General features: G+C 36.2%; 1 protein-coding gene across 1 annotated transcript; it reads left to right on the forward strand.

Annotated features, from left to right (window-relative positions):
* Positions 1–6,084: 6,084 nt before the first annotated feature.
* BAALC (BAALC binder of MAP3K1 and KLF4) lies at positions 6,085–107,531 on the forward strand. Its single transcript, XM_031947072.1, has 2 exons — positions 6,085–6,540; positions 105,819–107,531. Exons 1-2 carry the CDS (start codon positions 6,336–6,338, stop codon positions 105,899–105,901), a joined length of 288 nt encoding a protein of 95 aa, XP_031802932.1. The 5' UTR covers positions 6,085–6,335; the 3' UTR covers positions 105,902–107,531.
* The last annotated feature ends 36,648 nt before the right edge of the window (positions 107,532–144,179 follow it).

Here is a 144,179-nt window from a genome sequence, read left to right on the forward strand (position 1 = left end):
AGCACCTGTTAAATCCTTTCTGCTTTTTTTCAATTCCTTTCCCTTAGCTAGAATTTTGTTCTTACAAATGCCTTCTGATTTCCACAGGACTCTCCTGTTGCCTGCTGAAATCTTGTCAAAGTTGTCAAAGGCAGTGGAGTTGTGGATATGTGACTAGTATGCCTCTGAAAATTGTAGAATCAAATTCATAGACAATTCTCCTTCTCCAAATATATGAGATCGCAGCCCTACCTTTTCTTTGTTCTCAGGAGCTCTAAGATATGAAATTCATGAACTTGAATTGTTCTTTGGTCTGTTTTTTACATTTGCTATGACCTTTAGGAATTTTAAAAAATCTTTCTTTGTGACTGGTAAAAGAACCATAAAAGGGACTATTGTATTAACTTATTTGTTGGATTGTTGGGAAAAATAGATCAGGACTGTAAGATATTTTACAAAAATGAAATGCTAAGATGGATGTTTAATTCAATTCTTTACCAGTTGAAAATGACCAGCTTCCTATTTTTCTTTTCTTTTTTTTAATTAAAGCTTTTTATTTACAAAACATATGCATGAGAAATTTTTCAATATTGACCCTTGCAAAACCTTGTGTTCCAAATTTTTCCCTCCTTCCTTCCACCCCTCCCCTAGATGGCAGGTAGTCCCATACATGTTAAATATGTTAAAATATATGTTAAACTCAATATATGTATACATATTTATACAATTATCTTGCTGCACAAAAAAAAAATCAGATCAAGAAGGAAAAAACTGAAAAAAAAAAAACAAATTGCAAGCAAACGACAACTGAAAGAGTGAAAATGCTATACTATGGTCCACACTCAGTTCTCACAGTCCTCTCTCTGGGTGTGGATGGCTCTCTTCATCACAATATTATTGTAACTGAGCTGAATCATCTCATTGTTGGAAAGAGACATGTTCATCAGAATTGATCCTCATATAATCTCATTGCTGTGTACAATAATCTCCTGGTTCTGCTCATTTCACTCAGCATCAGTTCATATTAAGTCTCCCCAGGCCTCTCTAAAATCATCCTGCTGGTAGTTTCTTACAGAGCAATAATATTCCGTAACATTCATATACTATAACTTGTTCAGCCATTCTCCAATTAATGGGCATCTACTCAGTTTCCAGATTCTTGCCATTACAAATAGGGCTGCCACAAACATTTTGGCACATACAGGTCCCTTTCCCTTCTTTAAGATCTCTTTGGGATATAAGCCCAGCAGTAACACTGATGGATCAAAGGGTATGCACAGTTTGATAACTTTTTGAGCATAGGTCCAAATTGTTCTCCAGAATGGTTGGATTTCTTCACAACTCCACCAACAATGTATTAGTGTCCCAGTTTTCCCACATCCCCTCCAACATTCATCATTATTTTTTCCTGTCATCTTAGCCAATCTGAGAGGTGTGTAGTGGTATCTCAGAGTTGTCTTAATTTTCATTTCCTCTGATCAATAGTGATTTAGAGCACCTTTTCATATGACTAGAAATTGTTTTAGTTTCTTCATCAGAAAATTGTCTGTTTACATCCTTTGACCATTTTTCAATTGGAGAATCAGTTTCCTATTTTTTGAACTCTACTTGGAATTATGCTTTTCTAAACCTGCCGTAGCCTCTGATTTGGGCTTTATTTCTTTTAGTCTTATCGATTTCTAATTTCAGGCCATTCTGTTTCTCCCCTCCAATCCTTACCTTTTGATCCCCTTGGCTACCTCACCTGGCTAGATTTTCTTCTATCGAAGCCATTTATGGTAGAGTTAGGTACATTTTCCCTTGTGGGAGACTGGAAGAATCATTTACTACATATTAGAAATGAGCTGGTACAATACCTCTCACTATAGAAAATCTGGAAAGCATAGGCTAGAAGATATAGAACCTACACTGTATCTATATATTTCAATTTTAGGCCCATATGATGAAGTGCTTGAAAGCCAGTTATGGATCACACTTTCTACTTATTTTTACAGCTTGTCTTTAGAATTAAAACTAAAAAGTACAAAGCAGAACAAAAACAACAGAAAGCCCTACTGTATTTTGGTGGAAGGAATGATTTGATGTGTATTTGAACAAAATTAGAATTGAACTCACTCCCTGTGATTGCTTTGTAAATTTCTTCTTTTATCATTTCTAATCAATCCTTTCCTGTGATCAACCTTAGAACTCATTAGTGATTCTGCCAACTTAACATTGCAGCATCTTTTCCTTTGTTCATATTCCTCCTTTCCACTATGTTTTTTCCTCTTCCCCACCCCAAATAATCTAACTACCAGATCTCCATGAATCTAAGAAGGTTCTCTTCACTTCCCTGTGGGAACCAGGGTTGCTTCAAAAATAAAAGGCTTTTTTGACTGAGTTCACTTCAAATGTCAATTTCTAGCTTATTCTTTTTCTGTCTATGTGATAGGAAATCTGATTTTGTGCTTAGGGGTAACTCACCTCAGTCTCTCTGCAAGCCACTTGAGAGCAACCTGAAGATCAACAGGGATGCCTTGACTAGTAAAGAGTGTTTGAAATTGCTTTAAAACATTTCCTAAAGTGGATTTACAGATAAGGGCTCTAATTTCCAGACTATCTCTAGCAATAAGAAATGCTTTTGGGTCAAAGATGGGTGGAAGGGATCCTACTAGTTGTAACATTTTATGAAAGATGAGAAAAAGAAATGTATTTGAGGGCTTAAAAATTGATTTCCAGCATAATAACTTGCTACTAGCACTGAGATGGCCCATGGGCCAGAAAAGACTCATGACTATTTTTGTTTTTTCCTTGTATCCTCAATATTTTTGTAGATAATAAGTCTTATAAATAATTACTGTTATATTAGTTGATTAATTTATATCATCATCATTTTTTTATTTGAAAAAAAAGTTTCATAAAATGAATAGAAATATCTATCAGAGTTAGACAAACATGTCTCTGTGTCTCTGAATAAATACTAAGGCAGCCAATTGGTGCAGTGTATAGAGCATTAGGCCTGAGATCAGGAAGACTCATTGTCTTGAGTTCAAATTTGACCTCAGACATTTACTGGCTATGTGACCCTAGATAAGTCACTTAACCCTGTTTGCCTTGGTTTCTTCTTCTAAACAACGAGCTTGTTGTGCCACAGTCTCCTTGAACTGTTCTACCTCAGTTTCCCTGAATTATATCTCCATTGTCCTGAGTTAGTATACCACCCCCACTTTTTTCCTGTCCATTAAGGCTGTATTAGCTACTCTAAACATTCCAAAAGATAAGACTATCTCAGCTACCTAATTGACATCTTTACTTCTGTTTGTTCAGACATCCTAATTCTGTCCTCCTAGTTAGTAAGAATTTATAGTTTTCCCCCCCATCTGGCTAGAACCAAATTTATGGTCCTGAAACTTCCCACTCTTTGCCTTTCTTTCTCTTCTTACTAGAGTCCTATAAAAAAACCTGGGAGTTTCACATTCACCACTGGATACTTTGAGACAAGAGACCTGTCCAGTCAATCAATTAAGCTCTCCAATAAATAAAATATTAAACTCTCTAATCTCTATCTTGCCTCAGTTTCTTCAGCATTACAAGCTGGAGAAGAAAATTACCCACTACTCCAGTATCCTTGCCAAGAAAGCCAATCAACAAGCATCTATTGTGTCTATTGTATGTTGAACTGTGGTAGGCTCTAAAAATAAAAAGACAAAAATCAATCCTGCTCTCAAGGATTTGTAATCTAGCCTGATGAAGAAATTCTACCCAATCAATACAGATCAGCAAGAGTTATACAATTTATAATCTCAGAGAACTGTCTGGGCCACAGATAGTACTTGCCAATAGTCCAGTAGTTAGTGTATATCAAAGATTCTACTTGATCCAATGGCTTTGTGATATTTAGCTTAAAAGTCTGTCTGCTATATGGGAAGGGAGAAGGAGAGGACTAACAACTAGAGAGATCAGGAAAGGCCATTTGGGGAAAGTAATACTTAAGGTGAGTCTTGAAGGAAATTAAGGACTCCAAGAGGTGGAGGTGAATGAAATGAAGTAGGGATAATCCATGCAAAGATATGATATGGTAGTTGGAATGGTGAGTGTGTGTGTATCGGGGGGAGTTATTGAGACTTCCTGAACCTTGGGAATGACAATGTGCTTTTTGAATATCAATTTGGCAGCTATGTGGAGGATAGATTGGAGAAGAGAAGACCAATTAGGAAACTACTAAAGTGTCCTTTCACAAGGCAGTAAAGGCCTAAACAAAACCCTTAATTAGTTATTATGTATTAATGATATGTGACAATTATATAATTATATCATTTATTAATTGGATATTATTAACCATGTGAAGGGCAAGAGACAAGGATTGACAAGATTTGGTAATTGAGGACCTACCAACTCTGAGAGAGAACAAAAGCCAAGGATATATAAATTTGCATTATAGGGAACACATCTGCCACTCATACATCTGTCATTGCTTGATGCCCCACAGTAAGAAATGCTCACTTACTATGGTGATATCACTAGAGGAATTTCATGTTCCATTGAGCTGGGGTCCTGTGGTACTTTGCTGTGCTGCTCTCTGCGGTTATCTTTATTGTGCTCCTCTTTGTTGCTCTCTGATGACATCTTCAGGTCCCCCTGTTGCTATGGGACTTTTGCTGGTTTGGGGGGGTCAGTGGGGGAGGGATTTGTCAGTTCTTTTCCTGACTGCCCTCTATCTAACTATTTTGTGGTTCAGACACCAGCCATCCACAACCAGATAGCTAGCCAGAAAATTTAGTATTTGAATTTTCCCCCTTATGCTAGTCTGAATCTCTCTTCCAAACTTTTTCTTAGTTATATCCTGAAATTTTCTTTCTTTATCATATCTCTTGGACTGCTAGCCTGGGTTTTCTCCTGTATCTTCTTCCATATCTTCCTAGGGAATTAACATAGCAAATCTTCAAACGCCTTGAATGGAACCGGAGTGAGGGAATTCCTTTCAATCCCATCATGTTTTGGTTGCCATTCATATAAACTCAAAAGCATTACTGAAAAGAACCAAGTGGTAGTGCAGAAGCTGGCAATCCTGTCCTACTTCCCTCAAGCCATCAAAACTGTGCTTAACCCAGCACCAGAATCACCACTTAGCCTTAAGTGAATTTCCACAAAGGACTTGTACTGGACAGAGGATCCAGTTTACCACAGATGTGATTCCTTTCTTCCTCTCATCCCCATGTGCCTTTCCCTAAGCCCCCTTCAAGATGTTCTTTATTTTCTTACTTCTTGTTCTGGGTCTAGGATCTAAATAACATTCCTTGTTACTTGTAGGTACTACAAGAATATTTGTTGAAATGAACTGAGTCATTTGTCAGAAAGGGTCTTTCAATCGGCACATCCAACTAATTAATCGCAGAGAAAGGTACTCTAGGAAGGAGCCCCTGGCTGTGTTCCCTGCAGTTTGATACTTGCCAACTGTTTGGATGTACTCTCCCACAGATACTCAGGAACAGGCTCTTTAGGTTTGAGCAATAAGGCCCTTCCACCTTCTCTAGCTCAGAATTGGAGAAGGCAGCTCTGACCAGGAGCTGGAGTTTCCCTGATTGAAAATCTAGTTCTTCTAGGTTTAATACATAAAACAATAGTTCTTCCTTCGCAGCTGAGGATGGACACGTGCAGATCATTTTCACGGCTCCTTCTGTTTTAGTAGTCTCATTTCCTTTCGGGGGTTTCCTCTTGTTCAGGCTGTTTCCTCTGCAATACTTAATTAACCAGTGATCTGTGGCAAAAAGTGTCCCCCATCAAAGTATCAGTTCTTAGGGCGGGGAATTGGGGAGTGCGGTAGGGTGGAATCCTTCTGCAGCCGGGACTCCAGGAGCATCTGAAAATGGGGAGAGGGCTTGAGTGGGGGCCAGATCTGATCGCAGAAGCTGGATTGCCTGTGGGGCTCCCTTCGGCTCCACCCCCAGCTGACCCTGTGAAGAGAGCAGGAATGAGGAGGGCAAACTGAGCGCATGGGGACTGTGGAGACACTTCTCCAGTGAAGGAGAAGCAGCGAAGGGGAGGGGCACTCGAGGGGGCGAGAGACTGATGGAGAGAGAAGGGGGGCAGCAGCGGGCGGGCTTTGGAGAAGAAGGAGGAGGAGGAGAGAGAGGCGAGGGGGAAGAGCGCAGCGCGGGGCGCGGAGAGCTCCGGGGCTGGGTTTGCCAGGGAGCTGGGCACTGGGACCGCGGCGGTGCTGGCGGCGGCGGGCGATGCTGCTGCTGCCTGCTTACCCCGGGCTCCGCTGCTGGGGGTAAAGGCTCAGCCAAGCCGAAGCCAACGGGCAAGAGAGTCCGAAGCGGGACTGGAGTTGGAGGAGAGAGAGAGAGGGAAAGAGGAGGAGGTGGTGGAGGAGGATGGGCTGCGGGGGGAGTCGCGCCGATGCCATTGAGCCCCGCTACTACGAGAGCTGGACCCGAGAGACCGAGTCCACCTGGCTGACTAACACGGACACGGACCTGCAGCTCTCGGCAACCACGACAGCCGCCGGGCTCAGCCCCGGGGAACCGGACAGCGGCCCAGAGACTGGCGGCCTGCGGGACCAGGGCTCCCTGTACACGGGTGAGTGAGCCAGCTGCCCACTGGGGCCGGGGATTTCCCCATGTCTTCACCCTGGCTTCCTCCCTCCAGCCCACTGGGGCAGCGGCCAAGCCGAGTCCCCGGGCAGCACTTCCCTCTGGACTCCAGTCTACAGCCCAGGCGGGTCTCTAGGGAAAAGGGGACTGAGAATTAGGTTGGGGGGAGGAGGGGCGATCTAAGGACCCACAGTAGGAGGGGTATCACATGTTCCAGGGTGGCACCCTCATCCAGCAACTCCTTTTACTAAGAGACTTGATTCCCAAAGGCTGGTTCCCTTCGCAATTACATCCCTAGTTTTTGATCGAAATTGACTTCTGTCCCTCTATTTCGTTGTGCTTGTTCATCTACAAGGGGAGAGGGTGGGAGGACATCCTGCTATTATCACAATGGCGTATCCCCTTATTCTCCCCCCCCCATCTCCACGCACCCCCAGTCCCCATATCCCCATTCTACCTCTGCATCCATGTTTCTCTCCATTTTTCTCTTTAGCCATCTCATCACCTCTCCACCCAGCTAATTTGCTCATCTACCTAGTCATCTGGTCTCCCTCTGCTTGGACTTGTATCAGATGTTTAAATGCTGTATCTCAGCAAATACTGGAGAGCAGCATTTCTCTCAGCTCTCCTCATTTTGGTACTCTTAGAAAGCAGCTCTTTGCTTCTTCCAGAAAGCCAAATCGAACTCACTTCATACATTTTATGAGCCCTCAAAATACCAAGCTAGAGAATTTCATGTTTGACCAGTGTTTCTGCTCTTGGGTTGAGTGGTTGGTTTACTGTTTTCTTTGAAGGCTAGAATACAACCAGATCATTCATGCTCATCTGCTTCAATGTAAATAACTTCCCAGTTCTATTCTTCTCTAGTGTAAAACCAGATAAGACTAGGTGATCTCAAAGGTTCCTTCCAGGTATAGGTCCCATGATTTTATAATATGCAAATAATTTTTAGAAAACATAAAGTCAGGATTTTGAAAGAAAACAGGCTAATGAGAATTCATGTAGAATCATTTTACTCAAAGATGTTTCTACCTCTGGCATACTGGTAAGGTGGTCCTTCATAAGTCACTTAACTTTTTTCAGTGCTCTATTTAATTTTAAGGTTGTAAGTTATAGAGAAGGTTCTGACTTGAATTGCTGAAAAGGAGTTTCTTCATATAGGAATCTTCTCTATCAATGAAACCTTAGGTTTAATCTCTATTCCTACTCCTCTTATCTAAAGAAACTTAGAGTTGACCTTAGGAATCACCTAGAGGTGCAGTGGGATGGCACAGTGCATTGAGTACCTGTCCTGGTGTCAGGAAAATCAGGGTTTAAATTCAGCCTCAGATACTTACTAGCTCTGTGAACCTTGGTAAGTCAGTTAACCCCCATTGCCTCCCCCCAAAAAAGCCATCTGGAAGACATGCAAGAATCTACTTTTGTAAAATCTAGCATCTATTTGAACACTTCTTGTGAGAGAGAATTCATTGCTTTATTAAGTTGCTCATTTTAAGCATCTGATGCCATCTCAAGTCATTCTGATCTATAGCTTGCCATTGGACCTAGATGACTCTGAAGGAAAGAGTAAGGCTGATGATGACTTTGCATGGTTTTTCCCTCACTTAAATTCAATTCACTTGCAAATCATGGCATCACCTTCCTGATACCATGATCCTTTTCAAGAATAAAGGACAAACAACCATAAGGATTACAACAAGATTCCTTGTTCAGACAACAATTTTAATTTAGACAGCAAGGTCTACTTTGCCTTAGGCCAAAACACACTTTTCTTTAATTCCCATTCATTTGTCTAAGTTCCCCTCCTTTAAGAGCTTTGCAGAATAAATCTAATTCCTGTTACTAAAGATAACTTTTCAATATTTAAGAATATAGGCTTAGAATTGGAAAAAATTTGGAAGTCATTTAGTTTCCCACAAGAAAGCTGAAGTCTGAAAGGTTAAGTATTTTATCTAAGGCCCCCGCACTTAAGAAATAGCATTTATCTGGAGTTAATTCAAATCCAATTCCTCTGATCTGAGGATATATCTTCCTAAAGTTTTTTCATATATGGGCTAAACATCCCCAATTCCTTCAATCATTCCTCACAGGAAATTATTTTACATCTTCTCATCAACTTAATCTCTTATACTAACTGGTATCATGCTGTGACATTTCACCCACGATTTTCAAAAATTATTTCATAGAAAAAGAGGAGAAAGAACCATCATTTAGCTGTTTATTACAAAGGAGCTGCCATCTTCTTTTTCAATCAATTCAAATGAAATCAAATCTTGAATAACAATTTCCTTATTAAGTAGCCTGCATGGCTAATCATTTGAATTCTACTGTCTCTGTGCTGTTTCTGCATCTGAGAGTTTATAAGATTATACATCTAGGGAAGCTTAGAAATTCTCTAGTCCAATTCTCTCCTTTTGCTGACAAGAAAGCAGGTGATTTGCTGAGGTTCACACAGGAATTAAAGTAGCAGCACTAACACTCTAACCAAATGTAACTATGTCAAAGTGACAACTTTCCCCCACAGTTTCACACTGTCTCTTTTTAGTTTAGTTTTTTTTTTTGTGAAAAATAAAAAGAAATATAAATGATTAGTCAAACGATTTTCAAATTTAACTTAAATTTATTTGAATGACTTGGAGAATCACCATGAATTCCCCTTCCAGTGAATGTCTCACCATTTTGTGAAGATGATTCTGTCTTCTAAAGGTGATACTAGCATATCAAAAACCCTGAGGTCTTAACAAGTTGCAAAGTTGGCAAGTATTGGCCAATTGTTCAAAGACCAGCCTACCAAAATTTGGAGAGAAGAGATTAGTCACAGAGAAGATTAGAGAAGATTCAAGAAATACCCACACCCACATACACATAAATTAAATTTTTGGGGAAGAAGTCACACAATAACTCATAAATGTATCTGATTAAAGTGTGGAAGTGTGAGGATGTATACAATTGAAGTAAGTACTTAGATGAAATAACAAGATTTTAAAGGGAGAAAAATAAAGCCCAAACATCAGTAAATGGTTGGGAATTTCAATTGGGATAGAGGAACATCCAATTTAAAAATTCTTTCATCTCCTGTGATATCTCGAAACCTTCCTATTTTTACTATTGCTGTCATTCTACCTCACTTTAGAGAATAATTTTTCACTTTGCCAAAGGTATCCTAGTTACCTGTGCCCTGAATACCATTCCTCTGTCCCCACTCCTTCATTCTCCATGATCTCTTTCCAATCTACTTATACAATATCTTCCATTCTTCTCTTTCCTAAATTAATCCTCTCCCGCCATGAAACAAAATTGAATCTTATGTTGACTTTTTAGCTGTCTGAAACTATCATCTTGCTTCCTGTACAAAACTTTTGGGAAAAAATACTCTTACCCTGCCAGATTTTCAAGTTATTTAGCTAATCAGTTATCCATGCATCCTGTTCTAACTCTTCATTATCTCTCACATCTGTCTTTTCCTCTCTACTCCCACTGCAACCACCTTAATTCAGAATCCTAGATCTTAACCTTGACTATTATAACATTTTTCAGAGTGGTCTTTCTGCCTCTATCACCTCTGCAATCCATCATTGACACTGCTTTCCAACTAATTCTCCAAATACACAATTCTGATTAGTCTACTTTCTAATAAAAAATCTTCAGGGAATCTTATTAGCTTTCCAACAATATCCTCATATTTCATCCTCATATTTAAAGCCCTCCATAATCTGATTCTAGCCTCTCCAGATATGTTTCAGTTTACTTTCTACATGACACTACTCTCCAATCAAGCCCCTGTCTTAAGTATTTCTTGCTTTTAAAGGTCCTGTATTCCATGGAAAAGACAAATTATACAAGATACATATAGAATGTAATCTTAGAGGGTAGAGTGTAGGTACTTACTAGTAGCTTAGGAGGGAAGAGGGGACAAAGAAAAGAATATATATATATATATATATATATATATATATATATATATATATATTCTTTTCTTTGTCCCCTCTTCCCTCCTAAGCTACTAGTAAGTACCTACACTCTACCCTCTAAGATTACATTCTATATGTATCTTGTATAATTTGTCTTTTCCATGGAATACAGGACCTTTAAAAGCAAGAAATGAAACGGTCATAAAACTGGCCAGAGATTACTTTTTATCCTAAGTATCAAGATGAGAATAAATCTTGAAACTTCCTAGATAATAACTTCAATTTATATTATTTTTATAATTTCTATATTTTTATAGTAGCATTATTAATATTTTATCAATTTATTACATATAGTAAATGCTTAATAAAATTTTTTTTCAATCATTCATAACAATGGCATCAGGAAATGTCAGGTGAGGTTTATATTTTTCAACAAAAATCCAAAGTTACACAGAAAATAAGAGGTTAGTGCTATCTGGAATGAGGACAGGACAGAGAAACTTGACTATGGTTTGGCGTATTTCTCCCCTGCTCCTCAACAATTTTAGATAAGTTCAACCTTTCATTCACCCATTTATAATTCAACAAACACCTGCTTATATGGAGTAATATCTTGAGAACTGGATGAGACACAGAGTTAGAGAAGACACAATCCCTACTCTCATGGAGCATATATTTAACATCCTACTTGTGGTCCTCTGATTGTTCTCTGCCTTATCAATGTCCTTGTTAAATTGTGGATCCAGAACTTGGTACTGCACTGTAGCTGTGGTTTGAACAGGAAAGAGTCCAATGGTATGATTGCCACCTTATTGTTGAAAGTGACACCTTCCTTTTTCCTTCCTTCCTTCCTTTCTTCCTTCCTTCTTTCCTTCCTTCTTTCCTTCCTTTTCTTTCTTTTTTCCTCAATAGTTATTTTATTTTTCCAAACACATATAAAGATAGTTTTCAACATTAATTTTTTTGTAAAACTTTGTGTTCCCATTTTTTCTCATTTTCCCCTCCCCAAGACAACAAAGAATGACTTGGGTTATTTCCAAGATGAAAATACTATGCTTCCATCCATATTCAGTCTCCTTAGTTCTCTCTCTGAATGTGGATGGCACTTTCCATCACAAATCTATTGGAATTGTCTCATTATAGAGAAGAGCCAAATCCATCATAGTTGATCATCACATGATCTTGTTAATATGTATAATGTTCTACTGGCTCTGCTCACTTCACTCAGCATCAGTTCATGTACATTTTCCCAGGTTTTTCTAAAATCAGGCTGCTTATCATTTCTTATAGAACAATAATATTCCATCACCTTTATGTATCATAACTTATTCAGTCATTCTCCAAAGAATGGACATCCCACTTGATATCTAATTTCTTGCCACTATAAAAAGAACTGCTACATTTTTGCATATATGGGTCCTTTTCCCTTTTTTATTATTTATTTGGAATACAGACCCAATTGTAAAACTGCTGGATCAAAAGGTATGCTCAGTTTTATAGCCCTTTGGGCATAGTTCCCACTTGCTTTCCAGAATGGCTGATTCAGCTCCACCAACAATAAATTAGTGTCCCAGTTTTCCTACATTCCCCTCCAATATTTATCATTATTTGTTCCTGTCATATTAACCAATCTGAAAGGTGTGCAGTGGTATCTCAGAGTTGTTTTAATTTGCATTTCTCTAATCAATAGTGATTTAGGGCATTTTTTATATCACTAGAAATGACTTTAATTTTTTCATCTGAAAATTGTGTTTATATTCTTTGACCATTTATCAATTGAGGAATGACTTGTATTCTTATAAATTTGTGTCAATCTCTATTTTAGAAATGAGTCCTTCATCAGAAACACTGGCTCCAAATTTTTCCCCCAGCTTTCTGTAGAAGTGCCACCTTTCTTAATGCAGTCCCAATCACATGGGCATTTTTGGTGGCTATATCACATTGTTGACACATATTGAACTTAAGAGGCATTAAAAATCCTGTATTTTTTTTTCCAAAAAAATTTCCATCTAACCATGTGTCCTCCATCTTGTGTTTGTGAAGACAACACTATGAACCCAAAGTTTAAAACTTAACATTTATTTCTATTGAATATTTTCTTGTTAGAATTGATCATGTTCTAGCCTGTCAATTATTTTGACTGCTACTCAAGTGTTTTGGTTACTTTCCCCAACTTGGCGTCAACTAAAAATTGGATGAACATGCAATCTGTGCATTTATCCAAGTCATTGACAAACAATGGTTAATAGCACAGGGTCATTTCAAGTCTCTGGGGCAATTCATTAAAGGTTTTCTTCTGAGACTACATTAGTGTAGAAACAATCGCCCTTTATGTCCAGTCATTCAACAAGTTTCAAATCTACTTAAGTGCTTTGATCCATACCTCTCCCTATTTTGCACAAGTATGCCACAAAAGATTTTATTAAACTGTGTTGTTAAAAGTTTGATAAATTATGTAGGACGGGGATTATATCCCAAAGAGATCTTAAAGGAGGGAAAGGGACCCAGATGTGCAAAAATGTTTGTGGCAGCCCTTTTTGTAGTGGCCAGAAACTGGAAACTGAGTGGATGTCCATCAATTGGTGAATGGCTTAATAAATTATGGTATATGAATGTTATGGAATATTATTGTTCTGTAAGAAACAACCAGCAGAATGATTTCAGAGAGGCAGGGAGAGACTTACGTGAATTGATGCAAAATGAAATGAGCAGAACCAGGAGATCATTATACACAGCAACAACAAGACTATATGACAATCAATTCTGATGGACGTGGCTCTCTTCAACAATGAAAAGATTCAAACCTGTTCCATTTGCTCAGTGTTGAAGAGAGCCATCTACACCCAGGGAGAGAACTGTGGGAACAGAGTATAGAACACAACATAGCATTCTCACTCTCTGTTATTATTTGCTTGCATTTTGTCTTCTTTCTCAGTTTTTTCTTTTCCTTACTTCTTGATCTGATTTTTCTTGTGCAGCAAGATAACTGTATAAATATGTAAACATATATTGGATTTAACATATATTTCAACATATGTAACATGTATTGGATTACTTGCCACCTAGGGGAGGGAGTAGAGGGAAGGTGGGGAAAATTTGGAACAAAATTTGCAAGGGTCAATGTTGGAAAAATTACCCATGCATATGCTTTTTAAATTAATTAATTTTTAAAAAGACAAATTATGTAGGAACATAAATTTAGAGCTAGAAAAAATCTCAGAGGTAGGTTGAGATCAGTCCCTCATTTTACCCAAGCTCAGAGAAGTTGAATAATTTGACTGAGAGCATGATTGTGACCAAGCCAGGATTCAAATTCAAATTATTAGCTTCAAAATTTGATAGTTTTTAAAATACTGTGTTTTATTTGTGACATTAATTAACATTTATGTAGCCTTTTAAAGTTTTAAAAGAACACTGCAAAAATCTCTGATTTTCATAACAGCCTAGAGATAGGTACTATTATTATTCTTATTTTACAGGTGAAGAAACTAAGACAGGCAAAGATCAAGTACCTCGCCTAAGTCTGCACAGTTAGTTAAATATCTAAAGCTGTATTTGAACTCAAGTTTTTGTGACTGCAAGGTCAATGCTTTATCTGCTGTTTGTACAAATAAAACAGATAACAACCACCACAAAATCCCTTTGTAATTTTGGTGAAATCATAGAATTATTATTATTTTTTTAAAACCAGTAGCACACATTTTGCATTAGGTTCAGTAGTCATAATTTGGATCATTATTACCTTGTTCTATCCCATCAACAAAGGGAAAAAAAAGAGTCTAAAATGACCTGTTCTTGGTGAAACCATGATGGTCCTTTGGGGCTATCATTTCATTTTCTATATGTTCACTTAAAAGGGAATTTTGATTGTGAGGCTTCATTAAATAGATAATACCAGACTCACCTTATTTCCTTCTCCCCTCCTCACAGGCTACTACATTAATAGAGCAGAAGCTACTAGGTCTGGAGTCAAGAAGATCTGAGTTCAAATCCAGACTCAGATAGCTGTGTGACTCTGGGAAAGGCATTTAAGTCCTGCTTGCTTTAATTTCTTCATATGTAAAATGGGGATAACAATAATACGTAAAGGGTTGTCCTGAGGATCAAATGGGACTTAGAACAGTGCCAGGCACAAGATAGAGGTTTAATAAATGCTTATTTTCTTCCCAGAGATAGTTGTTTATTATTATTATTATCATCTACTTGACAAAGTTGCTATGAGGGTTAAGTGAAAATGTATATTGTATTTGAAGAGCTTTGTAAACCTTAAAGAGCAACATAAACTTTGGCTATTATTGTCTTAACCACTTTTTTTTTGCAAGTTGATTATATTGATATATTATTTGCTTTCTCAGTGGATGCTGGAGAGGTGGGAAGAAGAGAATTTGAAATTAAAATCAACAAAAAAGATTATGGAAAATAGTTAAATGAAATAGAAAATAATTCATACATAATACTTTTAGAGTTAATTGAGCCTGATAAATATTCCCAATATATTGAAGTTTACCAGAATTAGGTATGAGGCAGAAAGAAAAAGCAAGTTATTTTCATGTTATATTGATTAAATTGAAATATCAGATATTTTATTTTATTTTATTTTTATTTATTTATTTTTTATTAAATAACTTTTTATTGACAGAACCCATGCCAGGGTAATTTTTTACAACATTATCCCTTGCACTTACTTCTGTTCCAATTTTTCCCCTCCCTCCCTCCACCCTCTCCCCAAGATGGCAAGCAGTCCTATACATGTTAGATAGGTTACAGTAGATCTTGGATATAATATATGTGTGCAGAACCGAACAGTTTTCTTGTTGCTCAGGGAGAATTGGATTTAGAAGGTATAAATAACCTGGGAAGAAGAACAAAAATGCAAGCAGTTTACATTCATTTCCTAGTGTTCTTTCTTTGGATGTAGCTGCTTCTGTCCATCTTTGATCAATTGAAACTAAGTTAGATCTTGTCTTTGTTGAAGAAATCCACTTCCATCAGAATACATCCTCATATAGTATTGTTGTTGAGGTATATAATGATTTCCTGGTTCTGCTCATTTCACTCAGCATCAGTTCATGTAAGACCTGCTGGTCATTTCTAACAGAACAATAATATTCCATAACATTCATATACCACAATTTACTCAACCATTCTCCAATTGATGGGCATCCATTCATTTTCCAGCTTCTGGCCACTACAAACAGGGCGGCCACAAACATTTTGGCACATACAGGTCCCTTTCCCTTTTTTAGTATCTCTTTGGGGTATAAGCCCAGTAGAGACACTGCTGGATCAAAGGGTATGCACAGTTTGATAACTTTTTGGGCATAGTTCCAAATTGCTCTCCAGAATGGCTGGATGTATTCACAATTCCACCAACAATGTATCAGTGTCCCTGTTTTCCCACGTCCCCTCCAACATTCTGCATTATCTTTTCCTGTCATTCTGGCCAATCTGACAGGTGTATAGTGATATCTCAGAGTTGTCTTAATTTGCATTTCTCTGATCAATAGTGATTTGGAACACTTTCATATGAGTAGTAATAGTTTTAATTTCATCATCTGAAAATTGTCTGTTCATATCCTTTGACCATCTATCAATTGGAGAATGGCTTGATTTCTTATAAATTAGAGTCAATTCTCTATATATTTTGGAAATGAGTCCTTTATCAGAACCTTTGATTGTAAAAATGTTTTCCCAGTTTATTGTTTCCCTTCTAATCTTGCCTGCATTAGTTTTATTTGTACAAAAACTTTTCAATTTGATATAATCAAAATTTTCAATTTTGTAGTCAATAGTGATCTCTAGTTCTTCTTTGGTCATAAATTCCTTCCTCTTCCACAGGTCTGAGAGGTAAACTATGCTATGCTCTTCCAATTTGAAATATCAGATATTTTAAATAACTTTTAAGATCATGAGAATCTAAACCCTAAAATCAGTTACAATTTTTAAGTTCATCTGACTAAAAACTCTGGAGAAATGTTTATATATATAATTCACATACCATTTGGAATGGATTTGATGAGACCTTCTATGCCATGAATACATAATGCAATATTAAGATGTCCATATTGACAGGTTGCAAAACTAACAAATCTAATATTTGACTATTATAAAAGTAGCTAGATTATTGTTATATTTCTTCAATAAGAAAATTACTTGTTTGTGAATTTTTTTGTATGCTGTCACACCATGGCACAGTTAAAATTTTATCATATTTTTTAATCAAGGCAAGTTTATAAAGAAGAAAATTGAAAAAGATCAATAAACCACATTTCAAAAATGTTTTTCATACTAACAAAACAGCCCTACAGTATATGTAGTGGAAGAATAATTGCTTCCATTTTTATAGTTGAGGGAATTGAATCTCCAAAATGTCACTTGGTTTATTAAAGGTCACAAGGCTATCAGAGTCAGGACTTGAATCCAGTCCAGTGTCTATTTTATTCCATCATGTTACATACTAAGGATGCATATGGTCACTTCCTCTCTGTAACCTCAATCTTTTCCTGAGGACTCTTGAGGAAAATAGATCCTCCAAATCCCCAGGGTTTAAAATCAGTAAGACTGACTAGATTTTGGGAAGCCTAGAGCTGGAAGAGACTTCAGGAATTTATTCATCTGAAGCAAAGATGATCTTTGCTATTATTGTTGGATCATTTTTCAGTGGTTTTCAGACAAGCTGAAAACATGATTACATTTGGGGTTTTCTGCATGATTTGAGATTCTGCATGATTCCATTTGGGATTTTCTTGGCAAAGTTACCGGAGTGATTTGCTATTTCTTTCTCTGAGGTGTTCTTACTTATTTTTTTAAAGATGCCTGTGGATGGAGAGATCACCTTGTGCTTCAGAAAACAAACAAACAAGCTGTTCTAGTCTTTGACAGCCCTGGCATGAGAAAATGCCTCTGTAAAATATGTCTTAAGATTGTGAAAGTTGGGTGATGTTATTTCCCCTCATCTTGACTTCTATGGAGAAAAGTTTATAGAATCTGAGATTTAGGGATCTGGAAGGGATTATGGGATTCAGCTAGTTCACCCCCTATTTTTGTAGGTGACTTGCCCAAGATCACATAGCTATTAAGCTATAGAGCTGGTATTGAAACCCAGATCCTCCACTTACAAACCTATCACTCATTCCATTCTACCAGACTATTAATCAATGTCCTTCAAGTAATAATTCTTCAAAGATAATTTTGATATAGTAACTTTTGCCCTCTGATTTTTTTTAAAACTAAAAAGATCTCTAACCTTTTAACCTTTAATTTTGTTCAATTATTTTTCAATTGTGTTTGACTCTTCAAGATATTAGCAACTGGAGTCATTTGTCATTTTTGTCTCTAGTTTATTTTACAGATGAAGAAACTGAGGTAAACAGGGTTAAGTGACTTATCCAGGGTCACATAGCTAGTAAGTGTCTGAAGTTATATTTGAACTCAGGAGGTGAGTCTTCCTATCTCTGTCCATTGTGTCTCAGCTTTTAATTGGGCATTCCCTGTGTTATAATCTTTTCTGTTATGAGGAGCTTCTTTTGTCCTTCAAGAGGGGAGGAAGGGCCATTGTTCTCACTAGATTTCCTTAATTCTATATCTTGAGAGAGGCTAATTTCTCTTTCTAGAGAATCAAGGTTCCTTCTTTACTGGGTTTATTTGCTTTGACTTCATTTAGAAAGCTACTTGGCTGATGTCCATTTAGTCTTTGCCCACAAAAAAAGTCTGAGGTGATGTATGTTTAACATTTTATTCAGTTTTATGCAACATAATCTTTCATTTCCATCATACTGAGTAATTTCTTCTCTCTTCTGGCTTCTTAACTTGTTTTTCATTGCCCAGATTCTTCATTCTAGATCTTCTTATTCAACTTTGTTTTAACTTTTATTCCAAAATGAGAGCTTCACTACAAGGTCCTCTTAACTCCACTAAAACAGCCAGCTCCATCCCGTCATATAAGATTATCCTTAATCTGACCTTTACCTCTACCTCCTCAATCACAAACCACCGTCTCAGAAGTGGATCAAGGATTTCATCTATACCAGTGAGTTGAGCACCAGTCTTCCATGCTTTCTCATCTTGAACAATTTTTCTTTGTTGTTTTTCTTTAAATGCTCTTTTAGGGAATCCACACAACTCATTGAATGCCTTTCTCTAGTTCTTTCCTCATTTCTGTGGTGACCAATGTACTGCTTGAACTGTTCTGCTCTTGTTTGCCTATCATATTTCATTTATGAGAGCTTACCTCTATTATTGGTTATACATGTATTTGAGAATGTCTTTCATCATATGTAATTCTTTGTCAGTATCATGCCATAAACAATGCTAATGCACACCAGCTATCTTCCCATTGTTCTTTGGAGTTGCCATTTGCCTAATTTTGTAATTTTTACAAAATTATTTTATTACTTTCATAAATTACAGTTGACCTGGATCCTACTTTTAAAACTGCTATTCTAGTGTCATTCGTGGAAATCCAGATCCAAAGTCATTGATGGCAAAATCTAGAGGAGACAATCTGGAACCAAGGTTCACAAACCAGGTTAAGCCAAGTATACACAAAGAAGCTTCTAGGATGGAGAGACCTCACCATCAAACTGAGCCAGGACTTGCTCACTCAGGGCTTTGCCACTCCACTGCCTATGTCTTTCAGCAGCACCCTGTGGGGAGCTTTACCAGCTCTCTCATGTGGGTGTTGACATAACTCTCTTCCCAGATGGGCTTTCCTGTTGCCTGGAGACAAGACTGACAGAAGTATTGCTTGTGAAAGGTTGGATCAATTTTGGTGTGGGGAGTTTCTGCAATTTATCCATCGTGATATCTTCTGGTCTGTAGCCCCCCTAGTGAAAGAAGTAGCCAAGCATTGAGAAGACTGTTGGGAAGCCAATCTATGTCTAACCCCAAGTTTCTCCTGAATACCCACCAGCATCAGAGATAACAAGAGTTTAAGTAAATATTGATTCTCATGAAGGGAAATATGGGAATAAATTGAATAGGGTCTGTTCTCTTTGATGAAACTACTAGTTTTCTTTCAGTGTTTGAAGATCTGAATTGGACTAGAGGGGCATCACAAATGACACATCATCACCTATTGATATCATCCTTCAGGTACTTGAGTAACCTCATGAATTTGGAGTCAGGGGGACACATCTTTTTGAGTACAAATACAGCCTTACACACTTAGGGACTCTGGCTAAGTCACTTAACCCTATTTGTCTCAGTTTTCTCATTTGCAAAAATGAGTTGGAAAAGGAAATGGCAAACCCCTCTAGTACCTCTGCTAAGAAAATACCAAATGGAGGTCATGAAGACTCAGACATGACTGAACAACAACAAATAAAGCACTTCATATATAAAAAAAGTTGTAGGTGCCCCTCTGTTTTCATTTGGTGAAAAGAAATAAAATGAGATAAATATGAGATGCTTTTTTAAATTGTTTTTTTTCTGGTTATACATGCATATTAACTTTTTAAATATATAAATCTTCATGAAACATGAGAGAGAAAAATCAGAACAAAAGGCAAAAACCACTAGAGAAAAAAAAACAGAAAAAAGTTAACATAGCATGTGTTGATTTATATACAATCTCCCTAGTTTCTTTCTGGATGCAGATGGCATTTTCTTTCCACGATTTATTTGGATTGCCTTGGATCACTGAACTGCTAAGAAGAACCAAGTCTTTCACAGTTGATCATCACACAGTCTTGCTGTTACTGTGAACAATGTATTTCTGGTTCTATTTGGTTCACCCAGTATTAGTTCATGTAAATCTTTCCAGGCCATTCTTATATCAGCTTGTTCTTCATTTTAAAAAGAGAATAATAATATTGTATTACTTTCATATACCATAATTTATTCAGCCATTCCCCAATTAATGAGCATCTACTCACTTTCCAATTCTTTGCCACCACAAAAAGAGCTGCTACAAACATTTTTGCACATGTGGGTCCTTTTCTTGAAATACCATTCAAAACTTAAAGTGCTATATGTGTACTGCTAGCCATCATTATCATCATCATTATTAACCTTGTACCCTTTTCCAGCTGTTCCAGTAAATCAGGAATTAGGACTAAAGTGTAGCTGTTCTGAATGGTAAACACATTCAGAGTACAACATTTGCTCATTCTGAATTATCCACTTGTTTTCGTGTTGTTTTTAGTAAAGAAAATAGTAAAGAAGCCTGGTAGGACAATTTGAGTGTTACAGCAGCTGATCTATCCCCAGTCATTCTCCAGGAACTCCTGAAGGACTTATCAAGGCATCTACTGGGATTAGAGCCTCTAGCATCAAGTGTACTACACCACTGAAATATTAATGTGGAAGGAGTATCTCAGTTTCCTACAAGCAGAATACATTTGCAAAAATCTGGTAATTGGCCGAGGAATTCTGGCAATAGAGCAGGGTGACTAGTACCTGCCAAGGACAGAACTTGGCACTTCTTCTTTGTCTAGTGATAATGTGTTTCCTGAAGTCCCAACTAGCAGACTCTAAGAACCACTGGAAAGAAGAACCTCAGTTCCTGAGGCTCAGGGTCAAGGATTCTTGACTCTCCCTCAGTCTTATTTGCAGAATTATGGAGCTAATCAAGCATCTGTATACTATTTGAACCCTTCATGGCCTGCTTTTGACTTGACTTGGGTCAGCATAATGTTAGTGAAATTATCTGAGACCCTTGAATAGATGAGTATGTAGATGGGGAGTACTTAGTATTGGGGGACCATCATAGACACTGATTTTGAAACACAGGGAAGTACAGAGTTGGAATTACAGGACCTACTTTTGAATAATAGCTCTGATGCTTATTGCCAAGATGACCTAGCTAAGTCACTGTTTTTTTTAAGCCTCAATTTCCTCATGTAAAATAAGGAGATTGGACAAGGTGAGCTCTCTAAAGTCTCTTCTAATTCTAACCATGATCAAGTTATCATCATTATAAAAAACATCCATATTGCACTTTTTTTCTTATTGGAAAATCTTTTTCCCTTAATATATTATATTTTATTTTTTAAATATATGTTAAGATAATTTTCAACATTCATTTTTTAAAGATTGTGTGTTCTAAATTTTTCCCCCTTCTTTCCTTACCTCTCCCATTCCCAAGACAGCAAGCAATCTAATTTAGATTAGATATATTTCCATATTTGTCACACCAAAAGGGGAAAAAACATGAGGAAGGAAAAGAACAAATAAAAAAAGAATTCATTCAGTCCTCATAGTTTTATCTCTGGATGTAATTGTCATTTTTCCACCCCAAATCTATTGAAATTGCTTTGAATCACTCATTGTTGAGAAGAGCCAAGTCCATCACAGTTGATCATCCCATAATCTTGTTGTTACTGCTTATGATGTTCTGGAGCTGCTCACTTCACTTAGCATCAGTTCATGGAGATCTTTCCAGACTTTTCTGAAATCAGCCTGCTCATCATTTCTTATAGAACAATAATATTTCATTACCTTTATATGCTACAACTTATTCAGCTATTCCCTAACTGATTAGCATCTGCTTTATTTCTGCTTTCTTGCCCCTATAAAAAGATCTGCTTTTATGTAATATTTTAACATTTGCAAGTGCTTTACAAATATTTCATTTTGTACTCACAGTGATGCTAGGAAATAGGTATATTATTATCTCCATTTTACAGATAAGGGAACTGAGACTGAGAGAGGTTAAATGACTTTCCCGAGATCACATTACTAGTAAACCTCTGAGGCTGGATGCCAGTTCAGGTCTTTCAGTCTACAAGTCCAACCCTGTATCTATAAAGCTATCAATACAATGTCCATTTACACAATATCCTATGTTAGTTATTTGAGTTCCTTGAGGTAATAAGTTTTCAATCTTTCTTTGTATCTTTAGTGCTTACTTATCACAATGTCTGATACACAGTAAGCACTTAATAAATGCTTGTTGATGAGCTGACAGACTATATGCCATTGAAATCATGGATCCAGTGCCTATTCCCATCTTAGAATCAAAGGTCATTGGCCAGGAAGTCTTTGCACAGCCTAGTAGGGATATGGGGAGGGTTACTTGCATTGTTTGACTTAAATCTCACCATTGAGCAGCAACAAGAATGAGACCATATGATCCACTGACTGATGGTTTGGGGTCATGTATGTCTTCAAGGGTACATTGGTACTCCTTCATGAAATATTTGGAATGAGCCAGCAGGGGGCTGTGTGATGTTATGAATGGCATTGCCTAGTCTGTGACAAAGTGTACTATTCAGATGCAAAATAAGCTGTGGCTAAAAGCTTTGAAGTCGGGGAAAAAAAAAAAGTTTTGGAGTCAGAATTCCTGGATCTGAATCCTGGGACTTGAAAAATGTGTTCTGTTGGGTGTCACTTTTTCTCCAGGCTTCAGATTCATCCCCTATAAATATTCAATTGTCCCAGAACATTTGTTATTTCATCAGTGTTCTCTCTACTAAGCAAGAATTTTCTAGCTTGCAGGACATCATACAGGAGGCACAAAAGATATTTGAACCAGATTATCTGAAATCCAGTGATTTTTTTTATTCCCCCTAACTGCTTTCCTACTCCAGTTTGGTCCAAGGTAGATTGCTTCAGGGGGCATCTAATAGAATCATGCCATATATTTACCCCTAGATGTTAAAAGAACACTAGCAGAAGTATGGAAAGAGCCCAAAGTAGATATTTTAGACTGACACCCTAGAATTAATTATGGATTACAGAAAAATGTAACTGGGAAAGGGATCTGGTATCCCCAAATAAGGCAATGTCCCCTTGTGGTCTTGGCTTCTTTACTGAGAAATTCTAACTTCATTTTTTGGGAAAATTTAGTAACTCACTTTATCTTTGTTTGAATAGAGAAATCACCAACTTCTCTTCATTCTCCCCCAAACCTTCACAACACCAAGAAAGCATGATAGAGATATGTCTGTACACATCTCTCTTTCTCTCATATACATCTATATATCTATATATATAATATAGATAGCTATACATATACAAATAGATATATACCTTTATATAGATGTTGCTAGAATAGATATTTTAAGTAATTATAAAGGAGATGATTTAATGGCTCTCAACCCCTTAATTTTTAATCAGAAGTGTAGAAGGAGCCCAATGTAGAAATTTTATAATGAGATTCCAGATTTAATTATGCGTCACAGAAAAATGTAATGGGGAAAGGGAAGACCTGGGGCAGCTATATGTGCTGCAAACATCAAATGTTTTTTAGATGCAACTTTGTTTTCTCCTTCAACTTCGTGGGAGTTCAAAGCCCACCAGAGAAGAATGTACTCACTAACATTCTGTGGCACAAATTTCTAATTAGTGACAACCTGAAAGGTTCACAGCAAGGGGTCACTGGCAGACAGGAAGGCTGAAAGCTTATGGGAAAATCAGAAGACAGTGGACAATTGACTAATTGAAAGTCTTGGCAAAGCTCCTTGTGGAAATTTGGGAAATCACCATGCCCTTGTCCAATGTGTTTATGGACTTCATAGGATGAGAAACTGAAAGGCCTGGGAGAAAACAGCAGGATTGTTTAGAAAAAAGGTTGCCATAACAACAGAGAATGATGTTAGGACCACAGAAATCGTTTACCGTTCCAACCCTGGGATTCACTGAGCAGCAAAAGCAAACAAGCAACACAGCTTCCAAGTAAGACCTGAATCAATCATCATCTCTAAGAATGAGTTCCTAGGAGACAGAGACGACTGCACTAGGTTGAGGTCAGTTTGCCTTGATATGGTGATACATCGAGTGTGTATTGTATATGGACTCATACTGATTTGTCTGCTTGAGCCCTTAAAATTGTGGACTTATCCCATTTTCTGAGTTCTCAAGGCAGTAAAGCCTGGGTACATGGCCTGAGTTCCATTTTGGATCAAAAATTGGAAAGAAACTCTAGCAGAGTGCATTTGGATGATCTCCCAGGGAGTATTTTATTTCTTTCTCCTTTAATTTTAAAAATTGCCTTAATTATTATTTTTTACATTATTTACTTTATTAAATTAAATAATCATTTAGTATGGGTACATTTTGTAGTTAATAGATCATCATTTTATATATGATAAATTTAAAATTGAAAGGGACCTGAAGGATGATCTAGTTCAATCCCATATTTTTTCAGGTGAGGATATTGGAGCCCAGAAAGGTTTGGTTTTGTCTCAATTCATAGTTAGTAAATAATAGAGCCAGGATTTGAACCCAGTATTCAGTTGTGCTACATAAATTCAGAGCTGGATGGAACTTGACAGATGAGGAAACTGAGTCCCAGAGTGTTAAAATGGCTCACTTGCTTTAAAAATTTTTATGTTTCAGTTGACAAGCATTTATTTTTCTCTCCCTCCTCTTTCTCCCCAATTTAAAAGAAAAACCAAATCTTTCTACAAATATGCATAAACAAACAATACATATTCCCAAATTAGTATGTCAAAAATTGGATGTCTTATTCTGCACCTTGAGGCCATCACCAAGTCATTTAACCTCTGCCTGCTTCAGTTTTCTTATCTGTAAAATGAAGAAATAGTAGCACCTACTTCCCAAGGTTATGATGAATATAGAAAATGACTTAATATTTATAATGTAAAATTCAGAAGAACTATATAAACGGGTTTCTTCTTCTTCTTCTCCTTCTCCTTCTTCTCCTCCTCCTCCTCCTCCTCCTTCTCCTTCAATATGTTTTTACACCCATAGAGAATACTTTTTTATCCATTACTCCAACTAAAGGACACCTTTCTAACATTCCATGTCTTTGCCATTACAAAAAAACCTGATATAAATATGTCTAGTTAAGTGATATAAATATATTAATTAGGTGGCACAGTGGATATAGTACTGAGCTTAGAGTCAGGAAGACCTGAATTCACACATTTATTAAGTTATCTCGAGAAAATCACTTAAATTTTGTCTACCTCAGTTTCTTCATCTGTAATACTAATAAGTAAATAACAATAGTGCCTATCTAACATGGTTATTCTGAAATTCAAATGAGATACCATAGGCACAAACTTTAAAGTGCAATGTAAATGTTATTGTTACTATTTTGTGTATATTCTCATTCCCTTACTAAGTTGTAAACTTCCCTCAGGAATTTTCTGGTAGTTGCTTACTAAATTTTTGTTGAATTGAATAGATTTTTGTTTCATATTCAAAAAGCTTCAACCACAAGTCTGTGTCTGACATCTAAATCTAGCAAGATTACTTAATCCATACTTAGCAAAGTATGGAGGACTCTTTCCCAGAACATCATGGAAACTATTGTGTAGTCAAGGTGGAGCCAAGAGAGGGATAAGGAGAGAAAAGAATGAAGGGAAAAGAAGAAAGAGGAATGTAGTAGAGAGAGAGAGGGAGGGAAAGGGAAAAAAGGGAGGGCCTGGGATAGAGAAGGAGAGAGAAAGGAAGGAATGGAGAAAGGAAGTCCTATGTGCTAGGTATTGTATTAATTTTGTGTTGGGAATGTAATTGCTCAGGAAATGTCATGTCAAAGGATTATAGGATCATAACTGGAAGGGATCTCAGAGGTTATCTAATTCAAACTCATTTCACCAATAAGGAAATTGAGACCCAGAGAGGTTGCCTAAGGTCCCACAGTCAGTAAATAGCAGATTTAATTAAACCCAACTCAGCTCAAAGGCATCGTTTATGGTCTCAGGCATGGAGTCAGGAAGATTCATCTGGTTTTAGATACTTGTTAGCTGTCTGACCCTGGACAAATCACTTTACTCTGTTTACCTCAGTAAAATGAGCTGGAGAAGGAATTGACAAATCACTCCATTATCTTTGCCCCCCCCCCAAAAAAAACCAACCCAAATGCTGTCATAAAAAGTCAAACATGACTGAAACAAGTGAACAACAAACAACAAAATAATCTTTGACTCCAAATCCCACTTTTTTTGTCTTACTATATATTCCCTGCTAATGAATGTGCTAGGATTTTGGGTTGTGACCTGGTAAAAAGGATGTTGAGAAAATGGAGAGTGTGGAGAAGAGGGCGGTCAAAGTGTTGAAGTTCATGCCATGTTAATCAATAGGTTAACAACCATATGTTAAGAAAGCATTATGTGCTGGGCACTGTATTAAGCACTGAAGATACAAAGGGCAAAATAATAAGCACTGTCCTCAAGGACTTTATATTCTTATGAAGGAAATCATATTTCTATATTTAGATATGCTCTCTCTCAATTCATATCTAAAATGTTTTGTAGAGGTGTAGAGATGTATGTGGAGGGGTCTGTATGAAGAGACAAAAAGGCAGAGAGACAGAGAGAGAGAGAGAGAGAGAGAGAGAGAGAGAGAGAGAGAGAGAGAGAAGGACAGAGAGAAGGAGGATACTTATATTTTCTACAAACACTACTAAGACGCTTTTGGAAAGGCAGCAAGTCATCTGGACCTTTAAAATTCACATAATCCTTCTTTGATCAATTGTAGGGGTTGGAATGAAACAAAAACCTTGATACTTTCCTTTATACCAATGATTCCTTCTCAGGAACAGTTTTCTCACCTCTCCATTGTCATAAAACTTGTTGGACTTGGAATCTCTTGAATTTTAAAGACTTTAAAATATTTTATGGCTGGTTCCTAGGGTATGATAAAGTCTTTTAACCTAATCTAAATATTCTTTCTTTGTGCAGTGTCACTTACAGTTTATCCAGTGGCACATCAGAGCTATTTATATTGATCAAAGGCTTTTCCACATGATTTTGTTTGTTTTTCCAATTAAGTTGCCATCATATTAAGGTACCAGGGTACAGCAATTATTTTAGGTGGTTGGAGTAATTTTATTGATTGACTTACCAACACCATTTCTTCCCTACACCCCTTTCTTACATTTAACACAAAAGAGAAGATTCAGAGCAGAGATAATGACTATCTTCAAGTAGATGAAAAGCTATCAATTTTAGAGGATTCAATTGTTGTTCTGCTTGGTCCAAGAAGGCACCAAGAAGGCACCAAGAAGGCAGAACAAACAACAATGGGCAGAAATTTCAGGGAACAGGAATTAAGCTTCATAGCAGAAAAAGTCTAATTCCCTAATAATTTAAGCTGACTCAAAGTGGGACAAAGTCTTTTCAAAATGCAGGGGGTGCCTTTTCATCAGAGATATTCAGATAAAGGTTGGCTCTTGTTTGAAATAGATTCATGTTTAGGAACAGGTGGAACTAGTTCTCTGAGATCCTTTCCAACTCCGATATTTTAGGATTCTGCTATCATGAAGGATCTTATTTTGGGGGGAAAATAGGCTCAGAGGAATTATATAGATGAATTCATTTGAATATATCATTAAATCTCTAGGTTTGTCCAAACCCTATAAAGACAGTGAGAAGCAATTATTGACCACTTCAGTCTTGACAAAAACAAGAAAATTGTATCCATTTAATCTGTTTTCTTTGTGGAAAGTTGTAATATTTGAAGCATTAAACTTGTTTTCTCTTTCTATTCATAACATATTTGATCACATAGCTCCCCACATAGTTATATTTCAGATTAAGAAAATTAAGAATACATACCTTCCAGTTGAATTCATATGTCTGGCTAATTGGATAACTATGAAATTTAATTATAATAAAGAAAAAATTCAAATCAAATACAATCCTCTGACTTTAACACAGCTCAATACAGCTCTCTATGTTTGCCTTGATATAAACTGAACAGCTATAATTACTAATCCTGTTACTTATTTTGATAGGAATTGGCTCAGTGTTGAGATTGAGGCTGTCTATCTTATGGTAAAAATATAATTAACTCAATCAATATTTGTTGAACAAAATTCAATCATTGGATATAAATGGGGGGAAATCAGTCAAATTAGTCATTAGAATGATTGCATTTCCCATTTTAAGCAGATGTTTTGGCCCCATTTAGACATGATCTACATCTCTTGGAATTTGATTTCTAGTGCTTTTTTCTTAGCTGGTCTAGGAAAGTAGTCTCAGTTAAAAACTTTATTCCTGGAAAATACATCTTCTTCCTCACTCTACATCTTAGAATCCTGAACTTCCTTAAGGCATAGCTCAGGTGCCACTTTCTCTATAAAAATCTTTTCAACTCCTCCTTTCTCTCCCAGTTGTTGGGGCTTTCTCCTTCTTAAAATTGCTTTTTCTTATCTTTTTACATATTCTGAAATTATTTGTTATACTTTATCTTATTACTAGAATTAGGATCCTTGGGGTTGGAACAAATCATTACTTCACTTTTGTATTACTTCACTTGTGTCTTTTCAATGAGCGAAGAGAAAAGGAGAGAATATGGAATTCAAAGTTTTAAGAACAAGTATAAAAAATTGTTTTGCATGTAGCAGGGGAAAATAAAATATTAAATCAGAGAAAAATAAAACAGTACCACTACTAGGTTTACTATGTGCCAAGTACCATGCTAAGTGCTGGGGATATAAAGAATTTCAAGACAGTTTCTGTTTGTGAGATTATCACAATATAATGGGGAAAGAAAAGGCAAAAATATGTTCAAGCAACCTATTTACAAGATTAATAGGAAATAATTAATAAAGGGAAGCACTAGACAAAGGCTTCCTGAAGAAAGTAGTATTTTAGCAGGTACATGAATGAAGCCAGGGAATCGAGGAGGTAGAGCCTTCCAGGCATGAGGGAAAGACAGAGAAAATGTCCGGAGCTGAGAGATGGAGTATAATTGTTCTCCTGATTCTGTTCCATCTATATCAGTTCATAGATGTCCTTTCTTCCAGGTTTAGAGAAGATAGTATTTGAATATAAAGTATTGTGAGATTTTGGATGGAGAAAAGCAAAAATCAAGTTTTAAACTAGCCAGTTTAAACCACCACAAAAACTTAGAAGAGGGAATTTAAACCTTTACTGAATGAAACTTTAATGCAAGGCTGCTAACATTTTGGCCAAAATCATGTTGGAATCAAGTTCCCTGGCTTTTATCATTTACTAGGAGGTCTGGCCACATGTAGAAGAAAAATAAGCAGAGGAGAATAGAGATCTTAGGATAATGGCACCATGTATTTAAATGTGTAAGAAACCATAAAGGTCATCTTGTCTAATGACTAAGGAAACTTAAGCCCAGGGAAGTTAAATAAATAGCAATGGCCAAGTCCTTTTACTATACTTCACATTTTTACCAAACTATCCCAAAGACATTGATATAGACAGATACTTAAGGGGAAATAACACAGCTGAATAAGAGATACGAAAACCAATTTGGTTCGAGAACATGAATAAGCCAGATAAGAAACCAGAGGGTCAGCCTCTAAGGAGATTTGTCCAGTGCCAATGTGGTACCCATGCCTATCCTCAAATTTTGTCAACTCATTAAATCCAGTTATTAAAGCATCATTGAATCTTTACCTAGGTTCTTCAGAATAATGTGGAATTTTCAGGTAGCCTGTTATTAGATAATGAATTTCAGGTGAAGAATGCATTTGCACATCATTTCCTTCTGTTGGATCACCTTCCATGTCTAGTCAGAAAGGAAGAAACTATGCCAAATAGAGCCAGCTGCAGTTTAGCAAAAGCCAAATCAGTGAAAAAGGAAATGAGGAGAAAATTGTTTCATTCAATTTGAATCAATTCTAACATAAAAAAAGCATAATTCAGTGGACACTAAAGACAATGAGAACATAGTCTGCTTGCAAAGAATCCCAAAGTCACCAATGACCCATATAAGTCACTAGCTTTCCATTGCTCATAGTCCCATTTCCTCTAGAATTCTACCAATATTTCTTAGAATCACAGCTGTTATTCATAAATATTTTGAGTCCCTTCAAACCACTCCCATGCAATCCATGCCATGTGTATCTGACACTGAAGTTTTTCCTGGTATTGGTCTTCAAAAGCTTCAGTCCCTAAACTGTCCCCAAATCAGAACTCAGAATCACATTATATCAACTCAGAATTACAGAATCTCAGAACTGGAAGGCAAGTCCTCTACTCAAATATATTCCTATGAAGAAAACTCCTCTACAACTTTTCATACAAATAGCCTGATACTCTAAGTTCATTACCTGCCCTATTCCTGTGGAGGGAAACCCCATCCTCCCAGTTACCCAGGGTCACAAGCTAGATGTCATTCTCAACTCCTCACTATCTCTTTGCTCCATATCCAGTCTATTGCTAAGGTCAGTGGATTTCACTTTTGTAACATTTCTCAAATACATCCGGCTCACTCTGATACTGCTACCATCCTGATGCTGGCTGTTATCACTTCTGTCTGGAACATTGCAATAAGCCTTTTAATGAGTCTGGTCATCTCAAGTCTTTCCTTGTTTCAATTTTTCTTTCTTTCAGCCACTAAAATGATTTTCCTAAAATTCAGGCCCAGCCATGGACTCTACTGGGCTGCCCATTATCTCCTGGATCAAATACAATTTTTTTTTTACTCAAAGCTCTTCATTAATCTATCTAGTTCTATCTTACCCTTCTTATTTTTTCAATCTAGTGGCACTAGCTTCCTGGTTATTCAATTCTACTGACTCCCAGCATTTTTTCTGTTTGTTCCCCCAGGTTTGGAATGTTCTTCCTTCTTATCTCTATCTATTGGCTTCCCTGGCAATCTTTCATTTCTTATTAAAATCCCAACTTTCTCAATTTCTCTTCATTCTAGTGCCATCTCTCTGTTGATTACTTTCTATTTATCTCATATATAGTTTGGACATGTATGTTTGCATATTGTCACCTTCATTAGATTGTGAGTTCCTTAAAGGAAGGGACTTTCATTTGTCTCTTTTTGTACCCCTAGGGCTTATAGCACAGTACCTGGCACCTAGTAGGCACTTAATAAATATTTGTTGACTCATCACCCACTTAAAGACCTCCAGAAATAGAAAACCATCTTCTTTCTTTTGTGGTACATCACAATTTTATATAGCTCCACTTAATAAGAAAAATATTATTTAGATTGAGCCTGTCTTTCTTTAGCTTCTACCTACTGCCCCTAATTCTGCCCCTGGTGGCAAGTATTATCAGTAAGAAATAGGTAACATGAATTTAAGAAATGCTTATTATGTGCCAGACACTGAGCTAAACCCTTGAGTTACAAATACACAAAAAGAGAGCCCATCCCTGTCCTAAAGGAACTTATATTTTAAGGGGGAAAGATAACAAGAAAAATGTAACTGAAAAAGGAGAGGGATACATTAGATAGGGAAGGGTGTTCAATCTAGAGAGAGGGCTGCATAGCCAGGAGGAGAATGAAGAATGGCTATCCTGAGCCCTTCTGCCAAATGGAGTCCCACATTCTTTCCACCCCCTAGCTTTAACTGAAATCTTGCTATCCCCTGATATAAGGACATATAAGGACATGATATCATGTCCTTAGCAATTCTTTCCACTGGAAGCTATGTCTTCTCCTTTTCCACCTCATCCAGGAAGCTAGGAGGAGGGAGTGATCATATACTTTGCTCCTTATTGCCGATTCCAGATCTTCCTCTGCCTATATTTCATAATGACTATTCCTCTTTTATCTAGCACTTAGCACATGATAGATGCTTAATAAATATTTATTGATTGACTTTTTTGATGCCCACACAACTACCCTTTATCTGTTCTTGTTGCTACCACCCCCAATTGCTCGACCACTTTGCCCACTTTCTTGGTGAAAGTATCTGGGCTCATAGTTTGTCTTTTTTTTTTTTTTTTTAACTAACTCACCTCTTCCCAGAGTTCAAAGACTTCAATATATACTGATAATTCCTTTCTCAATGTCCTATTTTGCTGCCCTATCATTTTCTTAATCTTTTCAACTCCCTGAAGTGTGTGTGTGTGTGTGTGTGTGTGTGTGTGTGTGTGTGTGTGTAACTAGGAGCATAATACAGTGGAAAGAAAACTGGTTCCTGAATCAGAGGACTTGTATTCAAATCCTACCTTGAATAAGTCATAGCCTCCCAAGAAACCCAAGTTTCTTCAGCTATATGCTTAAAAGAGTTCTGACATGAGAAGACTCTTGTCTAATAATTCTGGAAGCACCTATAATAATTATATTGATAATAGTGAATGTCTGTTTTGATGATGAACTTCCTAATATATGATAGTCAGAATTGAACACAATACTCAGGAGCAGTATGCAGTCTGATTATTATTTCTGTTGCTTTGCTATTACCTCTTTTTTCTAGTATCAATAATCAAGATCCGTATACATTCACGTGGTACTATGTGCTAAGCACTGTGTTAAGGGCTGGTGATACTATCAATAAAAAGAAGATAATTATGTTCTCAAAAAATTTACAACATAACGGGGAAGAAAATACATAAAAGAAAATGGGAAAGTGTGGTGGGAAGCTAAGACGAGGTACCAGTTAAGACAGGTGTACCTAGCATGGGGGCATCTTGCTCTGTGGAGTTGAAACCAGGAAGAGTAACAAATAAAAAATGGAGCTAGCTGAGAGTCCAATTTCTGCCCTCTATTAAAGAAGGCACAGAGAAAATTTTGGTAATCCACTCTCTAACTCTCTGGATAGAGGGGAGAGGAGCCCAAGGGAGGTGGTGTCAATCAAAACTTGAGTTAGCAACATGGTGATGAGATTAGAGGTAATGAGCTTACAATGGAAATAGAGTTGAAACCAGGCAAATTAGCAGAAGCAAAGTGGAGTGAGAGAACCTAATAGATAAATAATAGATAGTTAATAGAGCCTAACATGATAGCTAGCTAGATAGGTAGGTAGATGACAGCTAGGTGGCACGGTTATTAAAGTGCCATAGTCAGGAAGACCTAAATTTGAATCCAAACTCAGATGATTAGTAGCTATGTAACTGGCCACATCATTTAACCTTTCTGACTTTTAGTTTCCTCATTCAAAAAAAGAAAATTATAATGACACCTAACTCTAAGAATTGTTGTCAGAGTAAAATAAAAATATTTATAAAGTGCTTTGCAGACTTTATAGTGCTACATAAGTATTATTATTAGATAGACAGATGGGTAGCTAGATATCCTCAGTTGCAAGATCTACTCAGAAACTAGGTTTGGTGCTAAAAATCCTTCTAATTAGTTGACCAACTATAGAACAATCTAAAACTAAATAACTTCAATTCCAATTAGTAGCTGAAGTACCATTTTTTCAGCTTTCATCTCATGTGAAATTTTTCACTCCATGGCTCATGTTTGTCTCTCAGATTCCCTCATGAAGTTCAGGGGATGGTGATCATTTACATGCGTTTTCCCTTTCTGAGAGGGAGGCTAACCAAGAAAATTAATAGATACTTAGTAACTTACCAGGGAAGAGGAAAGAAGAAAGAAAGGTATGAAGGATGTCCATATGTGACTCAGTAGACCATTCTATAACTGGCTACTTGTATTGGTATCATGATCATCCATAATAGCAATATATAGGAGTATGTGGCAGCAGGAGAAAGGGTGGCTGGGAAAAAGATACATTATTCTGATTCCCAAATCAGTCTCTCACTCTTCAGCAAGAGCTGAGGGCTCAACAAGATGGGTTCTCTGTACACTTCCCAATGTCTTCCATCAGTACTAAATTGAAACACTCCTGTGAACTCTGGGTAAAAATCTGTTCAGATGTCATCTGTCTCTTAACACCCAAATTTCCCCTTAAAATTCTCTCTCCTTGGAGGTCCTGACAACATCTTATCATTTTATCATCTGTTATTTCTACAGGAACTCCTCCAAAGTGAAGTCACAATTAACTGATAAGCATCCTTTACCCTTTCTCTCAGATTAGAGATGTATTGCTTGTGAGTATCTGTAACTTCTGTTTTCCCTTTTGTATCTATAATACTTAACACAGTGCCTGGCACATAAGATGTGCTTAATAATGCTTTTTCATTCAATTATTCTTTCATTTATTCTGTGTCCTGAGAGCACAAATCAAAAAGTATGCAAACGTAATAAGCTTTACAGCACAAAGTTTGTAGCCTCATTCATGGTAAAGTTACATCATAAAATAACTACAATGAGAATATCATTTTGCCCCAATTTAATATATTGATATGTTTGATTGGAATGCTTGGGAGAGTAATATGTAGTTCTAAACTTCTGCACATTAAGGCTAGCATTTCTTGGGCTAGATTGTTCTAAAAATCTCTGCTTTGATCAGAATATGTCCTGGCAGGGAATCTATAAACTGAGAAATGCTTTGGCCAAGCATGGTGGCACATATTTGTAATCCATGCCTCTAGGAAATTGAGATTGGTGGATTTCTTGATGAGTTCTGAGCTGCAACAGGGATAACTGATTAACTTATCCCATTAAATCCATCACTAATATATTCCAAGAGTTTGTTTCAAGAGTTTCCAAGAATATGTTTCCAAGAGTAAAGGACTACCAGGCTACCCAAAGAAGGGTGATACAGCTCAGGTCAGCAAAGTGGAACAAGTTAAAGCTTCTGTATTAATCTGAATTGGACTGGAGTCCATGAATGTCTCCTGCACTTTCAATCAAGGTGGGATATGGAAACTTGGGTCCCCTCCCCTTCTAAAAACAAGAACAAAACCCAAACCCAAAGCAAAACAAACTTTACCCACAATGCTTTTCAAACCACAGGAAATTTATGATTCCTAGTTGGAGATAACTTATTTAGAGATGATGAAATGATCACTACTGTGATTACTACTAGTAAATGATTAATACTAAGATATGACTTATGCTATTGCTATCTCTTCGAGAGGTTAAAAAAAAAACCAAACAAGTAAATGGAGACAAGTATAAAGATTTATTACTCTTTTCTCTACAAATATGCAGGAAAAGAGAAAGAAAATTTGGAACTCGAAAAATTTTTTAAATGAATGTTAAGAATTGTCTTTATGTATAATTGGAAAAAATAGTATATAAAAAAGAAATAACTGTGAGCAGATTTACTTAGTGCTCATTAAATGAAAGAATTCCCAAGTCTAAAGTCTTCCTATAGTACTTTCTTGCCCATAGATCAACATGGTTGGTAGCACCAACTGCTTCCTGGTCCCATAAGTGAAATCATTTATAGTTTGTTGCTGCACTGTACAGCTCCAGCATCTAGCATCATTTGCCTTCAAGTGAATGGAACTGAAAAACACATTAGCATTATTTCCTTGCTCTTTGGTTCCCATCCCTCCTCACAATCCTTCATCATTCACCTGCTTTTGCTGTGAATCATCCACATGGCAAGGAGGCAAAGAAGATAGGTTCAATGAAACAAGTTTCATACACTCCTGCCATGCTGACTGGTAGAAGTTTCAAGCTCTCAGATATATTTCCAACTGATTGTGACCAAGCTCCCTGTGTATCATTGTCACTCCTTCTTTCATCATCACCATTACTTCAGTGTCCCATGGAATTTGGGAGAGGGTATCTGCATCCTTAGCTGTCTTCCTTAAGCATACTGAGTTCATAGTTGACTATGACCTGCTACTTATCTTTATCAAGAAGCATTTAATTTGACACTGGTCAGCATATATGAAGGGAGAGTTACCTTCTGCACTTGAAATTTTGCTTTATGTACATAATCTTTGTACTTTTCTGTGATAACTTTTCTGTGATAAAGTCAAGAACTTCAGTTTGTGTATGGGAAATGAGGTTTTTTTTTTTTGTGTATGGGAAGTGAGTTTTATTGTCACTAGTCTTCAGATGAATGGAATTAGTTTCTGGTGATCATCACTCTCTTGACACAAGACTGTCCTGAAGTTTAGCATCTAAGTATAAGATAAATGACTTGCTTGGATCTGCATAGACCAATTCTAATGTTGACTAATGTAGTGACCAAGTCTGAAAGTTTGTTCATATTTGTTCATTCATAGACCTCCAAATGGCTGTACAGGTTTTAAAATAATTTGACCTTTCTAAATTTGTTTCATCTCTTCAATTATGTATGCACAAGTGAAGTTACCTAGTAGCTTAGTTCTTGTGCCATTGTTCTTAATAAACCATTAACTACTAGAAAAAACCCTTAGATTCCTAAGGTTCAGTGGATGAAATTAATTTAGGAATGCTTCTGTTTCTTCTGGGTTAGTATACATCTTTCTGAGATACTGTGTGACTTGATAGAGGTTCTGCAGAATTGAAGGTTGTCAATTGGTAGCTTCATACAAGCTTACTTTAGGCAATTCAGTACTTTTAACAGTCTCACTATCCCTAAGTTTTCATGTTCTTCCAAAGATGAAGAGGTCTTGTAGATATACCAATGCTTTCATATAATTCATGATATCAACTACTTTATTCATCAATAGTTGCAAAGTGATAAGAGCCTGCAAGATACCTTGAAACAAATAATAAACTTGTAAAATACCACTGAGTAGATAAAAGTAATCTTTTCCCCTATGTTTCTATGATATAGAAATCTGATAATATTTACTTAAGTAAATCTAAAACTGAAAACCACTGGCTTGCTGCCTAAAAGGCAGTCCAGAGTGGATTAACTCCTTGGCATGGTGTACTTGTCCATTTTGCTTCACATTTCCAAAGTTTTGTAGCCTATACACATTTACATCTTCCATACCACACAATAGGTGACACAGGTGGGCTACTTACTGTACTCTCTGCTGATGCCATTACCAACCATGCTTTGAAATGATTTGTGAGTTCTTCCAGTACAGATAAAATAATCTTCCTAAATTATTTCCATAAGAGTCAGGAGCTTGTAAAGTGCATTCTGTAGGTTGTGCCATGAACACATCCTACATCCCACATGCTACAGAGGCAGTGAACTCTGGGTAAAATGTCTGATTGGTTGCCATGGTTACTTTTGACCTCTTAAGTCCTTGAGTGAACAACAATATTCTCTAGGCTGCAAGCTGAACTACATATAAAATCAGTAGATAACTTCTGAAGTCCCTTCAGGCTGTAGCTCTATGATCCTATGATCTCATGGTATATTGGGATCGTCAAACATTAGATCTTCCTATTCTCTAACATCTAGAATTTTGAAATTTGATTCTCCAACCACAACCTCATATCCTTCCAGCTCCCCCATTGTCTGATTAATTTTAAACCTATTATCTTCCTTTATTGTGATCTGGATGTGCTTGGTGCCCTTTCACCTCAACTCTCCCTTTCCCACTCTGGTTCCATTTTCATTCATACCCAGGCTTGAGCCCATTCTCTGTTAATGTTTTACCAGCCATTTCCTATCCCTTATATCTGACATTTTCTGATCTCATCCTTGAAAAATCTCCAGCATCCAATTTGTCTGCTCCTGATCAAGGATTTCTAAGCATTGATGTAGAACCTCAGGACCTTTGCTGACTTCATCCCCTACAAATTTGTGCTACATCACTGCAGCTGGTTTCTTACTCGTGCTTAACAGTTTTTCTATTTCACTTTTATTGACTCCCAATCTCATTCCTCGCAGTGTCCATTTCAAACCTTTCTTCTCTCTCCTCCACATCTCCTCTCTCCTCATACTTGTATCAAGTGACCCAGCCTCCTACTTCATTGATAAGATTGAGACTTTCTAACAGGAGCTTCCTCAGCTCCTCTTTCTGATTGTCTGAAATTTCTTAGTCTTAGCACCATGTCTTTTTTCCTTCCAGCTAGCCATAAAACAAAACATCTCTACTTCTCATCATGACTATTTCTCCCTAGATATTTGGTTCCATTTTCTCCTGCTTCTAGGATTTTGCTCTAGCATTTGTCCCATTCCTCTCAAGCAACTTTTCACTGAATCTTTTCTATCAGTCTATAAACATTCTATCTAACCTGAACTAAAAAAAGTGTGTCTTTGATGTTTCTAGCCTATTCAGATGTCCTTTTTCTCTACTCTTCACTGCTCAACCTTTTGAAAAACTTATTTATGATGTATCATTCTCCTTCTCCTGTAACTACTATCTCCTTAGCAACTTGATTTAGGACTTTTGCCCCCCATGCTTCACAGCAATTGTACTCTAAGATCTCTACTGAATTTTAAATTATGTGACATCAGGTTGTAAAGTTCTCATCCTTCTTGACTTCTCTGCCACTTTTGACTCAATCGACATTATTTGGTACTTCTTCCATGGCTTCAGATACAGTGTTTAATAAATACTCCTTATATGCCAGGCATTTTGCTAAATGCTGGGGATGCAAACGAAAGCATGTCAGAAAGTGCAGGTTTTCACAAAACTTATATTCTAATAGGAAAAGTCAATGTGCAAAGGAATGTACCCAAGGAAGTGCACTGAGACACAGTTACACAGTTATGGTGAGGGGAACCTTAGGCAATAGATTGACACATTCTTTCCAGTAACAATTACCTCTTTTAAATTAAAAAGATCATAGAATCATAGCTCCAGAGCAAGAAGAAACCTTAGAGGCTATATAGTCCAACACCATCATTTAATAGATGAGGAAACTAAGGTCCACAGTGGTTGTGACTTGCCCAATATCACACAGGCAGAGTGGGGATCCAGTCCCAGCTCCTAGTGCCTCTGATGGTGTATGGTGATGGTCCTATATCTCTATGATGTCAAGTGGCTGAAGCAATTGAAGATATTTAACTTGTAGGAGAGAAGACATACAAAGACTTGGCCCCTTCCTATTTTTCCAACTGTACTCACTCCTCACATAGTCTTTGGTCCTGTAATACTAGCCTAGTTGGTTCCCCCAACTTTGAGCATTTTCACTGGCTGTCTCCCATGCCTGGAACACCTTCTCTCTGTGATTTTGCCTCCTTGTTTTCCTGGCTTCCTTCAATTCTCTATTATAGTCTCACTTTCTTCAAGAAGCCTTTTCAAGTCTTTCTTCATCTTAGTGTCTTTCCACCAAGAGTACCCTCAGTTTATTCTTTCTGTATCTTGTTTATATATAGTTGGTGTTGTATTGTCTCCACAATCAGACAATGAGTTCTTTCAGAACAGGGACTTTTTTATGTTTTTGCATCCTCAGTGCTTAGTACGTTGCCTTGCATATTGGTTCCTAATAAATGTTGACCAACTGGCATGGTAAATTGCTTTCAAATATTTGAAGAGCTATTTTGAATAAGAGGGATTAGACATATTCTGTTTCACTCCAAACAGGAAACCTAGGATCAATGGGCAGAAGTTACAGAGAAGCAGATTTTTATTTAGTATAAAAATGAAACTCTTCATAATTATAGCTGACCAAAATTGTAATGGTCTTCCTCAGAAGGCAATAAGCAGAGGTCATATAACTATAACCTCAGGAATATTATAGTAGAGATGCCTAAGTAAAAGTGTACATTAAATGACCTTTTGGTCATTTTCAACTCTAAAATTCTATGGAAGATGGATGAAAAGGAAGCTCTTCATCAGAGAGATTGGCCTAAATTTGGCTATGCTCAAAGTTCAGGACTTTCACAAGGATGTATTTATCAATTCAAAAGTACCTCATTCATTCAAGCAGGTTTCCTTCAAACATCAGAAAGGCCAAGTATTCCAAGATCTCAATAGTTGTATCCAAAACATTAAGGAATAATAATCATCAATATTTTGAAAACTCACATTTAGAAACCATTTAAAAGCTTTATAAAACATTTTCCTTACAACTACTCCATGAGGGAAATGATGTATATATGTTTGTGAAATTTTATTTTATTTAAAAATTTTAATTACTTTTATTTTTAATTTGTGAAAAAAATATTTTTAAAACATAATATAATAAAAAGATAACTGCATAGGAAACTATAAATCTATTATGTATATTTTGCTATTCCTTTAAAATTTATGAGAAAGGGAACAGTTGATGGCACAGTGGATAGAGTACCAGCCCTGACATCAGGAGGAGCTGAGTTTAAATCCAGCCTCAGACACTTAATACTTCCTAATAATGTGACCTTATCAAAGTCATTTAACCCCAATTGCCTTGCCAACACACACACACACACACACACAGACTATATATATATATATATACATATATAAAGTTATCATGTAAATTTCTTTTTTTAACTTTTTATTTTCTTCCCTTCCTCTCCCTCCTTCTCTTCCTCCTCCCTAAAAATAGCTACCATTTCATAAGATGAGAAACTGAAGCTTAGAGCAGTTAAATCACATTAATTTTCATCTGGGCTATGGGACTTCAGCCCTCTGTTCCAGACTTAGGAGTGAAAGGAGCATTTCACAGTTCTGGTGACGAGTCCTGACCAAGTTTAAATGACTAATAAGTGCTAGTGTTGGGTCTTGTACCCAGGTTTCTCTTGACTTGTATCTAGCATTTAAAAAAGAGAAAAAAAGGAAAAAAATAGTAATTAAAACTCACCCACAAAACTCTTACACCTTAAGGAAGCTTAAACTTGGAACACTGATATTAGTAAAAATGATACTGAATAATGAGTGAGTTGCTGTACAGAATGTAAGATTAATCAGCCTTCTTGTCCCATGGGATAACAATTTGCATAGGAACCAGAAAGAACTCAAATGATTACTTCTTAAAACCATCATAAAAAGACAAAGTTAAAAAAAAAAAGGCAAACATTTCCAGAATAAGCAGGCAATATCATTACCATTGAGAAAACCGGTGGCCTTGATCTGTGAATCATCCTGAAAATGGATAATCAAATCTTCATTAAATAAGAATGAAAGCCTGAGGATTGGAGGCTAGTTGGTTTCCCCAGAATCTCTTGATCTTGTGATGCTGTCTCACCCACCACCATCTCATCCTTTCCCCAGGAAGTGACATTTGGCTGTGACATCAGCTCTTGGCTGGAATCCTGCCAGTCCTCCTTTGCTTGTGAAGGGAACCAATCAAGCTATGGAAATTCTACTCCAGCTTCTTACCAAAGAAAGTAGCCCCACTGTGTTCTGAGAATAAAAAAGAAAAAAATTTGTGCTGCTTGGTTAGAATGACCAGAGAAGTGGTTCTTATATCAGTAACATTCAAGGCTCTCTAACAGGAGAACATTTCCTGGCTTTTGTAGACCATTTACCTGGGACCAAACAGCTAAGTCTGGAAGCATTTTCTGTGTTTTCCTTGTGATTTTTGAAGGCACAGAACAGCATTCTCAATATTTTAGATGGAAGAGAAGAATAAGGTCATTGGGTTAGACCTGGAACAATCTTAGAATCTGTCCAGTCCGATCCTTTCATGTGACAGAGAGGGAAGTGAAACCCATTTAACAGTCATATAGACAGGATTCCAATCCAAGTTCTTTGATATAAAAATGACAGGGACAGGATTCTTAAGTCTAGGGCCTTTGACATCAAAGCTCATACTCATTCTAGTGTAGCATGCTGGCAGACAGTGGGAAGAACATTGAACTTGAAGCTGCAATTTGGGTCTCACTTTTGCAGTTTACTTGGTATGTGACCTTGGAAAAAATCACTTTAGTTCATTTGGCTGTAGTTCCTCATCTAAAATATAAAAAGGTTGGATTAGTGATGCCAAACTCGCTAACACATATATAAAGGATCCCTATGGATAATATGCCTTTGTTGTTCAGTTGTTCAGTCACACACAAATCTTTGTGACCCTATTTGGGGTTCTCTTGGCAAAGATACTGGAGTGGTTTACCATTTTCTTTTCCAGATCCTTTTCCAGATGAGGAAATTGAGGCAAACAGGGGTAAGTGACTTGGCCAGGATCACATAACTATTAAGTGTCTGAGACCAGATTTGAACTGAGGAAGACAAACCATCCATACTCAGGCCCAGAGCTCTATCTACTGTAATATTACATATTTTTTAAAATTTTTATTTATTTTATTAAATATTTCCTGCTTAAATGTTAATCTAGTTCTGGGTACTCCAGAGTGTTGACGACTGCATATAGCCTTCAGAAGCCCTCATGTTTGATATAAGATTTCTTTGATATCAAAGAACTCTCTTCCAATTCTAACATTGTGGAATTGTAATTGGGTTACTTTGTGAAAGACACAGTATAGTAACCGGAAAACTAGACCCCACACCGAAAAAGACCCAATTCAAGTGCAGATTTTTATATACAGCAACTGTGTGTGTCTTTGTAGAATTTATTCAAGCTCTTAGTGACCTTAGGATACATGTCATAAGTTGCAGAGAAGGTGCTGCCCTGTATTGACAAAAAGAATTTGTCACCTGGAAATTTTCTATACTGATAAAATTACAGATCTAGTCTGTCTTCTTCCTCCCAGTAATTCTTTTTTGTTTGTTTGCTTGTTTTTAAAGCTTTTTATTTATAAAACTTATACATGGGTAATTTTTCAACAATGACCCTTGCAAAACCTTGTGTTCCAAATTTCCCCTCCTTTCCCTCACCCCCTCCCTTAGATGGCAGGTAATCCAATACATGTTAAATATGTTAAAATATATGTTAAATGCAATATATGTATAATATATATACATATTTATGCAATTATCTTGCTGTACAAGAAAAATTGGATCAAGAAGGAAAAAAAATTGAGAAAGAAAGCAAAATGCAAGCAAATAACAACAGAAAGAGTGAAAATGCTATGTTGTGAACCACACTTAGTCCCCACCGTCCTCTCTCTGGGTATAAATGGCTCTCTTCATCACTGAACAATTAGAACTGGTATGAATCATCTTATTGTTGAAGAGGGCCATGTCCATCAGTATGATCATCGTATAATCTTGTTGTTGCTGGGTACAATGATCTCCTGATTCTGTTCATTTCACTTAGCATCAGTTCATGTAAGTCTCTCCAGACCTGTCTAAAATCATCCTGCTCATCATTTCTTATAGAACAATTATATTCCACAGCGTTCATATACCATAATTTATTCAGCCATTCTCCAACTGATGGGCATCCACTCAGTTTCTAGTTTCTTGCCACTACAAAAAGGGCTGCCACAAACATTTTTGCACACAGCATATCTTACTGATTTATTTGTTTGAAATTTTATTGACAATTTGGAATATATGTTGGTTTGATTTGATTTGAACAGGAATAGAAAATGAAAAGGGCAAAGTCATGCAAAAGTTTGTTAGCTGAATAAGGAAGGTTCCCACAGGCTCCTAGATGGATCTTGCTTAGAATCAGAAAATTATTAGAGCTGAATTCCTCTCTCAGCACAATTTTTGAATGGATGGTGCCTGAATGGCAGAACTTAGGAAGGCAGGAAAATGAGGTATATGTTTTGTCAAGCTCTACTTACTGGTGAGGTTTGCAATCAAAACCAAAGAAAGGGTTGTAAATGAAGCAATAAAAATTCACCCAAATTTCCATCCAGCTCTGTCAAATACATTTTCAAAGTTTGTTTTCAGAAATCAGAAAGCCCATTTAAGATATTATTCAGACCATGGAATTAGCTTTGCTTTCTTCCCTCCTAGTTTTTCCCAGATTTTCTGACAAATGCCTACTAATCAAGCCTCTCCTGGGTCTTTTCCCTAGTTTGAAGGGCTATGGAAACACAACTGTCTATCAGTAGCACACAAATTGCTTGCTCACAAACACCAATTCCCGTGACAATTCAATAGAATTGAGTGCAGGTGCAGCTAATTTTTTTCATAATCAATGTATTCAGAATTCTGCAAATGAAGCATTTATAAAATGAAACTTTTTTTTCCTTGACTTTCAGTCTAATTTTAGAGATACTTTGTTTTCAATTTCTGAACACCCTTCACTTGGCAGTGACTTCTAACAGTTTGACTTTAAACTTCTAGATTTCCTTATTGAGTAGATAGTGATTTGTAAATGATTCCACAAACATTTATTAAATACCTATTATACACAGGGCACTTAGTTATAATAGGGAAATTCAATGAGTACGGAGGGACAATTATACGTATTTATGTGTGTATATATTTGTATTATACACGTGTATATCTTTTCATGCTAACGGTACAGAATAGTTAACACAAGCAAAATAAGTTGCTTAGGTATCACAAGCTCATTGATTCAGAATTGGAAGGAACCTTAAATGATAGGTCTAATCCCATCATTTTATAGATGAAGAAATTGAGATACAAAGACACTAATTGGCCCAAGGATTTAGATAGTAACTGACAATTGAAATTTGAAATTAAGTCAATCAGTTTGTAAGCATTTATTAAAGCTCCTTCTATATTTCAGGCACTGTACAACGCACTGATAATACATACACACAAAAAAGGCTAAAGATAGTCCTCTTTTTGGGGCTCTTTTCCAACCTCTATTATGCATCATAACCTATATTTCAATCCAACTAACATTCACTGAGGATCTTCTCCATGCCACACATAATGTTCTAGCCACTGAGAAAGATTCAGTTCAGCTATTTCAATTGTATCCAACTTTTTGTGACCCCATTTGGGATTTTCTTGGCAAAGCTCATTTTTACAAACGAAGAACTAAGGCAAACAGGGTTAAATGACCTGCCCAGTCACTCTATCCACTGTGACATCTTGCTGCCTCCATTAAAAAAGATATACAGATGAAAAAGACTGACAATGAAAAGCTGGAGTGATAAAACAAGGACTTATATCGCTAGAAGAGGAAATAGGTACTGGGCCTGTTATTTTTTTCTTATAGGGAATTTTCTACCAATGCAGATGTGTACCTTCCCTGTAATTTACAGTCTTAGAGAGTTATCCAAGGCACCAAGAGATTAATGTTCACATTGTGTCAAAGGTAAGAATTAGTTTTATTGTCTTCAGTATTTTTTGTGCCTCTTTTACTAAGATGCAATCCTTTTCCATGATTTTTTCCCCTATAACTCTCATCCTTTTTCCCCTAATTTTTCCTCTATTTATCTTATTTGATTGTTAAAAAATTCTTTTGGAACTATTTTAGGAATTTTGGGGGGTCCTGAGGTCAATTCACAAACCTTTTTTTGGAGGTTTTAGATATAGCAGTTTTGATTTTGTTATCTTCTTTTGAGTTTGTGTTTCGATTTTCTGTCACCATAGTAACTTTCTATGGTCAAGTTCTTTTTTGTTGTTTGTCCATTTTCCATCTTATTTATTGATTTTTAATTCTACATTAAAATAGAGCTTTGCTCTGTGGGTGAAGGAAGAACTGTCTCAAGATTCAGGCCTTTCTTGCTGTAGCTTTCAGAGCTAGTTTTTGAGGTCTCTAAGTTTTCTATTCTTCCAACGTGGTATGATCTAAAGAGAGGTGCAGTCATTACTTTCCTGGCCTGTGCCCTGGTCTGTGAATGACCAACCAGTACTCAGGACTGCCCCCAGAATCCAAATATGGACAATGCAACAGAGTTCTGCACCTGGTATAAGCAAAGGGATCCCTGTAATCTTCTGACCGGTAATCTGATCCCCTTACCATCTGTGGGCTGAGAGCTCCAAAAGCCACCACTGCCACCACTGATTCAGTGCCTCCAGGTCCTACTGCTGATTTGCTGGAACCAAGAGTGCACTGGCACAGCCTGCACTTCACCATATTCCACTCTTATGCTGGTGCAACAGACTTTCTTTGCCAACTGTCTAAATTGTATTGGAAAATTAATTGTTCCACCTTTTGTGAGTTCTGACACTTCGTAATTCATTTTGAGGCATTATTTAAAGGTATTTAAAGGGGAATTTTGGAGATCTTAGGTGAATTTCTGCCTTTTCTCTGCCATTTTGGTTTCACTTCTCTATCTTCTCTGCCTATCCTCCCTTCTTCCCCCACCCCACCCTGGTAAGATTGGTTCAAATTCATAAAAACAAAATAAAACAAAAAAGCCAAGGTCTGCCTAGGCTTTCCACAGTCCCTCCCCATAAAGATGTTCAATGTACAATATGGACATTAGGTATAGGGCAGATATTTATTTCCCTCACCATAAATCTGAACAACTTAAGGTACTTGTTCACAGATATAAAAACATAAACTATATCAAATAGCTCATTATATTCCCCCCCCCCAGAAAGTAAAGACAAGGAAGAAAAAAAGCACTTGTTTAGTCTACTATGCATCAGACACTGTGTAAAGTACTTTATGATTATTATCTCATTTGAGCTTCAAAACAACCTTAGGAGATAGAGGCTATTATTCCCATTTTACATCTGAGGAAATCGAGGCAGATAAAAGTCTCAGACCAGATGAAAACTCTGAATGGTAGGATCCATTTCTCAGGTTAGTAGGCATTAACTGGTGCTTTTAAAAGGAAACAAAAAGTCTGTATGGATTCCTGCCACTATGTGTTTATGGTATTAGCTACCATTGTCAATAGGTGGGGGAAAAAGGGGGAGAGAGAGAAATCTCCTCCCTATACCTTGCCAGAAATCCAAAGGAGAGAAATCCATGTGGAAAAGGAGAAAAGGTATGTGTCCCCCAAAAAGGACAGATTTATTTCTACAGCTCTAACAGACCACAGTGGGAATAGCTCCTTCTGAGTCCTGATGTTTCCAGTCATCTTTTTTGTGTTACCCCAATAAAATCAACGCCCTTCAGAAAAGGAATAAAATTCATGCATGTCTGGCTCCATGAAAACTGCCCCAGCCTAGCAAAACAAGGATTTCTTTGATCATTTCCTGCTATTTTATTATCCCCACTTAACAGATAAAGAAATAGACAAAGAGAAATTTGAGTGTCTTGCCTAGAGTCACATAGCCTGTAAGTGTTCAAGGTAGGATTTGGATCGAACTTTTCCTAACTGCAAGTCCAAAGTTCTACCAATTGTGTGAGGCAGCAGTATGAATGATTCAAAGAAAAACATCACTTCAGGTTGGATAAGATGGAGATCAGGGAACACCTAATATAAGAGGGTACAGCAGCTCTGGGATTTAAAGGATCAGGAGGATGTCAGCAGGCAGAGATGAGTGGAAGCATAAAAGGCATAAGCAAGGATATAGAAAGGAGATAGAGAATTGAATTTTGAGATTGGAGAGTATTCCAGAGTGGTTGAAATACAGAGTATGATGGGATAGTGAATTTAATTAGACTGAAGGTAATAGTAAAATTGCTTACAGTTCTTTCTACTTTGTGTTAAATCTCTTCATTCTCACTACTTTCTGCTGCCTTAATAGGCTCAAGAGCATCTCTATTTATTCAGGTTATGTGCAAATGCCTTCCTTCCCTCCCTCTCTCTCACCTCCCCCCCCAGCTCCAGTCAGTAACAGCACTAAAAAAGCCTTTTGGGTTCTCATGAATGACGCTTGTGCCTGGGAGGCAAGGAGCTTTCATTTAGAATAACAGTTTGTCTTTTGACTTCCAATTCCTTACCAAAGGAGCTCTTTTAGTGGGATAGCTTCCTCCATGGAACTGATATAGCTCTGCTAAAATTTTCAGCTCTTAAGAACAAAGGCCAAGGGACAGCTAGGTGGCACAGTGGATAGGGCTCAGGCTCTGGAGTCAGGAAAACCTAAGTTCAAATTCAGCCTTAGATGCATACTAGCTGTGTGACATTGGGGAAGTCACTACCATGATTGCCTAAAATAGATAAATTAATTATATAACAACAAAAATAGAAAGACTAATGCTGAAGTTGAATATGGGTCTTTGATGGGTATATTTATTGGTAAATATTTGGATTATTCCTTTAACTAGGATACATATGTCTCTGATACCCAAGGGATGGACTTTACTGAGGTTTTTAATCACTAGGCTTACTTCAGCATGAAGATAGAGGGCCAGCTTCCATCAGGAGCCTCTGATGGAAGTTTTGGCTTGCTATGTATTGTTTGAGGAACATCCAATAAGGCAAACAACCTCTCTAAATTCTAAACAATTCTCTAATGCAGGACTTCTTAAAGTTTTTCCTCTCATGACCTCTTTTCACCAGATAAATTTTTATGTAACCCCAGATATATAGGTATATAAAATAGGTATACAAGTCAAACATCTACTAATAATAATCACAAATTTGTGATTCTCCACATTTAGTTATGTTACCTCACATTGATTAAGTTTAGATTTAGGGAACCAAAATGAAATGAGGGTTTTTGGTAGTCAGGGTCTAGTGGCAGATTCAGGTTTCAGGGAACTAAATGGAGAGGTTTGGCTCCCCTGCAACCCTTTGGGATTTGGTGCAAGGGCAGGGAATTTTGGGGACTCCCTTCTGGTGTCGCAGAGGTTCTCTGTAAAGGAATTTAGAGACCCGAAAACCTAGATTGATAAAAGAGGTTTATTATAGGGATTGGAAGTAAGGTTAGAAATCCTGACAGAGGGGCATAAAGTCTGGTTAGGGAAATAGGTGAGGATAAGGAAAGGATAACACTGGAAAAGAATATTATTCCAGCGGGCAGATCTATAGAAAATGGAATTTTGCCCTGAGAATGCAGTTCTTAGTGGACAGAAAGTCCTGGCAGCTGAGTAAACCACCGAGGTCCATCTGCAAAGACCTTAGTTGATGGAAGCTTATTATATTGGTTGTCTTGGTGGGGGTTGGGAAGCCTGAGCTGGGCCGCCCAAGCAAATCAGAATGGGGGCCGGGACATCCAGAGCAGATCAGAACCAGTGTGGGGTGGGAGAGCCCAAGTTGGCTCAGATCCGATGGAGGCTGGGATAATCCAGGATCTCCTATTGGAATTCAAAGAGGTGCTTTTGACTAGGATTTGTGAATCAAAGGCCCTGACACCCTGGACTGATATGCCTCAGCCAGGAGGGGCTGAGAATTTGAAAGGAGTCACAAATCAATAAAAGGAATCACAAATCAATAGGAAATACAGTTTCTTAATTGTATACAACCCTTTTCAATATGGGATCATGAACCACAGTTTAAGAAGCTTTGTTCAAATGCACAATATGCTATGAATGGTTTTTTACATTTTTATTAAAGTTTTACTGTATTAAAAATAGACTATATTAAAGCAAGATCTATCTGCTTTGGTAGAGGGAAGAAGTTTCTTAGTGTGATGAAATCACAGGTGTATTGCCCTCAAAGTGTGCGTGCAATTTGAACTAACAAATCTTTATTAAATATCCATCTGTCCAAGACATTGTGTTAGGAGGGAAAAAAATTGGAACTCAAAATAAATTTTAAATGAATGTTAAAACTTGTCTTTACATGCAATTGGAAAAAATAAAATACTATTTTTAAAAAGATTATCAAATTGGCAGCTGTGTAGAGGATAGCTTGGCAGGGGATAAGACGAGAGAGACTAATTAGGAAGCTACTATAATTGTCTAAGCAAGGGGTGATAAAGGCCTAAATGAAACAGAATGAATATGAAAGATAATAAGGAAATGGAGTTGACAAAACTTGGCAACGAATTGGATAATGTAGGTAGGGTGTGAAGAGTAAGGGATAATTCCGAAGTTGAGAACTTGAGAGACTGGAAAACTGGTGCTGCCCTTGGTAGAAATGGGGAAATTTGGAGGAGGAATGCATTATGAGGTTTAGATCACAGGTCTTGATTTAAGTATTTGGTATTCATTTTTTGGTAATTCATTTGGTAAGATAAGATTTGAGATGTCTTTAGAATATTTGGGTGGAGAGCTCCTCTAGTTATTATTCTTTACATTTTACAGATGAGGAAACTGAGGCTCTGGGACTAAATAATTTGTTAAAAATCATATAAGTAGCAAATATCAGAGACAGGATTTGAATCCAAGTCTTTCTGATTTTATATACCGCATTAGATCTCATTGTTAAATATATATATCTCCTCCCCAGGTTCAATTTTCAATTCAATTCAGCAAACTTAACTTAAGCATTTATTGATGGAGATACATCTGGGGATACAAAGATAACATTTAAAAAATATAGTCCCTGGCCTCAGGGATCTTACTTACATATTATGTGTAGATAAATACTTGCAAGATAATCTTGAAGAAGGAGAGAGTATAAATAACTGGCAATGGGGTGGTGGTGGGGAAAAGCTTTTAGTAGGAGGCATCTCAGTGAAGACTTGACAGAAGTTAAAGATTCTTCATGGAAGAGGGAAGGAGAGAATGCATTCAAGGGAGAAAGGGATCTGTGCATAGGCAGATCAATGGACCCTGGAAAGTCAGATTCAAAGAACAGTGAGTAAACCAGTCTGGCTTGGAATGGTATGTATGTGAAAGGGAGTAAGAAGAAAGAAGCCTGAAGGGAACTTTAAGGAATCATCTAATCCAAACATTTTATTATGCAGACAGGAAAGTGAAGTCAAAAGAGAGGAAGAGATTTGGTTAACATGATACAGATATTAAATTGAAGAGCCAAACTTTGAACACCTGTCCTTTGATTTCAAATCTGGTGCTTTTCCCCTACAGCACTGGTCCAAACGCTAAGGGGAAAAGGTCATGTTTAAAGCCAATTCTTGGGAGTAGGGTCACAACCACGTGAAGAAAATGAGAAATTCCCACCTTTTGGGAAAGGTGGTTTTGTTCTTTGTTCTTGAGAGAACCAAAATGACATCACTATGTTGGAGTCAAATTAGTGTGTCTGACTATGGCTGATCAGAACAATAAGAACTCAGAATGCTCTACCAACAGATTGAACACAAATAGTCCCTATGGACATTTAGGGTAGTTTCTCTAACTTTGCACATCTCAAGTTTCTTCTGAGCTAATTCAATTCTGCTTTGTTAATAGAACACAACATCTTCTTTGATGAAGTCACAGTGTTTCCCATGTTATACAATAAATTGTAAATTCTTTTTTCCCCCCCTGAGACAATTGGGATTAAGTGACTTGCCCAGGGTCACACAGCTAGGAAGTGTTAAGTGTCTGAGGTCAAATTTGAACTCAGGTCCTCCTGACTTCAGGGCTGGTGCTCCATCTGCTGCACCATCTGGCTGCTCCCTCCATTGTAAATTCTTAAGAGAGACCTTGAAGGTGTCCTTGTATAGCTTTTTCTGACCACCTTGTAAGCACTTGCCTGTGTGAGTTCTCCATAAAATAATCTTCTTGGCAAATAATAGGGAAGTACAAGGAGAGACTGGAGACCAAAAAAAATAGGATAAAGATAAGGCCATGTTTTCCAGTTAACTAATGAGTCCTTGTTTTGACTGGTCCTGCTTTACATTATTATTTCAGCAAAATGTTTTGAGACATTACAATGCATCGGGATGCCAGAAGTCAGTGTCTTTTCTTGGCTGACATATGCAGTCCATGAAAGGTAATAATTTGAAATAAGACTGAAAATGTAGGCTGGAGCCAGTTTACTATTTCAGACAAAGGGCTATCAAAAATGGATTCTGTTTGATCTTACCTCAATATATGTATGACCTTTGAGGATTTTCTAGTCTGTTGACTGAAATATGACATATCAAAGGAAATTAACAGGATTTGGATGGACATTTAGCCCAAATATTCTAATTGATTAGTCTAAACTTTGAGTGACTAACAATATTTCCCCTAAACCTTATGAATATTAACAAGGCTACATAAATACCCCAATACTTTCCTTTTCAATTAAAATGATATCAAAACCTCTATTTATAAAATCATTCTAGCCCTGCATGTTCACTAGAACATTCATAGAATATTAAAGACAAGAGTGTTCCTTAAATGATTCCTTGTTTCTAGTGATCATTGAATTTCTTATGCTCTAGCGTCATCCCCTATATTCATGACCTTTCTTTTTTTTCTACCATTTTGATCTTGCAGAATAAAGGAGACTGTGTTTCATTAGCCAGGCAAAGCTGTTCTGAAAGGCAGTTGGCATTTGCTGTCTAGAACATTTACTCCTGGTGACTGGCTTGAGTAAAAGCAGATTTCACTGAATGGAACATGTTCTTGGATAGAGAGAAAAGACAGGTGGAATGTGGGTAAATTAATGTTTAATGTACATGTACAACAACTGAGGGACCAAAATCAATGATGATGTCTCAAGAACCTCAAGAAACTATCACAGCTGAATAGACTTCAAAGATCTTGTGGTTCTCCCTACCCCCTCCAGGCCTCCCAACATCCACACCTTTGTTGGCAGATAAAAACACCGAGACAAACAGACTTGTCCAGTCAAGTTACTTGTTCATGGTCACAAGGCAGGTATAGCAGAACTGGATCTAAAACCAAATTCTTTTACCTCCCAGTCTTTGGGAGACTTTAGGAAATGACCTTTGAGAATTTCTGTGACCATTAAAATTTAACACTTTGTGGTAAGCCTTCTAGGAATAAATAATCCTCTCACATCATTCTAAGCTAAGTAGGCCCTCAGATAATGGACATATAGACTATCACTAGGCCAATAATACAATTAAATTTTATAGTTTTGCTAACAACTGCAAACTCAAGGTCACCTCCAAACCAAAGTCATTCTCCAAATGAGAAACCAGAAGATAACTTCATTGTCAAATAATTTGGAGACGGGGGAGAAAATTTCAAACCTATGATGTGGAAAATTTAAATATAGAAACTCACCTCTTCTTGTATGAACAGTCAATTAGCTACAACTTTTGGTCTTAGAAAGAGTGTCTGAGGTGTTCAGGGAGCATTTCTGATGTCAAAGCTGGCTGAGCTTTTTTCAAGGCTGCTCATCTATCTATCTTTAGTATCCATCTGTTTTGCCCCATTCTCACCTGTAGCTTCAAGAAGTTGTAGCATACAAATGTCCACATCCCAGTAAAAATCTTTCAGTAGACGAGGTAAACCAGGTTGAAGTTAACTGATAGATCACAAACCTGTTGGTGATCTTGGAGTGTCTACCCCAAGCATGTGAAGACTTCCTCCAGCTGATGAAAGGATGAGAACAATGAGTTCCAACGACCATGAAAGTTGCTGAAGCAACTGCTGTGGAGTGTTTAGAGCTTGGTCATGTGTTAAAGATACCAAGGTCATCCACTGCACCCTGGATAATTGCAAATTGTCCTGACTTTTATCTTGTCACTGGACTTACATGATTCTGAAAGAGTGACTGGGGCTGCTAACATTGTGTAGCTCTGCCTTACTTAAATCCAGTTCATGAGTTACAATGAGACATCATCTTGTGATGTCTTTGGTTCTCTTCGAAGCAAATGATAAACAACAATAGTCTTAGAGAGTTGTTGGAGTACTGAGAGATTAAATCCCAAAGCTAGTATGTTTCTATGGCAGGACTGAACCTAAGACTTCTGAGCTCCAGGATGATCCTCCATTAATTACTCCACACTACCTTTTTTATTTTTCAGGCTGTTGGTTGGTGCAGAGGATAGAGTGCCAGACCTGAATTCTAATCCAAACTCAGATTTTATCAACTAAGTGAATTATCTAACCTTTCTCTGCCTAAATTTCCTCAATTATAAACCTCTAGATGTTAGGAACTGTATCATATTTTATTTATCTCCCAAAGTTCCTTATTGAAAGAATGAATTCAAATAAATGAAACTATCTCCTTCACTTGGAGAGTCCCACTTTCCAAGACTCCAAGGCTCACTTAGCTTTGTTCCTCTTCCTATAGGTAGTAGATTTTTGGTGGACTATGAGTTATTCCAAAGAATCTAAAAGCCCATAGGGGAATTTATACACACATACACACACATATAAATACATCTATACATCTATATATATATGGATATGGATAGATAGATACCACACACACACACACACACACACACACACACATATATATATATATATATTGCTATTTTCAAATGTTTATAGATAGTGCTATGGTTATAAAATACAAATAGTATTATTGAATTTATAGGTGTTTTGAGGTCATTTTGAAGTCATTATGCATTATCTTAATAAGCAAATATTAGTAGCACTATTACTGTGAGGATACCTAGGTAGTATAGTGGCAAAAGTGCTGGGCCTGGAGTCAGGAAGACTCATCTTCCCGAGTTCAAATTTGCTCTTAGTTATTAGCTCCACGATCCTGGACGAGTCATTCAACCCTGTTTGTTTCAGTTTCCTCAAATGTAAAGTATGCTAGAAAAAGAAATGACAAACCTCACTCCAGTGTCTTTGCTAAGAAAATTCCAAATGGAGTCATTAAGAGTTGGAGACAAGTGAAATGATAGAATGATAATGTAAAGTGAAGATCCTTGAAATTTTCAACAGTAAAAAAAAGATAATCAAAAAGACAGGCAAAAAAGGAAATAAGGCAATATGGTGTTATAGAAAGTACTCTACCTTTGGAGTCAAAAACCTAAGTTCTGATTTTGGCTCTCTGTGATCATAGGTAAATCACTTGATCTCTGAAGGCCTTAGTTACTCATCTCAAATGAGGGAGTTAGATCAGAAGACTTCTAAGGTCTCTTATAGCTCTAAAACATGGTCCTCGAGGACAATCAAGGCCATCAAAACTCACACCCAATCTTGTTCCAGACCCTGGGTCCATTTGCCAATTTTAAAATCAATCATCCCTCTGGTGGTGGATGCACTTGGCCCTACTTAATGATCTCAAAGTTCTTGGCTCTTTAGCCCAGCAATTCTGTCCCAGCTTTGTATTTTCATCACGTAGAATGATGACTCAGACATAAATAAATGCTTGTTGGACTGAGTTGGGTTGGACTAGTGATAAAAACAAGTAGATGCTGTTGTTCAGTTATTCAGTCATATCCAACTCTGTGCAGTTCCATGGACTATAGTATACCAAGCCCTTCTCTCTCTCAAAGTCCATCCAAGCTCATATTCATCACGATAAGTACTATAAAAGAGAAACAACAGTCCCTAATGCTTGTGCAGTAGTGGCAACATCCAAATTGGAGTGAGTATTCTTAATATGATTGAGTGCTAGAGAAGAATCAAATTCAGAAGCTGTGGGAAATAGGATTAGTGGGAATTTTGACTTGGCATTGCATAATTAAATTTCCAAATGACCTTGGAGAGGAGGCAAACTAACTTGTCCATGGGCCACAAAGAGAAGAAAATTCAGAGAAAATTCATATTCCAATTCTACAGCCAGATTTTCTTCCATTATGTCATATTACCACCTTTGGTTCCATTGAACTTGTGTGTACGAGTTCTTGACATTTCCAAATGTGATTTTCTAAGTGTCTCTTTTCAGATTTTTTTTTAAAAATTGAATTTTGTTATATACTATTAAGCATTAGTATTAGAACCATATTTTAGCTCTTTCTAGAAAAAAAATCCCACCTAAATATATCAGCTGTTTTGGAACATTTCCATTATCTTTTGAAATCAGCACAGGATTGATGTAATATTTTCTATTTGATTCATATTATGATTCAATATGAATAATCATCATTACTCATAATGAAGTACATTTTCATTTTTATCCTGGAGACTTTGATTTTTGAATACAACAATTCAAGTAAACTTTGTGACTTTGCTGTTTGGGGGGTGATTTACTATGATGAAGTGAAAAATAGAAAGGTAACATTAAAATATCCTTGGAATTTTGCTTAAAGTAACAAGAGATGGTTAACCTCATAGGATCATATGAGACGTTATAGGACATTTAATTCAATCTCTTAATTTTACTATTGAGGAAACTATTGCCTAAGAAAGTTAAGTGACTTATTCAAGATCACATAAGTAGTAAATGACAGAGACAGGATTTGAACCCAGTTCCTCAGAGTCCCAAGCCAATGCTTTTACCACAGTATCATAGTGCTTCTTGGAAAAAAATTCTAAAATATGTCAGAGGAATTATTTGTGACCACTTTAAAAAAAGGAATCAAAGATCATGAAAAGCCAACATAGTTTCTTACAAATAGATCATAGTAGTCCAACATTTTCCTTTTATGACAGGGTTATAAAAGTGGTTATTCAGGGGAACACTACTGATTTAATTAAATTTTTTTGTGCGTGTGTGCTGAGGCAATTGGGTTTAATGACTTGCCCAGGGTCATATAGCTAGGAAGTGTTAAATATCTGAGACCAAATTTGAACTCAGGTCCTCCTGATTTCAGGACTGGTGTGTGTGTGTGTGTGTGTGTGTGTGCGTATATATATACACGCACACACACACACACACAGGTGTGTATTTACATATGTGTGTATATACATGGAGAGAGTAAAAGGGGGGAAAGAGAAAAGAGAGAGAGAGAGAGAGAGAGAGGAGAAGGAAGGGATAGAGGGAGCTGAAGACAGAACATTGGGAAAAAATTAATCCAAACTATATTTGACCCATAGAAAGTAAGACCTATTTATTATATTTTTCTTGAACAAAATCCATAAACACAAGCTAATTTTATCCTTCTTCAAAACTCTCATTGCTTCCCTTCTCTCCACTTTTTTAACCGAGGATTTTGCTTCATACTTCATGGAAAAATGGAAACCATTCACAGAGAGCTTCATTTTCTTCTCTGTTCCTTATCTTACATCACTCAGGTGCCTTCTCCCTCTCTCTTCTTTCTTTCCTCTGACAGTGCAAACATCCTGGTATAGACCCCCCCCCCATCACCTTATTCCTTGACTATTGTCTTCAGGGGTCCTCAAACTACGGCCTGCATGCCAGATGCAGCAGCTGAGGATGATTATCCCCTTCACCCAGGGCTATGAAGTTTCTTTATTTAAAGGCCCATAAAACAAAGTTTTTGTTTTTACTATAGTCCAGCCCTCCAACAGTCTGAGGGACAGTAAACTGGACCCCTATTTAAAAAGTTTGAGGACCCCTGGACTAACCTTCTTTTTGGTTCCACTGACCAAGTCTTTCCCTACTTCATTTCATCCTCTACTTAGTTGTCATATTAATAGGGATGATCATGTCTCTTCCTTTCACATCCATTAAACCCCAAAGACTCCCAATCACTTCCAAGGTCAAATACAAAATCCTCTATAGGTCTTTTAAAGCCCTCCACAATTTGGTCCCTTCCTACTTTTCTGGTCTTCTACACCTTACTTTCCTCCCTATACTCGAGTTCTAGTGGCACTGACCACCTTACCATTCCTCACACAGGATACTTTGTTTTCCTGCTCTGAGCATTTTCACTATCTGTTCCCCATCCTGAAATGATATCTTCTCTCTTTTCTACCTTCTGATTTTCTTTAAGTCCCTTCTTAAAAGTCCTACCTTTTATAAAAAGTCTTCTTCAATCATCTTTAAACTTAGGGTCTTCCCTCTGAGACTGTGCCTAATTTATCCTAAATATATCCTATTTATACATAATTGTTTTCATCTTGTCTCCCCCACTAGACTGTGAACTCCTTAAGAGGGACTATTTTTTGTCTTTCTTTGTATGTCCAGGTACTTATTATTATTGCTAGTTGATTGCTTAGCTCATTCTGTAGTAATAACTGGAATTTATAGGGTGCTTTAAAGTTTGCAAAATATTTTACAAATATTATCTCATTTTATCCTTACAACAACCCTAGGAGTGGGATGATATTATTATTTCCATTTTAAAGATGAGAAAGCTGAGGCAAACAGAGTTTGTGACTCATCATAAGGCACACATTTAGTAAGTGAGACTAGATTTCAATGCAGTTCTTCCTGACTCTAGGTCTAGCACTAGCCACTGTGTCCCCTAGATGCTTCAGACTGTGAAAGTTAAAAAACAACAAGGGAACCATTTTCTCCATCTGTCTTAGAAAATCTCAAGGATTCTGTTGATAAAATTTAATAATGACTATTCACTTAATTAACCTGTGTCCTTTCAGGCTCATTCCACCATGTGGAACAGGAAACCTTAGACTAAACAGATCAGTAGCTATTATATGAAAGTAGCTAGATGGTACGGTGGATAGAGTGCTGGGTTTAGGAAGACCTGAATTCAAATTTGACCTCAGATACTATCTGTGTGACACTGGACAAGTCACTCTGTTTGCTTTAATCCACTGAAGAAGGAATTGACCATTACATATTTTTGCCAAGACCCCACATGAAGTCATGAAGAGTTGGCTACAACAGAACAACATCTAAACTATTTTATACCAAAGAAAATAAAGCCAATGGAAAAATAGAAAACATGCTATTTAAGAACTATGGGAAAGATATTGACTTTTAAAATCCTTCCAGTTCTTTGGTTTTATTACACAAAAGAGAATAGAATCCCACAGTCGGGCTATGTCCCACAGCTTTGTGAGCAGGTTATTGCCTGTGATAATGATGCCTTCTAAATCCTTCCATTGGGAAGGATACCTCATTCTGTAAATATTGAGAGGTGTGGTTTGGTTTAAATCAAAGCCAGCAGTCTCTACTCCTGGGGCCCTAAGTCTTGTTAGCACTTGTCAGGAGGGGAGGGGGAAAGCCTTTAACTTGATTTGTCTGAAAAACAAAATGAGATGATTAAACTGGCTTCTAATGACATTCAGGGGAAGCTGCTGAGACAAGACTAGGGCTCTAGGGACTAGATATTGCACTCTAGAAATGTGAAATTAAAACTGGTCAAGAAGAATTGATTTTATATGTGCAATAACATAATAAGGTTATGCAGAAAAGATTAAAGATGTATATATTATGAACACTGAACATTGAGTTTCATGTAGTAAATAAGTTCCCACCTTTAATCATTTCCATTTTATTTTTTCTTGAAATGGTTAGTCAATCACTCAATAAATATTCATTATGTGCCACTATGTGCCAGATACTGATTACAGAAAGCCTTTGTTATCTGGGGGAGAGGGTATAGTAGTATTAATTTGTAAAATCTTCACAGCAACCTATGAAATAAGTTGTAGAAAAATCACTATTACTCTCATATTTCAGATTAGGAAGCTGAAAATCAGGAAGATTAAACAATTTGCCCAAATCCCTGGTCAACAGCAGAAGAGGTGCAAAAATCCAGGTATTTAGGGTTCTAAGCCCTCTTTCCTGTATTTCAGCTTGCCTATTCTATTTCTGCTGCAAATTCATAATACATTTACTTTCCCTTTGTACTTAAAGGAAACATTACATTTGCCGGAATTGGCAAAAGCCATGTTTGGGGGGGGTGATATATAGAGAAGAATTCTATTGTATTCATTGAAAGGTTCTGACTTGGCTTTCCCCAAATAAGATTCTCAGTACTAATGAATAAAATATAACTGTCATAAAGGGAATTGAAGGTTTCCAAAAAGGGCCCAGGTTTCACACTTGGCCATGTTCAATCAGTCAATTAGCAAGTAGTTATTATGTGCCAGACAAAAAAGAAATAGTATCTCTGCTCCTGAAGCTTACATTTTATTAAAGGACAAAATGCATACAGAATCAATTTAAGATAGTTTGATGGGGAGGATATTAACAGCTACGGAGAATAGATAGTGAAAGTATAAGGTGATATTTGAGCTGAGTTTTGTCTGCTCTCAGTAAAAGAAAGATAAGAAATGGCACCTGTGAAAACTGTTTATCTCGTCCACCTGCTATGTGTAAATGAATTATGAACAAGCTAGTTCACATTGACAATGAGTTCTTTCACCTAGTCAGTTTGCTCTGTGAGGTAATCCTTCCAAAGGTTCTGGCAAGGGGAGCTCTCTCCACCTGGCAAAAGAACCCTGAGGTCCCAATCATCACTATCCAGAAATTTTTTAGCTTATTCTCCAAGTGCTGAAGGGGTAAATATGTATATATATTTATAAGTACTAGTAAAATCTCATCTCAACAAATACTATTGCAAAGAAGCATTTTACATAAAGCCATGGTTTTTACCACAGCCGCAGGTGATAATACTTGTAGATCTGGTTACAACTAATTGTCTCTAATTGTTAGAAGAAATGTTTTCTTTGGTCCCTGCTTATGAAACAATTATTTTCTATAACAAAGAGTGATGATGGATAAGGAGCCAAAGAATTGAATTCAACCAATCTCTATATAATTCTTCCCTCTTGCCAAAAAGTAGCAAATTATCTAACTCCTTTTTCCAATTGTCAGCTCAAAAACTGTACTGCTGGGAAAAAAAAAAAAACCTAAAAAAACTTAAATTCAATAATTCAGTTTAATTCAATTCAAAACACATTTTAGTAAATGTCCTCTATATGCAGAAAAATATGCTGGGACTAGAGGAGAAATAAAGCTTAAATAAGACATAATCCCTGCCCTCATGAAGTTTATAATCTAGTAATGGAAGGAAAGCCCAACATAGATTATACAATCAATTTAATGTGCCAATAGTTAATCTCACTATTAACTATGGCAGCATGCTATTTGTTTATTAAAGAGATAGAATCCAAATTATCTTGTCTGAGCCTGACAAGGATTAGAGAAGATTTCTAGGAGTGATCATTTTTAAAGCCTGCTATGTACCAGGCATTGTGGTGGGTGCTGGAGATACAAAGACAAAAAAAATATTTCTTGCCCTCAAGGAGCATACATTTTATAGTATGATGCTAGTATTGGGCTTCAAAAGATCAAGAGAAATTCAAAAGGCAATATGTTTAAAGAAGGACATTTTTGGCATAAGAATTTCCATAACGACACAGAATTATCTACAGGGAAGGAACAATTGGAAGTTGGAATATATGATGGAAAGTCCTATGGAAAGAATATGGAAAGGTAAGATGATCCTAGATTTCAGAGTGCCTTGAATATCAGGCAATGGGGAATGTAATTTTTAGCAAAATATTTACAATCCTACAGTAGTAAAGTATTTTGGAGTGCAGTGGCTTAGATAGCAAAATAGGTAAATATTTTGAATCCCAAACAAAAATTTCCCAAGATTGTTTTTCCTTTGTCAGTTGTCAGTCATTCAACAGTCATCAAGCATTTATTAAGCGTGGTATTTGTTAGACACTGTGCTATGTGATGGAATACAGAGAAAGAACGTAGTCTCTGCCCTCAAGTAGCTTACATATTAATAAGGGAGGACAGGTGTTGAATGTTATGTACACGTCAGATGTCATCATGGGTTCATTGATTTTATTTAACAGTTTTTCTTGGTTATAAGGGGAAGGCTTATGCTGGACAGTGGAAAAGGTTGGGATGGCTAAAAATTGTGTGATATAAAAACAAAAGGTATAAACAAAACTTTTTTTAAAAGATAAATGTTTCAAGTCTGTTTGCCATTTATGGCATCTTTGGTTGATGTTTACATTTTTGGTCAATAAAAGATAAGAATTTTTATGCTTTCCTCCAGCAGACCAAAAGAATCATATATTAACTTAACATGCTAGTTAATTTTCTAGTGAGCATCTGCAAATTTAGAGGATTTATCACTAAATGACTATGTTATATAAAATGATAGTGAATTCTCTGATCAAAGGTTGCTAATAACTCTTACTGGACCAGCATAATCTCTAAAAAAGCAGGCTTGTGACTACCCCTGCAGCCGCATATATTCAGAGACCTCATAAGACATCTGGACCAATCCCTTCTTGAAATCAGAATCTCTTTACAGCATTCCTGACAAGTGGTCATTCAATATCCTGTATGTTCCTTTCAACTTTTGGATCCCTCCAAGCCTTGTGGAAGTTTGCTGGACTTACACATCTTTTCTTTTTTCTCCTATTCAGTATGCTTATCTTTGCATGGTTAGTCCCTATGCCTGGAATGCACTTCTTCCTTACCTCTAATTCTTAGAATCTCTGGTTTTCCTCAAGATTTAGCTCAAGCCTTTTCTGGTACTTCCTGGCTGATAAAACCTTTCTTCCAAAATTAACTCATATCTGTTTTGTATATGTTTTGCATGAATATGTGTATATTATGTATATATAAACATAAATATACACACATGCATATATAAATATGTGGATGTTATGTATATGTAATTCAATATGAAATGTGTATATGTATAATGTACATATGTAATATGTAATGTCAGAGCCCACTTGTCTCACTTGTGGAGATTGACTACTCAATATCTGCACCTGTGGGAAGGACAGAATTGGTGAGAACTTGGGAAAAGAGAGAGGCAAGTCTTAAGGCTTTAAAGTTTGATAGAAAAAACACATGGTTACAGATTCTTTTCAGGTTCTTTAAGGAAGAGAAAGATTCTGGGAAAAAGCCAACATGTAAAGGAGATGGCACCTCAATCATTTCCCTATCTTGGGATTATTATACTAGAGACTTCAAGATATTTCCCCTTAGGTGAGATTTGAGACTATTGGTCAAACTGAGTTATCTCACTTCCAATGAGAGAAAACTCAATCACTTAGTGTTGTCTGAAATATTCTTTTATATCTATCTATCTATCTATATCTATATCTATATATAGATTCTCTGATTTTTGTTTTGCTGCTGACTTGGATATGTTGTTATGTGGATTCACTGAGGAACTGGCATTTGGTGCAAAGCTATATCTTGATATAGTTATATAGATATCAATTAGAAGCACAACTAACCTACAAATTATTTCCCATAGATTAACAAATATTTAGGGTGACAAATAGATATAGCTCTAGGCTGTATACAGCAAGAACTTAAACACCATTCATTCATTCATTTTTCTTCTTCTTCTTTTTTTTTTTTTGGCAAGGCAATTGGGATTAAGAGTCACATAGATGGTAAATGTCTGATTTCAAATTTAAATGCAAATCCTCCTGATTTCAGGGAGGATTTTATCCATTGCATGACCTAGCCACTACAATTCATTCATTCTTTGTCACAATCCATAGACAACTATCTAATCTAGCTTTGTGGATACTACAGCTTTCTACTTTGGTTAAAAAGGGACATAAAACAGCTCCCTATCACTTGCTATCTGCATTGAATCAACCTTTGGGTGAGGTAAGGGAGAAATCCAAATCAAAATAACTTCTCTTAAGCATATTTCCAAAACTGACTCCTGCATTGTCCCGTCCTATCTCCTTGCCACTTAATCTGGCCCCAACCTGAAGTTAGCATTGATGTTGTAAACATCTTTTAGAGTGCTCCTCCTGACCCAGTAAATCATGGCATTGAATAGACTTTTTCAAATATAATCTAGTATAGTGTAATCTTTATGAAGCAAAGGTTGTTTAAGAACTTCTTTATATAGGGAGCTCTCACGTCTGCTGGCTGGCAGTTCCTTCTGCCTGAAGGGGAAAACAGGAGAGGAAAAGAAACAGAGCAAAGAGAGACTGAGAATTCTTAGGATATTAAGAGGATTGGAGGCAGACAGTCTTGTAATTAAGAACAACATTCTGGAAAGATGCTACAGTTTGAGATCCCCTTAGAAATTGCAGAAGACATTGGGAAAATCCTGTTTGAGCAGAAGCAGCAGCAGCAGCAGCAGCAGCTTCTAAAGATTTCCAAAATCAACTGCCTTCTCTCATGGTCCTCATTTATGTAAGCAGCAACTATTTCCCAGGACACCTCAAAGAGAAATCTCAGCAGAAGGAATTTTTCATGTTTGTACTTGCTTCCTTGGGTATTTTAGCAGTTTGTATTTAAAGGGAGAAAAACACCTACCCAGAAATAAATTTCACACTAACTCTGGCTGCTTCATGAGAGTTGTTGCACTTTCTCCATGGTTCCACTCATTTTGACAGGTCACCCTATTTATGAAGTCACCAAGTCTCAACAGATGCTAACAGTTAGAGTTGACAAGAAAGGCAGGTTTTCCTAATATATAGTAGCCATAATATGCCTAAGAACTAGCTCTGGGGGTAGGGGAAACCAACAACATCTGTATCATTTTGGAGATGCAAGCTGTCCGGAATGGAAAACTCATGTAGACCATAGATATCATTGATAAAAGACTGGACTCTTCATTGAGGTGAGTCAGAGTTGTGAATACATAGAAGGATATTAATAATAACAGCCTTTATTTCTATAGCAATCAATAATAATAATAATCAATCAACAAGTATGTGTTAATCATCTCCTTTGTGCCAAGTACCATGCTAACTAACCATAGGAGATAAAAAGACAAAAGTGAAATCGTTCTTCTTCCTCAAAGAGTTTCCATTTTAAAAGGAGAGAAAGCATGGATAGAATATTCATAAAGACATGCAGAATACATATACAATAATTGCAAGATACTTTTAGGAGAGAGAGAAACTAGTAAGAATGAAGAAGAAAACTTGTTCAGCCCACATACCTAATAAATATTAGAGTGAGGATTTGAATTTGGATCTTCCTGATTCCATATCCAACACTCAATCCATTACACATGGAATATATGAAAGTACAAGAATGCTTAAATTATATTAACCATTTTTCTCACTGATTATAACCCTTGATTAGAACTAAATTAACCCAAATAGCAGATATTATTGTGGAGTGGGGGTGGAGAAGACCATCTGATTTAAAACCACATCAATGAAATCATAAATCTTTTAGAGGAGTTCATAGCCTGGAGTTCATTAACTTGGTAATTTAATAAAAAATAATATTTTGATCACTGTATTTAAATATAATTATTTTTTCTTTCCTTTTAAAAATAATTATGCTTCATTTATTTTAATATTCATTTAAAAAGTTTTTTTTGAGTTCCAAATTCCCTCCCTCTTCCCAGCTGCCCATTGAGAAGGCAAGCATTATATCACTTACACATGTGAAATCATGTAAAATATTTCCATGTTAGCCATATTGCCAAAATAAATGAAAAGCAAGAAATATAAAATAAAAGAAAAAAACATGCTTCAAACTGCACTCAGAATTCAACATTTTTTTTTTTTTTGGATGTAGATATTTTTCTTTATGAGTCCTTCAGAATTGTCTTGGATCATTTTATTGATTAGAGTAGTTGTCTTTCCCAGTTGATCATCATAATAATATTGCTGTCACTTTGCACAGTGTTCTCCTGGATCTGCTCACTTTATTTTACATCAGTTCATATAAGTCTTCCCATATTTTTCTGAAGCCATCCCCTCCATAATTTCTTATACCACAATAGTGCTTTATCACAATCACATACTAGACTTGTTCAGCCATTCCCCAACTGCTGGGTACTCCCTCAGTCTCTTATTGTTTACCATCATAAAAAGAGCTTCTATAAATATTGTGGTACATATAGGACTATTTTCTTTTTAATTTTTTCCCTGAGGCAATTGGGGTTAAGTGACTTGCCTAGAGTCACACAATTAGGAAGTGTTAAGTGTCTGAGAGCAGATTTGAATTCACATCTTCCTGACTTCAGGGCTGGTGCTCTAGCCACTTAAGTGTCCACCTATTTTCTTTTTATTAGATATCTTTTAGTATACTACCTATAAATACCTGCGAGGACTGTTGGGTCAAAGGGCATGTACAATTTTTCAGTTCTTAGTCATCGTTCCAAATTGTTCTTCAGAATTCCTTTTTTTTAATGCTACATATTTTATTTTATGCACTTGTAAACATTAATAAGAAGATTGCCAAAGGGATCCATGATCCAAAAGACTTAAGGATTCTTATATTAGAACATTATAGTAAAATGGGAATAAATATATTACCCACCTGACTCACAGCTTGTTGAGAAGAAAGTTTTCTGCAATGTGTTATATACTATATGAATTTTATGATGATCATGATCCAAACTAAACTGGAACAGCCTCAAAACAAGAATACTGTAAGGGAACAAAAAGATAAAAGATAATTATAGAATTTGGTTGATTCACACACATAGGTGTACTTGAGTGTAAAGAGAAAGTAAGACAGGCTATAGAAAAGAGTTTATGGTAAAGAAAGAGTAAAAAGTGTAATGAGTAAAAAGAAATAGAAAAATCAGAAGATGGAGGAAGAGGAGGAGAAAAAGAAAAAGAATGAGGAGGAGAAAGATAGTCCCTAATGCGAAGTACAAGTGAAAATGTAATAATGTAAGGACTATCAGACAGGCAAAAGAAGAAAAAGATGGCAGACAAGAGAGAAGGGGGAAAAAATGAATAGGAGGAAAAAGAGTTGGAAAGAAAAGGAGTAATGTGAACAAGCCAGAAGGGTGGGCCTACCAAAAATGATGACATGAGATTCTTATCACTATTACTTGCCTAGGGCTACACAGTCAGTACAACCCAGGTCTCCTGGTGCCTGCCCTAATTCTATTCCCACTAAATGTGCTTAGTTAGAACCCTACTGATAAATTATTATGCATATAAGGTATATGGTTTATAATAATTAGCACAAAGATAAGAATGTTCTTGCCAAGAAAAATTGACAGAAGAATAAACCTAGATCATTGGGAAAGGCTTTGAGGAAGGATAGTTTTTAAAGATATGATCTGAGGCAAGTAAGGAAAAGTACTCAGTGAAGGCTAATTAGGAAACTATGTGAATAGATGAAAAAGAAGTACTTCTCTTAATTATAGTATCTAACACAGTGATTCACATGAAGTAGGTATTTAAAAGTTTGTTGAATGAATGTACTAAATTTTCAGTAGTCATTTAGTCAATAAATATTTTAAAGCACCTCCTATGTACCAGGCACTGCAGCTAAATACTAGAGATTCAAAGAAATTTATCAATATTCAATCAATAACCATTTATTAAGTGCCTATGTGCCAGGCACTGTGCTATATTCTGGGGATACAGAAAGAGGTAAGAGTTAGTCTCTGTCATCAAAAAGCTTACAATCCAATGGGGAACACAATATGCAAACAAATACACACACACACACACACACACATATATAAAATCAGTTATAGAGTAAATAGGAAATAATTAATAGGAAATAAATTGGAATTAAGAGGGATTGAGGAAGGCCTCCAGTAAAAGATGGAATTTTAATTAGAATTTAAAGAAAGCCAGGGACAGCAGTAACTGTAGCAGAAGAAGTGTTTTAGGCATGGAAGATAGCTAGAGAAAAGCCCTAGAGCTAAGAGATGGAATATCTTGTTCATGGAATAGTCAGGAGGCCAGTATTATTGGAGAGTATCTGCTAGCAAGTAAGGTCTAAGAAGATTGTAAAGATAGAAGAGGCTAAGTTATGATGAACTTTGAATGACAGAGGGTTTTGTATTTGATCCTGAGGATAATAGAGTTCCACTAGAGTTCCTGGAGCAGGAAAGGTGATACAATCAGACCCATACTTTAAAAGGAAAATCACTTTAGTGGTTAAATGAAGTTGAATGAATGATTGAAATAAAGCGACTTGAGGCAGTAAGAGCCACCAGTGTACAGTGATAGTGGCCTGCATTATAGTGATGGTAGAGGAGATAAAGAGGGATTGTTTGAAAAATGTTGCAAAGGTGAAATCAGCAGACCTTGGCATAAATCGATATGAGGGATGAGAGATAGTAAGAAATCCAAGGTGACTCCTACCTAGATTGTGAGCCTGAGAGGCTGGAAGAATCTTGTTGCCCTCTATAGAAATAAGGAAGTTAGGAGGTGGAAAGGGATTTAGGGGAAAAGATAATGAATTCTGTTTTGGATATATTGAATTTAAGATGTCAACTGGACATCCACTTCAAGATGTCTATGACATCAGAGGTCAGCAAAGACTTTGAGGAAGGATAGTTAGATCTGAAGATTATCAGTATAGAGATAGTAACTAAATCCATGGTAGCTAATGTTATCAAGTGAAGTAGTAAAGGGGGAGAAGAGAACTGAACCCTAAGGGATATCTATGGCTAGAATACGTGATATAGAAGATGATTCAGCAAAGAAAACAGAGATGGAGAGGTCAGATAGGTAAAATAAGAGCTAGGAGAGAATGTTATCTTAAAAACCTCGAGATAAGAGAGTATCAAGGAAACTATGACAAATAATGTCAAATGTAGCAGAGAGGTTAGGGTTAAGGAGAACTGAGAAGAGCCATTGGATTTGACAACTAAAAATATTAGTAATTTTAGAGAGAGCAATTTCAATGGAATGATAATCAAAAGCCTAATTGTAAGAGGTTAAGAAAAGAATAGGAAGGGAGTTCTTTACTATAGATGGTGTTTTAGAGGAGTTTAGCTAAAAAGTGTGAATGAGAAATAGGATGATAGTTAATGGAGATGGAAAGAGCAAGTGTGAGTTTTCCCAGAATAAGGAAGTCCTGGGCATATTTGTACTTAGTAGGGAATGAGCCAACAGATAGAAAGAGAAGGAAAAGCAAAAGAGCAGGGATGACAGAGGATGCAATCTGTTGGAGGAGACAGGATGGAATAGGATTCGCTTGAATAAATAGAGGGATTAGCCAGGGTAAATAGTAAGTCCACTTTCAAAGAATTGAAAATTAAGGTGGACATTAATTGGGGAATAGTAGAACAAGTTGTGGGATGGTTTCAGAAAAACCTGAGAAGATTTATCTGAACTGATGCAAAAGAAGTGAGCAGAATAAGAAGGGAACATTGTATACAACACAACTTGAGATAATTATGAACAAAATATTGCGAAAAATACTATGCACCTCCAGAGACAGAACTAATGAACTCTGAGTGTAAGCTGAACTATCATTTTCTCATTTTCTTTATTTTTCTTGCTTTTTTGTGACATTGATAATTTGGAAATGTGGTTTGCATGACTTTATATGTATAAATGATTTCTTACTCTCACTTTCTTATTCAGCAGATGGAGAGAGATTGGAGGGAAGGAGAGAATTTGGAACTCAAAATTTGTAAAAGAATAAAAAATAAATGAATAGTAAAATTTACATATAAAAATAAAACAAAAAAGAGGAAGAGTAAGTAAGATCATATTAGATAAGGGTGAAGAAAAGAGTGGCAGAAGACATCGGTAACAGGAGACAGAGAACAGGGAGAAAAAGGGAGCTCCCAGCAAATGGCTTCAAAATTTTCTATAAACCATAAGGCAAGGTTCTTAACTAAAAGAGTAGAAGGAGGGGAAGTCATGAGAATGTTGAGGAGGAATGTAAAGGTTTGGAAGAGTTGCTATGACAGTGGGATAATGGGTTGACAAGAGAGGCATAATAGGATTTTCTAGCAGCAGTAAACAGCCAGTTGAGTTTGTAGTGTATACATTTGTAGTAGACCCATTCAAGAACAGTTATGTGATTCATATCGTTCAGCAGCACATGTGTAGGAGTGAAGGCAGAAATGATGGGAGTGATTCAACCCTGCTTCTTGGCTGGACATAATTGTCAATATGATAAGGGGATTAGACATTCAAATGAAGAGAACAATGCAAAATTGAATTGACCAAGGCATTAAGATGGAGGAAAGACAAGAGAATGGTTAGTGCAAGAGAGACAACTTGGGAGAGAATTGAGAGGTCAAGAGATTGAAGACCATGATGCAGTTAAAGGACAGAGTTTTTTTTTTTTTTAAAAGAAGATAAAGAGATGAAAAGCCAATCAGATTGTGATTAGAGTTTTTGGATTTCAGAATTCTTGAATTCAGAAATGATGAAAAGATCAAAGTTATAATTATCTCTGTGTGTGTGTGTATGTGTGTGTGTGTGTGTGTGTGTGTGTGTGTGTGTGTGATATTGGGTGGAGAACACATAAAAGGAGGGCTGCCCTCAAGGAAGTTATAATCTAATGAGGAAAGACAACACATAAAAGGAAAGCTGAAAAGCTAGGGAATGGAAATGGGAGCAGAAGCTAAAGGTACCCAGCTGGGGACATGTAAAGAAGTCAGTAGTAAAGCCAGAAAGGAATGAAGAAATGGATTCTTGGGATTATCTCCTTATATTAGAGGGTCTGGGAAGAATAACCAATTAAAGGGAGAAGCCAAAAGGATAATATATCCCTTGCTGGTTTGGTCTTGGTAGCTACTTTCGTCAAGCTGTTTTCACACACCCAGATTTCCTTTTTTCAAGCTATGTGCCACATGGTGGATGTTTTCATTGTAGTTACTGTTGTTTTTATCACCAGTGCCCATGGATGCTTTTCCTTAATTAAGTTTGTCTTTGGGGAAATTTGTGCCACTTTTTGTCAGATGCCCTCTGAATTAAAAGCATGTGGACCTCAGATATTGTTTTTATTGTAGCCAGAGTTGTCCTTGAAATCTTTGGAATCTGCTCAGTTTTGTCTCTTCACACCCTGCAGCTCCTCCTCTGGTTTTGTGTAATGGTTTCTTATGAGGGGCTGCCACATTCCAATTGATAATTTGCCAAAAAAATTTTGTGAAGTCAGTAAAACAGAAAAATGCCAGCAGCAAGAAGAGATTTTCCCGTGCTGTGTAATTAATTTTGCAGGATGAAGAGTCAAGCTTTCAGTAGGTGGCAGTGTAACAGCAGAGGATTACTACATAATATTACTCTTTCCATATGTCCTAATCCAAGTCTGAACAGTCTAGAAGGACAGAGTGTGATGAGTCCAAATCTTATTCTACGGAAACCCAGAGAATATCCCCAAATACATAGTTAACATTTTACATTCCAGAGGAGTAAGTTTTCTGTCTAATAGAATCTCAGCCATGCAATTCCTGATGACTGCATAAATGATCAACGATTTTAATCACTTACTAAAACCAGATGATGGGATAAGGATGACATGGCCCTTGCATCTGTCTGCCACATGCCTCCCAGCTGCTGTTTTGGTTTTCTGTGGTTCCTTTGGGGGCAAAGAGTGAGGTATGGAGACTAGACAGTTTCCTCAACAGCTAGAAGTCTCTGCTTTTTGGAAAGGAATCAATAGTTTAAATTTATTAGCAAATATAGTATGCATCTGTTCTCTTTCTTATGGATAAGACTGTGATTTGACTTTTCTAGTGTATGGAATGAGAATGCTGTAAAGAGCATCAAAAAGATATGCCTAAGGGGCAAGCAAATGGCTTATGATTTTTCATTATGAGGTTCACCATGAGGAAAATAGATGTTTTATTCAGTCCCTAGAACTTGGCACTAGGTCATTGGCTCTTGCCATGCCCCCCTCCAGAACTGATCTGTACTCTCTCAAAAGGGATCTTGATCTGCTTGTTGAGAACCTGAAAGATCTATCAAGATTATCATAGAAGACTGAAACTTGGGCCAAAATCATTTAATTCTTTGGGTCAAGGCTATCCAGTGAAACTATGAAATCAAGGAAATAAATCTTTGCTGCAATCTCTCCTTCCCTTCTGGTGCTTCTTTCCCATCTCCTATACTGGTTCTCTGTTTCAGTAGCTGACTGACTTTGGGAATCCTGTTAATTGCCATTAACTCCTTCCTCTGGGAGATGCCCATGCCTCCAGGTTGTCCACAACCCCCAACTTTGGGACTCTTAACTAGGTCCTCCTTCTGTTAACCTTTACTTTAGACCAATCTTCTCCTTTTATCACAAAGTGTCTTAAACTGTGGGTCAAAAACCCATTTGGGTCATATAACTGATTATGGGAGTCATAAAATGATGATTTATTAACAGTAAGTACTATGTCCCTAGGCTTGTATAAAAATTCCTCAGGTGAAAAAGGGTCACAAGTGGAAAAAGTTTAAGAAGCTGTTTTCTATCAGATTCACTGGTTTTCTCTCCTTTTTTCTAAAGAAGATTTTTCTCAGCAGTAATTAGGAAAGAGTCTGAGAAATTATTTTGCACCAAGGTGTTAATGACTAATAAGCTTCTTTTGGGTCATTCATGTTTTTATAGCATATAATAAAGGAATGAGCAGAATTTGAGAACTTGGAGCACCTTTAGCTCACAAGAAATTGGTGACTCTTTTCTAAACCTAAGGGAGAGATCATCGAGGAAGTTTAGGTTTCAAGTATGAATTGGATCCTTGAGGCCTCTATCAATTCTTAGATTTCCAGTATTTTATGATTAATATAAAATAGAAGTTCTTAACCTAATGTCCTTTAATTTGTTTTTAATTTTTTTTTTATAAATTCCTTCACGCCATGAGGTATAGGGGCATGGTGCCTTCACAATATGGAAAATCCACGTAAAATTTTTTGGCCTTCTTTTCATACCAGAGAAGGAATCTGAATTATTATAAAATATAAAAATATTTTATAATATAGCAATATTTAAGAAATGTATAAAAGACAAAAATAAAAGATAAAATATGTTGATATACAATACAGAACAATACATATATTTTATGCATTTCTAGTTGGGTTTTGAAAATAATTCTGTGTTTTATTTTGTGCATTTAAAAACTTTCTTCTGAGGAGGAATGTATAGATTTCAGCACACTGAAGGGATCTAAAGCATGAAAAAAAATTAAAAAGCCTTGGTATAAAGGGAACATCTGTTAAGTGATGGGTCCCAATTACAAAGTGACACCTTTGGACCACTTCAGCCCAGAGAATATCATCTTTTCTGATTGCTGCAAACTCAGAATCACAGGATCACGGAATTTGAAAACAGGAAGGAATCTCCCATCAGAGGCCATCTAGCCTAATCCATACATGAAAGGAATCCCCACTGGAAATTTCCAAGAAATGGTTATCTATATCTGACTTCTCCTTGAAGACCTCTAATAAGGGAGAGAACCATATTCCCTCCTCATCTCACCTTCTCCTCCCTAAAGCAGCCAAATGCTCTGTTGCACAGCTCAAATTGTTAGGAACTTCTTCCTGATATCAAAAGTAACTTGGCCTCTTTATAACTTCCTCCCATCACTCCTGGTTTCACTCTCTGGGGCCAAATAGAAGAAATCTAATTCCTTCTTCAAATATTTGAAGACAGCTGCCCTGTCCTATCCTCCCTTCATCTCTAATATTCTTTCCTCCAGGCTAAACATGCCCAGTTCCTTAAACAGATTATCATATGACATGCATTCAAGACTCTGAATTATACTAGTTGCCTTCCTCAGGACTCTCTTGAGCTTCTGAATGTTCTTACTCCTAAGCATTTAATTGCTAGTACACCAGACATTCAGCGTCTTCTTTCTGAAGGGCACACCAGGTGTTATGCAACATACATTTTCACATACATGTATAAGTATGACCTCATTTTATGCTATCATTGTATTTCTAAAAGTTGCATGTCATCAATATTTAACATAAATAGCATTTTGGTTGTCTGAACCAAATATATAATATATATTCATATGTATATGCACACATACACATAAATACATACACAGGTTTTTTTCATCTCTGAAATCCTGCAATTCTCTCTCTGTCTCTCTCTGTCTCTGTCTCTGTCTCTTTTCTCTCTCCCTCCCTCCCTCTCTCCCCCCTCTCTATTCTCTCTTTCTTTTTTTCCCTTCTCTGTCTATGCAGGAAATTCTAAAAGTCTTATCATAGTTTTAAACTTAAAACTAAGCATTATGCTTAAATATTGGGGATATAAATACAAAAGCAAGACAGATCTTGTTCTTAAGGATCATATATTGTAATGGAAGAAATAATAATAAAGGATAATTCAATGATAATAAATCATAGCTAATACAAATAAATAGCGAGATAGCTATAGTTTTAAGTTTAAATCAGAACAAAAACTTTGGGATACTCTATGTGTGATAACATATACACATATATGGAGAACCATAGTTTTAGAGTTGGAAAGTATCTTAGAGATCTACTTACTAGTTTATCTGTATATATACTATTTACATGCATATATGTGCATTTGGACAATAATTATGATTTTAATTAAGATATTATTCAAGTTTGAAAAATAATGATATAGTCTTTCAGAAACAAATTTTTCATAAAATGTGATTATATATGAAATATATTTGCATATACATATTCAAAATCTGAATTATAGTGTCAGAATTAACTTTAGGGAATCTCTTCATCAGAGGGAAGATCCATGAACTGAGCTTGTAAAGACAAAATTTGATTTGATATGATGAAAAATTCAGAATTAGAGTTGTCCAAAAATATAGTGGGCTGCCTTAGAAAATACTTTATCTTTGCTGGTGGTCTTCAAGCAAAGATTGGATGATGACTTGTAGGGAGGATTTTTTTATAGGGGTTGGTTGGACTATTATGGTATTTTCCAGTTGTGAACTTTTGAGATACAGTGGATAGACTTTTGGGCCTCAAGTTGGGAAGATTTATCTTCCCGAGTTCAAATCTGAGCTCAGGTACTTATGCCTTAGTTTCCTCATCTGTAAAATGAGCTGAAGAAAAAAATGACAAAAACTCTACATCTTTGCCAAAAAAACTCCCAATGGAATCACAAAGAATTAGACATGACTAAAATGACTGAACTACAATAAGAATCATTTAAAAGATTGCTGACTGAGAACTTGCCTACATCTAAAGCATACATCTAAACCTGCATACATTTAAAGCAGCATTAAATAAGCACTCAAAGTTGTTGTCAAGTGAAAGCCACTCTACATTTATTTGGGTACTTTTTGTCATGAATCCCTATATCATGTCATTATTTTCTGTTTTCTTGTATTGTTAGCCTGTACCGCCAGTGACCAGGCTAGAGCCAAGCTATATTGACATAAAAGCTTGGGTCCCTTTTCTTTCCTTTCCAATTATTTCTCTCAATCAAAAGAAAATCAGTTAGCATTATTTAAGCACCCACTGTGTGTCCAGTCCTCTGTTAGGTGCTGGGACATCAAGACAAAACTGAAATTGTTGTTGCCTTTAAGGAGCTTAAATTTTACTGAGAGAAACATCTTGTTCACATAATGGAGATTTGGTTTCTACCACTCCTCTAGTCTATTTGATATCACTATAGATATTAACAAGATATTAATATAAGATGAAAGACTTGGAGTCACAAAGACTAGGTTCAGATACTATCTCTAACACTTAGTACTTGAGTCATCCTGGGTAAATGACTTATCTACACTGGTATTCAATTTCTTCATCTCTAGGTTAAGGAAGTTGACCTGGATGGCCTAGAAGGTCTGTGACAGCTCAAAATCTATGATCTTATGATTATGTTTACCTATTTATTATTACAAACATCTCTCTGATTGAGTTAGAAGGGAACAATACCACCAGATGAGTGAAAATTGATAATGCCCCCCCAAGGACTTTACATAATCAAGGTTTATAGCTCAAATGAGTTCCCAGCAGTCAGGGAAGTACCCAGATTTTCATGTCTTGAAGGGGAATGACAGGTTTTTTTTTCCTTTTCAAAACTGAGATTGACTTTAGTATTTAACAGCTAAGTAGCTTACTTAAAAAGAAACACTTGTACATCAAGTGAAGTATCTTTTTGAAATAATTCATGGTATAGCTGAGGGACTAAAAATATACCTTCCAGAGATATATGGATACAGAAAGTTAATCACTAGAGGGAGCATGCAACTTTCAGGAATCCTCCCTCTAGAGAAAAAGGCCAACTCTGGACTCAAATAAGAGATATCTCACCAACTCTGGACTCAAATAAGAGATATCTCCAGCAATCGAGTCAAGCTGTGGAGCAGAGTATACAGTTGAGCAGCCCTTCCAGAAGAGATTCTATTCCCAGTAGACAGATTTGTGAAGAAGACTCCTCAAGAGAAGACGTACTTAAAAATTCAACAGTAATGGAGCAGTTAGTAGCCTTAGCCATATATGTTCCCCACACATGTGCCTTAAGTGCCATTATACATTAAATTTGTGTTTACCCACTTATCTCATGGACACAGTTTATTTGTGGGACACTGTACTTCAGGCTTATGGAGGTAATATTTTATAGCTACTTAAAAAAATTGTATCATCTTAGAAATGATTTTTGCTAAGAACTAATTATGTCTAGTGGTTGAGTATTAAGAAAAAATACATTGGTGGGGACTTGTGAACCAAAGTTTTAAAGAATAGATGTTTACCTCAATTTATCACCTGTAAAATGATCTGGTGAAGGAAATGGCAACTCACTTCAGTATCTTTGCCAAGAAAATCCTAAAGAGGGTCACAAAGAACTGAATATGACTGAAAAATACCTGAACTCACCCAATGGGTATCTTTATAATGTGAGAACTCTTTGGGAGGAAACATGATATGAGATAAACCACACTAGAGGAAAACTGAGATCTCATTCCAACTCTGACTCTGACTTATTGTTCAACATGGACAATTCAGTGATGTCTTATATCTTGGTTTTCTCTGCTATAAATGAGGTGATCAGGCTAAATGATTCCTAAAGCTTTTTCCAATTTTCACATTCTAATAACAATCATCATCAAGAGTTTAACAGATGTTTAGAAGAGGTGTTTTGCATATTAACTTGTGACACCTGTGCCTTTAGTTGCCTTCTTAAGCATGTTTCTTTGGCCTAAGAAGGAGCATTGTGATTACTTGTTTAGTAAAATTTGCTTAATCAAAGTACTGGCTCAGGAATCTTGTAGAGTAGCTGATACTTTATGTTTCTGGGTTCTTACTTAATAGTAAATAAGTCTTATATAATAATCATAACACTTTCTCCTTACATAGCACCTCTTATCTGATGCCTCTATAATTCTTTACTAACCACAAGGATTTCCCAACACCCTGGGAAAGGTATCTCTTTGTTTTTCTTCAGTTATATTACAAACAAATTGAGGGAAAGCACAAGGCTTGAAACTCATTAGCAATGAACAACATCATGTTCAGTCCAGTGACTCCATGCTTTATTTCAGCCCCTCTCCCCAAATTATTGGAAGATAGACTATCAGCTCAGATCTGTGTCCCCTTATCTTCATCAGCAAGTGGAATCATGAACCCTGAGAAGAATATCACTTGTGACACTTAGTGTACCAACCCCCCAGGACACAGTGCTGGTGCTTTCAGCTAGAAATAGAATGGTTTTCAGACTGAAGAGATAGGAGTATGATAGCTTGGCTAAATTCAAGGCCAAGGAAATTACTGCTGGCCATTCCCCAAATGGTGCAGTGGATGGAACATTGGACCTAAAGATTAGACCTAGATTCAAATCCTACCTCTGACACTTTCAAGCCTTGCAACCAGGGACAGATCACCTAAACTTTCTGCCTCAATTTCCCTGTCTGTAAAATAGGAAAATATCTATCTCATAGAAATCAAAATAACATTTTATATATACATATGTATATATCAGTTAATATTATTTATGGTTACTGAAATTAAGAATCCTATGTAAGGATTTGACTGCCTGTTACCAGAAAAAAATTCTTTTATTTAATATCCAGAAAAACAAAAGACTTCTTCCAAGAATACCTATTTATCTTGAATCAATGAAGTTGGGTCTTCATTCTAGAGGATAATGGAGTTTTGATGAATTGTAGTTTTCATTAAAAGCTATATTTTCTGCCTTTTACCTTTCAATTTCAGGAAGTCTATACTTACCATGAGTAGCAATCAAATTCAGCCTGTACCTTGGTTCTGATGTTAGTACATTAATGTGGTGAAAATGATCAGGGTAGAATGAATAAAGGGAGAATGGAGAAAGCAGAAATGTTTTGTGCTGAGCATGAGGGAGATCTGGTGGAAAGAACTTTGATTTTGAGTCATCCACTTACTAACTCTTTGGACAAATCATTTCATTTCTCTATACCTCTGTTTACTCATCCATCTAGTGAGGGGTTTGGACTAGGATACCATCTAGTGAGGGGTTTGGACTAAGATAACCTTAGAGATATTTCATATTTCTAAATCTGTGATTCCCACAGAGGTAGTCCTGTTACTTAATCCAATAAACCCTGAAGGGAATGGAGGAGTTCTACACGAGTACTTAACCTAGTTTTTGTGCTTCTGGGTTGGGGGGGGGGTAGACTTCTCAGCTTAAGGCAACTATAGCTATGGCCATACTGCCTTCTTTCTCTTTCACATAGAACACCATGTATAACACCCTGTCTATTCTCTTAAATCTTACCTTCATTTCCATTCTAAATTACTTTCAGACATACAGGTCTTTTTGCCCTTACTCCTCTGGCCAAAAGTTCAAAAATTCAATAAAGTTGGTCTTCAGGGCCATCCTGTTTCCTATTTAGAACCTTTCCTCTCCCAGGAGTCATAGATCATTATGCTAGAATGAAACTCACTTGAGAAATGAGGAAATTAAGAACTGGACTTGTCAAGTGATTTGCTCACAGTCACAAAATTAGAAGCAGTGTTATTGAGACTTAGTTCTCTGCATAAGAGTGGATGCCCTCAGAACTTACGTTAGTAGCCTTCCTCTGAGGTTCCAAATATCGATATAAGTACAAGATGTGGAAGTAGCCCAGAGGAGGAAGGGATATACATACAAGTATGAACCAAAATAAATATGTCTCTTTTCAACTTTTTTGGTCTGGACTCATAATTATTTTAAAAATGTATATCATACTGAGGGCAATAGAAAAGAGTTATGGTAGATGTGAGGAAGATAAATACATAATCAGTGAGGAATTTCAAAGACTAGGTACAAAAGATAATATTGAGGAAATATATTCTAGAAAGAAAAGATGAGTTGTCTGTGAATAAGGCATACAAGGAGACAATCAGAATGCTTCAATGGTACCCTTCTGATATCACAAGAAATGGAGCAAATTCTCTATAACATGTTGGTGTCTGCCTTGTAGTAAACTTGAATAAGGACAAGAATGAAAGTTATACCTTTTTAAAAATTTATTTTATTATTATTATTATTACTTTTTATTTGCAAAACATATGCATGAGTAATTTTTCAATACTGACACTTGCAAAACCTTCCGTTCCAATTTTTCACCTCCTTTCCCCCACCGCCTCCCCTAGATGGCAGGCAGTATATATTAAATATGTTAAAGTATATGTTAAATCCAATATATGTAAAATATTTATACAGTTATCTTGCTATACAAGGAAAATCAGATCTAGAAAGAAAGTAAAAAACCTGAGAAGGAAAACAAAAATTCAAGCAAACAATAACAGAAAGCATAGAAATGCTCTTTTCCCTTAGTTCTCTCTCTGGGTGTAGCTGATTCTTTTCTTTATTGAACAGTTAGAACTGGTTTGAATCATCTCATTGTTGAAGCGAGACATCCATCAGAATTGATCATTATATAATCTTGTTGTTGCCGTGTATAATGATCTCCTGGTTCTGCTTATTTCACTTAGCATCAGTTCATATAAGTCTCTCCAGGCCTCTCCGAAATCATACTGCTGGTCATTTCTTACAGAACAATAATATTTCATAACATTCATATACCACAATTTATTTAGCCACTCTCCAATTGATAGGCATCCATTCAATTTCTAGTTTCTACCACTACAAAAAGGGCTGCCACAAACATTTTTGCACATGTGGGACTTTGATTTCTTTGGGATATAAACCCAGTAGCAACACTGCTGGGTCAAAAGGTATGCATAGTTTGATAAGAAAGGTATACCTTTTGAGTGGGCATTGTTGTTTGTGAGACTAAGATTTGGATTTTTGGATTACTAGTTACTTGACATATACCTGACCAGGGATAAAAAAATACATCAAATGATTGTAAGAATGTTTGTGTCAGGTATCTTGCCAATCTCATTAAAAGAGCATTAAACTAAAAAGAACCAGGGAGGGAGAAGAATTTCTGCATATCTCTTAAGTAAGATGCAACAAACAGAAGTTAACCTTTTTTGTGTATGATAGACCCTTTCAAGCAGTCTCGGGAAACCTATGAACCCTTTCTTAGACTAATGCTTTTAAATGTATAAAACAAAATACGTAGGATTAAAAAGGAAACCAGTTTTTTTTTTTAACCATCTAAATTCATGCATCCACTGAAATCTACCCATAGACCTCTTGTGTGGGTCACAAATTAATAAACTTTAAGAGTAACCATAAAAGATAAAGAGCCAATAGATAAGTATTAAGCACTTACTATGAGTTAAGTCCTGTGCTAAGTTCCAGGATACAAAGAAAGATAAAAGTCCCTATTCTTGAGGAAATCACAATCTAATGAGGAAGACAACATGCAAACAACTATGAACAAATATACAAAACATAATATAAATAGGAAATAAGGGAAGGTACTAAAATTAAGAAGGATTGGAAAAGACTTCCTGGAGATGGTGGTATTTGTTACTACTGAGCTTATGTCCCAAAGAGATATTAAAGAAGGGAAAGGGACCTGTATGTGCAAAAATATTTGTGGCAGGTCTCTTTGTAGTGGCCAGAAACTGGAAACTGAGTGGATGCCTATCAATTGAAGAATGGCTGAGTAAATTATGGTATATGAATGTTATGGAATATTATTGTTCTGTAATAAATGACCAGCAGGATGGATACAGGGAGGCTTGGAGAGACTTACATGAATTGATGCTAAGTGAAATGAGCAGAACCAGGAGATCATTATACACTCCAACAACAATACTATATGAGGATCAATTCTGATGTTTGTGGCTCTCTTCAACAATGAGAGGATCCAAATCAGTTCTAATTGATCAGCAATGAACAGAACCAGCTACACCCAGTGAAAGAATGCTGAAATGAGTGAGCACCACAACATAGCAATTACACTCTTTGTATTATTGTTTGCTTGCTTTTTGTTTTTTTTTCCCCAGGTTATTTTTACCTTCTTTCTAAATATGATTTTTCTTGTGCAACAAAATAACTGTATAAACATGTATAAACAAAAATAAACATTTTATTTAACATATACTTTAACATATTTAACATGTATAGGACTGCCTGCCATCTAGGGAAGGGGGTGGAGAGAAGGAGGGAAAAAGTTGGAACAAAAGTTTTTCCAAGTGTCAATGTTGAAAAATTACCCATGCATATATTTTGTCAATAAAAAGCCATAATTAAAAAAAAAAACTGTATATACTCATGAAAAAAAAAAAGAATTTGTAATGTCCTCCTTTGGTTTTCTGGAGGTCTTAGAGCAGCCTTTGTTCAGTAATCACCACAAGAATAGCCAGGTGTCCAAATCCTTTATTATCTCCTTCAGAGTCTTGTCTCCTTTCCTGGGGTTTCAAGCTAGCTTTCTTAGAGGCCTTCCAGAGTCTTGGTTTTAGTGGAGAAGCTAAGAAGGACACTTCTGCCACCAAGGTGGTGTGAGATGGGATGAATGAATCTGAATCCAAGGACTTGTGCTTCAGCCTCCTGTCCACTTGTTTTTCCTAGCCCTCTGAATGAATCTGGCTGAGGCTCCCAGCTTATATGCTCTACAAACCATTATTTGTTGTAAGATTAAATCAGTCATACTGAACTTGGAGAACTATGCTAAACTAGACAATCATTGTCTCATCAATTCTATTGACAATACCTTGTAAGAATCCTTGTTTCAGAGTTCTGGCCCATAACAAGAATGAGTGGCGAACAACTCATAGGGTTGCTATATACTTCTTAGAAAATGTTAATTGAGTTGTTATTTTGATTAGACACCCATTTTATTTATTTTTTATCTTTTATCCCCCTAAGTCACTTGGGGTTAAGTGACTTGTCCAGAGTCATACAGCTAGGAAGTGTTATGTGTCTGAGATCCGATTTGAACTCAGGTCCTCCTGACTTTAGGGCTGGTGCTCTATCCACTGCGCCACCTAGCTGCCCATAGACATCCATTTTAAATAACATTAATGTTTTAAGTATAATAATAGCATAGGGAGGTATAACATATAACAGAATCTTCATAAAGAAATTAGCAGATAAAATATCTATATTCTTTGACCCAAAGATTGCATTACAAGGTATATACCCCAAGGAAGTCAATGATGAAAAGAAAGGTTTCATATGCACCAAAATATTTATTGGAGCACTTTTTGTTTTAAGAAATGATTAGATACAAAGTAGATGCCTCTATGAGAAAATGGTTAAATTGCGGTTTATGAATATAATAGACTACTATTGTGCTATAAAATAACATATAATTATTATAGAGCAACATGGAAAGATTTATATGAACTGATACAAAGTGAAGAAATCAGACTCCAAAAAACAATGTAAGCAATGACTACAACAATGTAAATGGAAAAAACAACAAATTTTGTGCCAGAGAAAAACTATAAAAAGATGCCTTACCCCCACTCCTTTGCAGAAGAGTTTGTGGGGTTGTGGGGTTTCAAGGGTATGGAACATTGTGCATATTTTAAGATTTTTTTTAATGTATTGATAAGTTTTGTTTACTTTTTTCTTTGCCCCAAACTCAGAAAAAATCTGATTATCTAGTTACCATCTAACAGAGAGTAGAGTCTATAAGAAAATTGTATCCAGAATCAAAGGAACACACAATCAAAGAGTTCAGAGTTAGAAGAGACTTCAGAGTTCACTTAATTTAACCTACAATTGAACAGGAATCTCTTCTATGATATCCTTAACTTCAAGTGGTCATCTAGCCTCCTCTTGAGAGTCTCCAGTGACTGAAAAACTCAGGACCTTATGGTCCCAGATAGTTCTATTTTTGGATAGTTCTAAGTTGTAGGTTATTGTTTTCTTTTCTTTCTTTCTTTCTTTTTTTTTTTTGTTTTTGTTTTGCTGAGGCAATTGAGGTTAAGTGTATTGCCCAGGGTCACACAACTAGGAAGTATTAAGTGTTTGGGGCCGAATTTGAACTCCTGACTTCAGGGCTGGCACTCTATCCACTGCAACATCTAGTTGCCCCTGTTTTTTTCCTTCTGTTGAGCTTAAATTTGCTTTTCTTTAATTTCTATCCACTAACTCTATCTCTACACTCTGGGGGTGGGTGAGTGGTTCAGAACAAGTAAATGATGCAGTGGATGGAGTGCTAGACTTGGAGCTGAAAAAACTTGATTTCAAATATTGCTTCAGATATCAACTTTCTGGGACCCTTAGAAAATCACCTTTTTTTTTTCTGTGCCTCAGTTTTTCCTGAAAAATGAAGGGGCTGGATTTAATGTTCTCTAAAGATCTATGGTGCTACAGTAAGTATAATAGTTCTTCAAATACTCATTACCTTTAGGCCTCTCTTCTCCAGGTGAAACATTCCTAGTCCCTTCATCTAATTTTCCTGTGGCATAATCTCCAGTTTTCTCACCATTCTGGTTGTCTTTTCTAAAATGTGGCGGCCAAGAGGATAATATGGTATTCCAGAGATGATCTGACAGGAACTGAGTGTGGTGATTCTCTCTCCAAGGACACTAGAATTTAAAGGTAGCTAGGTAGCACAGTAGATACAGCAGTAGTCAGGAGAACTTGAGCTCAAATCTTGTCTCAGATACATACATATTAGCTATGTGGTCCTGGGCAAGTCCCTTATCCCCTGTCTACCTCAGATAAGGAAACTGTAAAGTGAGAACAATAATAGCATTTAGCTCTTAGGCTTGTTGTGAGGATAAAAGAAGTAATATTTTGGGAACTTATAAGCATTATATAAATGCTAGCTATTATCATGCTTATGACTATTAACAGTTTTATTAATCTAGTCCAAATTGCTTTAGTTTTTGGCAGCTACCATATTACACTACTGACTTATTTTGAGTTTTCATTGCCTTAAAGCCTGTAGATATTTTCCCAGACAAATTGTTGTCTCACCTATCCCTGATTTGTGCAATCCCCATTATTCTGTCAAGATCCTAATTCTGTCATCCAACTTACTGTCACTTGCAAATTTCACAAGCATGCTATCTATGCCTTAATTTAATATGTGTGTATATATACACATATATAAGTAGATATACACACACACATACACATACACACACACACACATATATATAATAGGACATATACACAGATCTCCTTGAAAGTCAAACAAATCACCAAAACAGAATGCATAGAGGCACTTTAAAGATTATAGGTCCCTTAGAAGAACACAAGAAAGAGAAAACCATAAATATCATAATACATAAAATGTTATAAGAAAACCTTCCAGAACTTTTTAATACAGACAACAAAGTGCCAATAGAAAGAATTCATGGATCTTTTGAGAGAAATAAAATGTGTGTGTGTGTGTACCAAAACAAAGAATTTGAGAGTTCAATGGATCTTAGTGGCTATTTAGTCCAATCTATATTAGAAGAAGTTCTTCACTATAACAAATACTTGAGAAATTGTCATCCCACATGAAGATTTTGTTTCAAGATGTCCAATGATAAGGAACCCATGATTTCCTTGAGGCAGCTTGACCCACTTTTGCATAGTTCTAATTGTTAGAGGTTTTCCCAGAATTATAAATCTGCTCCCTACAATTTCTGTTTGTTGAGTCTAATTCTGCCCTCCAAGTCTAAAAAGAAAACTAACTCTTCTTCCACAAGACCATACTTTTAAAATAAATATGTTCTATCTTACATCATCTCTTCTAACCTCCTGGTAAAAACAACCATTTCTTAAAATGACCATCATAGGGCATATACTTGAGATCCTTTACTATTCTGTTTGCCATCCTTTGCATATTCTGAAGCTTATCAATGTCCTTCCTAAATTGTGGTACCTAGGTGTGTGTGAATCAGGGCAGAAGACAGAGGAATTTTATGTCATTGAGTCTAAAATGTATGTCTTTTAAAATAGCCTGGGTGGCTACATTGGGCAGGTAGATGGCACAACGGATAGAGTACTGGACTTGAACTCAAGAGGACTTGTCTTCCTGAATTCAAAGTTGGCCTCAGTCATTTACTAGCTGTGTGACCCTGGGCAAGTCACTTAACCCTGTTTGCTTCAATTTCCTTATCTGGAAAATGAACTGAAGTAGAAAATGGCAAAACGCTCAGCTATCTTTAACAAGAAAACCCCAAATAGGTTCACAAAGTGTCAAATATTACTGGAAAATTATCTAAACAACAACAAAATGCAGCCCAAGCTCACAACAGCTATTTTGGCTGTTTCATGACAATGTTGGCTTGCATCGAGCTTATCAAATTCTAAAACTTCTAAATCTTTTTCATACAAACTACTCTCTGATCATTTTACCTTCATCCATATTTGTAATGTCATTTTTCTTAACCAAAGTGCAAGCCTTCATTCCCATTACACATTTTATTAGGTTCAGTTCAATGTTTTTGAATCCCTGGGTGACAAAAGTCTCAGATGTTCCTTCAGCTCTATATTGACTCATCAATTACTATATTTTGGGGATGGTCATTCTACCAGTCCCAAATAGGTCTAATTATGCTGTCATCTATCTTATATCTCTCCATCTTGGCCACAAGGGTAAAGGAGAACTTTTGTTGGATATACTGTGCCTATAGCTCAGAATGTGTTATATATGTTTTAGTTCATATTTTCCTAGAACTACATTTAAAAACAAACAAACAAATCAGAAACAAAAAATAACTTACTCCAAATAGATAATAATGAAATGAAAACAAAGAAAGCATTTCTTTCAGAAAACAAAGCAATATTTCTTTCTTGCTGAGCAAACCACTGTTCAGAAGGTAACTTGGTATAGTCAAAATAATTCCACAGTTTCTGGAGTCAAAGGATGTGGGATCCTGCCTCTGACATTTATTATCTGGATGAAACTTTGGATAAATCATTTAACCTCCATGAACTTCACTTTCCTCAACTGTTAAATGAAGGGATTGAATTTGACAATTTCTGGGGGTAAAAATAATGACAACCCTATTGTTGACACTGTATCCCCAGATCATTAGTCAAACACCTTCTATTTCCCAACTTTACATCAAGTCAATCATGCACCTGAAAGTCTATTTTCTATGATTCCAGATCCCAAAGTGATTTAGCGTCATTTGTTGTTCAGCTACTTTCAGTTGTATCCGAATTTTCATAATCCCATTTGGGATTTTCTTGGCAAAGATATTGGAGTGATTTGCCATTTACTTCTCCAGCTCATTTTACAGATGAGGAAACTGAGGCAAACAGGATGAAGTATCTTGCTCAGGAGCACACAGCTAATAAGGGTCTGAGGCCAGATTTTAATTCATATCTTCCTGACTCCTCAGTATGAAGTAGGAAATACAAAAATTATCATACTCATGGAACATACATATGAAGAAAATGAGGTTCAGAGACAATTAGTGAATTGCTCACAGTGACATTGTCCATTTGAAAGGGCCTAGATTGAGATCCAAATCTTTTGAATTTTGTTTCAAACTTCTATATCTAACTTTAATTTGATTCAATTTAACAAACATTTATTGATTAAATAGGGCCCATACTGGTCATACTCACTTCAAACCTAATTAGCTTATGATTCTCACGATTACTTTGCCATCTTTGCTTCCACTTCCTCCTATCTCTGACTTTCCAATTTCTTTTTATGTGTTATATTTACAGATTTGAATGTAAGCTCCTTGAGGGAGAGACTGACTTTGTGCTTGTATTTGTATTCCCATCTGACTGTATCTAATCAGAAAGCCAAATTTTATCAAACCCTTATAAATTTCCCCTATAAATCTGTCCATAGTCCGTGCCATCTTTGCTGAACCCCTTTTGGTTTATTCCACCACAACATTCTGCTTGATGGTCCTTTCACACACCCTCATTATGCCTCAGGGTGTTTTTCTCTTTGTTATAGCTAACTAATTCTTTTAGTGTGCTAAACTCCTCTATGGATTTAGACTGCCAGTCAATGGAATATTTCTTTAATGGATTCCTCCAAACTCCTTTCCTTGGTATTGTTCTCCCATATTTATTTCATATTTGCCACACCTGGTGCCTATTTTACCTCTTTATTTTGTCTATGACCTCTTTTCCTAAATAAACCTACCTTTTGGCAAAGAGAATAGCCATTGTGAATTTGTCACCTGTTTATTTAGAACTAAGAATTACTATGCTGACCTTATCAATTAGATCTGTGAAAAAACTGTCATAACAGAATGACAGAATTTCAGAACTAGAAGGAACTTCAGAAGACATCAAGTATAATCTATATACAAATAAGACATATCCAACAAGAGATTGTCTACGCTTTGCTTGAAGATCTCCAGTGTTGGAGAGCCCATTATATCTTGAAACAGTCTTTTGCAATTTTTCTCTATGGTGCTTAGTATTGTCCTCTGGAATCACTCAGATACTTTAAGACAATTATTTTGTGTTCCCTAAGATTTCTCACTTTTTAAATTCAAATATACTTTCCTTTGTAATTTTTTTTTCTTCTGATGACTTGCAGAACTTGCCACTTCTGAACTGAATTGTTAAATATAACCAATATGTGTTGTGAAGTTTGTGACCTTGAGGTATTGTTGTTTTCTGGAAGTAATATATGAATTTTTTTCAATTAGGATTTCATTTTCTATGTTTAGAAGTTCTAGGCAGTCTTCTTCTATTATTTCTTTTATTATGATATTTGTCCTGTTGTGTTCTTTTGACACATCTATGATCTTTGTGTCTATTTGACATGTGTATTGTTTAGTGAGCATATTTTCTTTTTTAATTAAAGCTTTTTATTTTCAAAATATATACATGAATAATTTTCAACACTCACCCTTACAAAACCTTGTGTTCCAATTTTCCCCTCCCTTCTTCCCACCTCCTCCCCTATACCACAAGTGATCCAATATATGTAACATGTGTAGTTCTTCTATACATATTTCTACAAATATCAGAGCATATTTTCTTTTAAAATTTTTGGTTTTTGCTTCTCCTAGGTTGTCTTTCATTTCTGTCTATTGGCCTCACACATTTGTTTTCTCTTTTATCTCTTTGGTGAGTTTGCCATTATAGATTCAAATCTTTCTATTCTGCTCACTATTTTTACTGTGCAGAATATAAATTCTTCTCTCAGAATTTTCGTTTTTCTTTTAAGTCACTCAGGAATATTATGTTGTGGTACCACATTGTCATCAAATTCTTTGGAATCCTCTGTCTCATCACTCCTTATGGGCAAATATTGAATCATTTCCCTTCATTCTGCAGTATTTATTCATAGATGTCTGAATTCATTCACTAGATCTGATAACCATATTTCCTTCTGTTATTGTTTTCCTATTGATTTATCTGCTTATGTTCAAGATCTTTGAGATTTCTTCTTCCTGAAATATTTGGCACTTTCAACCCTCCCTTTTCCTTTTCACTAACTTCCTGACTCCCTTCCTTCTGAATATGGTTTTCTTTGGGGCTAAAAGGCTCTTCTTTACATAGCCAATTTACAGTTCTCCAGTCTAGGACTCTGCCCCAATTGATTTGTGCATGATCAGAACTGATCCCCAATGAAGGTGATACTCTTTCCTTCAAGCTTAGTGGATTGCTTGCTCATCTCTTAAAATGTAGGTTGTCCTGTCATAGTGACTTGTCCCACTCCCTCTGTTCCTTAGTTCTCTGGCCTTGCTTGAACAACTTAGAACCTTCTGATGGCCTGTTTTCCTTGTCACCTGCAATATGAAACTTTGCAGCACTAGTGCCATTGGGCTTTTGCTCCTGAAGTTCTGTGGCCAACCTGACTATCGAGACCAGAGTAAATGGTCATATCTTGGAGCCAGGATCGCCATAGAAGTGGAAAAAAGGGAGAGGGAATGAGGTGCACAGATGGGTTTTCATATAAGCCTGTGTTTTGTCTTTGGGTCTGCTAATGTGGCCTCACTGCCAGTAACATGGGAGGTGACAAAGGGATGATGAGTGTAAGGTCAGGGAGTTTTCAGGAATTCAAGTTTTTTTCTTTTGTATTCTGGGTGTCTGGAATCATGGATAATTGAAGTTGCTTTATCTTTGAAACAATTTCAATTTCTGAGACATTAGAAAGGAGAAAATGTCTAGTTAGTCCACCATCTTATTGCTCACATGACCTGGAAATCCATTTACTTACTTATTCTAAGTAGAAGAGGTTGTATTTGAATTAGTCTTAAAGGAATGGACAGGAATTTAGCATGATGAGTAGACCAGTATTGAAAGTGTAAGAATTGGGAAGGAATGGTAGAACATTCCAATCATAGGGAACAACAGTAGCAAAGATGTCAATGGTAGTAACCATGTAGCCTGTATAAGAAACAGTGTTATTGAAGCATACAATATAAAACAACAACAACAATTATATATAGCTCTTGTAGGTTTGCAAAGTGCTTGACAAATATACATTTATCTTCACCACAACCTTGGAAGGTATTATCCCCATTCTATAGATGAGGAAACTGAGGCAGATTGAGATAAAATGATTTGCCCAGAGTCACATAACTAGATGAATATGTGACATGAAATTTAATCTTAGTTTTCCTGACTACAGGTCCAACATTCTATTTACTATACCACCTAACTACTCAACAATAGCTAGCATTAATATAGCAGTTTGCAAAGTGTTTTATATAAATTATCTTATTTGTCCTCCTGAGAACCTTTGAGGAAGTTGTTTGAGATAAGATCAGGAAGGTTGACATCCACCAAATTTGGAGCGTGTTGAATATCAAGCTAATAAATTTAAATTTTACTCAGCAAGTAATAAGGAGACATGGACATATTCACAAATATTCTCAACGACTTCATTGCTTGTCACTTCTTATGGTCACATCCAAGCTTCTACCTGAGCACTATTTCTTTTTCCTTTCAAGGATAAATGGGAACTCAGAACTATTTCAGTCAGATATCTTCATCTGCCAAGACATTGTCATCATAGTTTTCAGAACTATGATTTTGCTTCAGAGGACTTGGCACTAGGACCTCTCTGGTCAGCTAACCCAAGTAAGAGTTAGCTGCCTCTGCCTGATAACAAACAGAAATAAAAACAAGGGATACTAATCTATAGATAAGGATCCCTGCTGGCTGTATATCGACTTAGTTTTGTTGCATTTTTATTTATTTTGTTAATTTCCCAATTACATTTTAATCTGTTTCCCTCTGGTTTGAATTGAGGGCTTGACACTTTTGTTCTAGCCAACTCTCCTAACTCAATGGGAGAATGGAATCTGGTCCTAGAGTCTGTATTCAAGTGCCCTTTCATCTTCATACTCACTAGCTAACATTCTACACCCATTTATCACTTCCATACTCTTTCTGTTTCCACATAGTCACTCAAACCAACTCTAGGCTGACCCTCATCACAACCACAGCCAAAAGCTGGATCTTGCACTACTATGCTAAGTAATAATCTCTAGCAACAATATTTATGGACAGTGGCTTGAATGTTATACCTGTCTTGTATTCTATTTGCCTTCCCTCAGCATTCTCAGCCCTATAGTAGGAAATTACTGAAGAAGTTGGAGCAGTGGAATAGTATGGCCAAGTCCATACTATGAAGATTAACCTAACAGTAGGTAAGGGTATAAATTAGAAGAACTGAGAGTGAAGAGCAGGGTAGGCATCTCTAAAGACTTTATTTCAGTGATTCCAGAGTGATCATGGGAACCTGCAGGAATGCTAAATGAGGTTGCCTTTTTTGGCACAAAGCCAAAAGCAGCTCCTCTATCATCACCTGCCTTTCTAAACTCTGGAAGGTGGAAAGATCATTATATGATTCACATGACTTTCTTGCTCTCTCATTAGGCTCTCGGCAAAATAATGAAGCAGGCAAAGGTGGTTCCCTCAACTTTTCATTCTGCATCTTGCTGCACCCATTGGCATGTTTCCCATTCTCCACCTTCCCATTTCCCCCTAAGCTTGTCCAGGCTCCTTTCTCAAATATTTGAAGGGCTGTCATGTGGAAGAGAGAAACCTGTTCTGCTTGGCCCCACAGGGCAGAAGTAGGAACAGTGGGTGGAAGTTGCCAAAAGGCAAATTTTGGCTTAATATAAGGAAAAATCTTCTTAAGATTATAGCTATTCAAAAGTGGAATGGGAAACTTTAGGAGGGAGTGGCTTCCCCATCAATAGATGTTTTTAAGCCAAGGCTTAATGGTCATTTGTCAGGGATGTTATTGAGTGGATTACTACTTAGAGACTATATGGACTATATGGTCTCTATGATTCTTTACAACTCTGAGATGCTGAGATTCATGGAACTGTATTAGCTAGAGAAATCATATGACCAGAGATTTGACTTTTGCCTTTGATAACCTCTTATCTGTGAACTGCTGCAAGATATTTAACTTTCTTGTGCCTCAGTAAAATAGGAAAGGGAAGTGGTGCTGTGTATAGAGTACTGGGTCTAAAGGATTCATGTTCCTGAGTTTAGATCTGGCCTCAGACACTTACTAGCTGTGTGATCCTGGGCAAATCACTTAGTCAGTTTGCCTCAGTTCTTCATCCATAATATGAGTTGGAGAAGGAAATGGCCAGTACACCAACATCTTTGCCAGGAAAACCCCAAATGGGGTCATAAAGAATCTGTAGATTAGGGTATGATAGCCTACATAGACAGGAAGAGAGGAGGGAAGGAAGGAAGGAAGAGAAAAGGAAGAAGGAAAGAAAGAAGGGAGTGAGGGAAGAAGAAAGAGAGAGGGAGAAAGGAAGGAAGGAAAGAGTGAAAGAACAAAGGAACAAAAGAATCTGCCAATTGACCAATTCCAGGCCAGGAAACAATTGAACAACATCAAAATAATAATAATAATAAGGAAGCCCTGGGATCCCTTGCAGCTTGAGATAATCACGATTTCTAGTATTTACATGGCATTTTGAATTATATAAAGTCATTTACAGATGTTATTTCATTTGATCCTCACAATAGCCCTAGTAAAGAGGTGATATTATCCCTATTTTACAGATGAGGATACTGAACTACAGAAAAATTTAAGTAACTTGCCCAGGGCCACACAGATGGTAAGTTTCTGAGGCAAGATTTGAACTTAGGTTTTTCCTAACTCTGAGAACAACACTCCTTCCTTCTACTACATCACCTAGCTGCTTCTATGATGCCAAGATCTTTTTCTAGAGGCAGTATCATTTATACAATACAAATTTCAAGTGAATTGTCAAGGAATTTTAGCAAATGGATTATAGATAGTTGAAGTAAATTACAACTGTTTTAACAATATCTGGGACAAAGAAATGCTTGTTGATTGACTGACAGGCTAGTACAGTCATGACTCAGTTTGAGCAGATTAAAAACAGAAAATGATCTGTTCGAGATGATTCTTGTTCCTTTCTTTTAGGCAAGAGACTCTTCTACTCGGTCCTGTAATTGTTTTTCTGAATCCTATTTCCATCTTTTAGTTGCAATTTGAGCTAAGTCAGATGTTTTAGAGCCTTTGGTCATTTACTCTTGGAACCTTAGGTACATTCCTTCAAATTCTAGTTGAATCTGCAATCAATACTAGCCATCTTCTTCATCCACTCAACTGTGTCCTTCCATTTTAGATTTTTAGAATCATACTTTCTCTTCATTCTATTTTTTTCTCCTCTTTCATATAAGCCCTGAATCCAGGCTATTTTCTAGTTCCCAGAACCATAGGTTTAAACCTCCAGGACATTCTTAGAATCAGAGATTTAAAGGTAGAAAGGACTTGAGATCAACTTCCTTATTTTACAGATAAGGAAGAAAAGACCTAAAAAAGGGTTATTTTACTCACTCAAGGGTTATATTACTCACTCAAGAGCATACAGGAAGCAGAGATAGTAGGAAAAAATCAGGATCTGAAGCCAAGTCCTCTGATTTCAGATCCAGAATTTCCCCCACAGCATCATGTGGTTTCCTTAGTTGATGACTGTTTTCTCTTCTTTCCTAGTTAACCACTTTTTCTTTAGAATCATAGAATAATCCAGTTCAATCACTATCTAAAGAGTCTTTTAGAAATCCATGATTCTGAACCCTCTCGTATCACCAGTTCATTTAAACATTATTTACTTCCTTGCAGCAAGACAAATCTTAAATCTCAATAGTTTTATTTGAGGATTTGAAACACTTATTTATATAGCATATTAAATATCATAAGCAACATCTCCACGTGCCTAATTTTTCTCTGTCTTTTACCTTATCAAAACTTGCCCCCCTTCATCCTATTCCCTCAGGGAGCTGTTCACTGTTAGATGACAAGAGTGCTAATTGATAGAAAGAATGTTGAAACATAGACAGTGGAAAGATATACAGCTACATTTGCTACATGTGGAGCAAATAACTATGAATCTTAAAATGGGAATGAAGGGTAAGAGCAAAAGCGGAAGGTAGAGAGAAAGAATTAAAGGAATTCAGTCACAAAATCATAGATCTCCAGCTGGAAAAGATGTTATCAGTTAAGAACTGAAGAAAAAAATCATGCAATATAAATTAGATCCACAAAAATCACTAGCATTTTCATATAATGCCAGGAAAACCCAGCAGGAGAGAGGAAAAGAAATTCTAATTAAAATAACTATAGGATATATAAAATGTAGTGCTGGTTAAAAAAATAGACATAGAACAGCAGAACAAATAATGGCACAACTAAAGCAAAGAAACCTAAGAATTCAGCTAATGGTTAAGGAGTAACTTTTTGACTTCTTACCCTATCTTATTGCTTCTAGGAATTTTGAATATCAGTATGAAAGAAAAATAGCTTTAAACCAGCCCCTCACAACTTAATTTAAAATAAGTTCCAAAAGGATATGTGACCTGGATATAACATATCACAAAGTAGAGAAATAAGAAAGAAATTGCCTATCAGATCTACGTACAAAGCGGGGAAATTCATGGTCAAACAAGGAATAGAAAGGACTGCAAAAGCTAAAGTGGATACTTTTGAATGTATAAAATAAAAAAAGAAAGGTTTTGCACAAATACAGCTAAGATTTGAAGGGAAATAGTTACTGGAGAGGAGATATTATGGCAAATTTCTCTGATGTGTCATTTTCAAGATATAAAAAGAATGGATTCAAATTTTATAAGGACAATTCCTAAACAGTCTAAAGATATGAAAAGGTAGTTTTCCAAGTAACAAATACAAATTATCTACACTTAAGTGGAAAATGAATCACAGAGAAATGCAGTTTTGCACAAATACAGCTAAGATTTGAAGGGAAATAGTTACTGGAGAGGAGATATTATGGCAAATTTCTCTGATGTGTCATTTTCAAGATATAAAAAGAATGGATTCAAATTTTATAAGAACAATTCCTAAACAGTCTAAAGATATGAAAAGGTAGTTTTCCAAGTAACAAATACAAATTATCTACATTTAAGTGGAAAATGAATCACAGAGAAATGCAAATTAAAGTTCTGAGGTTCTATCTCATATCTATTAGGTTGGCATAGATGGAAAGGGAAAAAAAAGAAAATGACATATATTGAAGGGGATCTGGGAAAATAGGTATCTTGATACATTGATGTGGAGATGTAAGTACAATCATTTTTTAAAGCAAACTATGCACAAAAAGCTACTAAACATCGCATGCATTTTGACACAGCAATTCTATTGCTTTAAATTTCAAAGAAATCAAAGATTACAAACAAAAATGTGGTGACAAAAAACTGGAAATTAAAGGGGTATCTACTAAGTGAAGAATATCTGAACAAATTGTTGTATTGTGTATATGCTTTTGTGCTATAAAATATGAGGAAACAGATGGTTTCAAAGTGACATGAAAGACTTGCAAGAATTGATACACAGTGAACTGAGCAGAAACCAGAGAATTTTTTATAATATTCTTGTCATAGTACCCCCCAAATTTGTATACTATGACAAGAATGTTATAAAAATGAATAATTCAGAAGATTTAAGAACTCTGATTAATTAAATGATTCCAGAGGACTGATAAAGAAGAATGCTTCCTGCCTCATGGCAGAGATATAGTGGATTAATATGCAGACTAAGAAATGCTCTTTTGGAGTTAAACAATGTGAAAATTTGTTTTACATATCTATGCTTATGGGATTCCTTCTTCTTTCTTTTCAGAGAATTTGGGAAGGTGGGGAGGAAGAAAAATGAATGCTTAAAATTGAAAATAAAATTTAAATAAAAGAAGATTCAAAATACTGAAATCATAAAGGTTAAATGATTTCTCCAAAGTCACAGAGATAGGACATCTAGGTCCTGATTAGTGTAAATAATGAATTCCATGAAGTAGGATTATTATTTAAATAATGAATTATTTAAATTTTCATAATATATTCATTTTATTATTCAAATTTAACTATATGAAGTCATAATTATATGTTAAATATGGTAATTGGTCCAGCTCAATAAAAGTATGAAGAAAAAACCTTTAAATAGATTTTAAAATTTTTGCTTATTAATGTAATGTAACAGGAAAGAATTTTAGAAAAGTTGTATTTCTGATTCAAGATTCTTACAAAGTAATAGTTATAGAAAATAAAATTACAAAAAGACTACAAAATACATATCTCAAGCTAAGACTATACTTTTGATATGATGAAAACATCTCTTTCTCAAAATCTCCCTACATATGCTGATAGGTATAAAAACCTTTATCCTCATCTCAAGTGAATTTGCATGCTCACTTTCTTACACTATGAACCAAATGCAATTGGGTGACTTAAGGCTCTATTCTAGAAGTCATCCTTTTCCAGAATAGCTTTATTTTATCTGTATTAAATTTTTGTTGATCAAGGTATTCATCTTCTTTTTAATTATTTTCTTCAATACATCAGAATGTTTATCTAGGGCAATCTTTTCTGCACTGGTCATGTCTCCAGTAATTTTAACACTATGATATTGAACTTAATTTTGAAGCATTGGAATCAACCAACATTTGCTCATAGTCATCAGTCTCAGGCACTTACTAGTTGTGTGACCCTATCACTTAAGCCTGTTGGTCTCAGTTTTTTCATCTGCCAACACTTTTCTTCACTATCCATTTCATTTCCATTTTCTTTCATTGTAGATGTGAAGTTTTTGTCTGAATGACTGTTCTGCTAATAGGAATGTGGTTTTCATTGCTGTTTTCAATCCTTATAGCTAAGACATTTCACCTCTTTCACTGTAACACTTCTATTGCTTGTAGTTGTTTGTAAACCACAAAAAGCTGATGGCAATTATACATTTTTCTCTTATTTCTCCTATGTATTTTATAATATTATGGGCCATAAATTCAGACATTCAAACATTTTGTTCTTTTTGTTATCATGGTCACATTTATACCACTCAAATATATTAAATTGTTCTAACATTGTGACAAACTATTGTTCTTGTTATTGTTCTGATTCTTCTACGGTTTCCTCTGAAGTATTTTTTCTATTGGCCATTTTCTTAAGGGATTTAAAAAATTAACATAGCTACTAGTAATAGGATATGTTTTAGCATATTTTTCATGGGAGGCAAATTCAGGCTGGTGATGTAGTAGCATATTAAAATCCTGATCAAATAACATCATGTTAACTGAATTGTGCTTCACCCTAAATACAGCATGATATTATTTTATAATCACACTAACTCAAATTCTGCAGCATTCAAACTCACATTAATCTCAACCGGCTGTAACTGACAGACTAAGGTTCTTCAATTTGTTTGATATTCTACCCAGTGTACCACAGCTATGGTCTCTGAAGAAGCTCACAGAGAGGGAAGAAAGAAATAAAAGAATATGCCTCACTGAGGGACAAAATGTTAGGCTTATGAACACTTAGCATACTTAAATTAGTACAGATACATGAATTTGAGGGCAGCTGAATGGTGCGGTAGATAAAGCATTAGACTTCAAATTAAGAAGACTCATCTTTATGAGTTCAAATGCAGCCTCAGATACTTACTAGTTGTGTGGCCCTGTCACTTAACCTTGTTTGTCTCAGGTTTTCTCATCTGCAAAAATAGGAAACCAGTCCAATGTCTTGCCAAGAAAATGAGGTCACAAAGATTCAAACACAACTGAAATGACTCAACAATTCTTGCATTTGCGAACCTCTTGTCAGGAAGACATTTTGTGCTAAAGATATATGAAAATGACTTGGAACTCCTTCTGGATGTGTGTGAGGGAGGAGGAAGAATTGGCAATGGAAAGAAAAAAACTTAGCAATTCACCCCATGATTTTAGGATCCTACCTTCTGTGTTAAGTGTGGGTTGTGTTTTTTCTTTTTTCTTTTTATATGTCACTAATACATAGTTGCAAAGTTGACTAGCCCAGTCCTCAGGGAAAAAACCTAGATGGAAAGATCAAAGGTTCTTAAAATTAGATTTCTTCTAACTCAACACACATCAATTAATGTTCTTGTCACTGTGCTAGGATACAGACAAAATGAATCAAAACAAAACAAACAATAGTCCCTACCTTTGATGAGCTTACTCCTATTTCTTTGTATCTCCCTCAATACATAGTGTTACATATGTAATCAATTATTGATACTAAATAAATGGAGCCAGACTAGGAAACCACTTTACATGAATCCTTCAACCCCTATAAAGGCAGAAGTCCATTTTGTAATATAAATCTCAGGGCATCTCCCTAAAAGGATTCCAGAAGAAAAATATCAGTTGTATTTTTAAGACTAAAATTCAGAGTGCTCATTATTAGGTCTTTACACAATTTTTGTGCACGAATACTCCAAGTTGTGCTGGATTATAGCACCTTTGACCATCTGCTTCCTGTGCTGGATTTGTTGATAATTCCTGGAATTCTTTCCATTTAGGCAGTTAGCAGTTTCTGTACCCTGCCTAATGATGCAAATAAAGCTGACTCTTGTTTGAGGTGCTAAGATCAAATATTCGTTGTTGACTCTGTGATAGTGCCTTGAAAATCCATGAGACAGTGGCAAAAAGAATAGAGCCCCAAAGAAATCTGAGGTTTGTTAAATGTTTGTCTTTAATGGGACTAGAAAATTGGGGAGAAATGATGTGGGATTTGAATTAACAGAGCTTTTAAAGTTTGCCTTTTAGCTATTTGAATAAGAAGGAAACCCTATCTGATTAGTACTGGGAACTGTATAGTTCACATGAACTTGGATAGCACAGTGGGAAAGGCAGATAGGGTTCCCATAGCAAGCAGGAAACTAATGAGTGGTCTCTGGATCTGCCCTTGGTTTATTGTGAGTCTGGCAGGTGCTTTGTCAAATTGCTTTAGCCTTTGTGACCTTCACTGAAAGTAGCCTAATTCCTTTCTCTCAGGGAGGTTGAAATAATGGATCAATCCTGAGCATAATTGAAGCACCATCTCCAAAGTTCTTAGGACATTCAGGCAGAGCAATGCAAGCAGGTACCATTCACAAAGTAACTTTTTTCCTCCTAAAAGAAGTCTCATTTTCAGACTTACCTTCAATAGAACTGTGAATTAAAGACTGAGAGAAATAGTTAAAAAAAAAAACTCAGAGATCATTTAGATCAGTCCATACCCCAAAAGAAATCCCTTTTATGATATCATCAGTGACTGGTCACTTGGCTTCCACTTGACCTGTGGGAATAGGAACTCATTTCCTGAGGTGGCAGCTGATTTTACTTTTGGACACTCTATGCACTGACCCAAATGCCAAACCTTTCATTGTCCAATTGGAGAAGAGTAAGTAAATTGTGGGTGAATTACCAAGAAAAAGGATCATAAGTCAAGCTGTTTATTACTGACAGGTATGAAAGTGTGTGGCTCCCCAGCCCTAAGGATCCATGGGCAGAAAGGCAGTGGCACAAGAGTACAATCTAATGAGAAGCTCAAATCTCTTAGTCTCTGTTCTTATATCTGATTCTTGTTGCTGAGCAGATTCCCAGGCAATTGAGTGGGAAGGGTGCCTTAGAGGCAGTCAACCAGTGGGTGGTCTGGATGCCAAACTCCCTGCCCCTTCCTTGTTGACCTTGACAAGAGCATTGTAATTAGGAAAGTGTGCTAATTTTGTATATCTGGATTGTGATGGCTTATTAAACTGATTGTGATAAAAAGAACTTTTCTTTCCTTTACTTAATGTGGCCAATTCAGCCTAGACTGGATACACAGAAACTTCTTAGTACATAGCAGAGACAATCACTGGTCAAACATGGAGTCACTTGGGTTAGCTGGGGGCTAACTAGGCTGCTGGTAAGCCAATATCACAGGAAGGTAGGCTAGAAAAACTGTGACAAAAGGAAAAGACCAGGTTATAAAGAATTCTGAATACCAAATGGAATTTTGTATTTTGATCCCAGAAATAACAGGAAGGCATTGGATTTTCTTATTTTAAATTTTATTTTTATTCTGAATTTATCTGTCCAATTCTTTGTTTAAGATGTTTTATTTAATTTTTAAAATTTCTTGTTTCATTTCTTCTAGGAATTCATATAGTACTCTGGGTATCCACATAATCCTTGTGGGAAATCTAGTTTATTCTTTTGTGTCTCTGCTAACAGTTGTTATGAAGTTGGGTTTACAATTATTTTTGATATTAGATGATATTTTCTTTGATCTATTCATGTCTTCATCTTTTCCCTCCTTAATCAGGGCTTTGTGCCAGGGTTGGGCTCTGACCCCTGCTATGCTTTTGGGTAAAATGACTAGCACTGCTTGGTCTTGCCCTAGTTCCCTGGCTTCTTGCACTAACCTTCACCTCTTTGGATATTTGGAATTTAGAGTGCTTCAGAATCTTCTTTAACATCTAGGACATGAATGTTATTAACTCCAGGCCCCATGAACCTGGTCTGTTGAGGTGTAAGTGTTATGGTACTGTGTTGGCTGGACTACTATGCTGGTTGCTGTCTGCTTTTCTACTCCTGTGGCTTCTAAGGAACTTTCTGATGATCTTGTTACTTTCTCAGATGAATCTTCCATTCTTGATATTTCTGGACATAGACTGTTATAGGATGCAAGTCTCCCTGGGAGGTTACAATTATGCTAGTGGTAGCTTTGATACTGGACAGCTCCAACTGACCTCTTGAGAAGCTTTGGGGTAGAAGATATCAGTGTAGTTTCTCAGTGATTTATTAATCATTATTTCATCTAGTATACACTTCAGGGTTGCTGAAGAGCATGTGGTTGCTGAATGGCCTACCTCTAGCATAAGAAGTCCAATCATTTGATTCTATTAAGTAAGAGGATGACATGATCTGGTTTACATAGGTTTTAGGAAAATCATCTTGGCAGCTATGTGGAGAATGTAGTGGAGAAGTGGGAATAGAGAGAGAGAAAGAGGGAGAGAGGGAAAGAGAGAGAAAGGGAGGAAGCAGGGTGGGAAGGAAGAAGAGGAGAGAGGGAAGAAGTGGAAGGGAGAGAGAGGGAGGGAGGAAGTGAGGGAGAGAAAGAGAGAGTGAAGGAAAGAGAGAAGAAGAGAGAAAGAGAGGAGAGGGAGAGAGGGAAGAAGAGAAGGAGAGAGGGAAGAAAGGAGAGGAAGAGAGGGAAGGAGAGAAGAAGAAGAAGAAGAAGAAGAAGAAGAAGAAGAAGAAGAAGAAGAAGAAGAAGAAGAAGAAGAAGAAGAAGAAGGACAGAGAGATAGAGACAGAGATAGAGACTCAGAAAGATACAGGCAGAAAAAGAGAAACACACACACACACACACACACACACACACACATTGAGTCTGAATGCAATGCAGGAGAATTTCATTTTTTCTTATTCTTATGATCAGCTCTGTGTAATAAACTCTCTCAGTTAACCCCCATACCTGTTAAAAGATCTAAAGCAGAGGCTCTTTTATTAAGCACTCTTGAATATCTGAAGCAGGCTTTATTTCTCTAGAGTTTTCTCCACTCTTTATCATGATTTGATAACTATACATTTGATTTATAATTAGAGTTGCCAGAGTATTAATGTAGTCTCTGTCTTTCTGTCTTTGAGGTCAGTTCTAGAAATTCAAGTACCAGCTTCCTAAATTCTAACCCCATCATCAAACTTCAGATATTCTTGGTATTCTGCCTCTTTATTGTCTTATATCTTAAATTCCCATATTAAGTTAATGTTACTAAAATATCACTTTAATCATTTCATGCCACAGCTCAAAATTGTCCAATGCCTCCTTACTGCCTAGAGGATACATTCCAAAATCCTGAAACCTGGCATTTGAAGAGCCCAAGGGATGGCAAATCCTTCAGCTGGGTGTGGTGGAATCTGGGGAGCCTGAGTAAGGCTGATAGCATCTGGATTTTCATTTCTTGAGAAGAAAATTAAAGAGACCAAAGGAAATTAACCTGAAGTTCCGGATCAGAATTTTATAAGGATATAAGAAATTATCTAACACAATCCTACTTCTCTCTCTTATTTTCCAGGGGAGGAAACTAAGGCTCAGGATAATTGAATTTTTAAAAAAATATTCATTAAGCCTTTACTAATGTAGGCACCAAGTTAAATCCTGGAGATAAAATATCCCAAAATGGGGTTCGTCCTTAAAGAACTTACATTCTATCAAAAGATAAAATGTAGGGGAATTGTGTCTAGAGAGGGGTGTTTCAGGTTTAGAAGTCACTGGGATGCTAAGTGGAATAAATGGGAATTGATTGTGTGAACTTTCTAGGAATGGTAATGTTGATTTCATCTTGTCCTAGTTCAGTAGTTGAGCTAAAACTAGAAATCAGTTTTCTTAACTTCCAGCTTCTGATTGCACTCTGAATACAAGCCTACATTTAGCAGTTAAGAAAGAATTTTCTCTGGAGTTTAATAAACTGGGTAATTGACTTTTAAACCTTGAGAGAAACAAGCCCATATAGATCATGGAATTATTGTTTCCAAATTGGCCTCTTCAATGAAAGAAGAGCTAGACAATCATTTTTAATGAAAAGGTGCAACTAAGAGTATTAGAAACTGCAGACTCCTGGGGCAAGAAACCTACAAAAGTCAAAGAGCAAACAGCAGGAAAAGGAAGGTCAGCAGTGAAAAGCCACTAAAAGAAAGATGGTGTACCACTGACCTTCCAGAGAGATGCCACTAAACTCAGGGAACTTTAGAATAGTTAAAATAACCTCAAAAGAGAGAAAAGTATGGAAGAAGCACAATAATCTTCAATAGGAGCCAAAAACAGAAGAGCAGTCAGTAATTTAAATGAAGTAACACTTTCTCCTTGGCCCTCAATGAGGAAAATAAATCACTAAATTAGGGGTTTCAACAGCTGCTGGGAAACCACACCAGGAAGGAAAATATCTGTATGATTTAAACGTCCTTAGCACTTGAAGAGGTTATGTATTTACTCAGAACTTTGAGCTCTTACAAACCCAAAACACTTTTCATTACCTCAAGAACGCTGAGAGCATTCCTTAAAGAAGTGACCTGCATGGACTATGATCCTGCAGCTTTTCCTCCTGATTCAACTTTGTACTTGAAATTATAATTAGCTGGTTTCTGCTGAAGTGAAACAACTCAATTAGCCTCCCTCCATGTAAACCCCAGTTCCCAAACTCACTGATATGAGATTGTCTCTTTATTAGTAGAGATATCACCAATTCCAGCCCATCCACCCTTCTGGAAGATCTGGGACTCTGATTTTCATTAATAAAGAGAGTCCTATACTAATGGACTTTGGGATTAGATGTTGGATACATTTATTCCCCTCACCCAGGGCTATGAAGTTTCTTTATTTAAAGGCCCACAAAATAAAGGTTTTGTTTTTTACTATAGTCTGGCCCTCCAACAGTCTGAGGGACAGTGAACTGGTCCCCTATTTAAAAAGTTTGAGGACCCCTGTAAAACATTTACACTATGCCAGGCATTGAAAATACAAAAAGAAAAATAAAATAGCTCTTGCTATCTATCTCCCAGTACTCCTGCCTGACACTTACTCTAAATCTCCTTTCCTGTTCATACATGTCTCTAAGCCTAAGGATCTATCCTAAACTCTCTTTTCATTTTTCTCCCTACAGTATATTGATAATCTCCATCTTCATCATTCAATGAGCACATGGTTGCCGATGACTCCCAAATCTATTTATCTGATCAAAATCACTCTCCCAACTCCCCTCTTTGGTCTCTACCAGTCTGGGTCTGCCACTCACTTATCTACATGGCACTGGACATGTCCCTTAACCTTTTAGTTTTCCATCTGTAAATTACTTGGACTAAATAAATCTCAGTTACCTTCCAGTGTTAACTCTTTGATTCTAATAGCATCCAGTCACTTTTATAGGGTTAGTTGCTGGGAGCCAAAGGAACTTTCTAGAAGTAGATTAAGACAGTCACCCCTGTCTCACATGATGAAATAGCCTTCCTCTTTACCAAAGCCAAATCCCCTCTCTGATCAAGCAATAGGATTCTACCATTTCTCCTCCTTTTGGATCACTTATTTTTAATCTCTCCACATGGTACTAGCTTATTCCCTCCTGTCTACAAACATGCTCATGAATCCCTCATCCTGGAAAAAACCCTCATTTGATCTGCCTATGCTCCTTTCATTCTATATCTATTCTACTCTCTGTAGGCAAACTTCTGGAAAGCAATAAATACAGCAGGGGAGAGGAGGGAAAGGGCTACAACATGGAATGTCACCATAGTCTCTGGCACCCATGGTCTTTGGGTCAGGATATGAGCATATTTATCAAATATGGGATTTTTATGTGTTTGAGTGCATATTCATATGTATTTATAAATGATAAAACATTTCTGGCATTTAATATGCCTCTCTATATAAGACACAAGCAATCCAATTGATATCACATTTGTGATTTTGATCTAATATTGATTATATTTCTTAATCAAGTGTGGACAAGTAACCTTGCCTTGTGTACAATTAATTGGCCCTTTGAGAACTCACAAAGGATATTTAGTCAGATACCTGAGCTATATCTTTAGCCTTATCCTGTAAAAGGGCTAAGAGGTACACTACTAAAGGAGAGAAAACAGAGGAGGGAGAGAGAGAGAGGATGAGGGATAGGGGGAGGGACAAAAATGGAGGGAGGGAAGAAGGGAAGAAAAGAGACAGAATCAGAGAGAGGCAGTGAGAGAGACACACAGGGACACAAAGACAGAGAAACACAAAGAGAGACAGAAAAACAAAAAGAGACCAACACACAGGATGAAAGTGTGTGTGGGGGGGAGATAAAGGAAAGAAAAGAAAGAGAGGGAGAGAAAGGAAGGGAGGGAGGGAGGAAAGAAAAAAGAGGGAGGGGAAGGGAGGGGAGACAGAGAGAGAAGGAGGGAGGGAAAGGAGAAAGGGAGAGAGAGGGAGGGAGGGAGAAGAGGGAGGAAGAAAGAGAGAAGGGAAGAAAGAGGGGAAGAGAGAGAGAAAGGGAGGAAAGGAAGGAGAGGGGGAGGGAAGGAGGGAGGAAGGAACAGGGAGAGTAGATAAACAGATAAACAGAAAGAGTACTGATTTCATATTTACTTAGGGAACTTAAAAGGTCTCAGGAGAGAAGCATTAATACTTATTCTTAGGAGAAAAGAAATCACATGATCACAGAATTTACAGTGGTTGGAGGCAAAGAGCAATGTTTAGTTTCTGACCAAACAGAAGAGCTCTGTGACCAGAGCCAAAAGGAAGCAAAGGACAAGGCCATGATGTAAAGAAGAAAAACCAGTCTTTGCCCTCCCATGCTACTGTGAATTATGTGCACTATGTCAGTAGTGGAAGAAAGAGGTCAATTCTTTATTACTCTTAATCTTTTGGAGGGTCTTGACCATGGGCTAGGCCTATTTGTCTGGAACATTGCCTGAGGGAGATGGGGTTCACTAGAGAAAGGAGAGTTGTGCTGACTTAAGCCTACTTATGAGTTCTTTCTAGTTTCTGACTAGTGAAATAAAGCCTGCTTATGTAGTCAATGTAACACTTACCCTGAATGCTAGCTGTGAGCTATAATCTGATGTTTATCTATGCATCTCTCCCTTATTACCACCCACTCTTCAATACATTCTTTGAGGGCAGGAACATTTTTTTTTTCTTTGCATTTCCAGAGCCTGATGAAATGAATTGAATACTAGAATTTCAGGGCCAGTCTCAGAAAAATGTTTGGGTTCTGCTCTCATACCTATCCAAGTAGATGAAAGATGTAGTAATTGGGACAGTTCCAAAGCAGATTTGCTATTTGCAGAATGTATTTCAAACATTCTTTGGCAGGTTTCATTGTCATTGTACTATGAACTGATACAAAATTTAAAATATATTTTTTTTTATTATTAAAGCTTCTTATTTTTCAAAACATATGCAAAGACAATTCTTCAATATTAGCCCTTGAAACACCTTGTGTTCTAATTCCCTCCCTCTTCCCTCCCTTGGATTGCAAGTAGTCCAAAATATGTTAAACATGGTAGAAATATATGTTAAATCCAATATATGCATACATATTTATACAATTATCATGCTGCACAAGAAAAATAAAATCAAATCAGGAAAGAGAGAGAGAGAGAGAGAGAGAGAGAGAGAGAGAGAGAGAGAGAGAGAGAGAGAAAGGGAGGGAGGGAGGGAAGGAGGAGGAAGGGAAAGAAGAAGGAAAGGAGGAAGAAGGGAGAGAGGGAGCGATAGAGAAAAAATAAAATGCAAGCAAACAACACCAAAAAGAGTGAAAATGCTATGTTGTGAACCACACTTAGTTCCCACAGTCCTCTCTGTCGATGTAGATGGCTCTCTTCAACACTGAACAATTGGAACTGGGAAAATTTAAATTCTTAAGATTTAGAGTTGGTACAAATTACAAAGAGATAAATATGGGTTAAATGTAAAGTCAAACTTCCTGTTAATTTGAATTAATCCAAAGTGGAATGGGTTGCTTTGGCATGTAGTTGTGTTTCATGAAACACTTCATGAAAACAAGAAAAACTTTGGACTTTTTTTTTTTTCTGAGGCAATTGGGGTTAAGTGATTTGCCCAGGGTCACACAGCTAGGAAGTGTAAAGTGTCTGAGACCAGATTTAAACTAAGGTCCTCCTGACTTCAGGGCTGATGCTCTATCCACTGCGCTACCTAACAGCCCCTAGACATTATTTTTCAAAGATACTGTATGGGTGTGTGTGCGTGTGTGTGTGTGTGTGTGTGTGTGTGTGTGTACAAATTTATTTTTATTTTCTAATAGTATTTTATTTTTTCCAAATATATGTAATGAGAGTTCTTAATATCCATTTTTGTAAAATTTTGTGTTCCAAATCTTCTCCCTCCCTTCCTTACCTCCCCTCTTCCCAAGACAGCAAGCAATCTCATATAGTTTAAATACGTGCAATCCTTTTAAACATATTCCCATATTTGTCATGTAGTACAAGAAAAATAAGACCAAAAGAAAAAAAAAAAAGAAAGAAACAAGCAAACAAAAAGGTGAAAATATTATGCTTCCATCCACATTCTGTCTCCGTAATTTTCTCTCTGGATATGCTACAGCCTTTAAGCAAGCTTGGAGATTAGGAAGTAACATTTCAATGATAGTTAAGTAAGTGAATTTTGCTTTAGAAAACACATACTACCAATAACTGGAGCCAGTTTTCAGTTACTATAATCTTTGCTCTCCTGGGGAATTTAGCCAGGTGTTCTCAAGAATGGCAATTAGCTGATTTTTGAGCTTTTAAAATTTAACAGCTGAAAACCAGTCAAGCAATCCAACCTAGGCAGTTTTGCATGAATGTTGTCATCAACCAATTTTATTTTAAAGAAGTTGATTTGTCTCTTCTGTGCACCACTAAGTATTGTTTGTTGTCTTCCCTCTCCCCCACCCTCCCCATATTAATACCTATTCTGGCCCAGTGAGACTCAGTAACTATGTGAGGAGAAGGTCTGTCTTCCAATGGGAAAGAAATGCTGTTTAGGAAAATTAAGTAAGTAACTAATAACTGTTTTTTCCTAGGTGTTAACTGACTGACTCTGGGTTGAATCAATGATTTTTTTTTTTTTTTTTTTTTTTTTTGGAAAAGTGCATGAGGTTAAGTTAGTTCCAGAGATCAAATTTTAGGTGAAGAATATTGCTTGCTGTTGAGGTCTTAATCTATTGCTCCGTAACCTAATTCCGCCCCCTCCCCCCCCATGATACCCTTCTAAATGTTAAAGAAGGAGGGGTCTTTGGCTATTGTCAAGTGGAGGTTTAACGATATTGTAAATCTTTTTTAACAGGTGAAAAAAGAGCCCAAGCAGATGCCAGCAAGAGAAGTCACCATCAGTGTTACCAAAAGCATCCAACAAATGGACAGATATAGAAGAATTGAGTGAATTAGCTGTGTTTTCAAATCAAAGAAGATGGACACTAGCATCATTTGGCAGTGCTTTGCTGATGTCTCAATGGAATGTAAAGAAGGATGGATGCTCCCAATTGAATAGGCTAAACTGCTGAGTGCCTTGGGTTACTTTGTGTCTCTTACCTGGTAGCCAACAGTTGCCATCAGTGTTTGGACATTCACTGATCTGTGTTTATCTAAGGTTTTGGCACAGTACTCCTATATGATAATAAATTGCTGATGGGCCAATTGGTTTTTCCCCCCTCTCTCCAGGTTCTATCAGATGTTCTACCCCAGGTCTGACATCTGGAATTGCAGTGGTCTACTGCAGTCACAAGTCACTTTTTGAAAAGGAAAATGACAGGGGAAGAGTGTAACAATAGGGGAGAGTTATTACCCAAGAGCAGTCACTAAATATTTCTGGGTCATCACTCTAGTGGTATTTTTATACTTGTGTCCCAAAACTTTCAGCATTTCAGTTGGCTTCAAAATTGGCTTTTTTCCAACTCCCCAAAGAGAGAAACCAAGAAATAGGAAATCATCAATTTTGTTTTTATTTCAGCATGAGAGTAAAGATTCAGATTCATCCCAGTGCTATAATGATGTCTCTTTTTCCCATGAGGAAGCAATCCTTGATAGGGGAGGGAAAACATTTCCTGTGTCATCCTTCTCCTACAGGAGGTGCTATGTTAGCTCCAAAGAGTAATTGCAGAGCATGGGGTCCACTCAGCCAATCTGGGGAGCTGTTTTGGATCATTTGGTACAAATGAATTCATTTTTCCTGTTTACGAAATCTGTATTCTTCCATAGGATCAGAAAAGTGGAAAGAACATTGGGCTTAGAGCCAAATTCCACCTCTATAATATGTCTTACCTATGTGACCATAGGGAAGTCATTTCTCTCTCTGAGCTTCATCTATAAATGAGGTAGTTGAATGAAGTGGCATATATGGTCCCTTCTAGCTCTAAATCTACGTACATGTCATCTAGAATTGGAAAAGATCTTATTGGTCAATCAGATCCAACCCACTTACTTTATAGGGAAGGAAATAGAAGCCCAGAAATATGAGTAACTTGCTCATATTCACAGAAGTTAAGAGGCATAGAGCTTGGATTTGAACCTGGATCCCCTTTACACCTAGCACTCTGTCCCCTGAGAACAATGGTTTTCAGGAGAGTTGTATGATAACACTAAAATAACTAATCAAAGGCTATTTATCATCCTATGAATTAAGAAATCAAGGAACATTTCAGTGGCACAAACTGATTTTCCCTTTGTGCTGCCTTCTAGATAAATAACCTAAAGCAGATCCCAGGGATTATGTCATCTTGGAACCTAGGAAGTCATCATGTTAAGAAACTATCAGAATAATGTGCATTTACTCTTCTTAGAAAATTTATACAGTAAAAAAAATAAACTTTTGGTAGACAACTATTTTCTAGCAGTCCTATAAAATGATGGAGAAATGTATATATTTAGCTGAAAACATTTTTTCCCCACCAATAATATTACATGCATTTCTAAGCTGTGTAACACACCTGGGATCTTCCTAAGGGAGAAATAAGGGTTCTTTCATCTGCTGCTGTTTAAATAAACTCAATTTTTAGCTGAAGTAGGCAATCTGTGTGTTTATGTAACCTATGTTTATGTAACCTATGCACATGCAGGTGAAAATACAGTTAGCCAATTTGCCCGTCAATTCATTGCCCTAGTAGGTTTCAACAGAAGCCAGGTGCAGGTTAAAGCTAATAACTCCTTTTGCAGTTAGCATTGAGAAAACTGATTCAGATTCTAGGTACAAAGATTCTAAAAGTTCCTAACAGTTCAGTTAGTCCAATCCTTTCCTCTCTCACCTTGCAGATGAGGAAGCAGAAGCCTAGAAAGGTAAAACATCTTGTTGAAGGTCTTTCAGTAATTTGAGCCAGAACTTGAACTCAACTCTTTTTATTCCAGTCCCAGAGTGCCTCCTACCATACCACACTACATTACACATGGCACAAAATGAACTGGTGCTTACTTGTAGTTAAATTTCCTATATTATTTAGATCTTAAATTTTAGCCTTAGACTCTAGACCTAGATCTTGTCTTTATCAACTTTATCAACTATACAAACCTTTAGATAACCTCAATTTAACCAATGTTATTAAGTTCCTATTGTGTTCAGGCTCCTATGATAGGCAAGATAAAATGGCAAGCTTAACTGGATAGTGTCTTTTTCCTCCCAAAAGGTAATAGTCTGGTTTGGGGATGGTGGTGGAGACACACACACACAGATACACATACACACCCATACACAAAGATAGATAAAATACATGATAAGTGCACAGAAGTAAAATGTACTATGTGAAGCCCTGATGGGGTAGACTTAAGTTCATTACTATTTGAGAGTAAAAAGCTTGATCAGGAAAAGCATCCTGAAGGGTATTGTCCTTGTGTTTAGTTCCTACAAATCCTTCTTTATCTCTCCCATCCTCTTTTGCTTTAGTCTCTCATAGATATAGTTCTATTCCCATCTGTGACCAATCCTTATAATTGTGCCTTGCTAGGTTCTTCCAGGAGCTTGTTCTTCCAATCAGTCCTTCTCTCTCTCTTATCTAGTGGCTCCTTCCCTGCTGCTTACAAATAAGTTCAAGTCTACTTTTATACTTTAAAAATTTGGAAGCTGTTACAAATCTTGGCCCTGCATCACTGTCACAAGCAAATTCCTAGAAAAATCAATTCATTCTCTTGCTTTCATTTTTCACTTCTTCACCACCCAATCACTTTTCAACCCCAGGCTATCTGGCTTCTAACCTCAACATTTGACAAAAACTGTTCTCTCTAAAGTTGGTAATGATCTCTTAGCTATTAAATTTGATAATCTTTTTTTGTATAAACTTTATTGATCTCCTTGCACATACTGAGAAACATCACTGCCACCAACTATGAAACTGTTTTCTGGTTTTTCCTATCAACCTGAATGTCCTCAGTCTCCTTTGCCTTTTTCTTTTTAAATCCTTGAAGTCAGTTTCTAATGTTCATTTTATTTTTATATATTTAACACAATGATTTACAGTATATTAGGTGTATAATAATTGTAGGATTGGACTGAACTATCATATAGCACCTGCCCCATAACTGGATATACCCAACACTGTTCTAGACCCTCTTCTCTCTCTAAATTTCTTTCTTGGTATACTCATTAGCAATCATGCATTCAATGATTATCTCTTCACAAATTCTCTCTCTCTCTCTCTCTCTCTCTCTCTCTCTCTCTCTCACACACACACACACACACATACATACATACACACACACACACACACACACACACCCTCCTGAACTCTAGTCTGTTAGCTCTGTGGAAATCTCCCAGGTTTCTCAAACTCAACACATCCAAAAAAGAATTCACCTTTTACACTAGCATTGGGTGCAATATAATTTAGTGGCTTTTTAGCTCATTACACAGTTCTAGGTTGCATATCCAGGGTAGAGAGGAATGGTTCTGGTCACAAAGGAGCAGGGCTCTTACCTGAGTATGGGTTGTACTTCCAAAGCAGAAAGGAGCAATTATTGTGAAAATGCAGGAAACTGATACAGGTAAGCACTAAAATGCAAATCAGGAGGACAGTGACCAGACATCTCAGATTACACAACTTTGGAAGCACTGAAAACTTATAAGGTCTCCAGACATATGTAGAAGGACATAAAATAGATAAGCATAAGTCAGTCATCCCCTACCATAGATGAATGGAATCCCATGAGTGGAATCCCACTTTAACATAATATCCAAAGTCAAGAAATAGACTGAAAAAAAAAAATGAACACACGAAAAACTCTTGAATGAAAAGTTAAGTAAGTTATAGGATGAAATTATAAAACAATATTATAAAGGAGCACATAGACAGTAAAATAATATTAAAAAGACACTAGTAGGGATTCTCAATTTATCCATCTTATAGCTAAATAAATCTAGTCTCATAAAATAAACAAGAAAGAAATTAAGGAGAAAAATAGAATTTTAGAAAAGTTAGAAAAGTTTAGAAAAGAAAATTCTAGAGAATAGTGAATGGGAATGGAAAAGAATACATCTATTCTGAGATGCAATGATACTTTCACAAAAACTGACCATGTGTTAAGGCATTAAAAACCTCACAAATACAGAAAAGCAGAAATATTAAATACTCCCTTTCCAGGTCATAATTCAATAAAAATTACATTAAATTTTTATTTAATGCAGACTTAGAATCTTCATTTAAAAGTCATTGGAAACTAATCTAATCCTAAAGAATGAGTAGATCAAAGAATAAGTAACAGAAAAAAAATCATTTTTCATTAATTTCATTTCATTAAAGATATGGCAACAATAAGACAACATGCCAAAATTTGTGGAATATACCCAAAATATAGGGGAAAATATATGTTTATTGCTAAACACGGGAAAATTACATTAGCAAAAGAGAGGAAAAATCAAATCAATGAATTGGGCATGCAATTTTTAAAAACTAGAGAAAAAAAACAAATATCTTCAATTGAACACCAAAATAAAGCTCCTGAAAATTAAAAGAGAAATAGAGACATTTAAATTTTTAAAAATTGAACTAATAAATAAAACTGGGAGCTGATTTTATGAAAAAATAATCAATAAAATCAAACTTCTTGCTAAATTGATTTCAAAAATAAAAAAAGAAAGTTAAATAGTCATTATTAAAAATGCAAAAGATGAATGCACAACAATGAAGATGAAATGAAAGAAATTATTGAGCTTTATTTTGCCCAATTGTATACCAATAAAACTGATCATCTAAATAAAATAGATAAGTATTTTCATATATATATATATATATATATATTACTCAAATTAATGGAAAATCAAATATAATACTTACATAACCCCATATTAGAAAAATAAATTGAGCAAGCCATAAAGAATTTCCTAAGGAGAAAAAAAAAGAACACCCCAGGACTAGGCGAAATTTACAAGTGAATTTTGCCAAACATTTTAACAATTCCAATATTATATAAACATTTTTTTAAAAAGATAAAGAATCCTGTTGAATTGTTTTCTGACATAAATATGCAGGGAGAGGAAAACAGAGAACAAAAAAAGACCTATGAACTAATTTTTCTAATGACTATTGAAACAAAAATTTTAAATGAAATATTAGCAAAGTGATTACATCAGTACATCCCAAAGATTATACACTATGATTAGACTGGATTTATAGTAGGAATTCAAACTTATTCAATATTAAGAAAACTATAAGCATACTTGACTGTATTAATAACAAAAACAACAAAAATCATTATGTCAATAGAAGCAGAAAAAGATGGAAAATAGTTTGGCAGAAACTAGATATAGACAAATATCTCACACTATATACACAAAATGGACATATATGATTTAGACATAAGTAAATTAGAAAAGCATAGAAGAAATAACTGGCCAAATCTATGGATGGGGGAAAGCATATGAACAAACAAGAGATAAGGAGGTAAAATGAATTTTTGATTATGTAAAATCAAAAAAAAAGTTACACGCAAAAGAATTAATGTAGCCAAAATTACAAGGAAAGCTCAAAACTGAGGGAGGAAGAAATTTACCACAAATTTCCAGATAAAGATCTCATTTCTCAAGTATAGTAGTGAACCAAGTCAAATTTACAAAAATAAAAGTTATTCCCCAATTGATATATGGTCAAAGTATAATTGTAATGAGCTGAAACTCAGTTGATGCACTGAAATCTGAGCACTTAAGGCTAATTACTAATTGGTCAATACTCTATTAGTATATACTTGGAGAAAGAATAGCCCTGCCCACTACTGTGTGCAAGCTTGAACTGTTGTACAGAAGATTGGGTGGAGGATTAAGAGGGTGGAGTGAGAAAGCCAGAGTCACTCCTGGCCAGATTCATGTCACAATTGTTCTCACTTAGTATCACCATTCCGTTCATGTCCAAAAAGAATAAAGATCAAGGACTTTTGCCGATTCTGACTCCAGCTGATGCTAAAGTATCCAGGGTGCTAATGCGGTCTTCACATATAATGAACAGGAAGTTTTCAGGAGAAGAAGTAAAAGTTAAACACACATAAAAAAAATGTTCTGAATCACTAATAATCAGAGAAATCCAAATAATTCTGAGGAACTACCTCATATCCATCATAGTGGTTAAGATGACAAAAAAAGAAAAGTGATAAATGCTGAAGAGGACATAGGATAATAAGTACACCAATGCATTGTTGGTGGAACTACAAACTATCCCATCATTTTGGAGAGCAATTTGGAAATATACCCCCAAAGGTCCAACAATACTATTACTTGATCTCTACCACAGGGAATCAAAGGAAAAAGGACTCATATATACAAAAACATTTATAAATGCTCTTTTTGTAATGGCAAAAACTTGGAAACTGAGTAAATGCTCATCAATAATTGGAAAATGGCTGAGAAGGCATGTTATATGAGTATGTGATACTGGTTGTTGTTCTTCATTCTCAAAGAGAATCAAAATGACATCGCTATGTTGGAGTCTACTTATAGTGTATCTAGTTGTGAACTGATCAGACCAATGGGAATTTGGAATGCTCCATCACAGGTCAGGCACAAATAATTCATATAAACACTTAGGGTGGAGATATCTCTAAATCTGTGCATTGCACATTTCTTTTGAGCTGCTGTAGTTCTACTTTGCCTTCTTTGATATAGGCATGTCATCCTTTGACATGTCACATAATCAATTTCAAAGTTCTTCAGAGAGACCTTAAGAGTGTCCTTCTATTGCTTCTTCTGACCACCATATGAGCACATAACTTATGTATTTTTCATAAAGTAGTCTTTCAGGAAAACATATGTTTGGCATTTGAACAATGTGGCCAATCCCTCAGCCCTTTCTGAAGCCACATTGGTTCTCAAATAGATAACTATTTACTAGGGGACACATCAGGCTATTAAGAAAGACTCTGGCAAGAATCTTGCCAGTAATGAGAGAGATCCCTCTGTGATTGATACAGGACAATCTATTTCCTTTAGATTTGAACTAATTCAAATTAGTTTAATTATTTGAACTCTGGAGGTGGTGGGGAGGGACTTCCTCTTGCTACATAACTCAGAAAATTTCAGTCAGCTCTTGTGTGAACAATGGACACTGCTCCTTCACCTCACCCCATTCCCCACCTTGTAAATCTCACCTGAAATAAAATCAGCACTAGGTGCTTTGTCATAGGAGATGGCATTCAAAACCTATTTTTCTATTGGATGTCTGACTAGAGAGGGATTAATTTCAACTGGAGATAAACTGTCAATGACTTCAGCATTAATTTATGTCAGTCTATTAAGAACACTGGAAGTGTTCAGCCCATTTCTCCAGGATCATGTCCTCATTGGTAATCAGTGTAGCTCCATCAGCATGGAGGAGTTGGAGATACACTATACCTCTTTGTCCCATTAATAGCCTTCAAAGTATCATCAAAGTACATTGTATTGTTAATTATTATTGTTATTAGCATAAAACTGAATTTCTTCTGCCTTTTTACTGATGGATGATGGATGGTGGTATGCTGTAAGAAATGATAAAGAGGGTGGTTTCAGAAAACCTAGAAAAACTGATACAAAGAGAAATGAGAAGAATTAGGTGAGCAATCTGCACAATAATAGCAATATTATAAAGAAAAGTAACTGAGAAAGATTTAGTAACTAATCAATACTATGATTCACTACAACTCTAAAGGACTCAAGATATAAAATACTATCCATCCTTGAGATGGAGAATTGGTGGTCTCAGAACACAGACTAAAGCACATTTTCCCCCTTTGTTTTCCTTTATTTATTTACTTCCTTCATGTGCCTCCTTCCTCCCACTTCCCTATCCCCAAACATGGCTAAAGTAGAAATAAGTTTTGTATGACTTTGCAGATATAATGGGTAAGATGTTTCTTTCCTTCTCAATGGGTGGTGGGCAGAAAGAAGAGAAATTGGAACTAAAAATAAAATAAAATTTCAAAACAAAAATAAAAAAGTTATTCTGAAAAGAGATCCATTGGCTTCTTTAGACTTCCAAAGGAATGCATGACACAAAAAAAGGTTAAGAAGCCAAATAGCAAACCTGTCTGTCCTTTAGCAGGTTACTGTTCTCTTTTTTTACCTCCCAATTTTATGGGCTTTTTTATTTTTAATAGCTTTTTATTTATAAGATATATGTATAGGTAATTTTTCAGCATTGACAATTGCAAATCCTTTTGTTTCAACTTTTTCCCTCTTTTCCCCCACCCCTTTCCCCAGATGCAGGTTGACTAATACATGTTAAATATGTTAAAGTATAAGTTAAATACAATATATGTATACATGTCCAAACAGTTAATTTGCTGTATAAAGAGTCAGACTTTGAAATATTGTACAATTAGCTGGTGAAGGAAATCAAAAATGTAGGCAGACAAAGATAGAGGGATTGGGAATTCTATGTAGTGGTTCATATTCATCTCCCAGAGTTCTTTCGCTGGGTGTAGCTGATTCAGTTCATTACTGCTCTATTGGAACTGATTTGGTTTATCTCATTGTTGAAGAGAGCCACGCCCATCAGAATTGATCATCATATAGTATTGTTGTTGACGTATATAATGATCTTCTGGTCCTGCTCATTTCACTCAGCATCAGTTCATGCAAGTCTCTCCAAGCCTTTCTGAAATCATCCTGCTGGTCATTTCTTACAGAACAATAGTATTCCATATATACCACAATCTATTCAGCCATTCTCCAATTGATGGGCATCCACTCAGTTTCCAGTTTCTGGCCACTACAAACTATGAGACCAGTTTCTGGCCACTACAAAGAGGGCTGCCATAAAACATTCTTGCACATACAGGCCCCTTTCTCTTCTTTAAAATCTCTTTGGGATATAAGCCCAGTAGTAACACTGCTGGGTCAAAGGGTATGCACAGTTTGATAGCTTTTTGAGCATGGTTCCAAATTGCTCTCCAGAATGGCTGGATGTATTCACAATTCCAGCAGGTTACTATTCTCACAGTCACAGAGGTTCACAATCTCAGAATTATCCTTGGCTCTTCACTAACTTCCATCTTCCCACTCCTTGCCCCCATGCCCATAAGATTTCAAGTCTTCCAAATTGTATCTCTCCTTTTCTTTTCACTTTGGCCACCAGACTAAATCAAACTCCTGCCACTTCTCTTTTGTTCCAGCAAAAGGCTATTAATTTGCCACTCAATTTTTTTATTTGTTTGTTTTTATAATAGTTTTTTATTTTTCCAAACACATGCAAAGATAGTCCTTTGCAAAACATTGTGTTTCAAATTTTTGTTTCCTCCAGCTCCCCAGACAGTAAGCAATCCAGTATGTCAAACATGCAATTCTTCTAAACATATTTCCATATTCATCATGCTACATAAGAAAAATCAGATCAAAAGGGGAAAAAACATGAGAAAGAAAAAGCAAACAAGCAACCAAACAACAATAAAGATGAAAATACTATGCTCTGATCCACATTCAGTCTCCATACTTTTCTCTCTAGATGAGGATGGCTCCTTCCATCCCCAGACTGTTGCAATTGCCTTGGATCATATCATTGTTGAAAAGAGCCAACTCCATCCCACTTGATTATCACATAATCTTGTTGTTTTGTATAATGTTCTCTTGGTTCTACTCATTTCCTTTAGCATCAATTTATGTAAGTCTTTCCAGGCTCTTCTGAAATCAGCCTGTTCATCATTTCTTCTACAATAATATTCCATTACATTCACATACCATAAGTTATTCAGCCATTCCCAATTGAGAGGTATCCCCTCAATTTCCAGTTCCTTGCCACTACAAAAAGGGCTGCTACAAACATTTTTGCACATGTGGGTGCTTTCCCCATTGTTATGCTCTTTTTAGGATACAGGTCCAGTAGAATTACTGCTTGATCAAAGAGTATGCACAGTTTTATAGCTTTTGGGTATAATTCCAAATTGCTCTTCAGAACAGATCAGTCCACAACTCCATCAACAATGTATTGACTTTCTAATTCACCTTCTCTACACAATTGCCAGAGCCATTTTTAAAAAGCATGAATCTAACTAGACCACTTCCTTGCTCAAAAATCTTCAATGGTTCCTTCTGGAAAGAAATCTTCACCTTAGCATTTCAGGCTTGATACCATTGCTGACAATCTCTAACCTCCCTTTCCAGCCATTTTTCACATATTCATTCACTCCAAATTGGAATATTCATTGCTCCCTAAACTCAAATTTGTCATCTTCCAGGTCTATTAATTTCTCATTACCTGTCCCCTCTGACTTGGAATGGACTCCCTTTTTGATTCCTCTTAGAATCTTTAACATCCTTCTGTGTTCAGTTCATGTGGCACTTCCTATGAGAAGCTTTCCTGATTTCCCCCAACTTGTTAGTGTTTCTTTCTCCCTTTTTAAATTACCTTGTATTTATTATCAGAGGGTGTGTTGTATTACTTAGTAGAATGTTACAGGATCATGAGACCATAGATGTAGTCCTGGAAGTGAACTCAGAAACTATGGAACCAGGGCTCAGAGAAGTTTGTACTTCTCCAGAATCACACAGATAATAAGTAGTAGAGCTGGGATGTAAGCGAACATCCTTTGAATCTAGGACCAGTGCTCATTCCATTGTAATGTATTAGATTATTCCCTTGAGGGAAGAGAGTCACTAGGGAGAGAATACTGTATTTAGAATTAGGATAATATGGATTCAAATTCAGACTGAGACACTAGCTTTTTGATGTTGGGCAAGTCACTTGACTTCTATCTGACTCAATTTTCTTATCTGTAAAATGGGAGTAATAATTGCATTTACTTCCCAAGTTGTTGTGAGGATTAAAAAAATATTGTAAGGCACTTTTAAACCTAAAAGCACTGTGTAAATGCTACCTATTGTTATTTTTCATCTTTACATCCCCACTACTTTATATGTATAGTACTTTATATATAATAGATATTCAATGAATTTATTTAGGATCTAATTGAAAAGATAGATAGGAATTCAACAGGTTGGTAGGAGAAAGCTATGGTTGGTGGGAAGAGCTATGAAGATCAGAATACTACTTACTCCATACAGTTCTCAGGAACTTTCAGTTTCATTTTCTGTCTCTCTGAAAAGAGCATTTGAAGTATCTCATGTTCTAAAAATAATATTTTAAAAATTGCCCATGAATCATATGCCCCTACCAAAATTATTTAGCATGAGTCCATGACTGCAGCCAGCCAGAAAGGCACTACAAATTTCAAGTAAAAGGACTAGTTTTTGAAATCTATTCCTTTCTATGAATCAATTTCCCTGCCATTTACCCTATAACCAGGAATAGGTTCTACATAACAAGAATTTTAGGTTTTTCTAATTCACTTAGCATCATTTAAAATGTTATATGTTTATCAGAATGCAAAGGATATTCTTATTTTAAGTACAGTACTTTTCAATGGAACAATTGAATCCCTAATACCAAGTCTCATTTCAGTCCTCCTATCTCTCTTCCCCCCAAAGAATTTTGAGTATCTCTATGAATCTCAATGAATGCCTTAAGTAAAACTGAAAATTTTTTCAGCGGTAAAGTCCATTACTCCTGAGTTAAAATTCTGGGTTAAAAACAACTTACTACTAGTTGTTCACTTTTAGGAAATTCATTTAATATCTTTGTGCCTCATTTTTATCATGTGTAAAATAAGGCTACTGATCTAGATTATCTCTAAAGTCTCTAATCGGACTCAATCCTATGACCTAGATTCAAAACTGGATACTTATATCAGAAGTCAAAGTGGTCCAGAACTTGATGGGGACTCTCCCAGATGATATAGGAAAGTTTTTGTTCCCTCAATAATATCTCAGGATGGAGTTTATCTGGATCAAATGATTGACCACTTAATTGAGTTAAATAAATTAATATGATATTGAATAAAATGCTTGATGATGAATAGATGGAGATCATTCAAGGACTCTCTTGTCTTAGCTAGTTTCAATTCTCTGTTGATCATTTTCAAGTCAATTCAGCAAACATTTATTAAGCACTTACTATATGCAAGATATTGTGCTGAATGATAGTAATACAAAGACAAAAAGGAAACAGTTCTATCTTACTTAACAATTGAGAGAATTGAGGCTGAGAGTGGTTAAATGATTTGCTCAGGGTCACATAGCTAGTTGGTATCTGGGGCCCGCTTTTGAACTCAGATCTTTTCAACTCCAGGCTTATCTCAAATGCCCCACATTGGAGCTACTTATTTAAATGATATAGTGAATGCAACACTTCCCAGAAGTAAAATCAAGAAGACCTGAATACTCACTAATTGTAGGATTCTTGGCAAGCCAATTCTCCTTTTCCTCAAAATAAGGATGATAATAGTACCTGCATCACTTTGAGATTGTAAAGATCAAAAGAGATTATATATGTAAACCCCTTTTTAAAAATTCGATTTATTTTCAGTCCCAAATTCGTTCCCTCACTGCACCCCTCCTCTGCCCATTGAGATGGCAAGAAAAACACGACTCATTACAAATATATGTAGTCATACAAAACAAGTTCTCAAATTAGCCATGTCTGAACTACCCCCACCAAAAAAAGACAAGAAAAAAAGAGAAATGTTTTGTTCTGCATTCTCAGTCCACCAGTTTTCTATCTGAAGGTGGATGGCTTTTTTCATCATGGTCTCATTGGAATTGTGATGTTCTAGAGTACTTTTTTTCTTTCATGAATGAATATTGCATGTCTTGGAACCATATGCCAAGTGAGCTCCTTCTGAAAGTCTATACTTTTCCTTCCTGTGTTCTATCCAATCACATTTGTGCCAAGAGTCTTTACTTCTTCAGTGTCTGAACCTGTTCTACATACATAAATTGCTTGTGAAAAGAAGTCTATATAGATTGAAAGAATGAAAAGTGTGACATTATTGATAGAAAAGAAGACCAAGCTGAGCCACTCTCCTAAGCCCTTTCCAGACTAAAGATTCTTTGGTCAATGAGGCAGTTTCCAGAAAAGACTGACTGAATTTGGAAAGCCATTGGTTCCTATCCAATTTAACTTCAATGACTTAAGTATTGTAAATAAGAGAAAGCTTTCTATTTTAGTTGTTAACTTGTCAAGCCCATTAAAGACTAAATGGAAACTAGATAGGTGTGCTTGTTAATTACCTCATCTGCTCAGCCAAGCTAGAAAAATCATTTGGTGCTATTCAAAGCCATAACTCAAAGGGGTCTATTATCAGGTAGCTATGAAGTTACCTGCCATTGTGAGAAATTCAGCAAACCTGACAATGAAACCCATTAGAATCCATTTGTGAGACGGACACAGCTCAGATGTGGAGAACTTGGCTTTAGGGATGTAATAAGCCTGAAATGAGTCTCCTGCTAGAAGCTGGAGCCAAAAATAATGAGTTTCAATAGTCCTAAGTGTTTTTTTTCTACAGTGGGAATGACAGGCTTAAGCAAATAGGTATATTTCAGCCAAAGGACTCTCTCCCTTCCCTCCTCCCCCCAACTCTGTTCCTATCCCCACCCTCTTTTCAGTAATGTCTCATTCTTTGTCATTAGTTGGTCAGGACATTGCAATAGAATGCAAAGACTTGGCTGTCTTCACAAGACTTTTCCCATGCAATGATAACTTTGAGGTTGCTTCTGGTCATTGGTCTTGTCCCTTCATTATCCCCTTCCTTCTCTGTTAAAATCTCAAAACAAAAATCCATTCTCTCCTAAACTCTTTTCAACAGAGGCAACCTCTCTACCACAGTATTCCATATAATAGTTTTCACATAAGTGATGTGGAAATTCTTCCACCCAGGGATGCCTATAGAAGGAAACACTGACCCAACAATACCATGGCAAGACTGAGACATAAAAGTCACTCAAGCTAATGAGATCTTTAGTCACATAGGGCATCCCAAAAGTCATAGTGCAAAAAACAGTACTGAAAGATGCAAAATGTCTAAGACTTAGGAGATGATTATAATTGAATCGGATATTTAGGGCTGGAAGGGACCTAGAGACCATTTAGTACAGCCCTCTCATTTCACAGATGAGGAAACCAAGACCCAGAGATTAAATTAGCATGTTCGAGGTCATGCAGTGCTGGGAATTAAACCTAAGACCTACAATTTCAAATCTAGCTCTTTCTCCCCAGTCCTATGCTTCTTTACAGAATCCCACTGGACTTTGTTCTAATTAGACTACATCTGGAATATTATGTCCAGGTCTAGACACACATTTCAAGAAAGACATTGACAAATGAAGTGTTGAATTCCAGGGAATTCAGCCAGAATGGCGTGAGGACTGGAAACTGTGCCATATAAGGTTTGGCAAAAAAGAACCAAGGGTAAGTACATACTTTGCTTGGATAAGAAAAGAATTCAGAAGTTCATGATAGTTGTCTTCAAGCATTTAAAAGGTAGCACAGTGTGAAAGAAGGATTAAACTTGTTCTGTTTTGTCCCAGAAAACAAAGTACAGGAAAAGTTCTTAAAAATTAGAGGTGTCTCAAAGTAGAATGGGTTCCTTGAAGAAGTTGGGAGTTTCATTTTACTGGAAGTTTTCAGGAGGAGGCCACAGCACTGCATCTTGGGTGTGGAAGTTTTCTTATAGGTACAATTCAATTCAACAAATCTTTACTAAGCATTTAGCTGACTTTTGAGATCCATGATTTAGGATAAAAGGAGCTCATTTACCAGGAGCTGTACAGATTTTTTAACCTGTCCAATGATGATCCTGGATGCATCAGTAGTATTTAAGGGAAAAATTGGCTACTCATAATCATAAGATCAAAGGATCACATGATTTAGAACTTCAGGGGACCTTAGAATTGATTTAGTCTGACCCCTCATTCATAGGTAAGGAAGCAGAGTGGTAAAGTGATTTGCTGAGGGACACATAAATAATAACACTAGTAATTAATCATAATAATATTATTATTAGCAATATGAAGGATAAATAATACTAGTAATAATAAGAGTAATGTTATATATTATATGTTATCATTATTACTTTTATTGCTAGTATTTTTATTATTATTTATTATTGTTACTTTTTCTTTTTCTTCTTATTATAACTAGTATTATTATTTATGTGTTCTTTAGCAAATCACTTACCACTCTGGTCTCAATAAGGTTTGCAAAATACTTTTTTATATATTATCTCATTTGATCTGGAGAAAGACACATCTCATTTCAAATCCTCCTTTCCTTCCTAGATACTTGATTAGATAGTTTTAGAAAGAAATCTTAGAAATCATCTAATCTGCTCTCTCATTTTATAAAAATGTAGAAAGTGAGGATTAATTTGTACGGAGAAATAATTTGTCCAAGATCACAAAGGCAATAAAGGTCAGAGCCAGAATTTGAATCCAAATTCTTTGACACTAAATCCAGTATTCTTTTTATCACATCATGTTCTTCAGGGCACGTAAGTCTTGTATTGAAGTGAATGTTCTCAATGCTATAACTCATCTGACATATATATATTCTTATAACCAGTAGGAGAAATGTATATAATGGAAAATTGCATGACATAATGGAAAGAATAGTGATCTGTATTCAGCAGAACTGGGTTCAGCTCCTGTCTCTGATGATCACTTTCTGTGTGACTTTGGGCCACTCACTATCTTCCTGAAATTCAGTTTCTTCACCTATAAAATGAAGGGAGTTAGACAAGATACACTCTGAAGCCCTACCTAGCTCTAGATCTATGATATTAGTGTGATACTGCTATAATAATTAGCATGGGTTAAGCCTGGTGGCAATATAATAACACCTCCCCCCCCAAGGTCCACATGGTTTTCTCTTCTTCAGCTTTAGGGAATTCATTTTAGAGGTAAAGTTGTGATTTCAGCTACCATCACTCTGAGCCCTCAGTTAGGAACATTCCTGTTAGTTAATCAGAAAGTTGGGCTCTCTCCTAAGCTTAATTTTATATCTATTTCTATTTCAACTCTTGGCAAAATTTAGTTTACTGGAAATGTTTGGGCAACAAGATAGAAGATTAGATTAAAAGCAAAATTATATTATACTGTTCAATAGACAGGCACTAGGAAGGGAAGCTGAGGATTAAGCTTGCCTTTTCTATGGATTTCCTTCAGCTCAGGTCTTCTATTCTAAAATGTCTACAGAGTCATAAATTCTCCTTTTAAATCTTTTTTTCCCCTGCCACTAGATTATTTCAACCTCTGGAATGAATGTAGTTCTAACTAGTTTGATAATTTACACAGGAGCCTTCAAGTGTTACTAAATTTCCTAAGCCTCTCTGAACATGATTCTTATACAACATCACTATAGTTTTTTTTTTAGCATTTAATTTTCAAAATATATGTGTAGAGAATTTTCAGCATTCATTCTTGCAAAACCTTGTGTTCCAAATTTTTCTCCTCTCTTCCCCATACTTCTCTGCCCGATAGTAAGCAATTATATATATGTTAAACATGTGCGATTCTTTTATACATATTTCCATATTTATCATGCTCCACAACAAAAATCACTTCAAAAAGGAAAGAAAATGAGAAAGAAAACAAAAAGCAAGCAAACAACAACAAAAAGGTGAAAATATTATGTTATGATTTATATTCAGTCCCCGCGGTCTTCTTTCTGGATGCAAATGTCTCTCTCTCTCCATCACAAGTCTATTGGAATTACCTCATTGTTGAAAAGAATCACAGCCATCAGAATTGATCATACCACAATCTTGTTGCTATGTACAATGTTCTCTTAGTTCTATTCACTTCATTTAGCATCAGTTCATTTAAGTCTCTCTAGGCTTCTCTGAAATCATCCTGCTGGTCATTTCTTATAAAATAATAATATTCCATAACATTCATATACCATAACTTATTCAGCCATTCTCCAACTGGGCATCCCCTCAATTTCCAATTCCTTGCCACTATAAAAAGGGCTGTTGCAAATATTTTTGCACATGTGGGTTCCTTTCCCTTCTTTAAGATTTCTTTGGGATATAAACTCAGTAGAAACACTGCTGGATCAAAGGGTATGTGCAGTTTGATAGCCCTTTGGGCATATTTCCATACTGTTCTCTAGAGTAGTTGGATTAGTTCACAATTCCATCAACAATGTATTAGTGTCCCAGTTTTCCCACATCCACTCCAACATTTATCATTAAATTTTCCTGTCATTTTAGCCAATCTGAGAGTTGTGTAATGGTACTTCAGAGTTATCTTAATTTGTATTTCTCTTATCAATAGTAATTTAGAGCATTTTTTCATATGACTAAAAATGTTTTCAGTTTCTTCATCTGAAAAATATCCTCTGACCATTTATCAATTAGAGAATGGCTTGTGTTCTTGAAGAAGGGACCCCAAAACTCTAAAACTCCTTGAAGGACAAACTTTCCTTGAATCCTGCCACTGTGGGGACCCCACCAAGGACAAGCAGCTTCATTCTGTAACTTAGGTGGGACTGGTTGAGTTCAGAGCTGGAGATACCAATCCTATTGAATTAAAGAGACTCATTCAATTCTATTCAAATTCAGCTTGAGTTGAAATCCAGTTTGTAGTTAAAAAGAGCCAACTTGAACTCTACCCACTATCCCCCACTAACTATCTTTAGCTTGTAGCCAAGGCTTATAAAAACTGCAACTTGGAACAACTCTTTGCAGAGGACCTAAGATGCCAAGGAATCTCTCTTCCTAGCATAGCAAGTGTTTGCCCACTGGAATAATATTCTCTTCCAGTGCTACCCTCTCTATCTCTCACCTGTTATGGACCAGAACTCTAAACTTGAAAAGAGGATTCTTACAAGGTGCTAATTCAGTGGAATTGATGAGACAATAGTTATCTAGTTTAGCATTTGATTTAATTTTATAACAAATAATGGTTCCCTAGTGACACAATGATTGGTTTATATTCAGTATAAAGGATATAAGCTGGGAGCTCAAGCTCTTGGAGAAAAGGAGAGAGAGAGATTCATTTTCATCTTCATCAGCCTTGTGGTGACTGGTCTGTCCTCCTGCATTTTCTCCACTGAAACCAAATCCCCTGTGAAGGCCACGAGAAAGCTAGCTGAGCACCAGGCGAAGGAGACAATAAAGACTTTTGGACTTTAACACTTGGCTATTTTCCTGGTGATTACTGAACTTAAGAGACCTCCAGAAAACCCAATGAGAACATTATATTCACTTATTTCTTTAAGGAGATTTTTTGTTTCTCTGTTGGGATTTCTCTAAACTTTATTTCTCTGCCAGAACTCCTCCACTGAGGAATTAAGCCTTCTTATTCTTGCATAGTAAAGGCTGACTTCCCAATGCCAATAATAAACCTCTTATATCAGTCTAGCCTTTTTGGGTTTGTAAGTTCCTTTACAGAGAATTTCTGTACTGGGGGTTCCCCAAAATTCCCTATCCTTGTGCCAAATCCCAAGGGGGTGGAGAACCAAACCTCTCCATTTGGTTCCCTGAACCCTGAACCTTATCATTTAACTTCCTGACCACTGGGAACTCTAATTTCATTTTGGTTCCCTAAATCTAGACCTCATCATTTGGTTCCCTGATAAAAGGGAACTCCAAAACCTAAACCTCATCATTCCTATCAATTTGAATCAATTCTTTATATATTTTAGAAATATATATATATATATATATATATACATATATTTAAGCCTTTGTCAGAATCCTTGGATGTAAAACTTTTCCCCAGTTTTCTGTTTCCCTTCTAATCTTGTCTGCATTGGTTTCATTTGTACAAAAACTTTTTAACTTAATGTAATCAAAAGTATCCATTTTGCATTGCATAATGTACTCTAATTTTTCTTTGGCCACAAATTTCTTCCTTCTCTACAGATCTGAGAAGTAGACTATCCTTTGTTCTTCTAATTTGTTTATAGTATCACTCTTTATAGCTAAATATATCATGAATCTATTTTGAACTTATCTTGGTATAGGGTGTTAGGTGTTGGTCAGTGTATAGTTTCTGCCATACTATTTTCCAATTTTTCCAACAAATTTTGCCAGATAGTGACTTCTTATCCCAGAAGCTAGGATCTTTGGGTTTATCAAACCCTAGGTTACTATAGTCATTGACTATTGTGTCTTGTAATGTTCTCTGTTGAGGTTTTTTTGGGAGTCTCTGAGAGTAGCCTTCTTTTCAGTTCAGAAATCACCACACGGGTAGCCAGGGGTTAAAGTCCAAATCCTTTATTGTGTCCTTCAAAGTCTTGTCTTCACTTGGAACTCGGCTAGTTTTTCTGGAGGCTTTCCTTGGTTCTAAGAGCTTGAGCTCCAGCCTGCCTTCTCTGGCTTCTGAATCTCCCCGACTTTCAGTGTCCAGCCAGCACAAAGGTGGAAGATAGAATGATTCTGTCTCAGCCTCCAAGGGCTTCTAATGCACTTGCCCTTTTCTGGCCCTGAAAGCTTTTCTCTTATATGTTCCACACTGAATATACACCAATCATTATATCCCTAGGAAACCATTAGTTGTTGTAGGATTAAATCAATGCTAAACTAGATTTAACTATTGTCTCCTCAATTCCACTTAGTACCTTGTTTCAAGTTCTGGCCCATAACATCTCCTTGCAGGATTAAATCAATCATACTGAACCATGCTAACTTAGATAACTATTGTCTATATCAATTCCACTGATTTAGTACCTTGTAAGAATCCTTTGTTTCAAGTTCAGAGTTCTGGCCCATAACAATATCTTATGAACTTAACCTATTTCACTGATTGAATATTTTATTTCTTAGCCAATAACAAATGGTTTTGATGACCACTGCTTTATAATGTGGTTTTAAATCTGGTACAGCTAGGCCACCTTCATTTGCATTTTTCATTAATTTCCTTGAAATTCTTGAACTTTAATTTTTCTAGCTGAATTGTTATTATTTTTTCTAGCTCTGTAAAGTAATTTTTTGGCAGTTTGATTGGTATGGAAAGAATAAGTAGATTAATTTAGGTAGAATTGTGATTTTTGTTATATTAGCTCCACCTACCCATAAGCACTTGCTATTCTTCCCATTGTTTATAAATGACTTTATTTGTATGGAAAGTGTTTTGTTACTGTGTTCATATAGTTCTTGACTTTGTCTTAGACAATATTTTTTATTAACTACAGTTATTTTAAATGGGATTTCTCTCCATATCTATTGCTGCTGGACTTCAGCATCTCTATAATTTAAAGAACTTTTCCACTCTTAATCTAAGTGCTGTGGAATTTGATTGTAACATTTTATCTCTTATTTTTAAGTGGGTTGGGTTGAGTAAATTATCTATTCTAAAATTACTAAACTTAAGTCAACAAGTTAAATTAATAAGCATTTAGTGAGTACCTACTATATGCTAGGCACTGAATACAAAAAAAGACAAAAATAATCCCTTCTTTCAAGAAGTTCATATTTTAATGGGGGAGACAGCATGTGGATTACTAGACAGATAAAAACTATATACTGTATAAATTTGAGATAATCAATTGAGAAAAAAAACCAAGATTAAGGGGGAGGGAAGTTGAGAAAAGCTTGTGGAGGTAAAATTTGAAGCAAACTCCAGAATCCAGAAGGAAAAGTTGGTGAGAGAGACTATTCCAAATGCCTGGAGTAGGGAAATGAGTATCCTGAGCGTGGTTTAAGTTTTTACACATGTTAATTTACCCTCTGGGCCTCAGCTTCCTTACCATAAAATAAGAAGGACTTGAAGATCTTCTAGTTCTAAATATTCTACAATTCTATGATTTTCCTTTCTTTTTTTAATTATAGCTTTTTATTTACAAGATAGGTAATTTTTTAGCATTGACAATTGCAAAACCTTTTGTTCCAACTTTTCCCTTCCTTCCCCCAATCCTTTCCCCCAGATGGCAGGCTGACCAATACATGTTAAATATGTTAAAGTTCTATGCTTTTTCAATAAAAATGTTTTGTTTTGATAAAATTCAAGATAATATGTAATGGTGGTAGACTGCATCTGCAGAAGTCTTTGAACTCTATCATATTACTTCTACAGGGGCAGGACTATCAATAAATTATTACTGATTTCAACCACTTAAACCTTGGCAAGCTAGGCAGCTACTGGGCCAGGAAAACCTGAATTCAAATCTGGCCTCAAAAAGCATGGATAGGGATCAGCTCAGCCTTACAATCTCATCCCCTCTGGAGGTCCAGGGAAATCCCATCTTTTCAGTCAGAAAGTCAATTTGATGTCAAACCCCTGAGGTTAAATTTCCCCTATAAATATGCCTATGGCCTAGAGCCATCTTTGCTAAAAATCCCTTTTTAATACCCCACACTCTGCCTCTTGGTGTATTTCTCCTCATCTCTCTGTGTCCTTCTCCTTGTTATAGTTAACTCTTTTTAGGGTGCTAAATCAATGTTGCAATCCTCTCCCCCTGCTAACTTCTTTTGGAGTTACTCTGCTCAATTCCTCTTTGGATTTTATCTACCAATTAATGGTAAATTTCATGGGGTATTCCCTTTTTCCTGATTAATTGTGAGTTCCAATAGAGAATTTGTCTAACCCTTTGTTAATTGTTAAAACTCCTTTCCTTGCTAATTATACGCTCTCCTGATACTATTTTATATTTATCATTTCTGGTGTCTATTTTATGTCTTTATTTTGTCCATAACCTCTTCTCATAAATAAAGGTACCTTTGGGCAAAGAGAACACCATTCGAACTAGGAATTGCTACCCCAACCACATTAATTTGGCACCAAATCTTATCAGTTCTGTCTCTGCCATTTAGTAGCTGTTTGACTTTGGGCAAGTTACCCCCCCTGGAGCAGTGGTTCTCAAAGTATGGTCTAGAGAATTCTGGGGATCTCTGAAACCCTTTTAGAGGGTCTACAAATTCAAAAATAGTTTTTATTTCCAATATGGTAAATGTCTATAAATATAATCCAGATAAACAAAAACTCTCTTTGGAGAGAGCCTCAATAATTTTTAATAGGATAAAGATACTGAAAACAAAAGTTTGAGAACCACTGTGCCTGGAGTCTCAATTTACTCATCTATAGGATGAAAAAAAATGCTTCTGCTACTTACCATGTATCTATTAGAGTTATTGTGAAAGTTAAAGGAGATCATGTCAGTAAAATGCTTTTAAAATTCGGGAGCAGTTTTGTGGAAGCCACAGGCAACACTTAACAGGTTTTGCTTGGTGATGGTTTAGCTCTGAGGCCAAATAAATAGCCTTCTTAGAAATCAAATCCAGTGAATGTCTTACAATAATTTATGCCATCTGGCTTCCATGAATTATGAAAAATGTAGACCTGGGAGCTTTTTTCAGTCATTCTACTTAAAAAAAATTAAAATGACTCAAAAACTTAACTTAGGTCTTCTTTTTTCAAATGTAGTATTCTTTTCATATTAACCTGGGTATGTGAGACTTGTAGGAATAGTTCACATTTATTAGATAGCACAGGAAAATGGAAAGTGGAAAATGAAGGCAATCAGAGACAGAAGAGGAATGCCTGAAGCAGTCCTACAGAAACCCAAGAGTTGCAGAAAAATTCACAAGTAGGACTGAGATGAAAGGTTTCTTGATATTTTCAGTCTGTTCCAAAAGAATTTTGCAGATGCATGAGATAGTGTATTCTGAATTCTAAACTTTTCTTTTTAATACCATTGGGACATGAATTCAGAGTTGAAGATTAAGGAGATGTGAGATTTTAATCCTCCTGAAGTCTATGAGTGTTTGCACACTTTTGTGTGTTTCTGGGTAGAATGGGTCTGTTGACTGATTGCTTCTCCTTTGCTGGCTATATTGCTTTGATGCTTTAATTAAATATTATTGGATTTGTGGCTTATGTGAGTAATGTCAAACTCAAGAACCTTAGACAAAAGCATAAATTAACGTCATCTATGCTATATTGTATTTTTATAGATTTTATTAATCATTTTTCAATTAGATTTTAATCTGTTTAGTCACTCACACTCTAGCAGTAAATTTGACACCTCTCTATAGGGTCTGTGAATATTGAATTTTTGCACTGTTGGGTATTCAGACTGTGATTAATTACCCAAAGCAATTCACACTAACCAAGAAAAAAGTAGAGGAAGTGTTAAAATATAATGAAGACTCAGTGTAACATTTGCAACCTTTATTTCCTGGTCCTATTTTATCACTATTATTAATTTCTCCTTTTGTACCATCAAAATTGTGTTGGACATGCCAGTCCTTTGTCTGTCTTGTTTGCATACAATTTCATATCACCATGGGAAACCCTGCTTTCCTAACCATTTTCTATGGATTAAAATACAGTGGGAAATGTCAGTGAATTATGATTGCTCTGGCAGGAAGACCAAAGGCCAAGTTCATACAACCCTTGTAAGCTTGACAGGAAAAAAAAATCTAGACAGTTTGTGGAGAATATAAAGGATCTTAATTCCATAGCTATTGCCAAAACTTTGGAGCTTTTTCTTATTAAAAAAATGAATAAATACTGAAAAATGTGATATTTGTCCCATTTTCAGTTCCTGATCTATGAAAACATCATGACACAATAGTGTCATCCTTGTCCAGGGAAACTTTAAGGAAGCTCTGCACAAGAGAGATACTGCGGATGAATTTACCCCATTCCTGCCATTGCCATTTGCATCAGGTGCAAAAATTATTAGTTTCACCACTAGTACCCCCTGCCCACTCATAAGTCTTTAATTCAATTTTTGTTTTTTGTAGTTAGGAAGCTTTATCAAGGAATTAAAGGGGAAATTAAAATAAAAATCAAGTACAAAATATAGAAATATCACATTTACAAAGGCAAAAATTTGAACCAAGCTGACCCTGCTTGTCTATTGACAAACTTCTATTAAACATCCTTCCTTATCTGTCCTTATTCTAGTCCTCTTTCTATCTTCTACCACTTTATCTTCTTTCCTCTCTGTGGCTAGAGGGATATGGAGATATCCCACTATGAGCAAACTACTTTTTTTGAATCTCAGTTTCCTCACCTGTAAAGTAAATTCTCTCCCCTCTTTGCTTTCACTGATTTATGAAACTCCACCACAGCCAAATTAGTCATTAAGAAATTGATGGGTAGTCACATGGTCAAGAAAATCATCTCTATCAGATGTAAGGATAACATATCAACATTTTTTCTCTGGATGCTCTTTTTCCTCTTCCCTATTTTTGTATGAATGACAAAGAAAAGGAAGGAAAGAAAAAAATGAAAACAGGTGAAAGGCCATTTTCTCACAGACACGTTGCTAAACAAAGATGAAATTCAGTCTCTAACAGAGATTTGGAAAATCATTTAGACTTTGCCCAGTTCTGTGTTAGTAATTGTTTTGTCATCAGATTTGCTTAATGAATTATGCTGAGTTCAGGCTAATATTAAAATCTATTTGCTTCACTAACACACACCCAGTACCTGGGGAGAGGTAACCCAGAAAGAACCAGAAAATTTAAAAATATGCATCAGATAACAAGTAAAATGATAAATCAAGGCTAAATGAGAAAAGAATCTTTTTTTTTTTTTTTTTTTTTTGAGTGGGAAAACAGATTTAATCACTAGGGATGGGTAAGACAAAGTTAGGAGCTCAAGTTGGATAGAACATCTGTAGCTTTATCAAGTTAGCTACCTTAATGAAGTCTGGTAAAGAAGGTACAAAACAACAGAACAACAATAATATATTTATATACAAAGTGTTCCAAAAGTCTTAGTGCAGTTTTTAACTTTAATCACTTTCTTTTAAAAACTTTGATTTAAAAGCTATTAAAGGAAGGAAGAGTAGGGCAAAAGCAAAAAATCCAGGAGTTGAGATAAGTGGGAAATAATGAGATGAGTCTTGAAGAACTCTCTCTCTCCATCCCCAATACTATATAGCTCTTTCTTGGAGAAGAGGAAAGGGAGAAAATAGAGAATAAGTAATTAAGGAGAGTAGGTAGTTCAGTGAATAGAATACTATATTGGGAGAAGGAATTGAATTCAAATGGAACTTCAGCATCTTACTAATGTGACTAGAGAAATTACTTAACCACTTTTTGCCTCAATTTCTTCATCTGTAAAATGGGATAATAGCACCCATTTCCCAAGGTTGTTGTGAAAATAACTTAAGATATTTCTTAACTGTCTTGATAAAATAAAATGCTTTATAAATGCTAATCTAGATAGTTCTCATTTTACATTAGTAGGCAGTTCAGCAGACCTCCACTTAAAGTGATTTTTACATAATGTTAATTTGCCAGAGAACTGGGAAAGAGATAAAGGAGACAGGAAAGGCAGTCTGCCATGGAGGGAGGGGGCCAGCACTTCATGCAAGAATACCTGGTAAGGCCAGTAACAGAGAAATGAGAGCAGGAGGAAGTACCAGGCCAACCACATGGGGCTGTTAGTGAGGGGGAGAGAAGATACATGGGGGTCAGACACAGATGGGCAACACAAGTAGGGGGATGATGGATAACACATGGAGTTGAGTATAGAACTTGGTACCTGAGCTTGGTGAGGCAAAAGGCAGATGGTCAGTTGGGAACAGAAATGGTTAGAAGGTAGAGTAGGGCAATGGTCTCTTTTAGCACTGAATGTCTCAAGTCAAGGCCCTAGTCCAGTTATCTCTCTCACTGTCTGTTCTTTGGTTTTCACTTCATAGTTTTTCTGGATTTTGAGGTTTGGGGGGAGAGGGAGTCTTTGCTTTTGGTTTTTTATTGCTATTGTTTTTGGTCGGGAGTAGGAAGTTGGAGATAGCTGAGCTGAGGAACAGAACAAAGAGAAAGTACAATAATGTAACGTTAAATTTAGGTATTTTTTTGGAATGCAGAATTCATTCAGCATTCTTTCTTTTTAATTTAAATTTTATATAATGAATTTATTTTTTCAGAATTCTTTATGTAAAGTAAATTATGTAAATTCCGTATGCAAAGCAAGAATTGTCTGTTTTAAGTAAAGTTAACAGGAGAAAGAGCAGACTCATTGATACCATTATTCTGCATTGGAACTATTTGTCTATAATTTACCCCTGTCCTAACTAATGAGTTTCAGAATATTTAAACAGTGTAGATAATAGAATAGTGGATTGAATTGCTTCCTTGGAAAGATAATCTAGCAAGCCCAAGATCTATGGGGAAATTTCTAGATCAATACAATCATGCAAAGCCACCAAAAATGATTTCTCATTAATTGAGACTATAATCTTTGGTAATAGCCCGAAAGATACAGATACATGAACATCTCTAAAAATTAGCATGGAATTAGATGACCTCTTCTGATGACCTTGCCCAAATGAGCCAACCCTGTCATGTAGTCACCACAGCCAGTCAGCTCCAAACCAAACATGTAAGAGGCTGGAGTCAAGCATAGACAATTTGTTGTCAACAGGACATTATGCCATTGCCAAGGATAACTAAGCAGGCAGGTTCCTAAAAAGCAAGAGGCCCTTCCAGAATTTGGGCAGAGTAGTAAGGTAGACAGAGTTCACTATCTCTTCTACATTTTCTCTCCAACTTCAGTCTCTACTCTCAGGGGTGCCCCCAAATGCCCAAGTTTTCCCCATTTAGGTATGCTTCCCAGGGGCCTAATCTGAGCTCAGAACCTTTTATCCCTTCAGATCCAAATGCACATGTAAATAGCAATGGTTTGGGTACTTACCAGAAACTCTGAAGGACTGCCCCTCCCAGGCTGATTCTTTTATGAGGGCAAAGTAGGTCATCTTTTGCCTCCCTTCTGACTCACTTTAATTAATGAATGTGTTTTGCCTCAGACAAACTGAGACCCAGGAAAGCTCTTAGCTTTAATAAGCCAAGATCTCCCACTGCATCCAGGGCCATCTCCAGTCACCGTGACCTATATCTTGCCTCTGGATTCTAATGTCTCTGGAGGAAGGAGTGAGGCTGATGACTTTGCACTACTCTGCCTCCCTTAAATCCAATTCATTTGGAAGTGAAGCCATTACCCTCCTGATGTCATTGATCCTCTTCAAGAATGAAGGATGGACAACAACAACAAAGCCCCTAAGCTTTACCTCTGTTTCTTCAGGCTTTTATTAAAAACCCTACTATTCAGCTAACTACTCTGTTAAGCTAATTTGTCCTAAGATGCATCAATATCTTATTAGACAAAATTCAAGAAGGTAGGCTGCTACCTTGCATGGTATCTGTGTTTTAACAAGGCCCTTCTGTGTCTTTACTCAGAATGATGATTATAATAGTGGGGGGAAGGGAATAAGCATGAATGTAGCACCTTCTATGCATGAGGGACTATGCTAAGTATTTTACAAATATCTCATTTGATCTTCATAACAGCCTGTGAGATGGACACTGTTATTATCTCTTTTATAGTTGAAGAAACATTTTATGGTTGAGACAAATGGAGATAAACTAATTTGCCCAGTCACACAGCTAGCTAATAAGTGTTTGAAACCGAATTTGAACTGAGGTCTTTCTGGACCATTTAGTTTCCTCTAGTGGAAGGCAAGATACCTTAGTAGGCTGGTATAACAAAGGATTATATAAAGATTTGTAACATGTTTTTCAAAATCCTTTGGAGTTTGCTGGAGGGAGAGAAGAAATTATTCCCAGTTTTCCTTTTCATTTAATGGCTCAGCCAAAAGTCATCCCTAGGTCAGTCATCACAACTCCCTTTTATTAGCTGGATGAGAAGCTATGAATGAGGAGCTAGGGGCAGGTGGCAGGGAATGGAATGAGACATTTCTACAGTTTTCCTTTCCATATCTCAACTTTTACCATTGTGATTGTGGAATTTGGGAGGAGTTTTGCAGAAGCCTCAGACAAAACAGAAAAAGTTTAAAATATAATATATTTATAGTATTGTATACTATATACTTTGTTTTTAATACCGTAATAATTCAGACTTCTTTTCTGGTACAAAGAGAAGGCCAAAAAATTTTATGTGAATTTTCCAGATTGTGGTGGTACTATTCCCCTAACCTCCATAATTCTCATGGAAGAGATAACTGTAATTAGGACCCAGGCATCCATAAATGGAGCAATGCCACCAAATGTCCTCAGTGTATTTATAACTTTAGAACAGTAAGATATTTGAGGCAAGCTGGATGTGATGGTACACACCTAAAATTTCTAGTCCTGGTGGATCACTGGAGCTCAATTTTGAATTGCAGTTTAGCTAAAGCTAAAGAACTGCACTCAATCCAGCACCAGTATACTAAGCCTCATCCTGGGAAGGGGTAGGGGTAGACACTAAAGTTTCATAAGAAAGGGGAAACAGATCCAGGCTAGCAAAAAGGGTAAGTCAAAGCTTCCATGCCCATCAACATTGCATTTCCAGCCTGGGTGAGATAGGGAAATAATAATAATAAAAAAGTGCCCCCAAATCATATATACTTGGAGGATGGCTTCTGAGCATCCTTCAGAGGACATCCAAAAGATAGATACTTCTTCCATCTTTGGAAGAATGGAACTCTGCCTGGGTTAGTTTGCAGTTGGACAAAAAAGTAAAATTAAATGTACAGTTTTATAAAAGGCAGAAATGGAAGTAGAATTCTTGGAGACAACAACTGAGTCCAACAACAAGAGCCCATATTTCCTGGTAAAAGCAGCAGTGGTTTCCCCGTAAGCACAAATCTTTCCAACAGTCTATTATTTGAGGACTATCTTTTAATCTAAGTACATAGGAAGTAGCCTACATTTGAATTGAAAGTATGATGTAATTTTGGGATTTGTCATCCTGATTTTCCTACTAAAGACTATAAAATGTCTAGTTTCAGCACCCTGTGCTTTTTGGTGTGTTAGAAGTTCAGCCTTACTTAACTTAAATGAGTCCTGTTTTGGAAATAAACATATTGTTATAATGATTTAAAGATCAGTATTGGGGTGAATATGATTTAGAAAATTCATAATATATGTATAAACACTGCATCAAACCAGCCAGTTGTTTTTTAAAATTAGCTGATGTTAATGTTCAGATATTTTTTGTATCTTGTTGCTGAAAATATATTTTTTTATATTTCAGCACATCAAGTTACAATGAAGTTATTACTTATACAGAAAAAAAAAAGCTCACCCTTAGTGCAGTTGATATAAATTTTCTGATCTATTCCTATTGGGATCTTTTTGTTTCCGGAGTAGCCATTCAGATGTCACTCAGCTGTGCATTCTCTGTGTTATCTAGACATACAGAATGAGTGATTAGGTTTTCCAGGGTCTACAAGAAATTGATTGGGTTCCATTGAAAGTTTCAGGCACCTTCTTGGATGTTGGGAGAAGAGACTGATGGGCAAGCTTTGCAGTTTTTTTAATCCTGATTACTCCCCGAGGTGGGTTGGGAGAGAGGGTATTTTTAAAGCATAATGTTTCCCTGTCTAATGCAAATAGTTCTTCTAGTCAGATTGCCATGTGACAATTGGGCATCATCAAACCTGATTGCCATTTTAATTTATCTCATTAAACAGAAGGAAAACAATACCTGATTGGGGAGAGGAGGTAAATCAGGATCACAGATGTAAAAGTGGGTTCAAAGCCTGGAATGGATTTGCTAGACATATATAAGTAATGATTATGTTGTATATTGGTAGAAGAGAGCTACAGCTTGTAAGCAACAAACAATGCTTAAGATGATGAGGAAGATGCTCTCAGGTAATGTAATACAAGAATCCTTCACATCAGCATGGTGAAAGAAGCTTGGTTCAGAGGCTGCCCAGGTTTGCATTGCTTTTAGAGTTTATGTCAAGCCTAGGGGCATGTAAATAATGTTATGTTTTATATGTCTTTTTTTAATATTTGTATTTGTCCAATTGTATGATAATAATATGTCCATATTGTTTCTGTGAAAACCCAAATTAAATCAGTTTCTACTTTCCACCTGATGGTATCAGTATTCATTTCCCACATCTCTCCCCCTCCCTCCAGCTTACAATGAAACTAGGATGATGTCTCTTAACCCTTTAAAAGCATAAAAGTCTCTTCTCAGATTACTTTGTGTGCTGGTGTTGAAGACACAAAGATTTAGATGGCTGCCAGAGTTTTGACTTATAAAACCAGAGGCAGCTAGGAAACACAGTAGATAGCATACTGGACCTTTGGTCAAGAAAATCTGAGTTCAAATCTAGCCTCAGACATTTACTAACTGTGATCCTGGGCAAGTTGCTTAACTTCTCATAACTTTAGTTTCCTCATCTATAGAGTGTGAATAATAGAATTCTCAAGGTTGATACAAGGATAACAAAATATTTCTAAAGCTCTTTGCAAACCTTAAAGAGCTATATAAATGTTAGCTATTATTATAATCAAACATACAGGCACACATAATAACATAAGTAAATTATAGAACTAAGATCAGGAAATAAGACAACATAATTGAGCTATTTAATATATGAATACTTCTGATATTATTGGTTCTTTTGCCTTGTTGCAAATTGAATAAAGATAAATGATTATGTTTAAGATTTTAAAATATTTTTTTATGAGTGGTTAATTTTTTTTTTATAAAAACACATTGATGGGGCTTGAGAGCTGTCTCAGTAAGTAAGGAGAGTATGTTCCCATATCACTTGGTTGGTTCTAGGAACCTGAGAATGTTTAAGCATGTGTAATTGAGAAATTGTGTCTGACATTGTGTGATTGTGGTCCTCTTGGAACCTAAATTTGTCATGATGAGAGTAGTTTATTGTGAAAGAGCCAGCCCAGAGAGCACATGTTCACTGAACTTCAGAAAGGTCTGTGGTACTCTAGTATAAGTTGCTGCCTCAAGTACATGTTACATAGGGATTAGATACTCTGTTCAACCTTGTCCATCCACCTTTATCCTATATAATACCAGAATGAATGATCTTTTTCAACTTCTTTCTCTAATAAGTTACCAAAAAACAAATTCAAAAATATATTACCAAACTAGTAGTATCTTTTTGTCTGACATCTCTGGGGTAATGCTTTTGGGAGACCTAGAATCCAAATATGGCACAGTGGATAGAGTGCTGGATCTGGAGTCAGGAAGATGCATTTTAAATCCTTCTTCTTTCATTTATTAACTGTGTAACTCTTATTAAGTTATTTAACTTCTATTAGCCTCAGTTTCCTAATCTGTAAAATGGGAATAATAATAGCACCTAACTTAATAGTATTATTGTGTGGATCAAAGGAAATTATATATATATATATATATATATACATATATATGTATCTATATCTATATCTATATCTATATAGATATATAATGCTTTGCCATAAATCTAAGCTATTATAATTATCAGTCTGAAGTGCTTGGTACCTGGAATCTGACTGACACCATTACTGTGCCTGTGCATAATAACTAATAGCATGGCCCATTTTGCAGCTTGGGGAATTGAATGCTCAACAATTTTCTTAATGCCAAGAGTAGTTATAGTACATTGAGCACATGTGTCCTGCTAAATTTCAAGTGTTTCTTTTTGACTCCCAATTTTTCTTTCCTTTCTTTACAACAACAATATTTTTAAAAAAGCTATTTTGAGTTCTGTCAATGTAGCAAAAAATCTTTAGAATATAACACTTAGAAGTTGGTGGGATTTTTCTGAAATATTCTAAGAACCAAATAATTAGAAATTTGCCTCTGCAATAAGTCCTTTTTGTATGTATGTTCTAGAACAGGAAAATTAAGGTCTCAGCTATACAAGTTCATATCTGTTATCCTAAAGGTATAAAAGTATGTTGTCTCTTCCTTTATGGAATCTTAGAGGAAGGGTAGAGTTGTCACTTGTAACAAGTTTCCCTGGGTGAAGATCAGTTTGATTAGCTACAGACTGATCTAGCTAGGTTAAGTAACTAACACATAGAGAGAGGATTTCAGCCAGAGACAGAGACTATAAACTATAACTGAAGTCTCAGACTTAACATTTGTGTATCTCCTGAGAAAAGGAGTTATCCTTGAAATTTGACTCTTAAAGGATATATGGATATATAAGATATATGTGTATATATGGGATTTGCTTTGAAAGCATGACATATTGAACAAGCTAAAATACATTATAAGATATATTTTGCAAAAACAGTTCTGTATATATTCTCTCATCCAAGACAAGCACTTTTTCTAAGATCCAGTGTACCTTGGACATCTATCTTATTGATGAGGAAAATAATTTGCCTGAGAAATCTTCATAAAAGTTATTTTACAACTAAGGGATAAATAAAGACTCAGTAGATTGCAGAGGGAAGAGAATTAATTTGGCTGTTTGTAAACTCTGGAGACCAAAGTTTTTCTGTGAATTTGACAGCATTTTTATTTGGATGCTAACTGCAGGAAAGTTATTCTCCAATCTGGAAGAAGTGCAAGAGTGTGATGACTTGGGACCCAAATAAGCCAAGTGTTATATTCCATAGAAGAGCAACAAAGTCAACAAGCCAAACCAGCAAGGATTTATTAAGCATCTCATAGTGTTCCAGGTACTGTATAAAGTACTTGGAATAGAAATATAAACAAGAAAGAAAAAATATTCCCTGATCTCAAGAGGCTTACATTCTAATAAGTAAAGATAACTTATAAAAAGGAGCTGAAAGGGAAAGTGGGAGAGGGGAGAAGAAAGTACTCTCTTAGAGGCTAAGAGAGAGAAAAGTTTGGAATCAGGAGAGGAAGTGAGAGAAGAATAAAAGAGTGAACATGGCTGGCTTGAGTATGATCCTTAAAATGGAGGTTCTGGGAGGAACTGACCTGTCAGAGGAAAGGGGTTTCACAGAGCAGAATGATCTTCAAGGGTGAGAGGACTGCTGTGGAATGGTGAAAAAAGGAGTCTGGGGAGTCAGTAGAGGGATATAGAGAAGAACTATTTTTCAAACAATTTTTTAAATCTTCTTTTTAAATTGAAAGACATAGAAACCAAGAGATATTTTTCTGAAATTGCTTGCTAAGAAGGAGTAAGTTATAAGACTTTCAGAACCTGTTATATGCCAAAAACTCTTTAGAGTAAGAACACATTTTTATCAGCTTAAGATGGTCAGATTTTTTTTTTCTCTTATAAACTGGGGGAAGATATATATATAGATTTGATAATTTCCAAGCATGTACATCTCAAAGAACATGTTTGCAATTTGTGTTTCAGGAGCCCTAAGTTTAATTGTACAAAGTGAAGTCAATTTCATGAATTCAAGCTAAAGGTACTTTATTCAAAGTCAGTGGAAAAGGTGACACCTTTAAGAAGACCCAAGCAATGTTTACACAGAGAAAGAACAAAATAAATAATAGTACTTAATGATAAGTTTTTGGTGTATGATTTATTTTCTTAAACATTTACTGGTAAATAAAAGAACAAGTGACCTATCTTTTAAATTCTTACATGGTGAAGTGAATAGGCAGTAGAGCATCTCAGATTAGGAAGACCTGCCTCTGTTATTTACTAGTTGTGGGTTTCAATGATAAAATGAGAGTCATAGATTTAGAACCAGAAAGAAAGTTAGAAGTCATTGAATCAATCTTACCTATTTTAAAAATAAGAAAATCACAGTTCTTAACAATCCTGGAGAGGTTAAACGGTTTAAACCCAGCTAACATTTTCTTCACTCTGAAGTTCTCTCCACACTACACTACACTGATTCACAGTGGGGTTAAATCAGGTAGCCTGTCAGGTTCTTTGTTCCAAATTAAAAATCCCATCATTCCTAATATGCCAACAATCTTTGCTTTTTTCAATATAGGAACTCTTCTCCCCAGATCCAAGACTTGCTTGATAACACCTAGGGAATTTTCTGAGGCACAGGGGAAAGATAATTTGTCAAGAGTCACACAGGTAGTTAGTATCAGGGTTGTAGTTAAAACTCAGCTTTTTCAGACCTAATTCAGTTTCAATTGATCAATGATGGACAGAAGCAACTACACCCAAAGAAAGAACATTGGGAAATGAATGTAAAATGTCTGCATTTTTGTTTTTCTTCCCGGGTTATTTTTACCTTCTGAATCCAATTCTCCCTGTGCAACAAGAAAACTTTGGTTCTGCACACATATATTGTATCTAGGATATACTACGACATATTCAACATATATAGGACTGCTTGCCATCTAGGGGAAGGGATGGAGGGAGAGAGGGGAAAAATCCGAACAGAAGTGAGTGCAAGGGATAATGTTGTAAAAAATTACCCTTGCATGGGTTCTGTCAATAAAAAGTTATTATAAAAAAAATCAGCTCTTTCAGACTTCAAGTTCAGTATTCTAGCCTTTATACTACACTGCCTTCCAATAGCCTAATTAATTTTTTTCTTTTTTTACTTTTCTCTAGCCTTTATACAAATAGAAATGTTTTCTATTTAATTTACTTTAAAGGAAATGAGAAAGTGGTAAAGAAAGAAGCTCTAGATTGATTTGTTTTGTTTCAGTTTAAAATGTATATCTGTGAATGGAAGAAACGAGGAGGCAGCATTGAATGTATAATAACCCTGGGGTCAGAGCATCTCTCATAATACTAGAACCTGGGTAAAATCTGGGGAAGGGGGTAGGAGGTGGGAGGGTGGGATTGTCTCTCATAAAGTCTCTTTAGTTCCTGAACCCATTCAGGAAACTCATGGTATTTTCAGTAAGTGACATTTGAATATGTGGTTCATGTTCTCACATAAAAAACCTTGGGAATTCGAGAATTGTGTTCATTTTGCTTTCTTCAAAGGGCTCTAAACTCCCTTTCAAACATTCAAGCTAAGAAGGCCATCAGATATACTTTGATATTTCAATAGATTGATGATGTTAGTAATGTGAGTACTGTCTCTAACAGTGACAATAGCAATCAGTTTATGACTGCTGATTTTATACCAGTCTTATCCATGACCTTCTGTAAATATGTCTTGGGGTCCACATGTTAGGGAGGGAGGACATGTAAATTAGACATGTAAATAACATGTCTAAATATAATTTAGACAGTCAAAATATCTAAATTTTGATACTTCATGAATACTAATGGAAATTATAGCACCTCTTTTGTGATGCAAATAATTGGGACATTGAGAGAATACCTATCAAGAGGGAAATGGTTACTTATCAGTGGGGAAATGATTAAACAAGTTGTGGCATATAATTATGATGGAATATTATTGTACTCTAAGAAAGGACCAACAGGATGCTTCCAGAAAAACTTGGAAAGGTTTACATGAACTGATGCAAAGTGAAACAGAACCAGGAGAACATTGCACAAAGTAGCAAAAATATTGTATGAAGATCAACTGTGAATGACTTAGTTATTCTCAGCAATATAATAATCCAAGACAGTTCCAAAAACCTTATGAGGAAAAATGCTATTCATCTCCAGAGAAAAAAACTGAATGTGGATCAAAGATTACTTTAGTTAAACTTTATTTTTCTTGGTTAGTTTTGATTTTTGTTTATTTTTGGCCTGTGTTTTCTTTCACAAAATGACTAATATGGAAATATGTTTTGCAAGACCACACATGTATAATCTATATCAAATTGCTTGCTTCTTCAATGAGGCAGGGATGAAAGAGAGAGGAATTTGGAACTCAATATTTAAAACAAAAACCAACCAAATATTTAAAATTGTTTTTACATATAATTGGAGAAAAATAAAATAAATAAAAATAAAAAATACAAGTGGGAATATGGGAGCTTCCTCCCACTATTCTTATTTAGTCACAGGCCTGTCTTTTTTCCCATCATAACTTTCTTTGATATCATCCTTTTTATTATTTCTTATGTGCAAATGTGACTAGTTCCCTCTGGATGGTCTTTAATCTTATTAAGTTATTTGGAAACTAGTACTTTCTGACTTGCAGCCATTTAACATTGCTGGAAGAAAATTGGAATTAAGGTTTTTGGCTTTTGTATCAGAGAGAAGCTTAGGGTAAGAGTCAATTGGTCAATCAGTCATTCAATTATGTTTTTTCAGCACCTACTGTGTGCCAGGAACTGTCCAGTTTCTTTAATGTAATCAAATCCATTCTCTTCCTCCTATTAGAAACTCAGATCATTGTCCATTTGATATACAATTGTATGGACATCCTATCCATCAGTATATATATCTTTGACAAATAATAAAATGGCATTAAATATTGACAAGATTTTTTTTTACACTATAAAAGCAAAGAAAGAAGTCATTAGCTGCACTTATCAAAAGTCAAGGCAACTTCCCTTAACTTCCTACAGGGACCTATATTTTCCTCTCAAGTTATAGTATTTAGGGTCACTAAAGTCGATCTTTCTCATGATCTTCACAGTCTCAATAATTCACAATACCATAGAAGGAGGGCAAGCTCCTAATTTATTCTCCTCCTCTGTGTCTGCTTCAGTAATCCTTAGTTCTATTCTCTCTTGGATCCCTGCCATCCTGACCTTTCTTTACCTCCTCTCCTAACGGCTTCTCTGTCTTCTGTGGCACCAGTTGCTTCCTATTGGGATGCCACATGGGATGTAATTGCTTTCAATGCAAGCTTTTCTTTAGGTCTTTGTGCACTTTTGCATCTCTGCCTCTGTCTGGTTACTTTTCTAAGGCTAAGATTTATCTTGTGATACCGGTACTACTGTCATCAAGGTAGCTAAATGCTGAGATTTGATAGCTTTCCTCCTATTTTAGTAAGACTATAATTATTTAATGAGCAGCAGACAATGATGTAGGAAGAATGTTGGGAGAAAAGAATGATGGCTCTGGAGTCAATGACTCTAGATTCAAATCCTACCCCTGACTTGTGTGACCTTGGGAAAGTAGAAATCTCTGTGGGACTCAGTTTCCTCATCTGTAAAATCAAAGATTTGGACTAGATAGCCTCTGAAATCTTCTAGCTCTAAAACTATGCTCTTATTATCCTATAAATTCTTCCAGGAAACATAGAATTTGGGAGCAAGTCTTTCTAGATCCACATACATCTCAGCATCTTGGTCTCTCTTTTCTTTAGCTGGATACTGCCTTCTGTCAGTGACAGTTCCCCAAAGCCCCATTAGTCTTTTCTATACAGCAGCATCCTTGTTAGGGTTCCTTGCAGGGGGAGAGAGATTTACCCAATTTCTTTTGGCATATGCTTGCCATATATGTACACATAGGTATGGAGGCTAATATATACATATATATGTAATGTTTTATAACACAATGCTTAGCACACAAAAGGCATTTAATAGGTGTTTACTGAATTAAAGTAAATGAGCTTCAGGTTAGCATTTTTATACCAGATATAGAACTCCCTGCATCCTTTATTCTCCCTACCTCATTCCCAAAGTCATTGAAATATTTTCTTCATTTTATGGGTGATTTAGTTATTTCTGACAGTGGATTGTATAATAGTAATACAGATAGTATAGTACCATGATATATTCTTCTTTGGAATAATTTCTAAAAACGCATTGATGAGAGGCAGCTAGATGGGACAGTAGAGAGGGTATCAGCCCCCAAATCAGGAAGTTCTGAATTCAAATTTAGCCCCAGACACTTATCTAGTTTTGTGACCCTGAGCAAGACAATCCTGATTACCTTTTAAAAAAAAGTTTTAATGAATTTTATATGAACACATAAAAAACTTCAGAATACTAGTTACTGAGTCCCCCCCAAAGGACAATTCCTGAAAAACAGCAGAAAGATAATTTCAGTTGATAGCATGTACAACTCTATACTTCATCATTTTCCATTTCACTTCCTGTTAATCCCATGTAAAATCTCATCTTCTACAGGCCTAGTTCCTAATTCTAGTGCCTTCCCTCTCTTAATTACTTCCTATTAATTTTCTAACAACAATAATAGCAACTAAGATTTATATAGTTCTTAGAGGTACCAGGAAATGTACTAAACTCTTTGTAATTATTACTTCATTTCATTCTCACAACAATCCCCTATGAAGTAGGTTTACTTATGGTCTGTCTGTACATATTTGTTTTCTTGTTGTCTCCCTAGATTGGAGGCTCCTTGAAGGTATTTCTTTTGCTTCTTTTCATATCCTAGGCATTTAGAACAGTGCCTGACACAGTAGGCATTTAATAAATGTTTACTGACTGACTGACTGGCTATTTTAAAAGAAAGGAGAGGTCATACTTTTTAGCGTAGAACTGACCTTATCTGGCTGGTGTGTGTGCGTATGTGAGTGTGTGTGTGTGTGTGTGTATGTGTGTGTGTGTGTGTGTGTGTGTGTGTGTGTGTTCCTTTTATAGTCTGAATTTTGTGGACATTTAAGGTTTATTTATATAGTTGTAGCAAATGCCTATATTTTTCTTTTGATTCTGCTTTGCTCCCAGATGCAGGCCCTCCTAAAGTCTCATTGAATTCTTTATATTAATTGCTCCTTTCTGCACAGCAATATTCCACTGCTGAAAGTAATTAATGAGGGGGAAAGAACTCTCATTTAGGTTTATAGCTTTAACCTTGTGAGATATTACTGAAATCTAAGGAAGGGAGAAACTCTAGACAAGGTACAAATTACTGCCCAAAACAAAAGAACCTGAAAACCTAATTGGAAAATGGAAATTCAGCAAATGAAAGGAAATGAGTAAAGAAGTAACACAAAA

This window comes from Sarcophilus harrisii, chromosome 1 (genome assembly GCF_902635505.1).
Source record: "Sarcophilus harrisii chromosome 1, mSarHar1.11, whole genome shotgun sequence".
NCBI classification, from domain to species: Eukaryota; Metazoa; Chordata; class Mammalia; order Dasyuromorphia; family Dasyuridae; genus Sarcophilus; species Sarcophilus harrisii.

Excerpts from the sequence above, each read along its gene's own strand:
- BAALC (XM_031947072.1), top strand. The coding sequence starts at position 6,336 with ATGGGCTGCGGGGGGAGTCGCGCCGATGCCATTGAGCCCCGCTACTAC. Across the intron at positions 6,541-105,818 it reads CCAGGGCTCCCTGTACACGG|GTGAAAAAAGAGCCCAAGCA; the intron begins GTGAGTGAGCCA and ends CTTTTTTAACAG.